Here is a 104,821-nt window from a genome sequence, read left to right as displayed (position 1 = left end):
ATCTGCATCCAGCAGCATTACTTCACTTTACTCAGTTTGTCTGAAAGAAAACTCTAAAAAGTTTTTTTTGGCTCTGGCTTGTCGCTGAAGAACAATAAAATGACAAGAACTGTGTCCTTTTTTATCACAGCTCAGCTCTTTTTATCACATCACAGGTCTTATATTTTCTATATTTGTGAATTAACTTATATATTCACAGATATACAAAACCGCATTTGGGGCCCCTTCAGAGCCTATGGGGAACTAGGTGGTCCCTTGCAGGAGCACACACCTACGCACGCCGAATGGTTCCCATGAGAGATTTAACCTGTGGAATAATCATTTATTCCTTAAATGGGCATGAAGGAATCTGTCGGGTTCCAGGGGTTTTGTTCCTTTCTTTTTTTCTTCTTTTTTGTATGTGTGTTGGCCTCACTGGTGGCCACCAGAGAGCGCCGGAGGCTGTGCACTGGGTAGGCGTGCCCATGGTTCTGCTCAGCGGACTGGCATCATCTCATCATCTCCTGGAGGTTAAAGAAGCTGCCTGCCAGCACTTCGACGCCGGAGTGTTTTACCTACATGGTAACCCGAGCCCCTCGGAGCTAGGCTTCTGAGTCAGTTTTCTCTGAGTAATTCTTCGTTGTAAGAGCCGATCTTTTTCTTCTCAGCTGCAAATTTCCCACCTTACTCGAACTCACCATCTCCTCCTGTTGTCCCGCAGTGACCGCCGTTTTCCAGATTCCTTCCCCGGAAACCCCCATCATTACTCTGTTCCTTGTTTATTTTCAATAAATATCTTTAACTGATTTTCGTTCTATTTTTGGTGTTCTGCATGTGGGCAAGACACGTTAACCCAAACATGACAGAATCACAGAAACACTCCAGGTATGTTTCTGATGAGGGAATAACTTTATAGCATGATATAAAACCAGAAAACAAACATATTTTCCGTTCCAGCTAGAAGGTAATAAATAAATAAATCTGCCAGGGATGAGAACATGTTTAGTTTATCCAGGGACTTCTTTAATTAATTAGTCAAATTTACATAGATTGCAAAAATGTCAGAGATTAGAGAAAAGGTCTACAATACAGAAAAACAAACATAAGTGATTCAACAACACAAGATGTGATTTTTATTTTTTTTATTATTTTCTTTTGCAAGATTCACTGAAAGTAAAGCCATGGTAATGAAGACATCACAGCTCTTAGCTTACAGCACAGATAAAATTAAACTTATCATAATCAGACATGCTAAACCACAAATGGTCTCCTTCTTTTTGCATGGCTCCAATATGCCAAAAACATTTCTTTACATTTCTGATTTTAGAACTTTCTTTAGTTGAGGTGTTTCTATATTTCTCTTTTTAAAGATTATGATTAAACAAATGTTTTCCAGCTGCACTCTCTCTGGTGTCATGTCTGAGCATGATGATGCTTGTAATACATTAGGAGCCAATTCTTCAGGTTATGAGAAGGTGCATTTCCTTTTTTTTTTTCTCCTCCAGGGGGTCTTTTGTCCCTTATATTACAGTAGGCTGGCAGGAAAGGGGGGAAGACATGCAGCAAATGTCAGTCGGGTCTGGGAATCGAACCCGCGACGACCGCATCGGGGACTCAAGGCCTCCAAATGTGGGTTGCGCTATCCCCTACGCCAACACAGCACGCCCCAGAAGGTGCATTTCTTCACATTTCCTTCATCTCCCCTGACCTGGGTGTGAGTGAGTTTCCCTGTGTTGCTACTTCAGGTGTTACGTCTATTATAATCAAGATCAGCTGCTCAAGGAGGAAAAGTTGGAGGAAATTTGATGAACTGCATTTCCATAACTAACTTTATGCACAAGGTAATGTTACCTGAATATCTGCTTATGTGGTCATTAAACGAGTGAACACCAGACTGTTTTTGGATACAAGTTGTTATATATTATTATTAGGGTTTTATTAAAATAGCTGCTAAAACATAAAAACTGTGTTGTACCAACTGTTTGAACAACATTTAATTTTTTTTCTGCATAGTCTCACTTTTCAAGTTTAAAAAAAATGTTCAGTCCATGTGCTAGTATGCCAAATATGCACCATTGCTGAATTGTGATTTTTTTTTTAAACTCTCACACACAAAACCATCACCTTTTGTTACATAAAGGAGCAACCAGTAGAGGTCTGATATTTTATAGTGGCATGTACTGGTAATGATTAGGCTACAGAAATGAATGAAATATGAATGAAAGTCCAATGCAAAGTCCATGTGAAGATAGAAAGACACAAACAGAACAACAGAGAAAAAGAAACACTCTAAATGTTCCTAAAATTGCCAGAAACAAAGTTTTTCTATGAGCATACCAATATTAGTTTTTCACCTGATGATTCTCTGAAAGTACATTTACCAGAACTCAGACATCCCAGCTCTTAGTTTACAGCACAGATAAAATTAAACTTATCATGATCAGACTTGCTAAACCACAAATGGTCTTCTTTTTTCTGCATGGCTCCACTGGTGTCACAGTTTTCTTGTGGTTCGCCGGAACCCCAGTGTTCAAATTTAACAACGTGGTCATCAACCCAGAACCAGTAATGGAGGGAGGAGGCGTAGTGCAGTCCGATCCAAACGAAGGGACTATTGGCTTTCTCAACCTCCAATTCAGCAAAGGTCTGCATCTGTTCATCCAAGATGGAGGCCAGATCGCTGTGGTTATCTCTGCAGTAGTTCAGAGCTTCTTCCCAGGTCTTGTTTTGGTCAATCAGTAGAAAAGGTGAAACTTAAAAAAGAAAATTAATTAAAGTCAAGCATAGCCAGTGAATTATGATAAAATTACCACATTGAATCCTAACATTCCACAACAGAGATGATACAAATAAGGTGCTTTTATGCAGCATCATGTAAATGTTACAGTAACCCAATATATCTGAATTAGTCAACAGCTTGTCAGTTCCTCAGAAAGCTGAAATTGTCACAACATATTATGTAGTGTTTTGATGGTGAAAGTTAGTGAACAAGGATCACATACCCATTTTTGTGCCAGTGATTTTCACTTCACACAGAGCCATATATTTTGTTTCTGGTATGATCACAGTGACGTATTGCCCCAACACTGATGAAGGAAACTTATAGACATTATTGTGGCCTGTTCTGAAGTTTGTGATGTTTCGGACACTGGAAAAGAGAGAGAAAAATTAAACCTACCACTAACACAACAAAATAATCTTTTCACTAGCAATGAAATAGAAACTGGACATTAGATGTAACTTCATATTATCTCAGTGTAAAAGCTTTTGGTTATTGGATGCTGCAGGGCTGCAGTAGATCCTTTGGATCTGGCCTTGACTGCGTTTTGACGTATTTGACTCTGTTCTATTATTTAGAATGAAAATACAGCTGCTGCTGCTTGCTGTCCTTAGAGTGTTTTCTTTTTTCTTTTTATTGGTCCGCCCAGCTTTGGAAATGTGTTTTTTTCTCCTTACTTTTATGTGAAGGTATACTAACTGTTTTGCTTTGTTTAGTTTGTATGTCCCATGTTTTTGTTTTTGGGTCACTTTCCTGAAGGTCTCAGATATTTAGTCCTAAATATCTGAGACCTCAGAAATTTAGTCCTAAATATCTGAGACCTGATCCTGCTTGTAGTGTTGTCTTGGGTTTAGATTGCATGTATTCTTTAGTGAATCGAGAGCATCATGCAGGTTTTCAGTGAACTATTTTAGGGTTTGTCCGTCTGAACATCCATCTGGTGTTTGATTTCTAGTCAAATGTTATTGGATTAACAGCAGATGAGTAAATGTAATAGGAACCAATAAATATTGTTAATCAACTTTATTCTCATTGCTGATTATTACCTCCTGGCTCTTTGGATCATAACAACCAAAAGATTAAATATGTATTTTAAAGATCAGAAAAAGAATGATTGCACTGGATGAAACACATGAAAAAGCCTTAAAATGTAAAATAAATCAGTTTAAGGTAACATGAGACTCTCACAGCTTGTTGTTGGTGCCGTTGTTCTGACGAGAGTTCCCGATGTAGATCTTGGCACCTGATATGTTCGAAGAGTCAAGCCATTTGTCCTTATTCCAAATAGAGATACAGGTAATGTTGTAAACATCCTGCAGGTCTACAGTCCACCAGGACTTGGTCTGATACTCAGTGTAAGAACATGTTGATTGATCCCCATCAAAGGCTCTGTCAGCAGGGTGCTGTCCTAGAAACCAACTGTCATAGGTTGTAGACTGGTATGCTCTCTTGTCCCTCAGCTTTATGTCTGGTGTGTTGCAGTAATCTGTGGGTGAAACTTTCAAAATACAGAAAAGTAACATAAAAAGTTAAACATTAAATGAATATCAAAGAAAAAACACACTGGACCTACTTTTGTCCACATTTGCACACAGCCTTCCTGCAGAGAAAAATGAGGGGGAAAAGAAAATCAGTTTTTTACAGTGGAAAATGTCAGAACCATTTTCAGATTGAATACAGTTATTTAACTTCAACCCTGAAATGAAACCCTAGTGTGTTTCTCCGTGGTAAAGTAAAATATTTGTAACATTAAAACATCAAACTATAAAGTAAATGAGCAGCTCACCAATCAGACAGATGAAGAACAGAATCCACAGCATCTTTGGAGGACAAACACACTAAAATGACTTTTTCTTCACTAAACTGTGTTCAGACCAGAGGACGTTCCCTGACGCTTCCTCCTCTACAAATAAGTAAAATAAGAGTCAGTTCGTGTTGATGTAGCTTCTCTCCTCTTTCAGGATGTTTCTTTCTCTAAGCTCATATAGATGAGATCCAGTTTCGTGTTTCCACCTGGATTTGAATATGTTTCTCTTCCCTCATAAGGTAGAGTTTCAAAGTACACAACTATATAACATATTCTAGTTCATGGTTACTGCTGCTTGTTTTTGTATCTAATTTGCATTAGATTCTAACAACTGGGACAGAGACGTGTCAACTCTAAAATCCAATATATAAGAAAATAAATAATCATAATAATAAATGATCTATTACTTTAATAAAACATTCGGACTTTCAAGGAGAATCCATGAAACAACAGAAGACATGGGGAAAACAGAAAATACATTCACACACAGTACAGTTGCGCACACACATTCTGGCTTTTATTGTACAGGAAGCAGAGAGGAAATTGGAGAGAAGATGTAGAAATGATGTTAAGATTGGAAATCAGAGCCCAGACGACTGCATCACGGCCCCAACTTGTTTGGCTCATTTAAATGTCTCAGCTTATGAAAATATTCTAATATTTTACTTAGATTTAACAAAAAATGCATCCAAAAATGCAGATGCATCCTCCTTCATCACAACAAAGATAACTCAGTTTAGGTTTAGCTCATGATAACTACACCAACCTCAGCAGATGATCCTGGCTGCAACTTGATGCTCATAATAGAAATGTAAATAAGTTCAGCCAAATACAAACTTTTGCATCTAATTTTCACCAGCTCCCAAAAAAGAATAAGACATATAAAGGGCATCTGTGGAGCTCGTAGTAGAAACCAACTGTACTGTGCTGTGCTTTTTTTGCTATCGTGTCAAGAGATGCAAATACTTTGCGCTTTGCAGAAGGGGTTGTATGAATAAAGGCTTTCACTCACTCCTCTGTTCTTCGAGTTATTACTTCCATCAATCCATTTTCTGTTCACCCCTTGTCCCTAATGGGGTCTGGAGGGTTGCTGGTTCCTCTCCAGCTACGTTCCGGCGAGAGGCGGGTTCACCCTGGACAGGTCACCAGTCTGTCGCAGGGCAACACAGAGACATTCAGGACACACAACCACTCACACCTAAGGAGAATTTAGAGAGACCAATTAACCTAACAGTCATGTTTTTGGACTGTGGGAGGAAGCCGGAGAACCCGGAGAGAACCCACCATGCACAGGGAGAACATGCAAACTCCATGCAGAAAGACCCCAGGCCAGGAATCGAACCCAGGACCTTCTTGCTGCAAGGCAACAGCTCTACCAACTGCGCCACTGTGCAGCCCGAGTTATTACTTTTTGATCACATTTAAATATTCAGCCATGATCTTACACGAGAGTCCGATCCGTGGACAACAGAGCAGAGCAGCACAGAGATGGACAGGACAAACACACCCAATCAACCGGGAGGAAACTGGAGAACCCGGAGAGAACGCAGAGAATATGCAAACTCCACGTGGAAAGACACCGGGCCGGGATTTGAACCCAGGACCTTCTTCCTGCAAGGCAAGAGTGTTACCAACTGCGCCACTGTGCAGCTCCCACGTTTAAACAGATCCACTTTATAGACAGATATGGGGAAATATGTGAATGGCAGCAGCCTAATGGCATTTAATTTGATCAAAGAGAACTTTAAAGAACTTAACCCAGGTTCTAATGTCACGTGATGGCAGTCATTTATTTATATAAATAGAACTGGATTCATGGTTATCAAAGCTCAGGAGATTTTATTCTGAATGTTGTAATGCAGAACATTAATTTATAAAAGGGCATCTGTGGAGCTCATAGTAGAAACCAACTGTACGGTGAAACAACCACTAGAGGGAGCTAGAGGACATGTCTAGTTCTCTACACTGTAAAATGTAAAAGTAAAGTGTACTCAAAAAGAAAAGTGACCTGAACTCATTCCAGCTTAGTCTGTTGACTATACTAACTTAAACTTAGCAAAGACAACTTTCTACTGAGGCAAGTAATCAAACTCATCAGCAGCAAGTAACCCGAACTTGGAGTTATGAGTGAGCAAAACGCATCTGCATAACCAGCAAAAAACTCGGCATCATTCGGCAGCTCTCGTTGAACGCACATGCGCATTGGACACTGACGAGTGACGACGTGTTTGAAAGAAGCGCCAAACTGTCAACAATACGGCGGTTGCTGCAGCGAAGTTTTGTCACGGTAAGTCCCACTGTTTTTTAGCAAACTTATATTCGTTATCTCGGCCGTATAATTCATCCGTAAGTCCAGGTTTTGAGGTTAACTTTATGTGTAATGATTTAGCGATGCCTGGGACTAACGTTAGTCGAAAATATCATGTTTATTTAGTGGCAACAAGATGGAGCGGCAGTGCAAAAAAGCTATCCGGGGCGCAAAACAAAAAAAGGAAAAGGGATAAGGATAAAGATGTTGGCGGGTTAAAAAAGCCGCTGTACTGTTATAGAAGGCTTATGATGAGTAGACTGCCATAGGTGGGACAGCTGTAAACTGTAGGAGAAGCAGCCGTGATGAAGAAGTGTAGGGTCACCAGATTTGGGTTTCTGAAAAGGAGGACACTTCTTTTTTTGTTGGTGGGGGGGTAGAATCGGCGGACACACATGCGCCAACGGGGGGTGGAGATGGGGGAGAAGGGGGGTGGGGCGTGGGGGTGTAGAACCAGCGGTAGCACAAGAAATCGGTAGCACATGTGTGTACATGTGCTACCGATTTCTTTGCCATACAAAGAAACCTGGAATGGAGTAGTGGAACGGAGTGGAAATGTAATCACAATGCACTGTAAGCTATGTAATGTGTTTTGAGGCAGTTGACCAAAATCCGTAACGATTTTTAAATTCCCCCCGGACATTTTTTTAGGTCTGAAAAGTAGGACATGTCCGGAAAAAGAGGACGCCTGGTCACCCTAAAGAAGTGTTATGTTGATATGTAATTGTTATTGTTTTTAGGACTGCGAAGACCCAGACGTGTCTCACACCCCCATTGGGATCCTGACCATCATTCCTGAGGACAGGCAGGCCTCCACTGACTCACTGCACCTCCAGTCTTCAAGTACTGCCATCATTTTGGAAGGAAGTCTTGTCATGAATGATCTTGGGAATCTTCCACATGCCATGTGCTTGCTCTTTGGACTTATTTATACTCTGAATTTGGAGTACCCTCAACAACTGAAGTACACCTTTGACTTCATCCAAAGGGTGCTTCTGTCACTTGGACATAAATCCCTAAAACCAAAAATACAATCACTCAAAAATCTTCTGATGCAATGAGTGAATGTGATGTGACATTATGGATCAACGTTGATACCTTTACCCTTATTGGAAAAGTGATTTTTATTTCTTGTTTGATTCTTTTTTGTTGGAGGAGCATCATTGCATTTGCAGACTACTAAATGGTTTTATGTTAATGAGGAGAAACATTACTTCACTTCACTACTTCATTATTTACTTTATCAATGTTATGATAAATGTTAGGCTCTAGTATTGAGAATTGAGTTTTTGTTTCACACCAGTCAACAAAGACATTTAAGCAGGGATTCTCAAAGTTTTAAAGACTGAGGGCCATTTGAAGGATTCAATATTAGATTGAAGGCTACCCTAGAAAAAAAGTCTGTGGAAAACTTTGTTTCCAGGTTAGTGTGTATGTAACCACACTTGAGAACCTTGTATTTAAGGTAAACTTGTTTAATTATTAAACATTTTTTTCCATTCAAACTGTTGTCTGTTGGCTCTTCGTTCCAATAACTTAACACTTTTGGTTCATCTTACTTGAACATATCAAGGCAATTGGTTTCCTGATATTTTGCAAGTAATGTGAACTCTTAAACGTGTAAGTATAACTTATTTTTATGAGTACTGCTTAATTGACATAACTCACAATTTGAAGTAGTCATAATTGACATTTTATAGTCAACTTTACTAATGATTTTGAGTTAACGGCACTCAAGTTTACTGCCATTGCATGAGTTGTCTGAATGAATATTTTACAGTTAACCCAATTAATGATTTTGAGTTAACGGCACTCAGGTTTACTGCCTTTATCTGAGTGGTCTAAACATAGTTATTTTTAGCAATAACACCTTAAAATGAATTAGCTACTTTACTTGAAGATTTTGAGGCAATCGGTTTCCTAACTTTTTTTAAGTAAAGTGAACTTATTACTTTTTACAGTGTATTCCGATTTCCAGGCTACTGTAGTCTTTCCAGATTATAATGTCAAGTTTTGTATTTGACAAGACATTACAGTTAAGTCCAAACGTATTCATAACTTTGGCCGATTTAGACTCTAAATAATTTCTCTTCAAACCAAAAGGCTCGTTTCTTATAGGAAGTTAGATAAACATCTCTCATGAGGTAGAAATGAAATAATGGACCAGAAAAAATTGGATACTAAACTTTATTTCTCAGTGATCAATAGAGCAAACGTTAGACAGTGCTGTGTTTGGCTTTATAAACGTGAACTGTGATAATGTGCTGCAAATATTAACTTAAAAACTCAGGTTAAGTTGAACCTTTGCGTCTGATTTGATCCTAATGTTTTGATACTATTCCAAGAAATGTTATCTACGTCCTCTGGTTTCATGGAAAACTTATCGGCTATAAGCTTTTCACTCACACCTTTGTTCTTCTATATTTTAGAAGATTGCACGTGAAAATATCTCTTTTTCCACTGCTGTATTTTCCAAGAAACAAAAATAAAGGCAGTGGGTCCACTTTGTACAGTAAAACCGTTGAAACCAATCCATGCAGCAGGTTTTCTCCACTGCCACTTTCAAGATGGCTGTGACGTAAGTAGGACCCACCAACGTACAGTATTCATGCCTATTGTCCAATTAGCGATTTCTCAGGTCTCCAACTAAGACATACCCTTTCCGTTTTTGTTAACGATGTAGTGTTTTTGTTAATGTTGTAGTGTTTTTGTTAATGTTGTGTTTTTGTTAATGTTGTGTTTTTGTTAATGTGTTTTTTGTTAATGTTGTGTTTTCGTTAATGTTGTAGTGTTTTGCACCTCAGGGCATCCATTTCCGGGGTAGGGCCTACTGTAAATATCTATCCATTTTCTTACACCCTTGTCCCTAATAGGGTCGGGAGATGCTGGTCCCTATCTCCAGCTGTTCCGGACGAGAGGCGGGGTCACCCTGTACAGGTCGCCAGTCTGTCGCAGGGCAACTGCATATAATATTGGGAAATAAATAGAACAATAATGAAAAATACACTTGAAAGTATTAAAAACAACTGTTTTCATGTTTTTTTTCTTCAACTCAAACTTTAACTTACTGGAAATAAAAAAGATTCTGACAGAGGAAAGCTGAATGACTTTTTCTAAAAGTCATGCAAGACAAAAGCTGGATGGAACCCTATTTAAACCAGAAACAATGATTGCTACATCATTTTTTCAAGGAGTCGCTTAACTGCTTGACTCAGCTGAACAAAATCCACTCCCTTCAAGACAAACATTCCCAAGATCTTAAAACAAACACTGGACAAAGAGCTTTAAAGATTGTGTCATCCTCAACGTCTGTTGAATGACGGTGCAGCAATTTGAAATCATTTGACAATTGTGCAACATCACATGCAAACTACAGCATTACAGGAAATCTAGATCAGCCAAGATAAGCTCTCATTTCCCTTTTAATTTTCAGTCACCGATATTCAGTTTAAAGAAATGTTGAAAATGCTCAAAACAAACAGCTGTTTATCACTTAATCACAAACAGTCAGAACTCGTTATATAGATTTATAGATTTATATATTATATCGAGTTAACCCCTTCTAGCTGTTTGGATCTATAAATCAGTCTGCAATCAGGTTGTTCTAGAGCAGGGGTGTCAAACTCCAGTCCTCGAGGGCCGCAGTCCTGCAGTTTTTAGATGTGCCACAGGTACAAAACACTGGAATGAAATGTCTTAATTACCTCCACCTTGTGTAGACCAGTTCTCCAGAGCCTTAATTATTCTATTCAGGTGTGGTGCAGCAGAGGCACATCTAAAAGTTGCAGGACTGCGCCCCTCGAGGACTGGAGTTTGACACCCCTGTTCTAGAGGTTAAATAGATATTATTAGAGCTTAATTGGCGAAATGGCAGCAATTTTGCTTATTTCATAACTTCATAACCTTTGACCTTCTCTCCTCTGATCTGTTTAACAGCTACAGTCTCAGATCAGCTCAGCCCTCCAGGACTGTCAGCAACAGAAACAGAAACTTTATACCTGTTGGGCAAATATAGACTAGATTTGCTTTGCATTTCCCCACATGATGGCAATGATATAGTAAGATCCAACTAGATGCTTGAATCTAACAATGTTGCTGGACAGAGTTTTTGTTCAATGTGCCCCTTTTTTAAACTTGAGGCCCTGCCCCTCCAAACGTCTCTGCACGGCCCTGACCAATCACTTTGACACGTCAACATCAGACCTATCATTCACTCCTCTGTTCTTCCTGCTTCAGAGTTATTACTTTTTGCTCACATTTAAACATCCATCTATGATCTTACATATTTATCCCTCTTGGGGTCCTGAGGGTTGCTGGTGCCTATCTCCAGCGGTCAACGGGCGAGAGGCGGGGTACGTCTTGGTCAGGTTGCCAGTCTGCCGCAGGGCAACACAGAGACAGACAGGACAAGCAACCATGCACACACACACACACCTAAGGAGAATTTAGAGAGACAAGTCACGCAAATCTGCAAACTCCATGCAGAAAGACCCTGGGCCAGGAATCGAACCCAGGACATTTTTATTTTATTTTATTAGGTGACAGATTTCCAGGCTTGCGTATTTCTGCCAGATGGTGACATTTTGTCCTGCTGCTAACAACACTAGCATCAGTCAATAAATAGTTAATATAATTATCTAAAATTACACAGATTGAAAGTGGCTTCGTTCACATCTACTGAAGCTAAGACTACAATCTAAACCAGTGGAGAAACATGATGTCATTGTTCACAACTTTTCATTCTACTGGAGGAATTCAAGTGAATGGGAGAAAGCGGGCTACATATGGTGCGCAAAAGAAAGTTGTATTTTAGTTCAACGGCTTCATCAGAGCTGCAGATGAAGAACTCACCTTTTTACAGAGAATCTCACGCCAAACCAAAGCAGACATGTTTACATATCTGCCAATTTTCCATGGAGAACATTGTTGTTGCTTTCATATATTTCTTGTTTCACTGATGCAAATCAGATGCAGAAAACTGACTTCTGTAGACGCAACAACAAATTTGAATCAGGGTGTATCCTAACATTAAATAAATGTTGAGGTGTGGCTGACAGAGAGGATCAGACGTACATCAACTGAGAGTGAGCAACTTCCTGCCAAGGTCAGTGGAGGAAATATGAACTAAGGAGAAATTTATTCTATTTTTTTTATTTTTATAATCAGTCTGTACAAACCTGTGTTTTCTAATTTGAATGTAATTCTTTGTAGTAAATTATTAATAAGTGATTTCACAAAACTAATGACAAAATATTTATCTACTTTAGATGATTTGGAGACTGTTATTCATCTTACTGATTGGTAAGTCATTTTATTTACTAGAACATCAATTTAGTGTGGTACTGGTGATTCAAACTATTATAATGTTGCAATCTAAGTGTTCGCAAAAGTCCAGTTTTACAGTGAATGAGCTCACAGTAAAACACAGCAGATAACTGAATGACAACACTAGAGAGTAAAACTGGTGTGAAAATGTTGTGATTATTTCAAAATTAACTTCAAGTTGGTCAGTAAATAAAACTTGGACTTTCAACGTATGTCTCTGGCACTTCACAGGAAGGCTTTATGAAACTGAGCAGACAGCAGGTGAGGCTAAAATAATATCGCTGAACCATAGAAATTGAACTGATATAAATCACGGATTGCAAAAGTGCAGACCAAATCTTCTCTTTCATCCCCAGATCTCTGCAACAGAGAATATAAATCTGAGAGACAAGAAAACATCTCAGTCTTCAACCTACATTTATCAGGGCACACCATCCTCTGGTGACCAAGCCTTGGATGGGGATCGCATCACATGTGCTCACACCCTGCAGCAGAATGACGCCTGGTGGACAATTGACCTGAAGGCTCTTTACAACATTTCCTGTATGTCTATTTTCAACAAAAATGCTATTAATACTGATATATCAGGTGCAAAGATCTACATTGGGAACTCTCTACAGAACAGCGGCACCAAGAACACACTGTAAGAACATCTTGTTTCCTTATATGAAATTTATATCACATTTTGATACCTCAAAATAAAAATAATAGTTTAATGATAAATTGGATGCAATTTTGCTTCATTTTTTTGTGAAATGTTTTACAGAAGGGATTTCTCATCCAAATCTAGTTTTAAACCTGGATTTGAATTTGCAATGCTTTGCTTAAATTTGTTTACATACACTCAGCATCAACTTTATTAGTTGGTACACTTTGCATTATTGAAAGCATCTTTTTTGCCTTCATTTCCAAAATAACAGATCTCAGGCAGAAAGATCAAAAGTCTTTTCAGCGATTCATTGACAAGGTTTACTCCTCACCTGCACGAGGAGTAAACTTTACGTGCCACGCATCATGAATGTGCATCATGCAGCACATCCAAAATGCAAATCTCCCATTCCACCACATCCCAAAGGTTGAGATCTGTTGACTGTGGAGACCATTCGAGTTCAGTGAACTCATTGTTGTGCTCAAGAAACCAGTCTGACATGATAGGCACTTTTTGACATGGTGCGTAATCCTGTTGGAAGTAGCCATCAGAAGATGGGCATACTATGGTCATGAAGGAATGGACATGGTCAGTAACAATACTCAGGTAGGCTGTGGCGTTGACGCGATGCTCAATTGGTACTAATGGACCCAACGTGTGCCAGAAAAATATCCCCCACACCATTGCACCACCACCACCAACCTGAACTGTTGACACAAGGCAGGATGGATCCATGCCTTCATGCTGTTGACTCCAATGTCTGACCCTACCATCCAAATGTCGCAACAGAAATTGAGACTCACCAGGCAACGTTTTTCCAATCTTCTATTGTCCAGTTTTGGTGAGCCTGTGTGAATTGTAGCCTCAGTTTCTTGTTCTCACCCGGTGTGGTCTTCTGCTGCTGTAGCCCATCCACCTCAAAGTTTGATTTGTTGTGCATTCAGAGATGCTCTTCTGCATACCTCTGTGGTAACGAGTGGTTATTTGAGTTACTGTTGCTGTTCTATCAGCTGGAACCAGTCTGGCCGTTCTTCTCTGATTTCTTGCATCAACAAGACATTTGCACCCGCAGAACTGCCACTCACTGGATATTTTCCTCTTTTTCAGATCATTCTCTGTAAACCCTAGAGATGGGTGTACGTAAAAATCCCAGTAGATCAGCAGTTTCTGAAATACTCAGACCAGCCCATCTGGCACCAACAACCATGCCACATTTAAAGCCACTTAAACACCTAATAAAGTAGCATATGTGTTGTAGTATTATCAAGACTTTGACAAATTCTGACAGTTTCAGAGAGCTCAAAGTTATGACATCTTTCAAAAGGTTTCCTTTTGATTTCCTTTGATTTCTTCCCAATGTGGAGTCATAACAAACTCTCTGCTTTCCTTGGTGGTTCCACCTTCTGCATCTCCATTTTCAATACCATTCAGTTGTATTCAATGTCACCTCAGCTATGGGGTTTTTTTCCCCCTCTCATTCAGGGTTTTCAACATCACAAGCTTCCAAAAAGATCAGATAAATGTCTTTGAATTTCCCACATCGGTGTCTGGGCGCTACGTCACTGTGATCAGACCAGGAAACCAATTCCTGGTTCTTTGTGAGGTGAACATCACTGGCACAGAGCTAAGTATGTTTCATTAAGTTCTCAGCCTAAATGAAACCTACAACCCGTTTATTATTCTAATATGGACAAAATTATAAATATATTCATTTCCTCTCTTCCCCTTTCTTTACCAGATTCTCCCTTTAAGCTGATCGACACAAACAAGACGTGGGGAGAAGCTCTGTCTTACTGCAGAGATAACCACAGAGGTCTGGCCTCCATCTTGGATGAACAGATGCAGATCTTTGCTGAGCTGGAGGCTGAGAAAGCCACCAGTCCCTTCGTTTGGATCGGACTTCGCTACACCTGCAGCCTGGACTTCTGGTTCTGGGTGGATGAATGTAATGTTCAATATGATAAGTGTGACACCAGTGGAGCCATGGAGAAAGAAGTACAGCATCGCTGGTCCAACCAGTCTAGTGATGAAAAGTTCAATTTCATCTGTGCATTGAAATGACACAGATGTTATTCTGCAAACAGATTTTATTTTTCTTCATGAGTTCTCTCTCATGAAGAAAGAAAAGCTTCTGTTTCTGATCTTCATTCATTGTGTTTGTGTCTCGTCCTCTGATCCTTGAGAGGTTGTTCTCTCCTCTCTGGTGTCTCCTGGTCTACATTGAGATTCTTCTTCCTTCCTGACTTCATTAAACAGAGGAAACACTGTTAGAAACTTTGATTTATACAAGAACCAGAAGACATTAGCATGTTTTTTCTGTAATAAAATATCAACTTTCACAGTTTCTCTGTTATGCATCATATATTATGCAAAACAGCATGACAGGCTTTGGGGATTATATAAAACCGCAACCACTTTGTTCTATGTTAATACCTCTGTATTACTATTACCATTATTGACAACATCTTATTGTTATCTTACTATTATTGTTATTATTATTATTATTATTATTTTCCCTCTGTGTTTTTATTTTATTTTATTCATTGTTATATAATGTGTTAAGAAGAATTTATAGATGTACTTTGGTAAAGAGTCGATAATTATTCTGATGATGTTTGTCCGGTTGTTATTTATAATTGTCATTATTATCATCCATAGATTTTCTTGTCTTGTTTTAAGAGTTAGTTTTTTGCCATTTTGTCTACAAAATATGTTTTATTTGTTGGCTCTTAGCACCATATATTGAACAGGCACATAAATATTATAGCATGGTTTTAATTACAGGTTTTGATAATTATTGAGTCGGTAAGTAAGTAGCAGTAACCAAATAGTTTTGCTCTTAGTTTTGTATGCACTTGTTCTCTCTATACAACTGATTGCTTGTTTTTAAAAACCTGTTTGAAGTAAATGAATAAATAAAGGAGGAAAATATTTGAATGAAGCAACTTTTAGTAATGTTGCCGATGAATATTATTCATTTTGCATCACCCTTTACAAAAAGTTGCAGATTTTCTTCAGCTTTATTTTTTGTCATATCATCGAACTGTATTCCTCATCTAACCCAGGAAGGCCCTGCATCATAGTCCTGCTGAAATGCTGGCATGGATTCACCATTTAGCTAACATTATCTGCATCCAGCAGCATTACTTCACTTTACTCAGTTTGTCTGAAAGAAAACTCTAAAAAGTTTTTTTTTGGCTCTGGCTTGTCACTGAAGAACAATAAAATTACAAGAACTGTGTCCTTTTTTATCACAGCTCAGCTCTTTTTATCACATCACAGCTCTTATATTTTCTATATTTGTGAATAAACTTATATATTCACAGATATACAAAACCGCATTTGGGGCCCCTTCAGAGCCTATGGGGAACTAGGTGGTCCCTTGCAGGAGCACCTAGTTCCCTTACGCCGAATGGTTCCCATGAGAGATTTAACCTGTGGAATAATCATTTATTCCTTAAATGGGCATGAAGGAATCTGTCGGGTTCCAGGGGTTTTGTTCCTTTCTTTCTTTTTTTTTTTTTTTTTGTATGTGTGTTGGCTTCACTGGTGGCCACCAGAGAGCGCCGGAGGCTGTGCACTGGGTAGGCGTGCCCATGGTTCTGCTCACCGGACTGGCATCATCTCATCATCTCCTGGAGGTTAAAGAAGCTGCCTGCCAGCACTTCGACGCCGGAGTGTTTTACCTACATGGTAACCCGAGCCCCTCGGGGCTAGGCTTCTGAGTCAGTTTTCTCTGAGTAATTCTTCGTTGTAAGAGCCGATCTTTTTCTTCTCAGCTGCAAATTTCCCACCTTACTCGAACTCACCATCTCCTCCTGTTGTCCCGCAGTGACCGCCGTTTTCCAGATTCCTTCCCCGGAAACCCCCATCATCACTCTGTTCCTTGTTTATTTTCAATAAATATCTTTAACTGATTTTCGTTCTATTTTTGGTGTTCTGCATGTGGGCAAGACACGTTAACCCAAACATGACAGAATCACAGAAACACTCCAGGTATGTTTCTGATGAGGGAATAACTTTATAGCATGATATAAAACCAGAAAACAAACATATTTTCCGTTCCAGCTAGAAGGTAATAAAGAAATCTGCCAGGGATGAGAACATGTTTAGTTTATCCAGGGACTACAATACAGAAAAACAAACATAAGTGATTCAACAACACAAGATGTGATTTTTATTTTTTTATTATTTTCTTTTGCAAGATTCACTGAAAGTAAAGCCATGGTAATGAAGACATCACAGCTCTTAGTTTACAGCACAGATAAAATTAAACTTATCATAATCAGACATGCTAAACCACAAATGGTCTCCTTCTTTTTGCATGGCTCCAATATGCCAAAAACATTTCTTTACATTTCTGATTTTAGAACTTTCTTTAGTTGAGGTGTTTCTATATTTCTCTTTTTAAAGATTATGATTAAACAAATGAGAAAACAAATGTTTTCCAGCTGCACTCTCTCTCTCTCTGGTGTCATGTCTGAGCATGATGATGCTTGTAATACATTAGGAGCCAATTCTTCAGGTTATGAGAAGGTGCATTTCCTTTTTTTTTCTCCTCCAGGGGTCTTTTGTCCCTTATATTACAGTAGGCTGGCAGGAAAGGGGGGAAGACATGCAGCAAATGTCAGTCGGGTCTGGGAATCGAACCCGCGACGACCGCATTGAGGACTCAAGGCCTCCAAATGTGGGTTGCGCTATCCCCTACGCCAACACAGCACGCCCCAGAAGGTGCATTTCTTCACATTTCCTTCATCTCCCCTGACCTGGGTGTGACTGACTTTCCCTGTGTTGCTACTTCAGGTGTTACGTCTATTATAATCACGATCAGCTGCTCAAGGAGGAAAAGTTGGAGGAAATTTGATGAACTGCATTTCCATAACTAACTTTATGCACAAGGTAATATTACCTGAATATCTGCTTATGTGGTCATTAAACGAGTGAACACCAGACTGTTTTTGGATACAAGTTGTTATATATTATTATTAGGGTTTTATTAAAATAGCTGCTAAAACATAAAAACTGTGTTGTACCAACTGTTTTAACAACATTTTATTTTTTTTCTGCACAGTCTCACTTTTCAAGTTTAAAAAACAAATTTCAGTCCATGTGCTAGTATGCCAAATATGCACCATTGCTGAATTGTGATTTTTTTTTTAAAACTCTCACACACAAAACCATCACCTTTTGTTACATAAAGGAGCAACCAGTAGAGGTCTGATATTTTCTAGTGGCATGTACTGGTAATGATTAGGCTACAGAAATGAATGAAATATGAATGAAAGTCCAATGCAAAGTCCATGTGAAGATAGAAAGACACAAACAGAACAGAGAAAAAGAAACACTCTAAATGTTCCTAAAATTGCCAGAAACAAAGTTTTTCTATTAGCAAACCAATATTAGTTTTTCACCTGATGATTCACTGAAAGTAAATTTACCAGAACTCAGACATCCCAGCTCTTAGCTTACAGCACAGATAAAATTAAACTTATCATGATCAGACTTGCTGAACCACAAATGGTCTTCTTTTTTCTGCATGGCTCCACTGGTGTCACAGTTTTCTTGTGGTTCGCCGGAACCCCAGTGTTCAAATTTAACAACGTGGTCATCAACCCAGAACCAGTAATGGAGGGAGGAGGCGTAGTGCAGTCCGATCCAAACGAAGGGACTGGTGGCTTTCTCAGCCTCCAGCTCAGCAAAGGCCTGCATCTGTTCATCCAAGATGGAGGCCAGATCGCTGTGGTTATCTCTGCAGTAGTTCAGAGCTTCTTCCCAGGTCTTGTTTTGGTCAATCAGTAGAAAAGGTGAAGCTTAAAAAGGAAAATTAATTAAAGTTAAGCATAGCCAGTGAATTATGATGAAATTACCACATTGAATCCTAACATTCCACAACAGAGATGATACAAATAAGGTGCTTTTATGCAGCATCATGTAAATGTTACAGTAACCCAATATATCTGAATTAGTCAACAGCTTGTCAGTTCCTCAGAAAGCTGAAATTATCACAACATATTATGTAGTGTTTTGATGGTGAAAGTTAATGAACATGGATCACATACCCATTTTTGTGCCAGTGATTTTCACTTCACACAGAGCCATATATTTTGTTTCTGGTATGATCACAGTGACGTATCGCCCCAACACTGATGAAGGAAACTTATAGACATAATTGTCGTCTGTTCTGAAGTTTGTGATGTTTTGGACCCTGGAAAAGAGAGAGAAAAATTAAATCTACCACTAACACAACAAAATAATCTTTTCAATAGCAATGAAGTAGAAACTGGACATTAGATGTAACTTCATATTTATCCCAAAGTAAAGAAATATGATTAATGGATGCTGCAGGGCTGCAGTAGATCCTTTGGATCTGGTCTTGACTGAGTGTTGACTTATTTGACTCAGTTCTATTAATTATATTGGAAATACAGCTGCTGCTGCCTGCTGTCCTTAGAGTGTTTTATTTTTCTTTTTGTTGGTTCGCCCAGCTTTTGAAATGTGTTTTTTTCTCCTTACTATATGTGATTGTATACTAACTGTTTTTCTTTGTTTTGTTTGTATGTCCCGTGTTTTTGTTTTCGGGTCACTTTCCTGTAGGACTCATTTATTTAGTCCTAAATATCTGAGATCTGATCCTGCTTGTAGTGTTGTCTTGGGTTTAGATTGCATGTATTCTTTAGTGAATCGAGAGCATCATGCAGGTTTTCAGTGAACTATTTTAGGGTTTGTCCGTCTGAACATCCATCTGGTGTTTGAATTCTAGTCAAATGTTATTGGATTAACAACAGATGAGTAAATGTAATAGGAACCAATAAATATTGTTAATCAACTTTATTCTCATTGCTGATTATTACCTCCTGGCTCTTTGGATCATAACAACCAAATGATTAAATATGTATTTTAAAGATCAGAAAAAGAATGATTGCACTGGATGAAACACATGAAAAAGCCTTAAAATGTAAAATAAATCAGTTTAAGGTAACATGAGACTCTCACAGCTTGTTGTTGGTGCCGTTGTTCTGACGAGAGTTCCCGATGTAGATCTTGGCACCTGATATGTTCGAAGAGTCAAACCATTCGTCCTCATTCCAAATAGAGATACAGGTAATGTTGTAAACATCCTTCAGGTCTACAGTCCACCAGGACTTGGTCTGATACTCTGTGTAAGAACATGTTGATTGAGCCCCATCAAAGGCTCTGTCAGCAGGATACTCTCTTAGTAACCATTTATAGGTTGTAGACTGGTATGCTCTCTTGTCCCTCAGCTTTATGTCTGGTGTGTTGCAGTAATCTGTGGGTGAAACTTTCAAAATACAGAAAAGTAACATAAAAACTTAAACATTAAATGGATATCAAAGAAAAAACACATTGGACCTACTTATGCCCAGGTTTGCACACAGCCTTCCTGCAGAGAAAAATTAGGGGAAAAAGAAAATCTGTTTTTCATAGTAGAAAATGTCAGAACCATTTTGAGATTGAATACAGTTATTTAACTTCAACCCTGAAATTAAACTCTTATTATGAAGTGTGACATAATTTTTTCTGTGCGGTAAAGTAAAACTAAACTCTTTATAGAGTTTTAATATTTGTAACATTAAAACATCAAACTATAAAGTAAATGAGCAGCTCACCAATCAGACAGATGAAGAACAGAATCCACAGCATCTTTGGAGGACAAACACACTAAAATGACTTTTTCTTCACTAAACTGTGTTCAGACCAGAGGACGTTCTCTGATGCTTCCTCCTCTACAAATAAGTAAAATAAGAGTCAGTTCGTGTTGATGTAGCTTCTCTCCTCTTTCAGGATGTTTCTCTCTCTAAGCTCATGTAGATAAGATCCAGTTTCGTATTTACAGCTGGATTTGAATGTTTCTCCTCCTTCATAATGTAGAGTTTCAAAGTACACAATTGTATAACATATTCTAGTTCATGGTTACTGCTGCTTGTTTTTGTATCTAATTTGCATTAAATTCTAACAACTGGGACAGAGACGTGTCAACTCTAAAATCCAATATATAAGAAAATAAATAATAATCATAAAATAAATGATCTATTACTTTAATAAAACATTTGGACTTTCAAGGAGAATCCATGAAACAACAGAAGACATGGGGAAAACAGCAAATACATTCACACACAGTACAGTTGTGCACACACATTCTGGCTCTTATTGTACAGGAATCAGAGAGGAAATTGGAGAGAAGATGTAGAAATGATGTTAAGATTGGAAATCAGAGCCCAGATAACTGCATCACGGCCCCAACTTGTTTGGCTCATTTAAATGTCTCAGCTTATGAAAATATTCTAATATTTTACTTAGATTCAACAAAAAATGCATCCAAAAATGCAGATGCATCCTCCTTCATCACGACAAAGATAGCTCAGTTTAGGTTTAGCTCATGATAACTACACCAACATCAGCAGATGATCCTGGCTGCAACTTGATGCTCATAATAGAAATGTAAATAAGTTCAGCCAAATACAAACCTTTGCATCTAATTTTCACCAGCTCCCAAAAAAGAATAAGACATATAAAGGGCATCTGTGGAGCTCGTAGTAGAAACCAACTGTACTGCGCTGTGCTTTTTTTGCTATCATGTCAAGAGATGCAAATACTTTGCGCTTTGCAGAAGGGGTTGTATGAATAAAGGCTTTCACTCACTCCTCTGTTCTTCAAGTTATTACTTCCATCAATCCATTTTCTGTTCTGTTCACCCCTTGTCCCTAATGGGGTCAGGAGGGTTGCTGGTTCCTCTCCAGCTACGTTCCGGTGAGAGGCGGGTTCACCCTGGACAGGTCACCAGTCTGTCGCAGGGCAACACAGAGACATACAGGACACACAACCACTCACACCTAGGGAGAATTTAGAGAGACCAATTAACTTGACAGTCATGTTTTTGGACTGTGGGAGGAAGCCGGAGAACCCGGAGAGAACCCACCATGCACAGGGAGAACATGCAAACTCCATGCAGAAAGACCCCAGGCCAGGAATCGAACCCAGGACCTTCTTGCTGCAAGGCAACAGCTCTACCAACTGCGCCACTGTGCAGCCCGAGTTATTACTTTTTGATCCCATTTAAATATTCATCCATGATCTTACACGAGAGTCCGATCCGTGGACAACAGAGCAGAGCAGCACAGAGACGGACAGGACAAACACACCCAATCAACCGGGAGGAAACTGGAGAACCCGGAGAGAACGCAGAGAAAATGCAAACTCCACGTGGAAAGACACCGGGCCGGGATTTGAACCCAGGACCTTCTTCCTGCAAGGCAAGAGTGTTACCAACTGCAGCTCCCACGTTTAAACAGATCCACTTTATAGACAGATATGGGGAAATATGTGAATGGCAGCAGCCTAATGGCATTTAATTTGATCAAAGAGAACTTTAAAGAACTGAACCCAGGTTCTAATGTCACGTGACGGCAGTCATTTATTTATATAAATAGAACTGGATTCATGGTTATCAAAGCTCAGGAGATTTTATTCTGAATGTTGTAATGCAGAACATTAATTTATAAAAGGGCATCTGTGGAGCTCATAGTAGAAACCAACTGTACGGTGAAACAACCACTAGAGGGAGCCAGAGGATATGTCTAGTGCTCTATTCCGATTCCCAGGCTACTGTAGTCTTTCCAGATTATAATGTCAAGTTTTGTATTTGACAAGACATTACAGTTAAGTCCAAACGTATTCATAACTTTGGCCGATTTAGACTCTAAATAATTTCTCTTCAAACCAAAAGGCTTGTTTCTTATAGGAAGTTAAATAAACATCTCTCATGAGGTAGAAATGAAATAATGGACCAGAAAAAATTGGATACTAAACTTTATTTCTCAGTGATCAATAGAGCAAACGTTAGACAGTGCTGTGTTTGGCTTTATAAACGTGAACTGTGATAATGTGCTGCAAATATTAACTTAAAAACTCAGGTTAACCTGAACCTTTGCGCCTGATTTGATCCTAATGTTTTGACTGTTCCAAGAAATGTTATCTACGTCCTCTGGTTTCATGGAAAACTTATCGGCAATAAGCTTTTCACTCACACCTTTGTTCTACTATCTTTTAGAAGATTGCATGTGAAAATATCTCTTTTTCCACTGCTGTATTTTCCAAGAAACAAAAATAATTTGAAATCCAAATCTGCTGCGGGAACGCATAAGTTTAGGATTCACAGTATGTGACTTGATATACTTCTGTATATAAACTGTACTATTATTTTACAAAAAGTGCAATGAAATGACATTTGTTGTGAACTGATGATTTACAACTAGACAGAAATTAACTGAATTACTGATGAGAGACGATGATGTGTTCAGGTGTAGAAGGGAACTGTGAAAAGGTTAAAGAGCAAACGGTAAAAGAAAACAGCACTCCAAATGGTTTTAAAAAGACATTTTACTTTGTTTGTACATCGTTGACCCTCTGACAGGATGGACCCGGGGTTCGTCTAAAGACGACTGATTGCTGTGAGGATCGTTCCACCGTCTAGCCGACTAAATAAAACAAGTGACACTACAGCAGGAGTACAGTAAAGGGTACAGATATGACACAGCAGGTAAACAATTCAGATCACAATGTTCGCTCTTAGATCATCAGCACAAAGTCAACTGGGATACATGATGAGGGCCGGGGACAGAATCACGACGCGGTGAACAAATGTGGCACCTGGACAGACCAAATGTTGCAGGAGTCAGTCTGTTCAACATCTATTCACTGAATGTCTACGGCGATGCGACGACGATATCTTTTGTATTTACAGAAACGGACACGGCCATTCGGAACACATTATTATGAAAAGGAAATAGCACAGGGTAAAACGGCGAGGGCTGGAGACCTGGGAGCAGGAGGCCTAACCGCTGGACTAAACCACTCTCTGTCTGTGTGAACGTCTAGAGAGTCGAGCACTTCTGAAACGGTACCAGGCGTTTGTTGACATGACACGTGGCAGCTCCAATTAGAGAGATTGTTCTGCTGTAAACTGTAATTCACAGCATGTTCTCACCGCGGGAACCTTTTACCTCTGCCGTTTCCACTGAGGGAACCAGGATGGAATCACATTACCAGAGTAGGAGTTTACTCCAAAACGTTGCCCTGGTAGAGAGGTAACGCTTCTTTTTTGAACGTATTCAGAACTGATTACAGTCAAGTCACATAATGCAGCCAGTATGGAGACGGACGGCGGGTTGTAGGCTGCTGGAAAGCGGCTGAACCACTGCCTTCTTGCTCTTAACGCAAAAGGATTCACAGCAGCGAGTACACCAGCACAGAGCGAGTAAATAAGGAGAAAGCTGTGTTTTTATTTTGGCCGTCTCCATAGCAGAGTCTCAGAATCCAGCTGGATCCTGCAGCTGGCAAAGCGCTAACATCTTAGCAGATTCTGTTCTTGTGAAGATATTATTTTATCCATCTCATCTGGACTGGAAAAGAAAGTGCTGCTTTGTTTGTCTATTCAATTTTGAAAGTGAATACTTGCTGGTAACACTAAATGATACGCGAGGAATAATTTCTATTTTTGCTTGCAAACATTCAAACAGCTCTGTAAACCTAATCCTTCCAGTCCTGTCATGTGCAGAAACAAATACTCAGACAATGCTGCTGTTACCAGGTGGATCAGAAATGGACAAGAAGCTGAGTACAGAGAGCTGGTGGACCGCTTTGTGGTTTGGTGTGGTAACAATCATCTCATCTTGAAATGTGAACAAAAAAAAACGGGGATGCCTGTGGATTTATAGAGAAAAGGGAATATGTTCAAAGTCTTTACTTTATAAGTTTCTTGAGAAGAATGCAATCTTTGATGCCAAACGGCTGTTGGTGTAGCAGCATCAGAGTCAGGGACTTTAAAAAGCTAAACAAGCTGACTTTGTTCTCTAAAAACCTGGATAGTTGAGTTATTTAAAAAAAAAACACACACACACACACAACAAAACAATATTCCACTTTTGGATGTATAAAGTATTTTCGAATTGAGTTAAATGTCTCAATTTCTTTGTTCCATTTTTGCCTCTGCTGCTGCTGTGAGTTGGTATCTGTATCCACAGACAAACAAATCCGAATCAGCAATTGAGTTTGAATGCTGCTTGAAAAGAAAAAACAAGTATTCCCTCTTTGTATATGGTTACAAGTTAACACTTGCTGTCGAAAGGCTTCGTTTACACAACGGTCTTGAACTCACCGCTGGAAACACGCTCAAGAAAAAGACAGAGGATATCTAAAAGGTTCCTGGAAAATACTGCAAGTACTTGGAGGAAATGGTTCAGGGTCACACAGTGGAAAGGTACCTTTTTATGTTTTCATCAAAGGAGTTAACTTTGACCTTGGACAAATCTCTCTAGAGTCGTGTTCATGACAATTAACTCATTGGTGAAGTCAAGCTAATGAGAAAAATGCATCAGGTATTATTAAAACCACAAAAGCAGCTTAGCCCTGATCCGACTGTCCCAAGTCCACCAACCTCACATTTCGTATGTACAACATGAGATGTTTGTTCTGGCTATCGCATGCAACATATGACAAAAGTACACGTCAACATTACAGGTTATTTGTTTCATGGACAGGCACTTGTCACTGAACGACAAAATGCATAAAGTCAGCTCTCTGTCAGTTCCTAAAGTCAAGATAAATTACAGCCAACAGTCAAAGTGTTCAACACGAGATCATATAAATGCTGTGAGGGAAACTGAACGTTTCCACGTCTGGTTGTGACAAGTGCCTGGCGACAAAATACAAGTAGCTTCATTAAAAGACTTAAAAAGCGGACTTTCTGAAATCCGTTTCAGGGTCCGGTCATCTTCTATTGTCGGAAGAAAGCAGAGTTTGAACATTATTTAGTCTGAAGAAAACGTCTTTAAGAAGGTTTTTTTTTTTTTTATTTTCACATTGAAGAGTTCATGAACTTGAGTTCAAACAAGTGTAGGAGCCGTGTAGGCACGAAGGTTTAGCAACAAATAGTCATCGGAATCGCCGAAGAACAGTAGTTGGGACAGCTTTTAGATCGTCGTACCGTTTCTTTTTGAAGCAGTAAACAGGGGCGCCGTCACAGGAAAGACGAGGCCGTCCTGCTTCTTCATCACAACCGAGACCATCCTCTATGTTCACTAGAGCAGTTTTCAGTCTTTTGGTTTCTGGTTCCCCAGCGTGTCAGTCTGCGATAAAAAGGGAACCCAACGGAACGCTGCTGGGACGTGCACATCATGAGTCTAGTCATGGGTCTGACAAAAAAAAAAAAGACTCGATAAAAGGCATAAGGAGTCATTAAGGGGCGAACGGAGCAATAACAAAACAGGCTCCCGTCATTTAAAGCGAGACAATCAACAAAAACAACTTTTAGGCTTCGTCAAATCGACAGGTTATCAAAACGTAGGGCTAATACGACATTATTTTTAGTGCAGAAATAATGGTGCATGATTGTTCTTTTTTTTTTTTTTTGGAGCTGTTACAAATGTCCAGCTCTTTAAAACACGTGCTATATAAATAGAAAAATCAATACACTGATTATATCCCTTCATGCAAAAGCAGAAGGAATACAAAAGGCAAAATACTGGTTAGTCATAAAAAACAGGGTTGGTCTCTCAGAGCCATTTCATGGTATAATGTGAGACTTAAGGTGCCTAATCAAGTGGAAAAAGTGCAAACTTTTAAAGATGAGTTTAAGTGCTTTAGGTTGGGTGGGGGGTTCAGTGCAGAATGGGTTCAGATTATAATTTCAAATACTGTTAAACATTTTCTTTTTACAGTATGGGTCAGGACACAAAGACCTACACATCGCGACTCAGTCATTTGGTTCTAATTAGAATCGTGACATGATCTGTCTTTCTCTGATTTCAGTGGATTTAAACCTCACAGTGGGCATTGCTTTGTTCTCCAGTGTCTCCTGCCACGTATTGCCGTCTGCATGGGAGGCACCACTTTCAGCTTTGGCACAGCATGTTTTCTGTATCTCTTCTTAAAAAAAGGGTCAAAAAAGCACATAACATATATATATATATATATAATTTTTTTCTATCAAAAAGTGGAAAAAAAGAAAGGAAAAAGTTTAAAAACATCATCAGCAGTTCAATTCACACACATTCAGCGGCGTCTCCGCCATCAAATTTGCAGATGTTCAGTTAAAAACTTGTAATATCGATGAAGCGGTAAGGCGGTATAAAGGGAAAACATTCCGTACTATTCAAGAGCATTTTAGCATTTGCATCCATGCAGCATCTGGCTACTCGTTTTATTGCCAAGTGAAGCCTCAGCCTCGGACTAAAATGTCAATGCAAGTCCTGGCGAAGCGCAAACAAAACAGCCGTTTCAAATGGATTTCAGACGCTGGAATAAATATCCACGCTGAATCTTGCATTTGGATTCACGATTTAGTCTTAATGTCACATTTTGATGCGACTCAGACTTTAACTTTAAATTTAACACACTTTAACGTCAGTGTGACGAGATTGCTGTCAGTTTCAGAAAGCAGGAAATGTCAACTTTAACGTAAAAAGGTATAGTTGTTTGTCAGTCTTTAAACTTGATTAGAAGAGATCAAAAATAGATAATTGTAGCTGATCAATTGACGACCTTCGCAATCCAGCTAGTTTTTGCTTTAATCTGTTATTTATGAATGACATATAGTGGGACTTTTCAATCTCTCAGCTCAGTTTTAACACTTTACTTTTCTAAAGTTAATTCTGCAGCAGCTGCTTTATGACCTCTCTCAAAGTTTGATCTTGATTGAAACCTTTCCTTCAAAGGTGGAGCTAAAGCTAATAATTGACGTATTAGTCTCATGTGGACTTGATTTAACAGTGAAATAGTTCTTGTTCATGCACGTCAGTGGCAAACAAACAAGGATACAAATAAAACTTGATTTACCTAACTGACCAGTATCGGCCTAACTCAAGTCAATTTTCAGGCCAAATGTCAGTCTTTAGTCTTCGGAAAGGGACAAGCTTTTCCTGACGCTGCGTGACGGCTCCCAAACCTCGCTGTCGTCCGTTTCGTCGCCGTCGTCCTCCTCGTCGTCTTCATCGTCCTCCTCGTCTCCCGCTCCTGCGCCCGCCGGCTCCTCGGCGTTCACCGATCTCTCTCCGTGCGTCTCCTCCCCCTCGCCCCGCGCTGCTTTGTCCCCGCCCGTTCTCCCTGCAGCCGGCTCCAGGAAGGGATCTAACCCCAAGTCCAAGCGCCGCTGGACTTCAGCAAACCACTCCCTCACCTTTTCACAGACAGAGACGCAGCTTAAAACATCAAATGAGACATGGAACTAGTGCAAAATATTATCTTTCATTTGGATCAGCTGTATAGTATCTCATACTGCCTGAATGAAAATGCAACATCAGAAGACCGAGGGTCACTGGTTGCGTCACAAGAGCAACTCCCTTAAAATATTACGGCTCGTAATTTTTAAAAAGTCACAACAGCTGCGGAAAACTACCCAAACCGAGGAGAGCTGAGCCAAAACACGCTTGTGCATTGCTAGCCAACAGCAAAAAGATCATTACTGATTTTCAAGATAGTTCTAGTTCTTTGAAGAGAGGTTCCACTATGCTATTATTTGTAATAGTTATCTGTTGTAGGAATATATCCAATTACAACACATTTATAAAGAACTGAAGAAATTCCCCGAGCAGCTGAAGGCCAAGAGCTAGCCAGACTGCGGACCATGTTAAGCAGAATTTAGCCATTCAAAATACCTGAAAAGGTTCATTTTCACTGGGCCCAGCTCAATATTGCAAACAGTAAAACGTTTTCTACTTTGCAGGAGTTTGCCGAATTTGTTGCGGTTTCATCAGCTGAACAAAGTCCTTGTTAGCTAAAGCTAGCTGTAATAAAGTGGCATCAATCGGCCAGATTTTGTCGGGAAAGACAAAATGTGAACAAAGCAGTATTGTCTCTTTAACGAGTCATATCCTGTTTTTGCATAGCTAAGCACTAGTTCAACAAGTCTCGGTTTTCCAGTATTTGAATCAGGAAGCGGAAAGATGGAGACAGATAGGAATGATGATAAAATCTGCATCACTTACTTGTTCGTAGCTCATGTTGGTCTTTGTGACCAGTTCGTCCAAGTCTTGCTCACTGAGGAAGTGGTGCTTCAGGTAGTACTCCTTCAGGATTTCCCGCCCAGTCTTGAATTTCTTTGATGGCGGGGATATTTTGACATCTGCGCTGGAAGAGGACGAGGACCTCTTTGGCTGCTTCCTGGTTTTGGACCGCCCCCAGCCGCGGTTCCGGCCACGCCTTTTCCGACCGCCGCCCCCCGTTTTGCTGCCGCCTCCTTCGCTCGGTCCCTCGACGTTGCCACTTTGGTACTGGAAGAACCACTTCAGGTTCCCGTTTTTCCAGGAGTACCGAGAGTCCCCGAACCAGCTGACAATGTAATGTCGGGGGAGGCCGCTCTCCTCCGCCAGCTGGTCGTACTCCTCCGGCGTGGGCCACTGCGTCCGCACAAAGGCACTTTTTAGAATGTGGAGCTGCTCTGGAGTCTTTTTGCTCTTCTCTTTCAGGTCTTTCTTGCTGCCGCCGCTGCCAGACAGCTGCTTGCTGCGACCGCCTGGAGGAGTCTGACTCCCCTTTCGAGATGAGGAGGCAGTCGGAGGAGAGTTGCTTGAACCTCCTAGTTCCCCTGCTTCCTCTGCCTTCGAGTTATCCGTTTCGATCTTCCCTCCCTCGGACGACTCCGGGGAAGACGTACTCGCGGCGGGGACTTTCCGCCTCTCGTTGAACCAGGCGTCTATCTCCCTCCGAGTCAGTTTGGTTTCTGTCCTCAGGCGACTCAGTTCTTCGTCCGACGGCATGCTGCTCTTCTCGAAGCTCTCCTCCAGCACCACCAGCTGCTCGGGAGTCTTCTCCTTAAACTTCTGCAAAGTGAAGTCTGGGAAAGGGTTCCAGGTCTTGACTCGGGTCTCTTTCTCTTTTTCCTTCTCCTTTTCCTTCACAGGGGAAGTGCTTGGAGGGTGAGGCGACGCGGGGGTCTCGTCACTCGAGTCGATGACTATGGGGGTGTTGGCAGCGCTGCTTGAGCTGCTTCCCCCTCGGCCCCCTCCGTCGTGGAAAACAATCACGTGGCTGTTCTTGGAGTTGCGCTGGTTGTAGCGGGTGTCGCTGAACCACTTTTTGATCTCGCCCTTCGTCAGATTGGTGAGCTTCATCAGCCGGGCGATCTCCGCGTCTGAGGCGAAGTGGTTCTTCAGGTAGCTGGCTTTCAGCTCTGCCAGCTGCTCTTTGGATTTCTTAGGTCTCAGACTGAACGAGTCAGCACTGAGGGCTGAGTTCTCCTTGGAGAGGGAGGGGAAAAGGTTAGCCATCAACAGGGTGTCCCTGTTGTGTCATTTTACACAGTAAGGTAGCAAACAGGAAAATGATGCAAATGATGTGAACTCTAAACAAGGTGTTAGTGCAACGTTTAAGAAACATCAGTGTAATTAGATGGTGAAAATCCTAAATTTGCTACTAAAACAGCAAGCACATCCAGATGTGAAAGGTGTCCCAACCTGGGGAGACAGAGAGGGAGGCTGGACTGTGGTAGCCCGTTTTAGCTCACTGTTTGTCGGCGTGGACTGACAGGAAACTCTGCTGGAGCTCTGAGACTGACTGGGCAAACCTGCCACAGTCAACGTGATTGGACTAGTCACTGGAAGATTCCCACCTGGACCAACCTGTGGTAAACACATACAGAGATCACTGTGTCTGGTTCTTACGCGTGTTTTACGACTTTGCAACAACAAACATCATGATGTTTTAGCAGAATTGAATGTCACAAACCACCAGAAGTAGTTTGACATAACTGTGAAAGAAGCATGTACTACAGGGGCAGCATTATGTGTTTTCCTACGGCACAGTGCCATTTTATAACAAAATCAAGTAACTACATTACCGTTTGCTATAAAAATGTTCTATGAATGTGTCTCTTTAAAAACTCCTGCACATTCCGAAACTCCACATTCAGGAAGTCGTCACAAAATGGCCCCTCTGTTATAGCAACGTTTTTACCAACATTTCACTGAGAAGTAGCTCGTATGATGAGCTCAGGAGATGTGCAGTTCCACTCAGTGTTAATGCTAATTGCTGCTGGCTAGTCTGAAGGAACTGAGTGGGGGAGGGCTACTCTGAAAGGCGGAAGCTTGAAAAGGTGGAAAGTGATGCTCCAAGGAGGCGTTTTGCACAGCTGAATGGTTGCCAAGGGAGATTAAAGGATCACTCAAACAAGCATGAAAGAATCAAGGCCACACTCCAGGTATGGTTTTTTTTTAAGCTCAAGCTCAGTCCGATTGAGACATTGTTCACACAGCAAGCTTGAAAATCAGAGCCGCGTCGCCGCTCATTGAAATGCGGAACATTTTTTTCTTTCTTTGCCTACCTGTGTAAACACAAGGCCAGGTTGGCCCACGATCTGACAGGTCTGCAGGATGGACTGCAGGCCGTTCGCCGCAGCGGACAGTTGGTGCGCGGGGATGACGGTGATGGTTTGAGGCACTGTGTGCACGGTCCCGTTAAACTGCTTCCTCCTGGCCTCCTCCACTTCCTCTGGAGTCCAGCTGACGCCGTGCTTCAGACGCTGGGCCGAGAACCACACCTGCGCACAGATCGAGTCTCTCTAGTTCAAGCAAGACAGGAAAAAAAACACTTTTGATTCTAAAAAAACAATATGATCTTTTACCTTGATCTGCTCTTCTGTAAACTGCGTCTGTGATGCCAGGCTGCTTATTTCTGCCAGGGAGGGGTAAGGAAACTTCCTGTAAGTGTTGATCAGAAGAGGGTTGGAGTCCATAGCTGCACTGTAGGAGGGGATGCTGCTCAGAGGGATCAGCAGCTGGGACTGAGAGATGGCGGCTGCTGCAGCGGCTGCACTCTGCTGGGCCTGGAACGCTGAAAGCACCTGGCATGACGACAGAGAGGGCGAAAACCGTTAAACACAGCAGCCGCTGCTGATGTTTGCTATTTAGTATCAAAGGTATGAAGGTAAAGGTATCGTCCCTGAACAAGACACTGAATCAGCTGTGAATTATCTGTCCTTTACCCAAAGCTCAAAGTGAGTTTTCAGGTGCACAAATACTCATACGCCTTCAAGCTTTTCCACATTTTGTCATGTTACGTCCACAAACTTTGATGGACTTTATCAGGATTCCATGAAACGGTTCCAATGTGAAACAAAACACAAATAATCACTGTCTGTATACTAAAATACTAATTTTAGAGCCGCAACGAGCAATTATTTTAGTAATCGGTTAATCTATCGATTATTCTCACAATTAACTGATTAACCGGATTTAAAAAATCTGCACATTTTGCAGATTTTAATAATTTAATTCCTTCTTTAAATAAAAATATTTCATTACCTACAATTCAATAACAGTATTCATTTAGTGTACACTTGATCATTTGTAACAAAGGATGTTTCTGCAGTTAAAAAAACAAAAGGTTTGGTTAGAATACAAGTATATTTTTATCTTAAATGAAAAATTTGTATATTTCTGAACAGATTAAGCTTAATTACAACATTAGATCTGTTGGTCTTTTAGCAAAATGGCCTATTTTTGAGTCCGAATACTCCAGCTAACAATTAATCAATTACTAAATGAGTTGCCAATTATTTCAATAACTGATTAATCCCAATTAATGTGATTCATCGTTTCAGCCCTAAACATCAAGTATCATTTTTCTCACAAATAAAAAAAAAAAAATCCTGATAAAAAGAAAGGCGTGGATGTGAAGTGATAAATTTGAAGCGGTATGAACATTCCATGTTTAAATAAAGGAGCAGTAAATCTTTGAGGTTTTCTCTACCTGTGCCAGACCAGGAGGCAGAATTGTGGGGTTTAAGATGGAAGATTTTCTCAGCTGCTCTGACGGTGGGCTGACCAGCAGGCCCCCTCCTCCGTACTTCATGGAGTCATGCAGCAGCTTCTCCACGGGCGTCATCGGTCCGAGCGGGGCTTCGATGGGCTCCTGCTCCCCTCCCAGTTCCCCGTCTCCTCCTCCTCTTCCTTCCGCCACGCCCTCCCCCGCTCCTTCGTCAGAGGATTTGAGGGAAACGGCGATCCTCTTGGGTTCGGACTTGGTCTTCATCCTCATGATCGGGGTCTTGCTCAGGGAGATGGCCGAAGCTGCGGCCGAGTCCGCTCCTCCCGCCCCGGCCGAGTCGCTCTGCGGCTCCTGCGCGGTCTGATCACAACTCGGATCCTCCGGCGAATCTTTCGGTCTGGATCTCGGCGTGGAGCCGACAACTTTGAGGTCATCGGCGCTGGAGACGCCGGCTTCATCTGCAGGAGGAATAATAATGTTCTGCACTTATTTTCATTTGGGACCAATTTAGCTTAGGTTATATATATATTAAAAAAATGGCTTGAAACAAAAGCATTTTTCATGTTTTTAGGTTTAAAAATAAAGTTCTCACACTTTTTTCACACAAAAGGAATGAAAACAATTTTTCAATAGTACGTATAATTTTTAATAGAAAAAAAGCTCACACTTGGCAACCAAAAGTAAAAAAAACAACTACTTTTTTAAAAAGAGAATATCCTTTGTAATTGAAAATTATTTGGATTTGTTACATGAAAACAATTAGTAATTTTTTTTATAAACTTTACATTTTAAAACACTAATTTTATAGCATTTTTGAGCAAACTTATCAAGAGTCACATGATATTTCTGGATCCGCAGGTTGAAAACGCCTGATCTAGAGGGCCACAGAAAATAGCTATGGCGGGCCAGATTTGGCCCGCAGGCCTTACGTTCGACATGTTCTACCCTGTTCACATTTGTATCTTAATTCTCTAAATCTGAGTAACAAAGTTAGTGTGAGGACTTTACCTGCGTCCGGTGGAGTGGGAACAACTATCACCGCCTGACCAGGCTCCTCCGTCGCCTCCTTCCCCTTCCTCTCCTCCTCCTTCTCCTCCTCATCCCCTGCCTCGTCCTCCTTTGTTCTCTCCGGCTTCTCCTCTACGGCTTCCTGCTCCACCACGTCCGAAGGCAGCACCATGCAAGGCGTGGTGGACTTCCGGCGGCTCGACATCTTCGATTCAGACTGACTCGTACTCGTGTTGCGGCCGAGCCGTCCAGGTTCACATATTGCAGGTCGGTGAGTTGATGAGCTGGATTCTTGGAATCCCTTTTCTCTGAATGGAAAACACAAATAAAGGGAACATGTTAAGGTCGTATACATGCCTCCCCTTCCTGGGATTCAGCAATCGAATTCATGATTCCTTAATTTCCTGCAACAGCTTAGAAACTGCGTGGGAGTGGACGTGAGTGTAACATAGTAGGCGTTTCAGGGTTTCACCAACTCAAATGGAAGATTTCTTTTTTTTTTTTAACACCGTCTTAATACTATTGTGAATGAAACTTCAGGACTGTGTCGTGACAGAAATGTGCCAAAAAGGAAATCGCAAATAACTGTCAACTGCATAGGTTGACAGCAGAAGTGAAGCATTGGCCAAGATGAAGATCGTCCTGCCAACTGACCATAAATCTGCACCGACTAAACTTGCGTTTTAGCCTCTGACATGCTGGAGAGCGTAGAGGAAAACCGAGTAGGCAGTCAAAACTGTAATGCACCTTCATATTATTAGGTTCAAGATATTTCTTTGCACGGAAAACCTGATTTTCACACCTGCATTTGAGTGTCACCTAAAGGTACATCTAAAAAAAATTTGAAGTTCAATATTTTTTAGGAAACACAATCATGTGGATGACTGCTGACTTGGCAGCTGTCCAGAAGACCATCAGTGACGGCGGGTAAGGTCTTTGCTAAAGAAGCTGGTTGTTCACAGACTGCTGCATTCAAACCTATTCACAGAAAGTTGAGTGGAAGGATAACTGCAGTTTCGAGAGGACTGCCAAAGTAAATCCATTCAAGAAAAGAAGGTAGCTTCTTAGGAGCGAATTGAGGCTGGCGACGCAGCAAGAGCCACTCCGCACAGCTGACCCCAACAGGCTGCGTGTCAAGCCACTTTTGGACCAGAGACAGGGTCAGCAGCGTCTCACCTGGGCTGAGGAGAAAATAACTGGACAGTTGCTCTGTGATCGAAAGTATTATTTTGATTTGGAAATGAAGTTTGCATTTTGTTTGGAAATCACGGTGCCAGAGTCTGTAGGAAGAGTGGAGAGGCACAGAATCCACGTCGCTGGAGGCCGAGTGTGAAGTTGCCACAGTCAGGCTACCAAAAGCTGGTTTAATGAGTGTGGTGTCACTGTGACTGATTGGCCAGCAAACTGGTCTGACATGAACCCCATAAAAAATATGTAAGGCTTTTGTCAAGAGAGAGATTAGAGACACTAGATCCAAGAGACGCAAATGACCTGAAGGCAGCTATCAATGTAATCTGGGCTTCCATTAAACCTCAGGAGGCACACAGGGCTGATTTTGTCCACTCCACACCGCATCGATGCAGTAATTTATGTAGAAAGAGGCCCAACCAAGTACTGAGTGGATAGAAATGAACATACTTTAGAAATTTCTATTTAAGATGCAATTTTATGTTGATCTTGTAATGTTATATTCTACTTTTTTGAGACACTGAATATTGGCTTTTTGCTACATGTGAGGAAAAATAAAAATCAGACACAAAGTCTTGAAACCTTGTGAAAGAAATCTTTATAATATATGATTTTCACTTCTTGAAACGACAACTAAATATTCAACTTTTTTTTCTTTTTACAAAATTCAATTGTTCTATATGCACAGTTCAGGATGGTGTGGTATAGCTTAAGTAACAAGCATAGATATTTGTTTAGGAGGCTGTTTGGAGAAATACTGCAGACCCCCTTCACTGCTTCATGACCAATGTGTAAACCAATGCCTTTATAAACACACTGTAAAGTGCTTTGGGACACATTTTTAACACTTACTGGCGTTAAAATGTATTACTGGCTCTAAATATATAACTACTGTATGTTCACACTGCTCTGCTACCACTGTGAGGTTTTAACACCAGCATCTCGAAAATGTGGAGGTGTCAGCTAGCTCATTTGTTATTATTAAAGTAACAATAAAGCATTACCATATGTTACAAAGACAACACGAAAGGCTGTTTTTCAGCGACAGAGGAGCGTTTTAATGCGGCGGGCCAACTAGCCCGTGTTAGCCGGGCCGGTCATTATGAGGTCTGGCGGTAAACTTACAAGAACTACAGTAATGTGCACTGTGTTGCTACCAGGCTGAAGAGGCGAAGCGAGGAGTGATTTCCTGGGTCTCGGCAGAGCAGCCTCCAGGTGGTCCCTTGTCGGTATCCGTCGGTGTTGCTTTCTCCTCGGGCTAAGCATTCAGCCCGGCCGGGGCGTCTGCGGCGTCTGCGTGAGTTATTAAAGCAGATGGATCTCCCTAAAAAAAAAAAAAAAAAAAAAAATAGAGCCAGCCGAGACAGACGGACTGCTTTAACGGCTACAGCCCTCCTCTGCTGATGCTGGAAACACCGGACATCTCTCTGCTGGTCCGAGCAGGTTATCTCCCACCAGAAAGCGGTTCCTCATAAAAGTTCACCCGGCCGCAAGACGGCTCGTCGTAGCTGTTCATAGAAAGGGTCGCCCGGTGCTTTGTTTTTTGATGACCTATTTCTCAAATATTTTAACGGCTGATTTTTTTTTCCCCTTTTTTTTTTAATGATCAAACAGCGTCATCATTCAATGTAATACGTCTTGACGTCATTCCGCAGCGACTTTCGGGGGATCTTAAAAATGTTAGCAGTTAATGGGAAAAAAATGCCCACTTTGATGCAAATACAGACCGTATTTCAGAATAAGTTAGTCACAGTGGGTTCGGGGAGGGGTCTGGGTGTTGGACAATCAGCGCAAAGGGTAGTGAACGCGTTCGTTTCCGATTCGGCTGGATGCCAAAATGTCCTTAAATGACCTGCGAGGGGGAATATGAGAGCTACTTGAGGACACGCTGCTAGTTTCTGCCAAGGTGATCCTCCTGGCTGCTGCTTTTCGTTACATTAGGCTGGCTGCCTCGGTCTGTTTAATATGATTTTTGTTTTTAAAAAAAGAGTACACTAAAGTTAGTATACGGTGCTTTGCAAAAGTATTCACACCCCTTGAACTTTTTCCCATTTTGGCAACCGAACCTTTTAGAAAGATTTAGCGTGACGGAACAATACAATGTGCAACATAGTTGTGCAGTGGAAGGAAAAAAAAACAACAAAAAACAACAAACTGTTATAAGCATTTACAAATATGAAAATCTGAAAAGTGTGGCATGCATTTCTTTTTTGCCTCCTTGTCTCTGATGCTTTTTAGATGATCTGATCGGTTGAAACCAAGATTTAACTTTTTGGCTACACTGTGCTGTGGTTGAACCTGGTGATGGCAGCGCCATTCTGTGGGGGAATTTGTAGTTCAACAGGGAAGCTGCTTTGGAGGTAGAAGTTTGCAATACTGTACATTTTGGCATTGATCCAATACAAATAAATACAGGGGTAGTATCATCAATACCAATACTTAAAAAAAAAAAAAATGTAAGTACCGTAACTGAATAACTTGATTCTGTCTTAGTTTGTTGATTATGGTTTTGATCAAATAAATCAAGACAATTATTTGCCTAAGATCTTTATTTAAGGCAAACATAGATTTGCATAAAATCTTTGTGCTTACAGACATTAGGCAAATATTTTTTATTAACTAACTACACTAGTAGAGAACAATGTAGCAGGATAGAAATAACTTGGTATCCTGATTATAACAGAGTCTTTAATTTGCATATAATATAAATAGGAACACATATTTCCCTTCGATACTTAATGTTCAGCCATATTCATATTTGAGGTTTGAGGTATACACGTTTCCATAGGTGTACATTTTTGAGCTGCAGTAAGATTGTTTTGAAAACTGCATTTATGGGATAATTACACAAATTGTGTTTGAAAGAAAGCAGACATTTTGACTACAAACACTCCAAAGGTCAAAAATGTAAAAATAAAACTATTTGGTATTTTGATCCCTGCATATACCAACATGAATTCTGTGAGGATTACTCGAGTAATTTGCAGAACATAAGGAAGAGACACTTTAAACAAAAGTAGCGATTTCATCATGCTAGTATCCATCCGATACTAATATTCATCTTGGAATCAATCGATAGTATCCATATTTAGATCAATACTAAATAGATCAAGGGGCCAACAGGAACTGTTCTGTGTGTGACCTGACCAGGTGGAGGATATTTGCTTTCTATTAAGATCGTCTCTGTTGAGCACGTCCAGAAAGAGACAGGTCACCAGTCTGCTGACCTACTTTCACTAGAATCACTCATACTGTCACACTGCCCGATGCAACCATTGATTCCTGACAGAAATAAATGAAAAAAATCCCTTACTAAACTTCACAGACATGTTCTGTTTGATCTTTTACACTTTAAGCCGATATAACAGATCCCCTTTTATTTCTTAGCCAAGACAAAGTTTGTTTATTTTTTACTTTTGTTACCCACAAAAGCTTGCCTCTGCCGCCAGTGTAATCATGAAATATTCCACAGCCTTTACAGATTCTCCATCTTGGGAAACATTGAATAATTTATCTTTGTAGCATGGAATATGTATGTGGAAAAGCACTTTATGCTGTCTGAAGTACAGAGGATCTCTGGGTCAAAGGTCAACAGGAAACTGAAATTGGGTCGTCGTTAGATGTGATAAAAGGCAAATAGGAATCAAATATTCAGAAATGACCCAGTTGTTTCCAAAATGATCCATTTCATATTTTCAAAGATTTAAATGTACTCTAATTAAAGGCTACGTTTTTCAAAATTGGCAGTGGAAGTTAATGCTTCTGCATTGCAAACTGTATTTCATTGCAGTCCTGTAAATGTTTTTTTTTTAAACAGTGATGCCAGTAATATGTGTTTATATCAAACTTTACACAATGGTGGCACATCCTTGAAAAATACTTTGTAATTCAGTCTTGCTTTGAGTAAAGTGCAAAAAAGGATTTTCTAGAAACTGAGAAAAGCTTCCTTGTCAGTAGCGACAGTACACTCCGTTCAAACGTTTTGTCGCGCAACAAAGGGAAGGCGCACAATAACAGGCGGAAAACCCTTTAATTACATATAAACAAGAAGTGATACAAACTTTGAGCTAAATCACAGATATAATCATTTTCTACAAAAAAAATAGGACCGTTGTCTGAATATTTACATGTATGAAAAAGATTATTTCTTCTTTTTCTTCTGAAGAGTCAGAAGTCTTCAATCTCTTGCTCCAATTCCTGATAAAAACAAGAAAATACGTCACACACATACTTGGCACGAAATATGTTCCCTCATGAACAACAGCACAGAAGTCGGACTTGAAATAAAACTCAAAAACTGAATTTTATATCAGAGAAATCTTTTAAAAATACCTATAAATATCAGGTTTTGACCTACGATGCTCTTCTGAAATCAATAAAAATGGACAAACCAACCTGTATCAGTCCCGTTTTGTTGTAGTCTTGTCTGTGTCTGTAGATGCTCTGGCAGAGCAGAGCGTAGAGTTTCTCCAGCTTGTAGACTTCATAGTCTTCCGTCTTTGTCACTACTTTATCTAGTAGCTCCTGGTTAAAAAGAAAGGAAGAAAAAGACGGATCAAGGTAATCAGAGATGTTGTTAAATCTCCTCCCCCCCAAATAAGAGTACAGTTTTTTGACATCACAAACCTTCAACTTGTCTCGGTCCACGACCAGAGGAGGATTCTCCTCGTTGAGAATCTGCAGAGCTCTGTCCACTGGGATCACGTGCTGCTGCAGCACCGTGTTTTTCAAGGCACGGGTCATCCGTCTCACGTTTCTCTCTGGGGCAAGAAACAAAAGAGGCACGCTGACTGATGCGCACCGTTTCATCTCCTCCTTGATTTCTAACAATATCTAGAGACGGAACGTTGAGTGTTTATTCGGGGGGTTTTCAGGAAATGAGAACAGCCAGCACCTCTTTACTTTTTTGATTGAAAGGAAAAACCACGCAGGCACAGAGACCAAATTAGTCTGTATGAATCTGTTATCTCACAGTAATGTTATTGTTCGCATCACTATCCTATTTGTAAGGCCTGAAGCAATGGATGCCAGTTGTGTTGGGAGTCCCAAAGGCAAACAGACGAGTGTGTGGAGGGGCAGAGGGAGGCTGAAAATAGAACGCTGATTCCATCTGGTCACCTGATTGGCTGATAATAGGCCAACTGTATTTGCAGCAATTTTTCTTTATTTACTCTTTTTAAATTTTGATATTGTTTCAAAAATCCACGTTTCAATGTATTTTACATTGACTTTATGTGATACAACTACAGAAGTTGGTGGACTACTGTGAAACCTACAAACATCACCAGGCTTTGCCTTTCAGAGATGAATACACTGACGGATTTGGATAAATTCAGATGGTCTGTGAACATTTCTAGACCTCTTTTTTTAATTATCGTTTTTTATTTGCCATGTTTTTTTCTTTCTGGTATTATAGTTGGATGGGGCCACAAACATCAAGTGAGTCTTGACGTAAAACAGGCGTGGATACACCCACTCACTAAGCTTGGCTGAATAAAACAAAGTTTTTTAAACAAAGTTCTAATTTTTGCTGCTGGGAGTAACTAAAAATGAATAAATAAATACCAAAGATGTCATCCAAAAAGTTATGAATCTGTGCATCTGTCTTATTAAGTGAAACATCTGAGACACTCTTTACAGAGTAAAGAGAATATTTAAAACACCACGTTTTTCGTTTTTAACTGGTAAGAAATGATTGGCTCCAGTACTTTCGATTTGGTGTCCAAAAGGTTTGGACACCGTATGTTTATATAAAAAGCAAAAAGATTGGTCCAGTCAAAGTCCAGACCAAAATCTAATTGAGAATCTGTGGAGGTCCAGAAAATTATGCCAAGCTGTCAGACGCACTCCCTAAAAGACTTGCTGCTGAAAATCTCTACCAAGTATTGGCTGCGAAAGGGCAGAATACAAATGCATGACACACTTTTCAGATTGTTCAGTGGTTTGTAACATGACGAAGGATGACCAACCTGCGCTCGTGTCCGTCTCGCTCCTGGCAGCGGCCACCGCGTCGGTGGTGGAGGTTTCTGTTGCATCCACCACCATGGGCTCAGCGGGTTTGTCCAGCTCTGCTTCATCTCCTGTGACCCGTTTGCTGTTCTGATCGTCAGCGGAGTGACTCCTCTCCACCTGCGTCTCTGACTGATCGGCAGGACTCATGTTTGCCGCGATGGCGTTCTGAGCGTCTCCCTCTCCCTCCACGCAGTCGTTCCTTTTCGTGCGGACAGAGACGCCCTCGTCTGCGTCTCCCCCTGTGAAAGGTCCAGATTGCTCTGACTGATGCCGGACAGCTTCGGCGTCTTTTCCTGGTCCGTCTTCGTCATGCCGGTTTTGCTGCTCTTTAGCACCTGGTTTCTTCTCAGTCACTTCCTCCTGACCGTTCGGCTCAGAACTACGTTCCTGATCTGCTGCACTTCCTGGCTCGACGTCCATCAGACCCTCTTTAATTTCTCCGTTGAGATTCTCTGCTGCTCCTTCTTTCCCAGCCTCGTCCTCATCATCCCCATCGTCTTCGTCCTCATCGGAAGCGTCGTCCTTGGATACGTGGGGGGACGAGGAGGGCTTCTTCTTTGCTATGTACCCAGTGGACCAGCGACTTCTCCGACGCTTCTTCTTATGCACTGAGGCAACAGAAAAAATATTTAAATATCACGGGAAACCTTAAAGCTGCAGGTTTTTTCCCCTTTAATTAAGCATGTTGTTACCTGTGTTTCTGGGTGTCGTAACAGCAGAGACCGCTGTACTGCTGGCAGCAGCAACAGTGGGTTCAACCGGCTCGCTGTGTGGGGTGAAATTATTGGGGCCTGCAGCAGATCTGGGATGTTTAGGAAGAACGTGGTAGAAAGAGGGAGCGAACCGGGCAGTGGAGCAACCTGAAATGGTTCAAATTAATAATCATAATTCCAGATTTTAGCAATTTTTAGAAACTTCCAAGATCCTAAAGCCAACTGTTAAGTGACAACTTGTGGATGAAAAGCAGCCACATACTGACCCCTTGTTCGGCGAGACTCTTTAATCTCCTCACAAATCTTCTCAAAGTTTTCATCCAGTTCTTCTCGGATGATGGCGTGGACGGTGTCCTTCAACGCACACGCTCTGTGACGGATCTGCCGATCTGCAGGAAACACAGTAGCACAAGAGTGCGCTCATTTCAAAAATAATAATAATAAAAAAGAATCGTTTCACTTTTACTACAGAAAACTTGTGTATCTCAGCAAGATTTTCTTTGATCAAGCAACATAAAGTAGTGCGCGATTGAGAAGAGGAGGAAAATGAAGAACCTGAGGCAAATATGTGTTTGACCACTTTTTTCTGCAACTACGGCTGTGAATGCTCCAGCTTTGTGCATCCAGGCACATTTCTCTTTCCTAAAAAGCCCCAGCTCAGTCAGACTGAGTGGAGACAGAAGAAAGTCGGTTTTCAAAACAGATTCTCGATTAGCTTCAGGCGCTGACTCAGACACAAAACTACTGATCTCAATCACTCTGGCTGTGTGTGTAGGGCGTTTGTCCAGGTAGAAGGTAAACTTTTACACCATTTCTAAGACTCAAGAGTTTTTCGGGGGTTTCATTCACCGTTCAGGATTTTTATTCCACACGTTTAGTTTTGCATGCTGCTGCTTTCACATTGATAAGAAAAAAAACCCATAGTGTAGCATTTTTGTTTACTAAAAATGCTTGACAGCATTTCAGCAATCCGTTTCATTTTGCTAGTCTCTTAGCTTGCTCTGCTAGTTTAAGCGGGCAGCCACGTCTCGACACGCTTGCAGTTGGGTCACACTTTTTTCCTCTTTTCCCATAATGAATCAAACTGTTCATTTATGTCCTCTAAAAAAAAAAAACCTGAGACCTTCTCACAACAGCTGTTTTCATACAGAGTCTAAATCACACAGATGGACTATTTATCAATTGGATCATTCATTCAATGAAACCAACTGGTTGGACTGCATTTCCACTAAATAAAAATCTGTGCCGCACTTTTTTGTTGTTGTAAAGATGAATTAATCTGCTTCCTTTTCTCTACGCTGCACATGTTGTGTATATTTGGTACCTGAAGGGTCCCTGTCTGGGTTGTACTCCAGGGCGTTTTGCCAGATGAGGTCGACATCCTGGAGAAACTCTCTGACCGTGCCGTATCGATGGAGGTCGATCCTCGACAGAACGGTGGACAGGTCCATGGGCTTCTTGATTACTTCGGCGTAATCCGGAACCTGCGCAACACACGTGGCGTCGTTAATAGAGAACAAGCCAAACTTCTGGGGAGAAAAATGTCACTGAGAGCGACTGGAGGAGAGAAGCCTGGGCGGCTACCTCGTCCAAATCCACGGGTTTAGTGAAAGCCTTGAAGCGTTTGTCTTGAGAGAGGCGGTTCGTGACGTCGCGCAGAAACAGCCGCAGCTCCCTGAGCGTGTCCTCTTCCTGCTCGTCCAGCCGCCGACTCTCCTCCTCCGTCAGCTGTCGAGGCGGAGGCGGGGGCGCCACCGGCAGCACCTCCAACGCACGGAGCACTGGCAAGTGAGGATTCAGAAGATGCAAAAATAAGCTAAAATGTGAATTTCAAACTTTTCCAGCACCACACTCTGAAGATAGAAACTATAAAAGGACATTTGATTCGCTACTGTATATCATTTACTACAGTTAATTTTTGTGATAGTATTCCACATTCAACAGCACTGACAAGGTCTTAAATTTTAAGTTCTGAAAAGTCTCTCTCTCACACACGCATTACACATCTCACTGGTCCAAGAACAAAACACAAAATTTGGCAAAAAACCCCCCCCAACTTTGTTCAATGTATAGACTGTAGGACGATCAATAAGTCATTAAGTTGTTAGAAATATTACAGTGAAACAATCCAAACAAATTGTGTTAAGATAAATGACCTTTCAGCTAAAACTAAATGCTTTATACCAGGGGTTTTCAAAGTATGAAAGGGTGAGCCCCCCTTCAAGGAGCTTAAGGCCTGCTGCGCCTCCACACGCCCCCCACCCCCCCACCCCCCCGGGGAGGAGGAGGGGGGGGGAGTTCTAAAAACTCCACCTTCAGCCCTGCTCTGGCCAAAACCAGTGATGTCATAGTTACTTTGAAAAAGTAACTTTAATCGGACTACTGATTACTCCTTGAAAAAGTAACTTAGTTATATTACTGACTACTTGACTTGGAAAGTAACTAAGTTACTTTCCAAGTCAAGTAGTAACTAACTGCAGGAAAGTAACTAACTGCAGGATTAAGTAACTTTTTAGTTACTTTCAGCAGCTGCTAACAACAACGCTCCGCCTCCTGTGAAAATCACATTGAGCTTTGCCAATACTTAATTGTAAGTTATTTTATAATGGTAACATCAACAATGTGTCTCCACTGATAAGGTTGAACTGAAGAGGAGATTGTACAAAAAATAAAAAACATGAGTAATTTGTGTGGTCCACTGTTGTCTGGAAAACTCTAAGAAGGATTTTAAAGCCCCCCTCCCCCCAGCCTCCAGATTCTGCGTTACGCCCCTGAGTTTGATGTCGCAGCGCACAGAGCTCCTCCTGCAGCTCCACAGCTCCGATGGCTGCGACACTTACCGTAATATTAATAATTATAACGGTGCTAACTTGCCATTATAACTATTGCCAACTACGGACACGTTTATTCGTGGCTGTTTTCACGTTTATTGCGCTGTTCATATTGGTCTCGATGTTTGCAGTTTTCTGGAGCACAACGCGAAGCTCGATGTCATTGAGAGGTAATAAATTAAGTTGACATTAACAAAAACACAGCGGGACGGATCATCCGGGAAATGATGAACAGGGAGAGACTGACTAAAACTAGCTTAATGATGGACAAATTCTGGGATTTATTGTGAGTCTCTGCTTATTTCCAAGCCCAAATGAGCAACTTCACGTTCAAAAACGAGCCCAAAAAGGCGCAACCCGCCACTCATTAAATCTGCAAGCGACTTTTAAAAAATGAAGCCCAAAGCCGCTTATAATAATCGGACTTGTCGACAGAAACTCAAAATAATTCCAGTTTTTCCACCAACAAAATGGGCATCTCCCTCCATTGTTTACATTTCTGTCGCATAGAGACGTCGGTCACTCGACAAGACGAGTAGAGGAAATACGATTAAATAACAAAAGAAGATAGTAACGCACAGTAACGCAAAAATGATTTTGAGAAGTAACTGTAGTCTGACTACTGGATTTGAAATAGCAACGCGTTAGATTACTCGTTACGGAAAAAAGTGGTCCGACGTCAGTAACGTTACTGACATCACTGGCCAAAACATCCTCTAAGGAGGAAAACATTTCCACTGATCCCCGCTCCACACGCGCACCCCACTACCAACTTTTTCCTAAATCCACAGAGTTGATCGTGTGCGTAAAAGACGTTTCTCTCACATCAGTAGACAGCAAGCAGATAGCTTTTCCGGTTTACTTTTTCCCTCGCACCGCGCCTCCCCTAAAGTGCTCTGGCGCCCCCCAGGGGAGGCGCGCCTCACACTTTGAAAACCGCCGCTTTATACAATGAAAGTCACAAAAAATGGCAAAAAGAAATAATTTAGGTGATTCTAACTGATGCAAAACACGGAAAGTTTAGTCTGATTTAACTTCAGTCACTGAGAAAAAAAAATTATCCGTGGTTTTATTGAATGTATGAAAATATCAGGTTTCAACTGTATATAACATTTTCTGAAAAACCCCATCAAATTCCACTTTACAACAAAACTGTGCAGTTTGAATATCAAGCAACATCAAGCATTTTACACTTTCCAAACCTAATCAAACCTTTCAAGCACCTGAACAAACCCCCGTTTTTCTTTTTTCTTAAACAGAATTATGATTTCAGATAATCATTTCTTACCAGCTTTTCTTTTAGAGGCTGGAGCTTTGGCAGCCTGGTTGAGGAGGATCTCCTCAAAGAAGTCCCTTCTCTCTTGGCTGGTGGGGACTGGGACACGAAAAACCTCTCCGTACTCGACCCGAAACAGCTCCTGCACCTGGAACATGACGGCAGATTAATATCTCACTTCCGTGAAATAAACGTTTCTCACAGCGGCGTACCTCCATGCTGAGCTGGTCGTGATGGACGCTGCAGGTGGCCAACAGCAGAATGGGAGAGAAGGCAGGAATGGAGCCGAGGAGGCTCAGGAAGGTGGCCCTTAACGCAGAGCCCACCGTCTCCCACCACTGGCCGATGTGAGGGATGTACAGGATGCTGGGAGAGGTTCGCTTGGCCTCAACAAAAATCTGGGGAGCATCAAACTGGATCAGTTTCTGGTTGTGCTATTCAGACTCACAGCTGGAAGCAGGACACGAAGAGTCGGTGGACAAGTGTCATGGATTCTGGACATTAAAGCCAAGCAAATACTGGTTGATCAGGTTATTAGAAACTAGAAAAAAATGTGCCTTTTTTTCAGTCGGGGAAAGTAAGACGACTAACAAAAATTCAAGATATCCATTTATACCTGGTCTGTTTATTAAAAACAGAATTGTTCAGTTTATGCCAAACAGAATTTTCCCTTAAGAAATTATTGCAACCTGATTCTCCAGTGCTGGTCCTGGAAGAGCAGCATGTTATAAGACAAAAAAAATAATAATAATAACAATAAAAAATACAATTTTGAGAGAGCTGCCATTGGGCATAAAGGTTATTGTTGCTTTGAGATGATTTTCAAGTAATATAATGTTATTGGCATAATAATGCAAGAATATATTTGTAGGAATAGTTTACCTAAACATTTAACACTGGAAGACATTTTAAATACCCAAAATAAATAAACAACATATAAAATGGGAACTGGAGTCTCTGTAAACAGGGATAACCTTCAAAACAGAGACAAATAGAGACTAATGCACCAGACTGAAAATTTCTGTCATCCAGTTTTTGATAGAGACATGAGAAAAAGATACAATCATCCAAATGGAAACCAGCGAGCTTGTGTTAATTTTTCCTGCGATTAATTGATTTATTGTGGCAAGCTTAATGGAGGGTTTTGTAAACAGTTTAAACTTCACATGTTCACCTTTTTCAGCACCGAGATGAATTAAGAGGAGATTGTCTGTAGCACAGATTTGTCCCCATTTGCTATTATGAGAGGAAGTGGGGCCCATGAACTACAGTTTATGTGGCAGCCATTTTGGCCAGTGATGTCTACCAAAGAGACACACTGAATTTGACAAGGCTGCAAAAGAAACAAAAAAAGAAAGAATCTGTGACTTTTAGAGCGTTGTTCATAATGTTATGTTTGAATGCGAGAAGGCAGACATATTTCATGATAATATCTGACATCAGAGTGCATTCAGAAAACTTCCCTCTCACCTTCGCGCATGTTTCTTCGGGCGCCGTCACACTGGCTCCAAACAGGACGGCCATGTCCAGGGTGTACACCGTGAATTTCTCCAGAGCGTGGAGCACAGCGGGACCCAGGTGGGAGTTCTGACCCGAGCCCGGCCGGCCCTCCAGCAGCAGCCTGGGACGGTACGACGTCGGCTGACTCAGCACGCTCCTACATGGGAGGACGGGTTGCCAGGGGGAGTAACTTTTAGACATTTAACCAAAAATCATACAAGGCTATTATTAACGGCTATACCAAAGAGAATCCTATATTATATATATCAGTTTGTAGGAAAGATTTATATTTAAATTATGTATTACTATGGCTGCAACACCATGATTATTCTGATAAAAAAAAAAAAACACTTAAAGCTTTTTTTATACAATATTAAAAATACACCAAACGAAACCAAACAAAATAATTCGATTCCTTTTTTAAAAAAGAAAATAAACATTTTAGTGCATAAAATGCAAGGATGCATTATTTCTTTAGTGAGCGCTTGATCATTTGCAGCAAAGGATGCGTTTGCAGCTAAAAGACACTTTCAACATCAACATGTGAAAAGCTCAGGCTTTATGCTTGACATTACATTAACATAGTGTTGGAATAATCTAAAGACCAATTTTTGGATCAAACAATTAATGACGTTTTACACAATTTCCACTGGATGAAACTGAAACTATTCCACTTCAGGAGTCCTGAGGAAAGCATATTTACAAACAAAAGATGTTTTTTATTTTTGTACAGTTTTGACTTAATGACTGCTCTCTGGGCCATTTTTCGGCAAATGGCAGTTTATCGTTTAGTGCAGGGGTGTCAAAGTCAAATGGACGGAGGGCCAAATAAAAAATTTTGCTACAAGCCGAGGGCCGGACTGATCAAATGTTCATTGAGATTTTTTTTTTAAATGACGCATTTGGTCTAGTGCAGCGGACCGGGGGGGAATGGGGGGGGGGGGTGCGCGCGTTGTGAGGATCGAACGGGGGGGGGTGCATCTTTTCAGACGGGGTGCCGGCTTGCTGCGGGCCGGTTCTAATATCATCCCAGGGGCCGTAGAAAATCTTCTCGCGGGCCGGATGTGACTCTGACATATGTGGTTTAGTGTGTAAATTCCAAATAATGATGAATCTATTACCAAATTAGTTGACAATTTTTTCAGTAATCGATTCATAACTATTAATACGATTAATCATTTCAGCCTTACGCTTTACTCAACTCAACACAAGAAGTAAATAAATACTTTCAAGTTATTTTCGGAGGAAGAGTGACTGATTTACCCGTTGAGGTCCAGCAGGCCGCTGGCGGCGGGGAGCTTTAACCGAGACTGGGAGGTCGGCCCACTGGAGACGACGTCACCCTCCTCTTCCTCACTAAACATCAAGTCTTCATCTGACGTCCCACAGCCCACATCTGCAAACAAAGAACCCCACAGAATGACAATAAAGATGATGCTCTTCTCTGTAGTGGAGAAAATACCAACAAAAAAAAAAAAAACAAGGCACCTAGTTCTCTCTTCCTCTTCAGTCCCTGATCTGCATGTGGGAAGACTCGCCTCACCGTGTGCAGAACCGTCTGCAGGGTGGCGTTCAGCAGAGGCCGGATGGCAGGTATCAAGGCCTTCGCTGGTGACACCATCGCCCTGAAGACCAAGAGGAAGAATTCAACAAAACATCTGCAGGATTAAGAGCCGATGGAGAAACCAAAAGTTTCGTTGCTCTACCTTTGGGCAGCTGGTACCATCTTGGACATGGCGCACGTAAAGTCTTTGCTAGCGATGACGATGGAGTTCACGTCCAGAACCAACTTCTGGGACGAAGAGTAGATCTGTGGGTAGCGGCGCCGCAGAGCGCACAATGCTGCCTCGGAGCAAACCGCCTTGATATCGGCTCCACAGTATCCTTAGACGAGGAAATGGATGACGCTTGTAAATCAGTACAGTATTTTAGAAAAAAAAAGAAAAAAAAGAAGAATGTTTCTTTCTGTTGTTGCTCCAAAGGTTTCCTGCCTCTACATAAAAAAACATACCAACACATTTCTCTGCCAGTTCCTCCAGGAAGGCCTCTGAGGGTGGAGGGGTCCACTGCCTGGTGTGGATCGTCAGAATCTCCCTCCTGGCCTGTGAATTACGCAGAAGCAAGATGTTTAGTGTCCAGAAACAAAACTTTTGAACACACAAAAATTTTACAATTTCAAAACTGACTATTTTCATTTAAACAGATTCTTCTAAGAAAACATTGCTCCTCATTTCACAAAACCCGAAAAGATTTACGTTTCTAAATGTTACACAGCAGAAAGAAAAAAATAGAAAAAAGAAAAATAAATAAAATAAAGATCAACAAAGCAGAAAATTTTGCAAGAGTTATTTCGAGTTACAATACGTAGACACAGGATTATTGTTGTTGATGTTTCGTTTTATTGCTGCCGTCACTATCGGGTTGGGCAATATGAAATAAAATAAACCATTTTTCCACAATTTTTATTCCTCACTAAGATTTTGTAGTCCAGGTTCAAGGATCCCAAAGCTACAAGTGGATAAGTCAAAATGAAATCTCAAATTTCCTAAATGCAAATTTTCAGAAACAGCAAATTTGATTAATTGATAAAACCGATTTATCGCCCAGCACATTTTTTTGTTGTTGTTGCTTGATTAAAAACTTCCCCACCTCTCTGTCTGGCAGACCGAACAGGAACTCTCTGTCGAAGCGTCCGGGTCTCCTCAGAGCTGGGTCGATGGAGTCCAGGCGGTTCGTCGCTCCGATGACGACGACCTCCCCTCTACTGTCCAACCCGTCCATGAGAGCCAGGAGGGTCGACACGATGGAGCTACAGACACAGGAGCAAACTTTAAACGATAAAACCTCAGGTTTCTAGCTCCTCTCCTTATAGAGAAGCGTAGGGACAGCAGGATATGGAGTTGCATCTAGTTTGATGTTTTGGTTCCGCTCAAAGCTACAGCTGGATCAAAAGAAGAACTCAAACCTGTGGATCTGGTCCTGCCGGCTGGATCTGACTGGAGCCAAACCGTCGATCTCATCAAAGAAGATGATGGACGGACGCATCTGATAGGCCTAAAACACACAGGAACAGTCACTGACTGCACACCATGACTTCATGACTGTAGGAGACAAACTGGTTTTATTTAGTCAGATTATACATGAGAAATCACTGGTAAATGTTTCCTTTTCTAATTGGTTGTTAAATAAATATAAAATGATGAAAAGAGAATGTCATTTAAAGAGCTCGGGCTTACCTGATCGAACAGCAGCCGCAGCTGTCGCTCTGATTCTCCCACCCACTTGCTGAGGCAGTCCGCTCCTTTCCTCATGAAGAAGGAGACCTTTCTTTCCCCCTGGCTGCACTCGTTGGCCAGCGCTCTGGCTACCAGGGTCTTCCCGGTGCCTGGAGGGCCGTAAAACAGGCAGCCCCTGGAAACAAGAGGGGTCACAGAAATTATGCTTGTGGAGGAGACATGACGGCGGTAAAGCGGAGGAAAACGTGTTATGAATGAGGAAAATGATTGATATGCACATAAAACATACCAAGAAGAGACCATAAACACCAAAGTTTACCATTTTGGAACAATTCACAGCTATCAACTGATTTTTCTGAGTCATTTTTTCCAATAAAAATGTAGTTCTGAGTTCACTAGTGCTTCCGTCTTGAGGCATTTTTATTCAGCCACCAAACAGCGCTATTTTTCCATTTCCACAGGACTCGTGACTTTTACCTCGGTGGCTGTATTCTGAACCTCTCAAACACCTCTGGGTAGAGCAGAGGGAACACCACCATCTCCTTCAGGGCCGAGATGTGTCTGCTCAGCCCTCCAATGCTGTCAAAGCGAACCTGGAGCAGGAGAAACAAGCTTCTGTCAGGATTTCTTCCCCATGCTTTTTCCATAAGAAGAAAAAAAAAACCCTATACATCTCATTTACATTTCCTTGGTGTAGACCACTTTGTGTTAATCTGTTAACTAAAATCACAATGAGATACATTAAAGTTTGTGGCTATTTCGTGACAAAGTTCAAGAAGTACTTATGCTTCACACTAAACCCATCCTGTAACTATACATTCAAAGTGCTGAGAAAATAAGTTTAGCGTTTGGATGCATTACTTCATCCTTCCTGCAGCTCACCGTCTTGTCGATGTGCATGGGGTCAACGTCAGCGAGGCTGGCTCCGATCTTCATCCTGTCTTTCTGGATCCCCAGCAGGTCTTCTTTCACGAGGTTCATAGGGAGGCATCTTCAAAAAAACAAAAAAAATTAATAAAACACAAAACAAAAACACCCATTAAATAGCTAAATTTTAATGATTCTTTCTGATGTAATCGCAGAGTCACAGATGACACATCCTCAAGTGCTAAAAATTCAAGAATGAGGTTTGAAATAGAAATCAAGAACTCGGTTCACCAGTTTTCGTTTCTCTCACCTGTTGACCGACCTGCTCCGGTTGTTACTCCTTCGCCTCTGGAATTTCTCATCATCCGAGGAAGAAGATGTGGAGTCGCTGCTGTGGATGGCGTGTCGTCTCCTGTCAGGTAGAAAAAGATGTTAGATTAGTTTTCCTGTCTCACTGCGAAACGATGCAACATGCAGACCATTAAACTTGATCCAACAATTCCTGTTTGTTGGATCAAGCTAACAAAATACAAACACGTTTATGCCTAAACATATCGGCATCGCAACATTCACCAACATGATCATGTTGTATGTTTTCCTTGTATTGTGCAACCCCGGGTGACAGTAAAAATAACGCATTGGACTCCAGTGACAGGTCTAATATATAGGACTGCAACTAAAGATTATTTTACTAATCGATTATTCTGGTGATTAATCAGATAAAAAAATAAAATTGGCACAGTTTACTGATTTTTCATTAACATTTTTATGCAACACTAGAAATGCATTAAAAAAAATGCAAATGAACAAGCAATTCAGTTAATTTTTGTCTTAATTAAGAAAAGCATTTTATTACCTAAAATGCAACAAATAGCATTTCTGTAGTAACTTTGATCCGGGCAAAGCTAAAACCATACTGCTTCAGGAGTTTTGGGTAAAATGGAATTGCAAACAAAGGCGTTTTTATCTCACGTTAAATGCAAAATATAGATATACTATGTACAGCTTTGACTCAGTTACTCCTCGTTTTTTCAGCAAATGGCGTTTTTTTTTTGGAGTCTGTAAACTACAGTTAACGAATTATCAATTATTACTAAATTAGTTGACGGTTATTTCAAAAATGTGTTCACGATCAATCGTTTCAGCCATATTAAGATAGCATTAGTGTTAATACAACAGAAGTGCTTAAAAAAGAAGAAAGAGCCAATCACCAACACCTGCAATGCTAACAAACACATCCAGCACCCCACAGACAAACCGAGAGCCCAACGAAGACACAGTAAAGGTCTTACCTCTCAGAACTACTCCAGAGGTTGGGAGGGAAGCCAATGAGAAAAAAACAAAAAACAAAACAGACAAATAGAAATTGGAGAGATTTTTTGGTAGAGATCTTTAGGAAAGTTGGGCTAACTTTTTATAATAAGGGAGAAGTAGATCTAGGCATCATGGGTCAGCTACCTGCTTCTGGTTTTGCAGAGGTTACAGTCACAAGACTTTAAAAACCGCTCAACTTTTCCGTCGCACCATTCTGATAACCTAAAGTCTGAAAAAAGTCCAGACGAGTGGAAAACCAACCTGCTGGTTCTCCTTTGGTTATAGGGGCTCCTGGGGGCCGTGGAGCTGAACCTGAACCTCCGTCTCGTAGGAGACGAGTGCTCCTTGAAGTACATGCTGCGCTTCCTGGGCTCCCGCGGTTCTGCAACAACATTACAACCATTTATTACAAAAAGCTTGTTGGTAAGCTTCGGCAGTAGTTCTACCTCGCATTCAGATTGATCATTACAAAGCCGTGCTCTTTATACAGACACTCATCCAAGCTTCAGAGATCAATAATTGATTAAAGTGATCCCTTTGAACAGACGCGGTACCATCTAACGGGGCCTGGTAGCGAACTACAGTCTTCCTCTGCCGGAAGTCGTATCGTTGGTGGTTTTCTTCTTCTTCTTCGTCATCTTCGCCGTCTTCATCCTCCTCCTCTTCTCCATCTTCACTGTTGTCATCATCTTCATCATCATCATCTTGAGTTTCAAATGAAAACACAGACAGACAGTGTAAAGAAGGACATAAAAGTCTTCAGGAAGTTGAGGTTCGTTTAAAGTAAATGAAGCTGATTGGATCTTTCCGACGCCGAGATGCATCCCGACCGCGTCTCTGAAGCACTTCCACCTCGTTTCCTCTCCTCACCTTGGTTCTTCTCCTCGGTTTTATTACTCTTGGTATTTGTCCTCAGGGACCGCCTCATTCTGCCTGAGCCGTAGACTCCAACCTGTCAGGACGAAACATAAAAATCCTGAAACGACTGACACAGCAGAGAGCTCAAACTCGGGGAGCATTGTAAAAAAACAAAAACACAAACACACATCACCTCTTCTGTGTTTTCTCTGTCTCTGCTCCTCAGCCGGCGTCTCATTTTCTGCATGTCGTCCATCTTTTGGAGAACTGCTTCAGCGGTGCTGAGAAGAAATCACAGCAAAGATTTTTTTGTGGGGGGGGAATGTCTCTTAACGCTCACAGAACAAAACAACGTCTCCTCGAATCCATCTTTATATATTTAATTTGATTTACACCATGACTTTGATTCTATTTTAACAGATGACTATGCTCTGGTCTAAAACCATTTTATCGCAGCTCCAGCTGCATGTTTACAGTTATTCTCCAGCTGCAAGGTGAACTTCCCAATCTCAAGTCTTCTGAATTTTCTGACAAGAAACCCCCCCACCCCACCCCGCTTTTTTGCAAACCAATAATTTACAATAAAAGTGAGTAGGCTGAAGCCAAGCTTCGTTTGTCACCACCCTCAAAAATGGTTCTTGAAAAATGGTCTCAAAAACGACAATATTTTCACCTTTTGCAGTAATTTCTTTATCCAGCAAAGTTTGTAGTGACAACAGACCTATAACTAGTTTGTGTCCTCCAAATTACTTTTGGCAAATTGCAAAAGAGATAACTTTTGCCTCTTTTAACGCCATTTCTCCACAACAATCCAGGCTTTTTGAGTCCACAACTCGACAGTTGTCACTATCAGTTGCACTGAACTTTATTTAGCAGTGTCCAAGTTAAAGGGGAGGGGGGTTGAAAACAAATGATAAACATACCATTATACAACTGTAAAAATATTGTAAAACATTACTATCTATTTAAAAACTAGGTGAATGTTTGTGTACATCACATATAATGCCAACAAATACATGTTATGTATGCTTTCCGAACGGCACTGTGAAGTTAGCATTCAGTACAATTATAGGCCAATATGAATGTTATAGATCAAACTAGAGAAATAAAGGTGGCTGAATCGACAGAACTGGTTTGGATGTTGCTCGACTCACTTGGTAATGAGGCGATCGTAGAGCGCCGACTGTTTGCGGGAGTTCAGTTTATATCTCGTGATTCTGGAGCTTCTTCGAACCGAGTGATCCTCCTCCTCCTCTTCCTCGTCCACTTCCCGGCTCTGCAGGTTAAAACGACTCCTCTTGGGCGTGGATGACCCCTCTGCCTCATCTGGAACATCTGGCAGGAAGGATTACATTGAGGGTTAGCCATCCAGTAAACAGAACGCTTTCACACAGTCAGTGGTGCGGTGCTGCTCCTCACCAGAGGGTTTTGCTTCCCTCTGCAGCCTGGAGGACTTCCTGGTCATCAGAAACAGAAAACACAAAGTCAGATCATTGTGTTTGTAGAATTCAAACGTAGACTAAACAAACGTTTCACCTGGTGCAGCAGCCGTCTGCTTTGTCCTCATCCACAGGAGAGCTGGTCTTGGGCTCCATGTCAGCAAAAGAAACTTCCAGCTTCACTCTTTGTCCTCGACTCCTCAGGGAATGACCGAGACCTCTTCCATCGTCCTGCTTCATGTCCCTGTGACCCTGAGACAGTTACGGAGAGCTTAAGTTTATATTTAAACCAAAAACTCAAGATGATTTAGTCTCATAAAGAAGATTCAAGATGTCTAGACTCCCTACAATTGTAAAAATGTAAAAAATTGAGACATTTCCAGTCACAACTTTCACTGTTTGTATTTATGTTCTGATCTGAAACACAAAAAGTGTATTAACTTATAGTAGATATTGCTACAGCTATAATGTTTGAAGAATAAAACATTAAAAAAGCAATTACTTTAAGGAAGGAAGAGGCGTAGAATAAAAAGAAAAAGGGAGGGAGGGAGGACGGATAGAAAGAAAGAAATATATAAAGAAATATAAATATAAAGAAATAATAACTGAAGGAACAGGAACTTAGGCAACGAAAGGAGGTCAGGAAGAAAGAATAAAGTAAATTAAAATGACAGAAAAGTAAAAGGAATTTTTCAAGGAAAGAAGTGAACTATTGCATTTAATCAAGTTTAGTAGTGGATGAAGTTTAAGAAGTGGATGGTGGTTTTGAAAGACAAGTGTCAGAATATTGCAAAAAACAAACAGTAAGACTGGACGAATTGATGAAAGCTCAAAAATAGATTAGTTTTGCCCATTGGACAATGGGCAAAGAACCGAGTGAATACAATATTTAGACTATGAGATAAAGTATAAAGTAGAGAAATATATAAATATATATTTCCCCATACCTTAGCTGAGTTAAGTTCAAACTTTATAGAAAGTACAAGTCTTGATTATAATCAGTTTCTCAGGTCTGAGATCCAGGTTGAAAAGTGAGGGATGAAGAAAGTGGTTCAGCATTTTTGTGTTTGATATTTTTAGAGTACCAGGAAACAAACAGGTTAAAAGCGCTAGGTTACTGTGTATGTTATCTGCATCACTCGTTAATCATCTTTACCCTCGTATCAACAACAGCGCAAAAAAAAAAAAGTTTCTACTAAATCTGAAGGACAGAGCAGCGATGCGCTCTAGCTGTACGAGAAGCTGCAGAGGCTGAGCTAGTTAGCTTGGCGCGTTAGCTAAAGCAGCACACCTAAGTTACCATTAACGACAACTTGTCCTCTAAACAAGTGCTATCCTCGCATGTTCTTACATTCATTGAGTTGGTTTCGGGGCTGCTGAAGCTGTCATTCAGGGACCGAGAGGACCGAGTCACCCGGGCGGACTTTCTCTGCGAGGCGGGAATCAGCGACAGAAAGTCGGGGCTCATTTCCAGCTCCGTCGTCCTTCTCTTTGGAATAGCGGCCACCGGTTCAACTCCGACACCACCGCTGCTGCGTAGGACCACCATCTTGACTTTATTACAACCACAAATGATGGAGAAATCTGTCCACGAGTGTTACGTTTACAATATCGTCAACATAATACAAATAACGCGCCGTCTTCTCCAGCTGACACACACTCCTTCCTCTCCGAACCCTTGATTTCTGGCGCCATAAACGTCATCAGGGCGTTATGTGGACAGGAGTTCTACTCCTCCGCTGACACAAACAGAGCTCAGACTAATTTTTCGCACTAAATCAAACCGAAAACTTCATTTAAATTTCGAAAACAACACTACTGTTGTGCGATTGAATACGCTTTACAGTCACTACCGTACAACTCACAACAAATAAAAACACAGAAACAAAATAGAAGCGGAGGGATACATAAATACTTTCACAAGGTGTTCCGGTAAATGTTAGAGCGCGCTCATCTAAAAAAAATAAATAAATAATTCTGCTGTTAAACTAATTTTAAAATCCATCCATCAATCCATTTTCTGTTCACCCTTGTCCCTAATGGGGTCCGGAGAGTTGCTGGTGTCTATCTCCAGCTACGTTCCGGGCGAGAGGCGGGTTCACCCTGGACAGGTCACCAGTCTGTGGCAGGGCAACACAAAGACATACTGGACACACAACCATTCACACACACACTCACACCTAGGGAGAATTTAGAGACCAATTAACCTGACTGTCATGTTTTTGGACTGTGGGAGGAAGCCGGAGAACCCGGAGAGAACCCACACATGCACAGGGAGAACACGCAAACTCCTTGCAGAAAGACCCCGGGCCGGGAATCGAACTTCTTCTTGCTGCAGGGAAACAGCTCTACCAGCCCCACCACTGTGCACTATTTTCAAAATAAAAATGTAATAAGTAGAAGCAATGAGTTAACAGTTCACCATTCTTTATTTGAATAAGTGACACATAACAGTGGAGAAAATACAAATTTTGGAACTGTATCAAGCCTGAAAAAAAGTACATAATGTAAAACGGTTGTACAGCAATCAGATCTCGACTGTAAAATCTCAAGCCTAGCCATTGAATCCTTCAAAACCTGCTTTTTTTTTTAAATCCAACTCAAATGTATTAAAAGAATAAAAATATCTTTTGTTGAATGTAAAGAAAAACATTCGTTATGACCTCTAATAAGTTTGATTATTACACAAATATGTTTTTTAGCTAAATGTATTATGCAGAAGAGGTGTGTCCTCAAACTCATCGCAGTTCTTTGAGGAGTACGAATTGAAGATTCAATGGAAGACCTGAGATTTCTCTCAGAGCTCAAAACCTTTTCAGCATGCACACAAGCCAGTTGTCACAAATGACATCAAGAGTACATGTTAAGATAAAGCTCCTTTATTTTCTTATCTCCTTAAGTATGAACATTTGTGTAGACATATGTTCATACATAGTAATGGTCAATAGAGATGTGCATGTCTCCATTATGTTGTTGTGGATATACTCTTCTGTTCCTTGTGTCAATTGGCCACTGTGCTGCTAAATCTGTTTTGAAATGTAGCCAGATGGCCCTTCAGAGAGGGTGTGTTCACGCGATGGCTGCCAGGTAGTCTTTCACCTCTGCCGGGGTGAGTCTTTTGAACCCAGCCTCATTGCAGATTCCCACCTCAATGTTCTCCTCTGTCATCTGACCCTCGAAACTCTCCTAAAGCACAAAGACGGACAAATGTTAATAATGGATTTGAAAGTAAACACAATAACAAAAATGTTTTAATGCTTCCAGCGATGCTGATAAGATCTGATCTACCTTCAATGTAAGGATGGCTGTGTGAATGGCATCTTCTAACTCCAGGTCATTATTATACCTAAAGAGAGAGAGAGAAAAAGACAACAAACAACAAAATGTTTACTCATAAATCAGTCATTATTATGATTAACCTATTTAAAAACAGTATTCCAAGATTCAGACTTTTAAAGAGCTTAATAGAAAATATCAGAAAAATAAATTATGAGTTAACAAAAATGACCTGTTCTTTAGCCCTGGATTGAAAAGAAATACAAAGAGCTAAGGAACGGCGACCACAGAATGCTGAAAATTGTGTGGTCACACATAAGCTCTATGAATTTATGTGTGATCACACTCCACACATAAAATTCATAATGTATATCCACTGACAATGTATTGGATATAACTTTCATATTTAATTCTCAACCTGTACCTTTTTTCAAGGAATGTTTTTCCGTTGACGTAGTTCTTTCCCATGGCTGTGGCCTTCCATGCAAAATATGCTCCCTGTAATACAAAAACAGAATACTGATATTTGGGAGCCTTTCATGTTTCTGACAGATATAGCTTTAAAAGATAAACATAATCAATTATCCAATTTTCATTTTTCTAAACGTTCTGCTGGCAAAAGCACAAAACAACTTATCAGACAATGTGAAAATAAAGCAACATACAGAAGGATCGGACTGGAATAAGTAGGGGTGATCCTCATCCCAACCAGCTATCAGCAGTGACACACCAAATGGACGCACTCCGCTAGAGAGGAAAAAAAAATTATTTAGGAATAAAATTTGAAAATAGTCTCCTGTCCGTGAAGAACCACAACTTACAAAGTAAGATTTTCAGAAGGATGAACTATATTGTGAAGAATTTATTCTGCATCCTGTCCAAAACAGGACGCAAGTGAAGAAAGGGAATACTTTGGCACACATCAAGTAAAACTATGAACTATACTTTAGGCAAATTTATAAGTCTGTACTTCATGCTTTATAGAGACATTCAAAGTGAAAGAGTATGCAATATGATCTGTTCCAAATGTCATGTTCAGATAGCTGTCAAAAAGCTAATTATTCAACTTTAAAATGCTCGAAGCAAAAATCTTTACTTTTTCTGTAACTTAACTGGAGCCACCCTTAAATATTCCATGAGCAGAATTATCAATGAATCGATTATAAACAGAGTAAACAAGCTAATGTTATCCCAGCTTTTCTGACAAACCGGTAAACAAAATGAAAGAAAATAAAACCCAACAGGAACAAGATGTAAGTTTATTGAAGACTATAGCTGTGTGTGTCGAGTCAGATGCGCTTTTAGAAACAACCAATAAAGCTGTTTGCATTTTAGGTGACAACAATTAGGATAAGAAAAAATCCCAATTAGGACATTTCCAACTTCTACTGCTAAATAAAGTGACTATACCGCTAGTATCTGTAATGAGTGTTTACTCAAACGTACCCAGACTGTGTGTACTCCTGCATTACAGAGGCCACCCTCTGGACAAGCTGGCCTGTAGGAATTGGCTCCTGGTACACCAGATAGTACTGCTGTGCCAGCTTCCGGGCTCGTCGCACTAAAACCCTGTCATGATGAGAAACATATTAGTCTGTCTATGTAGGTCAAGACTCAAATGTTTTATTACCAAAACAATGATGTCATAGTCTATGGATAAAGTACATTTCTTAACCTTACAAAGCAAATGAACAAAATACATTTTAGAAATATTTTTGATTTTGTGCAGTTATAAAAAGCATGATAATGCATGGACTGGAAATTCATTTTAATCGTAGTTTTATTTTTAAATCCATGTTAGGCTTCAAGCTGTTAAGATTTCACATCCAGATGGGCAAAGTCTCCCTACCTGTAGTCAGGTCCCATGCCACTGTACACCATGCCTATGTGTTTGGTAATGGGTTCCACTTTGTGGACGCTCTGTTCATCATACAGAATGGATTTCTGCTTCTTCTCCGTAGCGAGGACCACTCCATTGGTAGCTATAATAAGATAACCAGTGTGATCAAATCCAAAGAGCAGAGCATCCACATGAAAATACAACTCAGAAATCACAAGTTTAGCTCAACGACAATTCTTTATGCAGGAGGGAAGCAATAATATCCCCTTCGACTGAATGAAATTTCATTAGAGCAGCAGATTCCATGATTCCTACCTTTGATGCCAACTGAAGGAGCTCCTGCTGCTACAGCTGCCAGCGCATATTCAATCTGGACCAGTTTACCCGAGGGGCTGCAGGAGCACAAACATCACGCTTAGATATTTTTGCTGAAGGCTGGAAGGGAGCTAAGCTCATCCACGTGCAAGCAAAACTATTACCTGTCGATGCATTAAAGAATTAAAAAAATAAACTACCTGACAAAGACGAAACTGAAAGTAAAATCAGAAACTGATTTCTGTTTAAGTTAGCAAAGCAAACTTCTAACACAGCTATATTCAACTCTTTACAATCACAAAATAGTTCTATAATTACTATTATTTTATCAACCGATGGAATTTGACACTATAATATCTTAAAAGTTAATATTTAAAAGTTAGCCGTTAAGCTAATAGCCGATTCATTGGACGACAATGACAGTGCATCAACTCCAGCCGCTAGCAAGAAAGCCTCTCAGTATTTAAACGGATCACACTGAAACTCTAAATCATACTAATATTCAAGAAAACATTTTCACGTCACAATTTGAAATTTCTGAGAAGAATTATCTTGCTTTTTTTCATAAAGTTTACCTAAATGTGGTGAGAGAGAAACTATAGCCACGCTCCGCCATTTTGATCTTCTTCTTCTTCTTCTGTGCAAAAGTGAACAGGAAACTCCAAATACACTTACGGGTGTAGCGTCCTCTGGTGGAATCTTCATAAAATACATGTGAAATAAAGTCTGCCCTTCATTATGCCTGTATTATGATTATACTAATATTACAGCTTAATGTTTAAATGACAGAAGGATGTTTAGTTTAGTTAAATGGAATATCCTTCATATTAATGTAATTAATATAACTTTAATTTAAATGGCGTTCTGTCATTCTTTCTGTGACGGTCTGCCGAGTTGAGAATGAACAATCTCAGTTTCTTCTAACCGAGTAAGACATTTTAAAAACATTTGGATATTGAATTGATGTAAGAGGAGCCGTTTCGATGCAAAAACTCGTGTAAAAAGCCCGATATGGGTGGATTAAATGCAGTTTGGACAAACCCCCACTAGATGGCAATCGCACATCGAATCAACGTAGAAGAAGAAATCCCGGTGACCGTGAGGTGTTTGTAATGTCTGAAGGAGAAGAAACGTGCTGAAATAAAAATGATGAACTTATCTGCCTTGGTCCACAGCCTCAGATGTTCTCTGCTGCGCATTGAAAGCAGACTTCTCCAAATATCCGGACTGGACACGCAGCTGGGTGAGATTAGGCCGGAAAAACAAAGGCTGCAGCTGTTTTAATCACAAACCTAATTAGGTCGTTGTTATTTCACTTCCTTTTGTAATAACAAGGCATAATGTGAGCTTTTGTCGCCTTGTTGGTGCTCGTCCGTGTTGTAAGCTGTTTAATGCCTGACTCCGTGTAAACATGTGGCTGTTTCTCTGTCCGTGTATAGCCCCAGCTCTGGCAGTCAATGGTCCCAGCCTTCTCCCCCAGATCGAGCAGGACCCCCAACAGGATGAGGAGCAGAGCCCAGAGCAGGCCTCCGGCCTCCTGGACAGCATCCTGTGGATGGCGGCCCCCAAGAAGAGACGCACCATAGAGGTCAACAGAACCAGAAGGAGAGATGAAAGAAAGCTCGTCAAAGTTAAGGTACATCTAGCTGCCACGGTTTCTTGGTTTGTATTACTAGAGCTCCTATTCCATCATAGACACACCCCTGTAAGCTTAAGGTTTGTGGTGTGTAACATTTTAGATGTACAGTCAGTGTTTCGGTGTTAAACCGTTTAAAGAAACACATCAAATTTAATAAATAAAACCTTCACAATGTTCATATTTGGGATAAGATCTTTGTTTCCTTGCCCTGGACCCACCATCTCAAGGTTTTGATACTTCAGGAACTATAGTTATCACTTCTGCCTTGTGGCAATTGTCCTCCAACATTCTGTTGAGCACCAAATTTCTCTTGGATTGTTAAGCAAAGTTGTCCTTTGCTCCCCTCATTATTGATTATTTAGATACAATTGTTATTGAGTCCATAGCCTGAGACAAGACACAGCATGAACTGCTTCTGTATGATACATAAAGTAAAACTGTGCATATTTCAGCAATAATTTACCTTATGAAAAAGGAAAAAAAACGCTTGAGCGTGTTTGCTTTTTTTTACGTTAAACATTGTGTAGCTCACTTTGTCACACCAGCTGAGATGACAGTGCCAACCATTTAAAATTAAATTTCCCACTATTGCTTTGAAAAGATCATTAAGTTCAGTATTTATGGTAAAGTAATGATGTGGTTTTATAATATTTTTTTCCAAAGCATAAAATATTTAGATATGAACCTATTCATCCTCAGGTAATACTACTTTTAAAGAGATGTCCAAAAAAGTTGACCATGCTGTGTTCTATGTGGTTTATTAACTTATTAACTCCTTCTGCTGTTTCTGTCTGCTCAACCAGAAAAACATCGAGCCGTGTCCAGAGTGCGGTCATTTGAAGCAGACCCACATCCTCTGCGGCTTCTGCTACGCCAAGATTTGCAAGGAGACCGGTCTGATACGTCAGCAGATCAAGGAAATGGAAGGTGGCCCCCTGAGGGCCCCGACCGTGGAGACGGTCGTCCTGTATGAGGGGGAAACGCTGAGCGAGCAGGAAGATGGGAAGAGGATAGTGGAGCGGTCCAGGAAAAGACCCGCCTGGTTCAGAAACTGATGCTGAGGCTTGGGTGATATGAGCTTTACAGAGATAGATGACATGTGTCAGTGTGTATGTTGGTTTTGTTTTTCATGAGTACATTTGTTTTAAGAAATAAACACATTTCTCATGTGTTTCTGCTTTCCCCTGATTTAAAAAGTTCTTCCAGATGAAAGTGTCAGAGGAACAAGATGTGTGAATGAACAAAGTAAAGTCATTCAGTCAGAAAAAAAAAAAACATTGTTTGGATTTGTTCTTCATATCCTTTGATTAAAAATTATAAACTGTCTCTTATTTCACAATAGGACTGAAACAATTAATGTAATTAATAAATCATTGACATAATTGTAATCAGGTAATTGTTAACTGCACTACACAGAATCTTAAAAATGCCAATTTGCTGAAAGAACACAATCAGAGCAGTAATTAAGCCAAAACTGTACAAAAATATATATTTATTGCATTTAAGATGAAAACCCTTCTTTGTCTGCAAATATGTTCTAACCAGAACTCCTCAAGTGGCATTTTTAGTTTAATCTTGTTCAAAGTTTGTAAAAAAAAAAATAAAAATCCTATTAACCACATTTTGCTGTCCATTTATTACAAATGATCAGTCTTTCATTAGAGGAATAATGTGCTATTGGATGTTTGGCAAGGTCATCTTTGTTTTCTTATTGAAAAAAGTAATTCTGTGATTTGCATTTTAAAATATACTTCCAGTGTTGTGTAACAAAAAAAAATCTTAACTTGGTTTCGTGAAAATCTGCAAAATGTGCCAATATCCTAATCCTATTAATCGTCATAACAATCAATAGATTAATTGATTACAAAAATAATTACTATTCTTGTTAATCATCCAATTATTTACACTTCCAACATTCAAGTGATTTCTGTTTGGTTGAGTGAGTTCAGGGCGGACAGCGGGAGAACAACATTGTTAGAGACACAAGCATGTTTTCTTCTCAGATATACAAACCGCACGAAGTGATACATCTTCCCTCTCGGGACGTTTAATGCCGCTTTGACGTGACCAAAGGCTAATCTGTTTGGGGGAATGTGAATGTGAACTGGAGTCATGCGGTGCTGGCTCTGGTGTCACGGAGCCGGGTGTTGCTGGTTGGAGTCCAGCATGCTTCCTCCGGCCGCATCATAGCGTCAAGCTCTTTCTGATTCAGTTTCTTTCTGATCAGACTCGGGTTGCACGGGGTCCCCCTTCTGGAAAAATGTCATTTTAAACACCAGGTGAGGTAAACATCGATTTCAAGTCTTCAATAGCCTCTGGCAGCTTTTCGGGATTATCCTCTAACTCTCTGTAGCTTCACTTCAATTCCTATCAGCATGATTCTACCACCACCATGTTTCACTGAGGTGACGATGTAAAAAGCGGCTACATGTAGCCTTTTGCCTTAAAGACAAGAAGTTGAATTTTGGTCCCATCTGACCAGATACCCTTTCTCCACCGATCCGATATTAATATCTGTATCTGTTTCGATATTGAAAAAAAATATATAGCTTAGATATCGGTGACAATGTGCCTGATCCATAAGGGCAGATCTATCCCATCTAATTCTATACTTTGTGCTCTGAGCGAACTTTATTATTCGTTTTACGTGACATTTGCGATTTCTAATTGCACAAACCATTTGAGAGAAGGTTTGATGTGGAATATTTTATGACAGTTTCAGTTTCTTTATTGTGTATTTTACGTTGGCTCCCCATTGCACTGATATTGCACTGACTGAACAAATTAAAGTTGTGTCGTTTTGACATATTTGACCAAGCTTGCTAAGCTATTGGTGATAGAGATTCCTTTAACTTTCTTCAACAATTGTTTCTTTGTCAAAACTATTCCAAAAACACCAGATTTTGTGTAGAGTATACTCACTGGTTGTCCTTTTGGAATATCCTTCCACCTGCACATGTTGTTTTATAACCCTATTTTAAACTTCACAACTCAATCCCTGATATCTCTGCTGTGTGTCTCCTGCTCTAATGTGGGTTGAATGCAAATGCACGCCAAGAGTTTAAAGCTTTTTATTTGTAAAAACACTTTGAAAATGTGTCCTTTTTCTTTCCACTTCATAATCATATTTCAATATGAAGGAAAAAAAAATCCAATAAGATGAGTAGAATTTTTTTGATTGCAATGAGACAAAATGTAAAATATTTTAACATCAAAGTTTAAAATGCCTTTGCTCCGCCTCGCTGCTTGGAAAGCAGCTCTGAGTTAATGAGCCCGATTAAAGAAGCAGTCAGAGCTTCTTTCTCTCCTCAACTATGCCAGCAGACATTTGATCTTAGGTCAAATGGGATCACACTGTAATCCATTTAATATTTCTGTCTGCACACATAAATTTATAGGTTTGTAAACCTAGAACATCCTCTCCATTGGTATACCAATTCTACCTGTTATCACGTAGACACAAAGCTGATATCTAAAACCACATTAACTCAACCTGTTTATTGCTCCAAAGCCTGTAAAGTTACAAATATCAAGGCTTAAATTGACTCCAATAATCCAGTTGGCTGACATCATGGAGGCTTTCATAAAGCTCCTTTTCAGATGGAAACCAACCTGCAGGAAGCCTGAGGGGGGGCATTCACCAAATACACAACAATGTGACACAGAGGAGTAAATATAGTAACAAGACGGGACATTTAAGACATTGCAACACAGGGAAACTCATCTCAGGCGACTCAAAGTCCGATCTTCTCCCTTACGTTTTCGTCGGCTTCGGCAGAGATCGAGAATCCCAAACGTCGGTATACATACGTCCACTATGCACTGTGTGAGCAGAGGAAGGGTCTGCCTGGTGAAGTCCTACTCGGACCTTCAGGAGGATGACCTGTGCAAGAAGGAGAGCTACAGCGCCTGCTGGCTAAACATGGTGCTGGAGACAAGACCTCAGTACAGGTGAGCGGTTCAATATGCTGGGGACGGCTCTATAAGCTGCGGAGACTACGGCCTTGTAGTCCAATTCACAGAACACAGAGAAGAGTTTACAGTAATCTTTCATCACAACAAGTTTCTTCTGACTGGAACTAATATTAACAAAGCTAAAGGGTTAAAATACCAATGGAAGAATGTTAAAAGCTAAAAACAGAGTTAATGTCTGTCTCTAATCTAACCATGACACATTTTTTCCCATCAATTTGAATTGGAATATGGCTGTAAATAGTTGTTGATGTGTTGTTTTCAATACAAATGATAGAAAACCTAATTTTAAAAAAATCCAAAAAACAATACCTTCATATTGTTATATGTTTTAGCAAATCAAGATTTTTGGTTTGATTTACAATTTTCAATCTAAAACAGATAGGAGTCTGGATCCTTTTGGGCTCAATTGCAAATATTTACTTTTTTTACAGAATAAAAGAAAAAAATATACGTCTTTAGATCATAGAAATTGAAATTGGATGCCATACAGACACCTTTATCACCTATGACAGAATTGGATTATTGGTCTAAGTGGCTTAATGTTGGTTTTAATAATAACCGAATTGCTATATTCTCATTTGTCATGCGCCAAATGCATAAACATAAACATAAACATAAACATGACAACACACAGCAGTCAACGCTTTAATCTAGGACTGGCTGAAGAAAAATTTAACTGCTGAAAAACAAAACAGTCTTACCTTTAGGTGAAAAGCAATATCTGACTGTGGATAATTAATGATGAACTATAAATCCAGTCTCATCAAGTAGAAAGTTTTTCTGTCAGAAACTAACAAAAAACCCCCAACAACCTTCTGGCTAAAATGATCAGCGTTGTATCAGAATGTTAGAAACCAGTCACAGCCCAAATAAAGTTCAATAAATTACATATTTACAAGTAAGACAGCTCAAATAACATCCTTCAATAGTGTTGGTCCTATATTTGTCTGAAACTGTATCATTTTTCTCAGTTGAAATGTATCATCCTAAAAAGGTTTCAGCCGCATGATGTTCATAAAACCTTAACAACTCCCTGTTTTTATCGTGTGTTACATCTTAAAGCATAGCATAAGGTTTAAGTGTGTGTGTGTGTGTGTGTGTGTGTGTGTGTATGTGTGTGCTGTGTTTCAGGATGACGTTGTCAGAGACCGACAGCGTCCGCAGAGAGAGTTACAAGCAGCAGCAGGTGGTCCACCTAATGGTTGAGAGGAGCCACAGCCAGACCCTAAAACTGGGCATAGAGGGGGGAGTCATGAGAGAGTACCAGCTGCCGTTCTCCAACAGGAGCAAAGCGCCACAGCGAGCCTCGGACACAGAAGAACCCGTCATTGAAGGAAAGGAAAATCTCACAGCAGACAGGGAGGAAGCCCCCTCCATCACTGCGGACCTCTGCAAGCCGGTCAGAGAGAACTTCAGAGCCTCCAGGCTGATGTCCTCTCCGAGGGAAGGGTCTCATCGAGAGCAGAGGAGAGAGTGAAGGAGGGAAATGAGATTACAACTGCAGCTGAAGAGTCTAAACAGTTCAACTTGCTGTTGTTATTTATGTAAAACTGGAATTATGATAGTAATGACAAAGATGTCAGTAGGTCTCGTCTCATGGGTTCATATTTATACCTATCCAATAGTGGATTAATGTTATTGAAATAAAACTCTAGACATGAACACAATCTGATTGCAACTGTGTAATGTGTCTCACATGAAGACCTGGATTCATTATAACTGGAATTTAATGTTAATTACAGTTGTGCAACATGAGCTTCCAAACTTATTCTGTCTTGGGCTAAAGCAGGGGTGTCCAAAGTGTGGCCCTCTGAACATTTTTTGTGGCCCCTGACTGCAGTTCAAGAATTGTACAAATTTGACTCTCCAGTGGCCACTTTTGTCTTTTTTTTTTTTTTTTTAGAATAAGAGTTTCAATGACCTAATTATTCTTTAACATAAATTGTTGGGCACAGAGTATTTTTATTTTAATTTTAATTTCATAGTAAGTGGAGCTATAAACATCAAGCAACTTTTTGCTAAAAAGAAAATAAAGATGAATTCTTCTTTTAAACTTTGTTAACATAAGAGTTTTTGGTTGGAGAAAGTTCTCATTTGTAGGAAATAGACTCAAATTTTTACCCCAAATCTAAAGAAACTGTCTGCCTTTCATTAAGACAAAAAATACAACTTTTTGCTTCATTAAAACATTGTTTGTTTAATTTATTGTTGAGAAGATTAGAACAGAATTGACTTTCTTTAAGTTGGAAAAGCTATTTCTCCCCCTGAGTACTTCCTACTTCGGGATTCTAGCCCATGTTTTAAAAAGTTTGTACACCACCGGATTAAAGGCTCTGCAAACAATTAAATTAAGAGCGCCCCCTTGTGGACACCAGTCTTTAGTTTACACCAGTCATTAGTTTGAGGGGGAAAAGCAAACAACACAAACATGTTCAGTTCTTGGAAAAAAATATATTCAGATGATTGCACATAGTTGTTATCAATACATGTGTACTCATGACATGAAATTCAGCACTTTAATAAAGTAAAAAAAAAAAGCATAAAGCCTGGTTTTCCAATAAAAAGGCTACACATGTGAATTCATTTTACATGAGCATTACAGTGCAGAACCATCTGAGCATTCATGTGTTTTTATTGAAGTTTTATTTTACTTACACATGCAGCTTCAGTAAAGTGCCATCACCAAGATATCTCACAAATCGAACATTTCAGACCCAATAAGACTAATTCAATTTTGATGGAAAATACTGTAAATTATTAAAAACTGAGAAAATGGTGATAGGTTGAAACTACGTCCCACTGTTACCTCCAACAAAAGTTCATCAACAAGTTATTGCAAACCTCCACCCAGCCTTAAAATATGCAGAAAATGATGTGTTTTATCAACATAACATTCTGTGTTTTACTTGATTCCTATAAATTAAATCAAAAAACTTAACTACATTATCAGATGTGTGTTATTTTCTGTGAGATAAAAGGGTAAAAAAAATAAACGACTAAATTTTTTGGATTTAAAGTGCTACCGGACACCACCTGATGTATCTAAGTGCATTTTAACTTACCCCAGGGTTAAATTAAAGCTACCATGTCTTAATTGAGGCCTCAGAAATTAGACCTACTTTTATGATGTTCCCTTAACTCAGAGATCATGAATGACATGGAGAAAAACATGTGAATAAGATTACCTCTTAGGTATTTGCATAACATTCCTATCAGATGATCCCTGTTCCACATTAACTTAACATCCTTCAAAGCCAAAAACGGTAACAAAAGCAGCTTATGGAGGTCACTTTCCGTGACCTTGGATTCTCCCATGGAATATGGCTTCTTCTGCTCTTTTGTGTTTCTGCAGAGTGACCTGCAGCTGCCAGTACTTCAAGTAAACCCACATGAGGCTTCCGTTCTTCCGCTTGTCCATGTTCATCAGATCCGCACAGTGCTTGTCTCTCTTGAAGATGTCCTTCAGGTCAGACTCTAGACCCAACTCTGCAGTGACGGGGTTTTTGACCACCTTCAGCAGCATGTTCTTCTCCATCTCCACCCGCTGATCCCGGGGCTGGATGAGAGAGCAGTAGGCGTTCTGACGCTCGACAAGCAGACCCTCCAGCTCCCTCAAAGTGGCTGCGGCTCGCTGGTGCCACTCGGCCTCCTGTTCCAAGGCGTCGCGCAGCGCAGCACCGGCGGCGCCAGATTTGACAAGCTTTTGCTTCTCGTCGTTCAGCGCCTCTCGCTCCTTACGGCAAAAAAATAAAATAAATAATACAACGTTTTTCTTTAAAGAGAACAGGAAATTAACAAGAATGACGTAAAAATGGGTTGAGCTGAAGGCGGGGTACCTGCTCCAGCTGTTTCCGTTCCTGGATTAGATGCTGGCTGTGAGAGACCAGGGCCTGCTGGTATCCTTTCACCCTCTGTTGCTCCTTCTCCAGCTCCAGCTCGAGCGTAGCCACTGCCCTGCGGCTCTCTCTTAGCGAGTCCCGGTAGCGAGCCTCCATCTCGCTTTTTATCACAGAAACATCTTTGTCGTACTGGACTTTGACCTTCTGGATCTCATTCTGAGAGTCCCTCGTCCATATCCAGCCTTTAAAGATAACAGTTTTTAGTAATACAGCCGCAGAGGAGCAATTTATATCTAGCTTATCTAGTCTTACTGAAATTGAAATTAAGTGTATCGTTATAAACCCTCATAAAAAAACCCAGTTACTGCTTATTTAAAGGGGTAGTTTTAAGTTAAACTGACTTTTTTTATTTTTAACTTTATGTCATGTTAGGATGTTATGTTCTCATCAAAAAAATACATGGAGTGTTGCCTTTAATTATTCATGCATGTTTGAGAAATCCTTTAATCTCCCTGGGCAACCACACAGCTGTGTAAATGCAGCAGTTTCCAAACTTCAGGCGTTAAGCCTCACAGATCAGACCTCAATCGCAATTCTCCCACTCAGCTCCTTCAGATCAGCCAGCAGCAATTAGCAAACACCGGGTGGAGCTGCACATCTGCTAAGCTCATTATACGAGCTACTTCACAGTGCAGCGCTGGCAAAAAATATTGTTAAAGGGTTAATAGAGGAGTCTGAAGGTGAAATTTCAGAAGGAGACGGAATTTTTAAAGAGACAGAGGCCCAATTTTGAGGCACCGAAGTCAAATTTCTTTTAAGCCTTATTTGATATGTATGTAGCATTTTTATAACATCTTAAGGTAATATAGTTACTTGACTGTGCAATAAAATTGCAGAATATTACATTTTTTTAGTATCTGTGAATAAGACCATCAACTAAATTTCATAAAAGAAAGCAAAAGTAATTTTCTTAAAATAAAGTCAGGAAATCACATAACTCTGCTAACTTTTTAATCCAGAGTAAAAACACCCAATCCTAACACTTTCAGAGGAATATAATTGTTTAACTTACGAAATGCAGCCAGTCCCAGCATGGGGACCAGCAGGGCGTAGTTCCACTGGCTGCCACCACCGGCTCCTGGATCCCCCCTTCCCTGCTCTGGTTGGATGTTCCATCTGGGGGGGTCATTCAAGTTGTTCATGGAGGCTGCTGGAAGGGCAAACAAATAAAATAATCCAACGAAAACAAATTTTAAATTTATATTCATTCCTTCTGTAGCTAAGAATGTGATTTACACATTTGTCTGCAGTTATAAATAAAGCAGTTTTCAAACAAGTGTTGGACTGGCAGCTTAGATTATTGACAGCTCATATCACTAGTTTACCTTTAAAACCCTAAACTTAAAGTTCAGTGTTCGTCATTAGATGTAAATATTTATTTCAGCATTAACAAAATGCCCGTGACTACCATAAACAGGTCTGCGTATATTGTAGACATGTTTTTACAGACTGTGGTGACGACACCTGAGGAGGTTTGGCAGTTTAGCCGACCAAAAACAAAGCTAGCATCAGCTAGCATGCTGGCTAACCTTTAGCTTTGCCCTTGCGGCTACAGTATTTAACACCAAACTTACAACGGAAAATACAGCTGCATCATAATTATATCAAACCATTATTTTGTCTGCATTGTGTATGCAGCTGCCTCTCACCTTGAATGAATTGCCTAGGTCACTTATGCATTTGTTCCTGCATACTCCACTTATATAATAATAACATTTGCTAGTGCACACAGCTGGATAGGGTGGTTGATTTAAACCAACTTGAATAAAACTTTATTTAAATATAAAAAAACAACAACGTTTTTCTTTTATTTATTTTTTTACACAGTTGAATGTATCTTCTTCTTGAAAACAATTCAACATATTTTTCTATAAATAAAATATATTAGGCATAAAATAGATAACCACCCCTCTTCGTACAGTGGTTCCGTCCAGTCCGACAGCATAGCTCTTCCCCTGACATCAGAGCAACAGTTTTTCAACCGACAACATGGCGTCTGTACGCGCGGCGTCCCGTCTCCTCTCCAAGAGGGTGCTCTCTAACACGAAAGCGGTTAGTAACCACAACTGGACATTCAAAAATAATTTGGCGAATTTTTATTTGTAGATGTACTTTAATTATGTGTGTACATTTGAGTCATCTTATTTAGATGGGCAGCAAATAAGGATTGCTTTCATAATCGCCGAATTGTTGCTTGCGTAATCTGTTATGTAGCATAGGGTCTCAATGTGACACCTCAAAGAATATAATTATTGCCAGCCCGAGGAAAAGTATTGTTATTGTCTAACTATTCCATATGTATGTGTTGCAAATGATCAATTTAGAGCAATATTTGTGAAACTTTTGGGTCATTCTTTTTTTTTTTTTCTTTAAGAACTTTGTAGTCAGCTCCTTACGTGGACATTCATACTGCTAATGTTTCATAAGTAAATGTATCCACACACGACAAGAAGCGGTTTATCATCAAGCAGAACAAATGTTGCCGTAAAATTGTATTTTACGGCAACATACTCCACTTATATACACTTATCTTTAAATAATTCTACTATGTAATCTTGCAGTGTTATGTATTATAAATCCATATTTGCCCTCTTTTTTTTTTGGTAGCTCCTCTCCCATTGTGAATGGCTAATAAAATGCTGGTTTTTATTTCCATGGCTCATGCGAATTATACTACATCTCTTGTTTTAAATAAACTTCATTGTTGTGTGGTCATGCTTCAATATAAATATTACCCCTAGTTTTGTTGTTTCTGATTTATTTTTGTTGTACATGGTGTTTAGAACAGGTATCTTTTGCTTTAAGATGATAGTAGTTGACATTTATTGGCTTTCTACCAGAAACTATTGGACCCAATCCTTATGAAGTAAATACGGTCCTCAACGATGGCTCTCTGAAAAGGTCCAAACGTTTACATGCATTACTTTATACGTTGTTATGCTTTGGATTGCAAGCATTTCAAAGGGGGAAATTTAATTTCTATTTAGTGAAAGTATGAATAGAAACATAGTTTTGCTTGTTTTGTTTGTTTTTAAAGTGGAAATACTGTTTGACGCAATTGCTTATTTACAATGTAACGTAACTCCTAATAATATCTACATTCTGTTTCCTCAACTGAAGTTGTAGGAAAATATTTCATTGAGCTGCAGTTCTGCTTTGTTAAACCAGTGCATAGCATTGCTTTGTGTCATAATTCACTAGCAAACTGGATTCCTTCCTCTGTTGTCAACATGTAGACGGTCTCTGCTTCTTTTGCCTCTAGAGTCTTTTTGATAAGGGCGTGACCTTCGGTGGATTTCATGTAATCTATGTGAGTTTTTGGCTGTTCTGCTTCTCTCTCAGGTCCCTGCTGCTGCAGTCCAGGGTTCCAGGAGCTTTCACTTCTCCATCTACGGCAAGAAGAAAAGCGCCAAAGTAGCAGATGATGTGAGTTCTTCTTTTTGTGTGTTGAAAATCAGGACTCCTCCTCCCCCCTTTGCAAATCACCTCCTTATTAGAAGTTTTAGAAATAGACCTTCTTTATCTTGACTGTCTCCAGATCTCCACTCAGTATCCTGTTGTGGATCACGAGTTTGATGCCGTGGTGGTGGGAGCCGGAGGAGCTGGCCTTCGGGCCGCTTTCGGCCTGTCAGAGGCCGGCTTCAACACCGCCTGCGTCACCAAGCTCTTCCCCACCAGGTCTCACACCGTCGCTGCACAGGTACCCCAACCCGATGGCGTGTGTTAACAGGACCGTCGGCCATTTTGGAGAGGAGTTTTGTCCCGACTCTACTTGCGTCTTTCGTTGTTTTGGAGCAGTGCTGTTTGGTAAAATATTCCTCTTGTTTCCAGGGTGGGATCAACGCGGCTCTGGGTAACATGGAGGAGGATGACTGGCGCTGGCATTTCTACGACACGGTGAAGGGATCTGATTGGCTGGGAGATCAGGACGCCATCCATTACATGACAGAGCAGGCTCCTGCAGCTGTAGTGGAGGTCAGCTCTGTCTCTGACAAGTTTTTATATATATATATATTTTTTTTTTTTTTTTTTTTTTTTTTTTATCTGGCACATATTTGACTTTTCAAAAAGAAACCACAACTATTCAAGATGGTGCTACAATATTAGCTTCTTTAACTCCATAAGAAAGCCTTCGAGTAGGTATGAGTCACAGTGATCGATATGAGACTCGTGTTGCTCATCTTTCTCAGCTGGAAAACTTTGGCATGCCGTTCAGCCGCACCGAAGACGGGAAGATCTACCAGAGAGCCTTCGGGGGTCAGAGTCTCAAGTACGGGAAGGGGGGCCAGGCCCACCGCTGCTGCTGTGTGGCGGACCGGACGGGACACTCCCTGCTGCATACGCTTTATGGAAGGGTGAGGACATCAGCTTCTCCCTCCAGCTCAGACCGAGAAGCTAGTTTCGCTTGAGCTGCATTTCACTCGTCGTTGTCTCTGCCTTTCCCTCAGTCACTCCGCTATGACACTAGCTACTTCGTGGAGTACTTTGCCCTGGATCTGCTGATGGAAAACGGAGAGTGTAAAGGAGTTATTGCTCTCTGCATGGAGGACGGCTCCATCCACCGCTTCAGAGCCCAGAACACCGTCATCGCCACCGGGTGCGGCAGGAACTCGGCTGCAGCTCAGTGTTGTCAGCTCAGGAGTCACAGTCATAATACGATTTAAATGTGTGTCTCTCAGTGGTTACGGAAGGACCTATTTCAGCTGCACGTCTGCCCACACAAGCACAGGAGACGGAAACGCCATGGTGACCAGAGCCGGCCTGCCGTGCCAGGATTTGGAGTTTGTGCAGTTCCATCCCACTGGTGAGAAAAGTCACAACCAGAGAGTTGGAGGAGAGACAAACTGCTTTGAAGTGCCACAGAAATGTGGCATAATCTTGTAAGAAAGCGTTAATGTTCACATGTGTGGAACTTTGCCCCTTCTATCTCACTGAGCGGCATAAAGAGTCGAGAACAAAGCACTGAAGAGTTACAATTAATCAAGGAATGCTGCTTTTCCTTTCAATTAATCAACCGATTAAGGTCAGCAACCGATTAATTGAAAGGAAAAGCAGCATTCCTTGATTCTGCTGAGAATGAACTCCAGCAGTGCAGAAACATTGGTGAAAACGCATGACAGTGTTTATTTTTTTCCCCCCTACATGCTGGGTGTTGTTATTGGCTGATTGTTGTAGACCTTCAGCTCAGAGGCTGCAGCAGGAGGTGAAGCTGGAGACAGAGGTGGACAGACATAATGCCACAACTGCTTTAACTTGATATTTTAGACAAGATTAAGAAAAAGTAAACAGTGACTTGGTCCAGGTTCTGCAAAACAGAACAAAAGTCTTAACCCTGCATGTTTTCACTCAAACAATTTTCACAGTGTGTGTGTTATAGTTTTACATTTTACTCCATTTTTGCCTCTCTGATCATCTGTGTCCAGCTTTTGGACAAGGACTGAACCGTTTCGTTGTTCAGACGTATAATGTGACAGATGTGTGTGTGGGTGAAGGTCATCCTTATTTTTGTTTCTGCCAGACATTTGACACCAGGCTCAACGGTGACGTTTCCTAATCACGCTGCACCGTAGTGAATGCTTTGTGTTTGTCTTTCCTCTTACAGTCTGATTTTCATACGTTTTTTTTCACCTGTTGGCTAAATAAGCACAGTTAAATAGTGCGGGTCAAAAATAGTTACGTTTGGATTTACAGTGACGAGCGTAGATAATTGAGGCCACCACTACAGCTGCCATTTTAGCTCAGAACTGAAGGGTATGAAAAGCTTTGTGAAGGAACGATGCAGCAGAATGTGTCGACTCGACTCGAAGGATGACAAACTTATTGTTTGATTTTATTAATTTTTTTCTTACATGGAACCTAAACGAGTGCATTTTTAGAGACTTTACGATGACGTGGCAATCCAATAGTATTGTAAGACTTGCAGTTAGAGAACCTGTCCAGGCCAGGCATTTTGAAAAATGACACTAAAAGGCATTTAATGCCTGAACGTAAATCCTGGAATTCAGGGCTGCAATTAATGATTATCTTCATTGTTGATTATTCTATTGATTACTTTGACGACTAATTGAGTAAAAAAAAAATTGACATAAGTATTACATTTTGTTCTGATTTTTCATTTAACCACATAAGCCTTTTTTTTTTTTACACAATATTTGAAACATTTTTAAAAATGCAAATAATTAATTTTAACAAAGTATTCCTTTATTGAAAGCTTGCTCACTTGTAGTAAGTACCGTCTACTGTGTTGATTATTTTTGGATTAATAAATTGAAAGCAAAATGTGCCTAATAGAAGATTGGTTTAGCAGAATTTGAACCAGGTGAAGCTAAAAATGATGCCTGAGGATTTCTGGGCAGAATATATTTATAGAGAAATGTTTTTTTTTAAATCTTAAATGCAAAACATACATATTCTGCATACAGTTGTTGGTCAATTTGTGCTCTGACTCTTTATTCTTTCAGCAAATGGGCAATTTTAGAGTCTGCACGATTACTAAATTAGTCAATAATTGATTATTCATAACAAATTCCATTAATCATTTCAACACTACTGGGGTTGTTATATGAAGAATGCTTTCTCAGCAGTTTAACACGTGCATGTTTGCAGGGATCTACGGGGCTGGCTGCCTGATCACGGAGGGTTGCCGTGGCGAGGGAGGAATCCTGATCAACAGCGAGGGCGAGCGCTTCATGGAGCGCTACGCCCCCAACGCCAAAGACCTGGCTTCCAGAGACGTGGTGTCCCGCTCCATGACCATAGAGATCAGAGAGGGCAGGTAGGTAGGGAGGGACGGACGCACGCAGTTTTTCTGCTTCGTGGCTGTAAGCATGAAGCGGTCGATAAAATGGCCGCCCTACTCTCTGTAGAGGTGTGGGTCCGGACAAGGACCACGTGTACCTGCAGCTCCACCACCTGCCTCCACAGCAGCTGGCCAACAGGCTGCCCGGGATCTCCGAGACGGCTATGATCTTCGCTGGAGTCGACGTGACTAAAGACCCCATCCCCGTCCTGCCCACGGTTCACTACAACATGGGAGGAGTTCCCACCAACTACAAGGGACAGGTACGCCCTCCCCCCGATCCCGTTCGACGCTCTCAAATGTCTCCTCAGACCGTTAACGGTTAATTTTTAAACCCCCCCACACACACACACCTTCAGGTGATCGATCACACCAACGGCGAGGACAAGGTGGTTCCTGGGCTGTACGCCTGCGGTGAGGCGGCTTGTGCCAGCGTGCACGGCGCTAACAGGCTGGGCGCTAACTCCCTGCTGGACCTGGTGGTGTTCGGGAGAGCCTGCGCGCTAACGATCGCGGAGGAGCACAAACCTGGTAAGACTTCTCTGCTTCTGCGGCAGACAACACGATTGATGGGTCAATGTGTTGAATCAGCAGTGTTCCACGTGAAATCACTGCTGTTTACGTCGCTTTAGGAGAGAAGCTATCCCCGCTGAAGCCCAGCGCAGGAGAGGAGTCTGTGGCCAACCTGGACAAGCTGAGGTTCGCTAATGGAAGTCTGAGAACATCTGAGATCAGGCTGAACATGCAGAAGGTGAACACTTTGAACACAAACTCAGCAGTCCGCCGTGGATTTAGCAGTAAGCGTTCTTCCCAAAAGCTAAAATCCTTTTGTTTCCCCACGTCCAGACCATGCAGAACCACGCCGCCGTCTTCCGTACCGGCTCTGTTCTGAAGGAGGGATGCGATAAGATGGCCGACATCTACCAGAGCATGGAGAAGATCAAAACGTTTGACAGAGGCAGGCTTCTTCTTTGTACTCTGGGTCCAGCTGTGTCTGTGTGGGGAACTGACTGAGGTGGATTTTTTGTGTGTGTGTTTGTGTGTTAGGTATCGTGTGGAACACAGATTTGGTGGAGTCACTGGAGCTGCAAAACCTGATGCTGAACGGCATCCAAACCATCAACGCTGCTGAACAAAGAAAGGAGAGCCGGGGCGCCCACGCCAGAGAAGACTTCAAAGTTAGTCCTTAGATTTATATTTTTTTGACGTTGGTGAGCTTTGTATTTCTGTTTCTAGTAATTGAGACTTCATACTTTCATCTTACTATGATTAGTTGAGCATGATAAAACGCAAAGCAGGTCGATTTGTTAGAAAAATGTAGCTTCATTTTCTGACCACTTGGGGGCGCCCAGGGTCTGGGCTTCCAACTCATGATGAAAGGTCAAAGTGGAGTTAAAAATAAGACCAACTTCACTTCAAACCCATTTTAACTGGTAGAACTTAACACCCTTCATCCTAATACACACGTTTTGGACCAGTGGTGTCCAAACGTTTTACCATAAGAGCCAAACTCGTTCACTTGAAAGCTTGTTTTCCAAAGCATTTTTATGATTAGCTTTTTGTGCCTCATTTCATTTCAGCTGCTCAATAACAAACTTAAATTTTTTTTTTAAATTTGATCAAAATTGGCCAAATCTTTGTATCTAAGATGCTCTTTTAAAGAAACTGTTATCTGCAAAAAATGGCTGAAATGCCCATTTCACCTTGGAGTCCCCTGCTCTAGTCGAAATAAGAATCCATCCTAGTTAACGCACACATATTGAAAGAACTTGTTGTAGAAAATGTTTAATATGATATTCAAAGCCAGGAATCCAGCATTTCCAGATACGCCAACGCACACTGTTGGACGACAAAACTGTGCGAAAATGTTGTTTATTTGTTGCACGTGTGGTGCCGTTCCCGTCGCCATGGCAACTTTATCGGCTTGTTTGCGTTTCAGGATCGTATCGACGAGTACGACTTCTCCAAGCCCCTGCAGGGTCAGCAGAAGAAGCCCTTCGAGCAGCACTGGAGGAAGCACACCATGTCATACGTGGACCCCAAAACTGGAAAGGTATCACGTGCTCTGTGGTTTGTCGTCGGCTCACCGTCATTAGCGACGTCTAACGCGCCTCTCATTCCGACCAATCCCAGGTGACGCTGAGGTACCGCCCCGTCATCGACAGCTCTCTGAACGAACAGGACTGCGCCCACGTTCCTCCTGCCATCCGCTCGTACTAAGAAGAAGGACCCCCACACACACAGAAGAATCATTAATTGCTATTTTAAGAGAAAACCACTTTTTTTTTTTTTAACAGAGAAAGCGTTAAATGCAACCATTTAGCAATGCTGATCATAAAAACTGCTAGTTTCAGACCTTGGTGTCACATTCCTGCTTCTGTCCTTCTATCTCAGAAAAGCTCCGGTGGATTCTCACACACCGCCGCGGCTCTCGGTTCTTGTCGATATTAGAAACCCCAATAAGCTGAACACTGACTAATGTTGAATAATAGAAAAAAAAAACAGCAAACATCTTTCAGTAGTCGAGCTCTGCTTTCTGTGATGACGCTATTTTCTCACGCTTGTGTCGTTCTAAGTAGCTCTGCGATTTAAAATTCTCTCGGCTCAAAGGGACAGTGGGGAGGAATGTAATTTGACGCGCGCACGCCGCCGAACGAGCAGGATGGTTTTAAGTGTGTAAATATTTCAGAAATGTACAATAAATGTGCTCAGCTGTACGCCCCTGTTGCATCATCTGCATGCTACTGGGGTGTGATCTCCACACGGCTTCTGTTCAGTAATAAATCGGCTAAAAATCCTGAGTGAGCTTCCGCTTTCTGCATAAGTATCAATATAAATGTTAACAAAAAGTAGCACTTTGAAGATCTTCAACCACATTTGCATGTTAGCTGATGGAACAAGGACTTCTTTATATGTTCTGCTGTCCTCCTCTGAGGACATTTTGCAGAAAAGGTCAGCGAGTGCCTCTGTCAGAGTAACTGCAGGGAAAAATGCTCCTTCTATTTAGCAGACAGAATAAAGCTGCGTATATCTGGGGTTGAATTACACCTGAGCAGACGTATTTGGATTTGAAGGTGGAAGAACGGTTCAGAAAAAATGAAACGCACATTGTTCGTTATGTTTTGAATTGATTAAGTTATTTTCTTGTTTGAGGGGGAAAAGTGACTTTATTCTTTTTTTTTTTTTTCCCCGTTTGTATTTGTTTTCATATACTCAATAAAGTTTATGCTATGCATAGAATCAAAAGCTCTTTGTTTTACCTTGTGGAATTAAAAGTGACAATGAAAAATGAAGTGATGGGTACAACGTAAGAGAATATGTGAGTGACTCCCACTCATATTTTCTTACGCTGTACCCATCATCTTACTCATAGTAACATATTTTGCAAAGTTGGGACTTTACTCATAAACTCACATTTTGGAGTTAAGTGTTTTTGCTTTCTATTATAAAATATCTCACAAATTATGTTGCCTTTTTTTCCCAATAGGTCAATTAAAAATTGCAGCTATGTGCAAGTTTTATTTTGGAGGACTGAAATGGCTCCTTTGTCACCTCTCTTCAAACGATGAATTATAAAAATGACCAAATGCCTGAATAACGGTTCACGATCAAGCGTCTCTTCAACTATAAAGATCTTCCCACAGCATTTCCTAACTTAACATTTATTTTTACTCTACCAAAGATTCTTTGGTTTTCGTTTGAATTGTATGCAGTGCGTCGACACACTTGGAAAATGTTTGAAACAATTTGGCTTGAGAGGGTTTGTGTGTGTGTGTGTGTGTGTGTTTTTTTTTTAAACTTCTTTAGTTACATTAAAGAGTGTGTAATGATGAAACGTAACACCAGGTCGTTTTTTATTATTTTTTTTTTTACAGGTGTGGGATGTTTCCGTTTTTCAGACTAACCAGCAGGGGGCCCTACACAATCACAACACCAGGTGAGCCAGAGATATGACTGGACTATTTGGGTTCACCAGGCCAGAGGGAGGCGCTAACCCGTCATTAACTTCACCGATATCCCTCAGGTGGCCCCATTAACCTAATAGCTGCTTGGGCCACTTTTACCAGCAACAGCTGAAATCAAGCAATTACGATAACTTGCAATGAGTTGTGGAGGAAATGTGGTCAACTCATCTTCCCATCATTTGTCATAATCCACACTGGAGGGTTTTGGACATGAGCAGCCTTTTCAAGATGATGCCACAGCATCTCAATAGGATTCAGGTCAGGATTTTGACTAGGCCAGTCCAAACTTCTCATTTTATTTTTTGTTTTTTAAGTACAGCCATTCAGCTGCGGAATTGCTGGTGTGTTTTGGATCATCGTCCTGCTCAGGAACCCAGGTTGGTTTCAGCTTGAGATGGAAGGAGGTTCTCCTTCAACATGTTTTGGTCGACGGCAGAATTCATAGTTCCAATTGTCTCAGTAAGTCTTCCAGGTCTTGAAGCAGCAAAGCAGAACCAGAACATCACACTACCATCATACCAACATCATACGGTTGTTGGTATGATGTTCTTTTTTCTGAAACGATGTGTTACCTTTACGTCATATCTAAGGGAACACGCACCTTGCAAAGAGTTCAGCTTTTGTCTCTTCAGTTCATGGTGTGGGGCAAGAAACCAGTAAGTTCCTGTGGGGCAATATCACCTCTTTCCACCCACAGCGGATGCCGTGGGTGGAAAGTCACAGAACCAGCAGAGATAAGCCAACACACACACACGCACGCACACACACACACACACACACATCTTAAACAAATTTAGACTTTTTGAACGCTTTTGAATTCACTCTGGGAATTCAAAAGTAGAAGTAAATGCCTGCATGATGTCATAACCCTGAGGAGATTTCTTAAACTCACAATCTGTTTATGCAAAAAAAAATCTGAAATGAAAGTAAAATTGTTAAGATAAAGATCAAGAGTATATTTTTTAAACCACTGTTAACACACAGTTGAAAAATACCTGCTTGAATACCGTGTCAAAGACATTTCTTAGAGAAAGTGAGAAGTACTGAGACCGTCTTCTTTATCGCGGTAGTGCTCCACTTTCACAGAATGTGTGTGTATGGGGGGGAGCGTGCGCGCGCGCGCGCGTGTGTGTGTGAGGGGCTCACCACCACCATCCCAGAAAAAAAAAAAGCTGAGTGCACCTGTACACACGTCAGTGATCTTGCATTTGGAGGATTTTTGCAGAAACTTGATGCCTGTGGTGTCAGAGGTGTCAGACATGCACAACCACAGCTCTTCGTTTCCTCCGTAGATCAGGCAGAGAGTCAGGACGCTGCTAGTCAACCAACCTGAACTACACGTCAGTGATCTTGCATTTGGAGGATTTTTGCAGAAACTTGATGCCTGTGGTGTCAGAGGTGTCAGACATGCACAACCACAGCTCTTCGTTTCCTCCGTAGATCAGGCAGAGAGTCAGGCTGCTAGTCAGGACGTTCAACCTGAACAGAACTGTTACACTAAAGTATATTAAAAAGTATTCATACCTTTCTAACTTTTTTCTCCTTCTCATTTGACCACATTAAAATCGCAAACCTCCATAATGCGATGCTGTGGGGACGGTCCAACGCGGATGTTTTACTATTCAAAATCTACACAGTGCGGCTTGCATTTGTACTTTCAACCATAACTACAAAGACATAAAGGCGCATCTTGCTCACACTAGAAATCACCCAGACACGCCGTCTCCACAGTGAGACACAGTGGCAGCATTATGAGAGAAGGGACGTAGCAAATAAAGCTGCTAAAACATACAGAGCATCACAAACTGGAACCGTTTCTCACAGACCAGGATGGGAAAGTCTTACTGTCACAGACAAGAGCCAGAATCAAAATCTTCACTCAGCCCATTAAGATGACAGTTTCTGGAGAGTTCACTGACTAAAAATAAAAGAGTAAAAAAAAAAATATTGTCAATTTCACTCGGTGGTTGAAGTTTGATTCAAATATGGCATGAAAATATTATTTTTTTTAAAAAGAGATATATAGCTTTTATTTTACGTTTATATATCACAGTAATTCTCGGGTCTTTAAAGGTTTTGGTGATGTTATGAAGCCAAACGCAAACACAACCGAGACTCTGTGACGTGACTTTACAATTGACGTTCACCAGTTACTTCCATCCAGTTTGACAAATTTTTTTGACGGTTTTACAGATGGAATAAAATAAAAAATAATGTGCAATAATGTCAGTCTCTACATGTGGATTTGCAAAGTATCAAATGTGCTAAAAAAAAACAAAAAACTACGACTGCATACTTTTGGAAGTCTCTATTTGTACACTTCTCTCTCAAGTTTTCCATTGTTATTCCTGAGCCATCATCGAGACAAAAAAAATACGAGGCGACGACACGGAATCCCACGGTCTCGAAAAGGAAAGGATTTGAGAAAATGGAACTAAGTAGCTAAATGGTCACTTGTATTGCACAATGACTTAAAATTGAAGAAGGCAAGAAAAAAAACAAAAAAAAAAACAAAAAACAAAGAGCAGTTGAACAGCAATTGCAGAAGTTTATTGAAAACATCAGTTTGGACATGAACTCGTGTGATGAAGGAGTGAATAAAAGCGAGGGCGGGGCAGAGGAAGTGGAGACAACATCGTTTACATCGTTTATTGCAGTTGGATAAGCAAAACAGAAAGAAAAGGACTCAAAATAATTTACGCTTTTATTTATAAAGATGTTCTTTATTGAGAAACAAAGCATTTTAAGCACGGTTTGGAAAAAGTAGAAAAGGAAAATAAAATCATTTTTATTGCAGTTGGATAAGCAAAACAGAAAGAAAAGGACTCAAAATAATTTACGCTTTTATTTATAAAGATGTTCTTTATTGAGAAACAAAGCATTTTAAGCATGGTTTGGAAAAAGTAGAAAAAGGGAAAATAAAATCATTGCCAAATAGTCGGAACGGTTCGGTTTAATTCGATCAGATCGAGTCAGAGCCAATAGAGGAAGCTGCGTCCGCTACAGCAGCGCCACTTTTTCTAAATTTATGCTGATTTTGTGAGAGACCGATTGTCCCACTTTGTCTGAAATAATAATAAAAAAATAATAATTTTATATAAAAATAAAACTGTCAAAAGAGAAGCAGGTCCTTAATCACTTTAATTACAAAACAACGATGAAAAAAAAAAAATCACACTGATTACATTCTCTTCAACACAATAATTCAATAATGCAACCAACCGCAGGGCAGCGTCTCGTTACGTAACAGAGGCATGCGTAGTAAATGTATGAAATAGAGACGCTAGTGTGCGGTAGCCATGACGGCAACCACCACAACGTAAATGATTAAAAGGACGATGGATCCGAGCCCGAGCCCCAGAGCCACGTGGTTCAGCGTCTTGGCGGTCCTGCTGTTCCTCTCTGCAGATATTCGGTTACCGCTGTGGTTGGCTTCACGGGCCTGGAGGCAAAAAAACCCAACAAAAAACAATAAGGAAATATTGAATAAAACAAAGCGGGCACATACAGATGCAGAGCAATCGGAGTTTGAAAGTAAATCTTATTTCTACGGCGACGCTTTATTCAGTCAGTGAGTTTAATGGTGCAACAAGAGGAACAGCTCATTCCACCCGTCTTTTTTGTTTATAGAGAAAATCTTTTACCAACACTGCAGGGGAACCAGACCCACCGCAGTGTTTGCCTCAGCTGCCTGGACCGGAGACACAAGAACTATAAGCCCATCGGGGAAGGGGGGTAAAAACTCAACCTTGATTCATGCTTTTCAGCAGAGTATACGTGACAAATTAAAAACACCAGAAATCCTCAACTTCTATGTACTGCAGCCACTGAAACAGCACACAAACCTGGAGAAGTGCAAGAGGAAGGAGGACAAATGTTTACCATGAGAAAACCCAGAGTTTGGTATGCAGACGATGCTAATCAGCAGGAATGTAGCAACTTAAATGGCAAGTAAAAATTGTAATTGTACAGTGTGCAGCTGTTTACAGTACATTACAGGTATGTGATGTTTGTACTGTAAACATCTGCAGCTCTGCCCCAGCACACATCTGTAGGAGAACCCACAGATTTGACTGGTACAGCAGTTTTGGCACTTTTTAAAAAATTTTCATAGTATATTTTTGTTCCAACTACAGCATATCTGTTGGTTTTTCTTAAATAAGGAGTGATTCATCTGGCTCCTTACAGAACAGAAAATGAAAAGTTTGTTGTGTGTTTTCCAGTAGTGTGTATAAAAGGGAACACAAACAAGCAGGGTTTCCCACTACACACCCACACACAGTTTAAATTTTGAAATTAAATTCAGGATGAGCTCACTCTAGCCTGAAAAGAAGAAAATTTCAAATCCATCAATAAAATCAATGGCATTGATGCCCATGGTGTGTGTGTGTCGGTGAATAGCAAACTACACTCTGAGCAGACGTTTCGCAATCCATAACAAGCTTGGAAGTCTTCTTTTCAAAATTTTGAGGGTTTTTTTTTCTTATTGAATTTTAGGTCCAATAGCAACTGTTGTTTTGTCTTTAATAATAATATTGAAAGCATTTGTTCTTTCATTGTACGTTCTGCCCAATGTCGTCGTGTTCTTGCCAGCTGGTGTACCGCAGAGCGCCCCGGGGCCGGCTGTGGCTCTAGCTTTCCACCATCAGTGGTGTGGTTCAATGTTCTTACACTCTTAAGTTTGCACTGCATATTTTCCCAACACACACTGCACCACCACGAGAACAAGTAAACATCGCAGACATTTTGGGTTTTGCTCATTACCCACAACAGATCAGCAGCTTTGCTCCCGGCTGACTTCGTCGTGTTGTGCTCCCCGGCGGTCTGCTTATGCTCCAGCCTCACTGCGACTTCCTGTCTCCTGCAAGCCTCGTTCCTGGGATTTTTCTGCAACACTCGTCACTCTACTGCCTCTGCACTCGTCTCCCGTGGATTAGGCTGCCTCCGTGTTTTGCTCAAGTGCTGTAAATACCGTGAGCCCCCTTCCAACGATCTGCTCGGCCCGAGTCTGCATTCTTCTCCGTTGTCCGATAGAGAACGGGGCCACCGTGGACGAGCTTCGGCAGCCGTTTAATGTGGGTAGAATATGCGATTACGTGGAGACGAACTAAAAACGGAACAAAACACAGAAGTTTGGCGAGGCCGTCTGTCTTGCAAAGTGTCCATGTAATCTTGCATGTTCCAACCGAATATAGGGAGAGAAGAAAAAAAAAAATTCAAGACTGAAAGGTCACCATTTACACAAATAAAAGCATTTTGACTTCAGTAAAATTCACTGCAAAAACACTAAAATCATACAAAGTAATTTTAGTCTAGTTTTTAGTGCAAATATGAAATATAACATCACTTATAACAGGAAAAATGTTTTGTTATAAGTGAAATAATCTGCCAGTTGAACTACTACTTTTTTATCAATATTATTGATTTAAATCAAGCTCTTTCATCTTACTCCAAGTGTGCTAGGACATTTGCACTGGAAACTAAACAAAAAAATACCTGGTAAGATTTTGTTTTTATTTTTGCAGTGCAGTCACTTGGATCTCACCTTAAAGTGACATGAAGCCAAACGCAACAAGCTGCACTTCTACAATGTTACAATACACGAGCCCAGGCATAAAAAACAATTTAAACCCCCCATCCCCCCAAAAAAAACCCCACAAAAGTTTGAATCCCCTTTGAGTTTCATGTGAAAATGCATGTAGGCTGATCAAAGAAAGGTTGAATCCAGGAAGCAACGCCACGTTTACACTAAACGTGGCTGAGCCGTTCAGAGTTGTGTTCCTCTACAGCAGGGGTGTCCAAACGTTTTGCAGATTTTGATAAAGTGAAGATGCCCGGGGGCCAATTGTTTGTTCGGACATTTTTTTAACTACAAAAATTTCATGCAAATTCACACTGTTATAAAACAATTTTCATCGTCACAAATATCTTTATTTTTCAAATGACAAAATAACCAAATATAAGCCACTCAGGCAGATGAGAACACTAACAAACACAAATTCTGCCTTTCATTCATATCTGGAGAGTCAGATAACACTGAACAAACTGTATGAAATACCTTAAATTCACATGAGTTTAAAAATATCTTTGCCTCGTGAACATTTTAAACAGGAGTTATAAGTAATGCAAAGTTGCCTATTATTATTAAATCTTAAAACAAGTGAATTTTGCTCTTGTCATTTACAATATCTTTCAGAAAGTAATAGTTTGTGTCGCATGTACAGGTTCACAACATCAACAGTAATAACCAAATCTTACTCAGGAGTTTAATAAAAATAAGTGCCATCAATCCAAGTGCATAAATGTTCTTTTGGCTTTCCACTGTTGATAGTGACAGATGTTACCGATCAAAATACTCAATTTCAGATTGATCAAGAAACGAATAACTTGCTGACGTTACTGAGGAGGGTGACACGGAGACCTGGATTTCAGTAAAGAGGCCAGGTCTGGTTTGAGGGCAGTGCTTGAGATGCGTAAAATGTCACGCAAGTGAGAGTCACTTAAGTCTTGACCTCAGTCGGTTCTTGTTTAAGTTCATGACAGAGAATGTCTTCTCACGCTAATACGTGGAGCCGAATAAGCTCAGCATTTTTTTTTTTAGCAAATGTTCGCATTTCTGGAAACCTGTCTTTATCCAGCACCATCCGTAATAATCCCAGAAACTTTACTCCATAGTAGTTTCATATCATCAACAGCTTCACAAACAGAAACGAATAAATCCGATCCTCTGGTTTGGCCTTTCATGCTTTGGAGGTCCAGCAACTCCTCTTAAAAAAAAACTCAGTAGCTGTGCAGTGTCAGATGCATCTGTGCTTTCATCGCAGGCTAATGAGAAATAATCAAAAGCCTCTCCCCTGTCCTCAACTCTCCGCGCCAGGCAAACATTCGCAAATTCTTGTTCTCCACCATTTTAACGCAGTCTTTGATAAATGTACCTTCAGTAAAAGGTTTCCCATGTTTAGCTATTAACATGGCCACTTCGTAGCTTGCTTTGGTGGCATTTTCTTTTGACTCGTGAAGAATCGCTGTTGTGATGCCAGTGCAGCTTGGAGCTGCTTCACGTTTTCAGCACGGTCACTCCCTGTTAGCTTGTCGTATGTGTTAGCATGTTTAGTCTGGTAGCAACTCTTTACGTTGAAATCCTTAAACAAGGCAACCGTCTCAATACAAATTAGACAAGCACAATTGCCTTGATTTTCAGTTTAGAAGTACTGTAATTCCCATCTCTCTTGAAAGCGGCGGCCCTCACCGTCAACTTTCCTCGTTTTCTTTGCAGTGGCCATGGCAGAAATGAGCTGAGAGAGGTTGCGGCATGGATGCAGATACTGATAGTATTAAAGTGGTGCTGCCACCATTCGGTGAAAGGAGGAATTACAGTTTCAGGTTTTATGATTTATTTATTCTGTTTGACAGTGCAGGCGGGCCATAAATACGGAAGACGATTAGGGCCACCGAAAAAAAATTAATTCTGACTTTAAAGTCAGAATTCTGAGATTAAAGTCAGAATTCTTTTTTTTCTCAGTGGCCCTAATCCTCTTCCGTACATAAATAATACATTATAAGACTGAAGTATGAAATCTGACCGCGGGCCATCAATGGCCCGGACTTTGGACATGCCTGCTTGATTATTAGAGTGATTTCATTCCTCCCAGCTGATATCTAAAGACATGATAATGTTAAATTTTTGGCTTGGAGTGGGAAAATTTAGTGGCCCTGCTTAGATATGAAAAGTACACATTAAGGTTTATGTCCAGTTGCGTAAATTTCTGAATTTTCTGTCAAATCGTCAAAAAGTGTTGAGATAAAAACAACCTGAAAATATACAAAATACACTAAATGGCTTAACTTCTTAGACAAGGGAGAGCTATCCAAGTGTGAGAAAGTAATCCCCTCTTTTGTTAAGCTGTAAAATACAGGTAAATAACTAAAGTGTTTGAAAATCTGAGTTTAATTTCAGAAGCAGCATTCAAACATTCAATCCTGATCACTACCAGAGTCATGAAGTCGCCTGGAAGAGCTGTTTTCTTTAAAAAAGGAGCAGATCAAGGCCCGATCTACAGGAATTAAAGAACAACTAAGAAACAAACTCATTGATATCCATCAATCCGGATTTATATGGTTTTGAAGCAGTTGTGATCAAAATTGCTAGTCATCGCAACTGCTAAATGTCACAATCATTATGTTCACTTTTCTCCCGAAGGTCCGGGTTGGCGTGGACAGATTTCAGTCTTGATAAATAAACTCCTTTTTGATTTACTCTGGTCATCTTTGATATGACTTGAAACAGTTTGATGATTTGAAACATGTCACTGCAGCCAAAAAAAACAAAACAAAACAAAAAGCCAAGTCCCAGAAGGAATGTGTGTGGGTGTGAAAGAGGCTTTCCAGAGAACCCTATCGGACACATTCTTTGGCCAGAGACTGTTTTCCTAAAGTTAACAGACCACAGACAACATGGATGCCATTTAGCTTCAGGTCTTTCTAGGAATAACCTGCTAAAGCTGCCAAGCTAAACCAACGGCTTGCTGGCCTTGAATTAGGAGGAATGTTATCAGATGATAAGGATACATCCACAGAGCTCACTAACCCACTCCCGCAGTCTGCCAGAACCACCCTGAACGGATGTGGCATTAAAAAAAAACAAAGCAAAAAAAAACTCACTCTCAGCCGTTGGGTCTGATTGCAGCTCCATTATAAAATTGATTTTTAAACGCTTCCACAATAATGCTGCTCCTGCCGCTGTTCTCTCAGTCTGCAGAGGCCGGCCCTGACTGGAAGGCCCATTACGAGAGATGTAAACAAATGAAAGAGGAAAAGAGAACCGAGCGCTCAAAGGAAATCAGATTTCACAAGTGGCTCGGCCATGAGAGTCAAAGCGAGGGAAGGTGGACTCATCCATATCTTCACAATGTGCCTCACTGCTTTCAATCGCCTCGTTTAAAAAAAAAGAAAAGATGGTTGGAAAAAAATGGGTAAAACAGAAAGGAGTATATCTGAATAAGACAGAAAGATATAAGCTTTGAGCGTCCGGCTCTCAGAAGAAACTACGGTGACCTCAGTCGGACATTCAATGGGATTTTGTTTCTCAACTTCGTCAACCCCGACACAATGACGCAAGTTTGACAATTTCATGACACCTTTCACCCACGGTAACTCTGGCCAAGTAAAGTCTGTCCTTACAACAGACTGAAACGCCTTGGTTCATAACATTCTGAAATCACATAAATCAATAAAAACATATATATATGTTTTTTTATTTTATTTTGTACTAATTTTGACCATTATTTTGAATTTCCAAGTGTCTCCTTTAACCTTACTACATATAGGGAAGGTTATTTTCCCCACTTACTAACAAATTAGCTTGACTGGGTTGTTTCAGGTAGTCAGTCCTCAAACAACCTTGAAATAGAAAACCCACAGAAAAAACAAACAAGCAAACAAAAAAAAAAAAACCTGCAGCCCACAAAAACAGACATATTTCACAGCAGAAACGACGTGTGTAGCTTTTCCACTTGTGGTAAAAAAAACCCAAAAACCTGTTTAGTTGTGGTCGTATTTGAACAAGTCTTTGTCCAAGCGTCTATTGTTCCCTACATGTAAACATAACTTTCCAATGTCTTCTTTTGTTTTTAAAAGCCTTCCACAAAACAGCTCATATTTATCCAGTCAATCCGAGGTGTGGCAGCCACGGTGCGGTAGGTTTGCTCTTGCGCCTTACTCTTTCCACGTTGAAATGCTGGCCTGAGCGGTGTAATTGGACCCTGTTTTTAAAGTTAAAGTTTAAAGTTCTGCTGGGATTCTGGGTTTTTTATGATAGGAGTGCATTTTTTCAGGTTTGTAAATTCCTTTGCAAAAATCACTTTGACAATAATGCCCTACTTTTTATTGGCCGTGTCACATAATATCCCAATAAAACATGGAGGTTTGTGGTTGCAATATGACAAAATGGAGAGAAAATAAAAACTTTAATATCATGAAAAACCTTTGCTCATCAGCTTTTATCTCAGGTTTTCATTATGTTTACCGTCAGGAGGCAAGACCTACAGCTTTGTCCAACTTTATATTGGCTGTAAAATAACTCTGCTTCGTCATTTTCACACGAGTTCAGTATGAAAAACTAGTAGAGGTTGGTGGGAGGGGGGAGAACTGAAAGGTGCCACATGTAGTCAAGATTGTAGATAAAATTTCCCATTGTGGGTTTTGGCAATTTGCGAGTAACAGAAACAGAAAGGGAAAAGCACACTTGTTCAAACATGTACAATAATTGAGTTTGCTTATTCAAACATATTCAAAAGACACTGAAAGACAGAATAAACGGTTGATTTTAAACCCTCCAGATAAACAGGTTATTCAAGCCTCAGTTTACCAGACTGCAAAACTCAATCTTTAAATCTGCATTCTATAAAAATAAAAAAAAAATAAAATAAAAAAATAGAAACACTGAAATGTTGAAATTCTTGAACACTTTGTCGACAGCAAGTTTAAGGAGGGCTGCATTTCCCAAATGTCTGTCATCAAGAGTGAAATCACGGGTTGCTCATTGAGACCGATAAAGAGGAAATGATCCCATGCTGGAGTTTCTCGCCTGGCGAAACACACCCTCACCCTGGCACGCAGAGACGGTTGACCCGAAATGGTTTGATGCTCAGTAATAAAAGGCTGATTTGAAGAGGAAGAAAGCAACCCTTTCACAGCGTGAACACAAAGGCGGAGAGCAGCTTGCAGTGAGATCAGATTCCCAACAAAACGCTGCTTGTCTTTGACGTTCCAGACAAACTGTGTTGACCCAAATCTGACATCAGACTTGTTCAAAACAGTAAAAAAAAAAAGTACATTTGAACTTCCTTTGCAGCAGATTTTGCCCACCACTAACATTTCTGCCATTATTTTCCTTTTCCGGTGTAAAACAACTTTATTGTCTTTCCAGGAAAGTGAGGGGGGAAAAAAAGGAGGAGCCACTCAGGACTTTTTCCCGATCGCTGTGGGTTAAGAAGTTTGTTTTGCAGCATCCTTTTGCCATCTCAGGCTGCTGCTATCTGGGCTCTCGGACACCGCCAGTCCTAATAAGGAAAAAGCCTAATGGTCAAATCCCAAACCACGTTGTGTTTACTGCGTCTTCACAAATGAATGTAAACAGATCATAAATGACTAAGTCTTAGCCGACAAGTAGCTCTTCGTGTGATTAACTTTCCGCGCTGGTGGTTCCTCCATCTTTTTCAGTAATATGGGACTGTTTAATAAACACAACAATGTGAAAAAGTTTAAACCAACTGATACCAGCTCTGACAGCATCTCAGCATCATTGCTGTGCTAAAAGGTGAATCTCTTCTTCATTGAAGTCTTTTGCATCCATCCTCCCATCAGGCTAACATGCTACGCTAGTTTCTCCCTTACACACGCTTTTGCATGCATCTGTAGCTCGGTTTTGGTCTTTGCTCCTTCTTCAACATATTTTCCGTGGCCACTAGATGAACTGCGTCAATGGGCAATCAAGGCTTCTGACGACTTTTTAAAAATTTGTTTATCTGTGATGGCTTTCTTCTTGCTACTCCCGGCTAGTAGACCGCAACTAGAGGTTCTCACAAAAGATTACATGAAATTACACTGAGGTTTGTGGTAGTAAAGGGACAAAAATGGAGAAAAGTTCAAGTGTTTCTGAATACTTTTGCAAGGCAGTGTATATCAACCCTAAACAACAAGTTCATCACGCAGAGCCACTACGAAGCAACGCTCAGGAGAATGCGTAAACCACAACAGGAACCTCTTCTGTAGAACATGCAGGAGAATAAAGTTTGTTTATGGTCCCAAAAGCAGACACAGTTTCTTCAAAAGCCTGTTCATTTCCAACAGTTTTTCCATTCCCAACAGCCTTTCAGGGGCCTCTTTTACTGCAAGTATTGTTCAGGAAAGAAAGACATTTCCTGTCTCGCTGCACTTCTGGTAAGATGATAAGACTGCAGATCCCAGAAGAGATGCAGTAAACATCATTATGTCATCACCAATTACCCCATTACTCTGAGGGAGACCAGATGATGCTCTTTGTTTGAGTTACAAAAGGACAAATCGTTCGCTGATGGCATGCACAGCAACAGTGTTTTCTACTTTCGAGCTGCCTGGATCTTTGGAAATGAAAGCCCGTGACATGAACTTCCATTATGCATTTTAATGTTGCCAAATGCTGCAGAAATTACTTAATTCATAGATGTTCAAATAAGGAGGGAAAAAGAGCAAGAAAAACCACAAATGAACTCTAATCAGTAGCCTTGTGTGATGTCAGCAGAGGCAGGAGCTCGCTTGGGAGGTAAGATTTTATCTTGTTATGCAACAATTTACAGGTAAATAGAACAGCAAATGTAAAAACCATGCATGTCATTTTGATCTAAAGATTATCCATTTCTAAATGTGACCAGTAATTTTTAATGATTTCATTTTATTTTTTCCTTGTAGCAAAACCAAACTCTTACTTCAGCCGATATTTCCAAAGGTTTTCTCAAATGTATACTCAACTGACTTCTAAAGTCGAGACAAAGATTTTCTTCTTACTGTACGTTTTTTTTAGGACAGCATAAAAACTTTAGGATGTTATAATGTCCAGTTATAAAGCAGGTCACCCGAGTCAAAACTGTTTGAGCAAAAACTTCTGGTCTTTGTCTAAAGGCAACCATGGGAACAGGAAGTGTGTTATTTTACAAGAATTGGCCGATTCCCTTTTTCTGTCATGGAGGAACGGAGAACTGGTGTCTCCATGTCAAAGATTTCCCTTAATGCTCTTTAACCAGCAACAAGGTCATTGTGGAGTAATGTGGTCACATCAACACAACTCTATTCATTGGAGGTTAAAAGTTTTATCTGAGTGATACGTCCTGGGCTGTTCAGAGTTAAGGTTCAGATTAGCCTTTATTGTGTTTGCAACCTGGAGGCGACGTTATCTTTTTTATCTGCTTTGGGACAGTAAAACTAAAAAGCCCTTATCTGTTGAGGAGGAAAAGCCAACCTTGAAGGTTGTTGAGACTTCTCATGTAAAAGAAGCCCAAACAGCTGAGAGTCTCTGCATAACTTTAGCAAATTCTTTCCCGAAAAGGAAGAATTCAAACTGAGAAGCGACTCAACGATTGGTCTAAACATCTTGGGGCTTACTCTCAACGCTTCTCAGAAAACATCCGACGCCGAGGAATGTCAACTGAACACAGCAACACAAAAGTCATGATGGGTATTTTCACAGAGCTTAACTGAGACAAACTAAATGGGAATGCGACTTGTAGACTTATGTTGGATTTTGCTTTGTTCCCTTTATTTTCCCCCAAAAGAAAACATCACTCCATCGTCACCAAATCAACACGAGAGAGCAAGAATCACACAACTTCATCGTAGCGCCCGTGATGAAGCGTTAGAACCGGCCCAGCCATGTTGTTTGACAGCCTTCCTTGTCAGTCAAGCGTTTCTGTGGTTAAGTCTGGTCGAGAGCTGACTGTTATTATAGAGGTGCGGTTCAGTCGTTGCTGTTGTGCCAGTGTAGGTCATAAGTAAGTGAGTATTGGCTTAACAGTAAAGAAATAGTCCAAAATATTTATAAAAGTTAGCTAATGGTTACTGTAGGGTGTTATCTTAATATTTATGTGTCACTTGGAAGTGTTCAATATGCTAGTTGCTAGTAATAGCTCAGTCATGTTAAGCTAATTAATGTTTCTACAAGCTATTCTCATGTGTGCTGTTATTGATTTGTTGATCAATTACTGAATCAGCTATGCTTTTTATGTTTAAACATGTTGAGAGCAGCATACACAAGAATGATTGACTGCACCAAGTCCCTCCTCCTCTCTGACAGGTCGATGCATTCCTGCAGGTGGCAGTAGGAGTACGAGGTAAAGGCAAGGGAGATTGCCTGTCTCATATTAAACTGTCACAAAATGGAGAAAATTTTAATAAATATGGAAAAGCCGTATTTTTTTTATAAGTCACATACGTGTAGACATTTTCAGAGTCCACTTTTAACAAGAGTGTCTCCAGTTAAAACAAGTTAAAATCTTACTTATTACAATGTCCTGGTGTCTTAGTTTATGTTTATCTTTAGGTTAATGATTCATTAACATACCACTGATAACCACCTGAGGGCAATGAATGTAGGTCACAGTTTCCCACAGAGCGCCTCCCCAGCCACCTGCAGGACTTTTAAACCACCGGGACAGTTTGTACATTAAAGCCACTCAAATGTCCAGGCCGGGAGGAGAGTCCTGCGCTATGTTGCAGCTGGTGCTGTATGTGGACCATCATCTGCTGCTGCTGCTGCTGCTGAGGGAACGGCCCAGCAGTCTGTCAACAGCATACCTCCTGCCACCCATGGCTGACGCAGAGTGGGGCCAGCTGGCTGCAGCTGGGGAAGTAGAGTAAACCAACAAAGCTGAAGCACATTTCAACTCGCAGTTTTGCCCCACCCTCAACTTTCACGCAGCCTTCATGAGATGCAAGAGACGCACATAGATTTGAACGCATTTAAAACTCAACAATGGAGAAGTTAATTAACTCAACAATGGAGAAGTTATTTAACTCAACAATGGAGAACTCTATGCACGTTCTGTACCTTCTGCTCTGCTTCCACACTCCTCTTCCAGTAAATGCCATTTACTTCTCCAAAACAGGACTTCTTGAATTCATAACATAAAGTGGTAAATCATAAACGGGTTTAAAAAAAAGATTAAGTAAAAGAAAGGGCACACGGTTTTCAAAAACTTCTTCAAAAAGAAGGGGTGTCTTTATTCTGACACCCCTATAATAAAGCCCCGTGCTTTAAGATATCACTTGTACTGTAAATTGAGTACTTTAATCTCAGAACATTTTTACGTTTTGGTTTCTGTTTAATTAACTTCAGTTAGCAGTGAAACTGAAAATCCAATTTGGTTGCAGTGAAGTTAAAAGCCACAGCATTTTTTTACACCCATCTTCCACCTGACTCTGCTTGGTAATATTTACACTAAAAAGGTGTCTGCTTTGAACTAAACTGAATAAATACCCTTTTAAAAAAATAATTAAAAATCAACTGGACCTGCTAGAGCAAACAGCGGTTTTTGTCATTGAAGACGAACGTGGAACTGAAAATAGGACCCTAGAAGACAAAATGAATCCTCCTCCTATTCCCACTTTTGTTGCCATAATGTGGTTGAACAAGTGTGGGAACATCAGCTTGCACACACAGGCCTGCCCTAACATGCAAGCAGGGGCTATTCTGGCGTTTCATCTCTTCCTGGGGTGAAACAGTCAGATATATGTTCACCGGAGGTGCAGATATCAAAGAGATCAAACGATTACCGGCGGAAGAAACTCACCGAGATGGAGTAGATGAGGGCAGCGATTCCAAGCGGCAGGCAGCAGCAGATCATGGTGAAGATGGAGTAGCCCATGTAGTCGTTGACGGGGTTGGTCAGAGGGCCTTGGGTGACGTACACGGTGGGCTGCATGACGACGGGGCCCGGCTGCCCCAGGTACTGATGGCCCTGTGGGTACGCCTGCTGGTTGTACATGGCGCCTTGCTGCGGGGGGTATCCATAACCCTGAAGGCAGCAAGAATAAAACGCAATCGAGTCACATTTCTGGATGACGTTTCTTCATTGTTATGTTCCAGGGAACCACCGGTGTTGGTTTCTAAAGTATAGAACTGTTTTCTACCACATCAACCAGAGTTTCTTGAAACCAAGTGTCGGATCAATGAAACAAACAAACAAACAAAAAAATTTTCAACGTCAGGATTACACAAGACAAAATCAGAAGCACAATACGTTGGGTGTGGTATGTTGGATGTGTGTGTTCATTTGGTTGTGTACATTATGGGAAAGAGGAAGAGGAGATGTGGTTACAAACAGCGCACTTACCCAGGTCACCATTCCTGTCAGAGCCACGTATTGGCATTGAGTGCATGCATTATCATTTTGTTGGAATCCTATAGGTATATATATATATATATATATAAATATATATATCTTATATTTGGTTTGCAAATTGGACTTGAGTGAAATATGCAAAATTGGGAAAGAAGAATCATTCTGAACTCCAACATTGCACAGTAGAAACCAAAGGAAGCTCTTACACAAGACGTCATCAAAACTCTGTTCTCACTTTCCTTCCTCCCTATGAGTACTGCAAGGTGGGAGAAATATTTTATAGTCATAAAAATGAAGTAGCATCTGTTGGGAATTCACATGACTTGGAAAAAGATGAAAGTTTTGGTGGTTTGACCTAATTGGAATATTCCAACACTTCAAACGTTTAAAGAGGTGCTGGTGAAGGGCGGAAAATGTGAAACTCCTCATTTGAAAGTGAGAAAAAGAAGATGTAAAACCTGTATCTTTAGTAAGGTTTAGTATGTCAAGGAACATAGCAATGTTTAGACTTATGTTTCCATGCAAACTACAAAATATCTCCATGTTGTTCAGACAAAACCGAAGCTTTTGGGCAATAATACAGATCAGCACAAACATATGGGCGTTAACTCTTCACATCAACTCTACAGCAAGTCAGATGATGATTTGTGCTCATTTTGAAACTAAAGGACTTTGACGGGGCCTCTTTGGTATTTGATCTTTTGCTGTTTCAATTGCACCTTTTTTTGCATATAAAATGAGTTACCAACTTGTGACTCAGTGTTATTGCTATATGTTAATCATGAGACCTTCTACAAAGAAAAACTAACCTATAACACGACAGCATGGGTACATGGGAATAAAGGGAGTATGCAAATTGCAAAGATTAAATACAAAAATAGAGCTGCAAATCGACAATTGTATGAGTTTACTTGGAGACACCTGGACATCTCATTGACTATTTCAGTTGACCAAAAACTCCTCCATATTATATGCTGCCAGAAGTCCCAAATTGTTTTATTTATTTATTTATTTTTTTGCTTTTTGCTTAACAGTCAAAACATAAAACATTGCAATTTATCTGTATAGAGTCTGTGTATGTTTGGGTAACTGGATCAGAAACCAGTAATTAAACCCAAAATCTAAGTTTTACTTGATTTTTAGTTTCAATTCAATTTTAAACTAAATATCAGTAAATTATTGTCAGAACGAATAAAAACTTCAATCTGATCAGATTACCTTTGCATGCGTATATATATATATATTTTACAATTTGAAAGAGACAATTTCTGTAACGGTAGGAGGATCCAGATTAAAATTTTTTTTAGGATGTTAAGGATAGAACACATCTGTCTTTATTATTTATTCCATCACTTTGCCATCCTCTGCGTAGGCAGTGGTTCAAACATTTGCCTTGGAGCAACAAAGTTCTGCGTCATTCTGTGTCGAGTTTGCTATGTTTTTCTCCGTCCATGCGTGGGTTCGATCCTCCTTCGGTCCAAAAATACAGGACTGCTAAATTACTTGCACACATGCTTGTGTGCATGGCTGTTTGTTTGTCCAGCTGGGCGAGGCACCAAACTAAACGATAGAGTGGGTAACGGACCATTGCACACACACACATTTTTACCTTCAAAAAGGAAGGATATATAGGCTATATATATATGCTCATAACTACTTTATGTTTCGTCATACAAGGTTGCATTTATGTCACATTTGACAAGTAGTACTGTCTTTTGTGAGTAAGAAAAATGTCTATAGATGGAATATCTGAAACTATTTTATTCATTGAAGTTTGTCACATCATTGCTTCGTCATTCACGGCCACGCCCAGGCGCCATAATGCCGTTTGCCCACAGTGAAAGATGAGATGAAAACGGTTAAAAAAGGGACTGAAATTTACAAATGAATTCAAACCGAAAGTATATTTCTCTTAGTCACAAACCAACCGTCTCGATTAAGCAAGAGTAAATCCTCACTTAAGCATCAGAAGTGTGCAATTCATCATTTAGGCTGGGTCTTGCTTCAGCAACGTTTTTTAACTGATTATAGCTATATATGTCTATAGCCTATCTAAAAATTAAATACAATAAAAAACAAGTTTACTTTGTAGTTTTTGGATAATTTGCTACTTTTTTCTTCAAATAAAAAAAAAAATTAGATTTAGAAGGAAAAAAAAAACAATCTAAGACTTAAGTAGGAGGAATAAAACAAGGAAAGTGTGAGGAATTAATAACTAAGGCAAAGATAATTTAAGTTTTATTTCTGTTAAACTTTACAAATTATTATTATTTTATATAGGCTATATAAATAAACTATACAAACTCGTAAAGTTTAATAAATACTTTTTTTTCTTACCTGCTGGGGGTAAGCCTGGCCCGGCGGAGCGACTCCCGGGTTATCATGGTAAGGTGGAGGTGGGTTTTGGATCATTGAGGACTTCTCATTGTCCCAGCCTGGAGCAGTCGCTGACTTCTCAGAATCCATGGGATTACAAAGTCCACCTGTCAGGAATATCACTTTAAAAAAAAAAAAGCAAAAAGGAACGTTCTTTTCCCTCCCGAATAGTTTGATAAACACTTCTTCCAAGGACGCCAAGGATGTCCCCCAACACAAACGGCACCTGGAGTAAATGATCTAACCAGGGTGCTCAAAAATTATAATTACAAACTGTATCAAGTTTGCGGAATTCAAAGCAACACTTCCGGTCCGGCTTTCAAAAATAAAATCCTTCACAAAGATCTTTAAGCATTTTTGAGATTGCAGCATCCCTCGTGCTGATTTGAAATCACATTGAAGATGAACCCGGCTTTTATTTTGATACCTTTTACATTTCCGCTTTGGATACGCAGTTATATTAGTGAGTGAATCTCCCTAAAGAAAAGCAGCATCCTAAACGAAAATTTATTAGGATGGTTTTCACTCGACACGAGCATCTGAGCATTTATTGAGCGAACTCAAACTCAAAGATGTGCGCCTTTGAGGTGTGTTCGTGGGAAACATGCCTGCTCTCCAAACTCAACTCTCCTTCCCCAGACTTTAAAGCTTCAAATATGTCCACCCCACCCAGAAAGTCTGCCACCTTTACTGACATTTAGATTTCTCTTCTTTTTTTCCCCCCCGTGAAATTTGTATTTTATCCTATTGTATTTTTGTTTGAAATATGCTCAAAGGAAATCGCAAAAAAACAAAACAAACAAACAAACAAACGAGTTCTTAGAATATCCATTCATTATTTCGCCATTGTTTGGGTCCACTGATATTTGACGCCAGTTTTCTGCGGTCTGGTTTTTTTTGCTGGTAGCCCGAATGAACCAGCAGCAGGTGGGTCTTGCGGTCTTCACACGTTTACAGGAAAAACTTGAAATGATCCATTAATACTAGACCAAACCCCGTTCGTGGTAATGTAGTTCACAGCCACTACATTTTTTGGTTTAGTGATCTCATTCTAAGGAACTGTTGTCTCCGTTCATTTATTTTTACTTCAGCTTGATTTATTTGATCATTTTTGACTGGATTTAAAAGACAGACTGGAATTGGTTGGTTCTTCAGGAATTTAGCGGAGCACCTGATCAATGTGAGGGAACCAAGACCTCTGTAACCGGGAAATCCTTTATCTCCAAGAGTAAACTTTTCATACCAATTTCCGGAGATCTAACACTTATTATTATTATTATTATTATTATTATTATTATTATTATTATTATTATTATTATTATTATTATTATTATTATTATTATTATTATTATTATTATTGTTATTATTATTATTATTATTATTATTATTATTACTACTAGGGATGTACAGTCATTCAGTAAATTAGAATATGCGTTCAGACCAGGTCAGTTTGTCAGATTAAAAGTGTTTTTGCAAAAACCTTTGTTAGACATAGATTTATTTTATTAAGCAGATATTTGTGTTTTTTAAAAAAGTTTTCATCAAACGAGTATTCTAGTATTCTAATTCCAAATGTTGTGTTTTCTTTATCTTATTAGGTAATACATGCGTCTGCCAGCTGGAGATAAAGCTCCTGAACTAAATGGGCTTTTCAGTAATATTCTATTTTTTTTAAATGGATCTGTATAACAGCTGATTTTTATTGTTTCTAGTTATTTTATATAGTTGTTAGATTCTAAATATGGATGGATGGATGAGCAATAGAACAGGGAGCAAAGTTGGTAAATACACTTTCTCATACAGATCCAGGTCTTTAACTTACAAACTTATTCAAGCCAAGAAAACAGAATTTGTTGGGTATTTTGGTTAATGTTTTATTGGTCCATGCATCCTAAATATTCAATTATTTACATCTGTGACTAGAATGTGTGTAAGTTACATTAACACTCATAATAAATAAAACATCTTCATTCATAAAACCTCATAAAAGTTGAGAAATGCAAATGATTATACTTGTTAACCAATAAATGTTGATAAGTTATTGGCAATAGTATGCTAAGATCCTTTCTCATTATTGAAAAGATTGTCTTTTATGGACAAAAAGTGTATGTTTTTGTGCTCTTCGGCTGAAGCAATACTAATAAAATAATGACCGTGTCTGACGAAAAATGATCTGGGATTGTGATCGACTGAGGAGCCAGAAATTAGAAACATATCAAGACAAACTGAATAAATTAGCAAGTGGAAAAAAACTCTAGACAATCAGATGGGTGACTGATGACAAAATGTGAGGTAAAAAGTTTACTATATTGTGTAGATAATAACAATCACAACAATGATGGTGGTAAAAACTGCAATCCCAGAGCTGCGTGGTTCATCATGAGGGCCCGTCTGCTGCTCCGCTCTGCCACCTGCCGGTCACCTCTGGCAATGGCGTCAAGAGTCAGGATGAGAGAAAACAAACAAAACAGATCCTAAATAAAATCCAACACAAACACTTGTATGTTAACATGCTTATTTAATGGCTACAATAAAACAGGTCAACTAGTAGACCCTTTTCTACATTTTCTGTCTCAATTTAAGCAATTTCACTGCCTGGTGTGCAAATGTTGTGCTCAATGACTTATGAGAAGTCTAAGAACTGCTAAAAATAAACTTCTAACTTCAGCAAGTTAGCTAGATAATACAAGTTTGAGGTTATGGCTATTATTGTAAACTTCAGCATGTGGTAAATATTTCTTGGTTCTGCAGCACATTACATGGATAAAACCCCCCACATGGACAAATAGTTACTTCTGCAGTAAGTTTAGAACTACCAGTAGCTCTACAATGAACACAAAATGCACCATTAACCTGTGTGTGTTCTTGTTTTTTTTTATTTCACCAAGACCAGAGAGTCGACAAATTAATAAAGATAAAAAAAACTAGCCAACTCAGAGTCATTTAGCTTAGAGCCAGACGTTTGGACACCACCATGGCTTCAGGAAAATTCAAACTGATTAATTGACAAATGAACGTTGGTCAAAACCTAAAAGTCCCAATAAATGTGCCATCTGTACTGAAAGAAATTCAAACCTACCAGAGCAGAAGGCTATATTTAGTCTGTATTCACCCATCAATCATTGTGAATTAAGGATCAAATTTGTCTTCAACAGCAATAAGTTAGGCAATTGGTGTCTCAAAAGGTCAAAGGTCATCTTCTAGTTCCCCCACCCATTTCCCGGACGTCCTGTAAAACGCAGGCAGCGTGTCATCGTCATCATGCGCTAAGAAAGGCGGATCAAAGATCAGTCGTCGTTCTCCATGTTGAGCAATTTACTTTACTGCCAGTTGTTCACTCACAATCTACAGATAAGCAATAAAAACGGCTCATTCCAATAAATAAAGCAAACTTGAAGTGCAATAATCACCGTGCCTAGAATAGAGGAGACTTCAGAGCAAATTTAAAACTCATAAAGACTGATTTGTTCTTTTTCCAAGTTGATTATAATTTATATTTATCTGTACTGTTTATACAAACCCTTAATATCTTCACTATAGGTAATAAATGTGTCCAAATAAATAATACATATGAATGTAGAGCTTTTTAAAATTTCAAAACTTTTTTTGTTTTTATATGTATATTTGACTTAAAATTACATAAAGTCTTTTATTTTTCTTTTTTCTTTTACCTCGACTATTGTTGGAAACGTGTTTGTACCACAGATGCCACACATTCTTCAGCTGATCTGTGTGTGGGTCAAACACTCTGACGCATAACAAGAATGTTGACAAAATACGAGAGAGGTTCACTTACTGCAATGGAGCTGAGAAGGGCAACCATTCCCACTGGCAGGCAGCAGAAGAGCACGGTCAAGATGTAAGTTGCAAAAGTAGTCGTTAGCGCGGCCCGCTTGTTGATTCTGCAGTACTGGCTGCACGACGAAGTCGCCCGGCTGTCCTGGCTGCTGCTGACCCGTGGAGAAAGGCTGCTGGTTGGGATGCTGAAGTGGCGGCCCGAAAGGCTGCTGGTCAAATCTTGAGCCATCCAGCTGCGAAAGTCCGTAACCCTGAAGAAAACCAACATGAAATACATCTTAAGCTTTTTCTCTGTTGTTCTCCACCAAGAATCAGAGGCGAAGAAAAAAAATAAATTCAAATTCGAAATCGAATTTACGCAAAAGCAAAAGTAGAAAATTGTAAAGTGAAAGCAACAAACACAGGCGAAATCTTCCAGATTTTTTTAAAAAAGGAGAATTTTATACATTTTTAGCAACCCAACAGGAATCTACACTTTTACATAACACAACAGTCTGTTGGGAGAGAACAGATCACTTTAAAATCTATTTATTCAAGTTAATCTCACAGCATTAAGCCCCAGTTATTTTATGTGTTTTATCAATTTTCTTTGTTTTCTATTATTTTAATCCTACATTATACCTGAAACCTACATGGTTTACTCACAATTTAATAATCAGTGAGTTGTTGAGGTTGGTTTGAACTGGAGGACAGCAGGCTGGCCATAAAATAATCAGAGAAAGTTCAAACTTTGTTGAATGAAAAACTTTTAAAGTCCAGATATTTCACACCACATTCACTCACTCACCTGTTCATTTGCACAAGCTACTGTATAGTAGCCTCAGCTGCCCTGGGGCAGTCTAACACGATGTTGATTAGGCAGAAAATTATTGAATTTCTATGCTAAGCAGAAATACTTTTAGGATTTCAGTGTTTTAGTTTATAATTTTATGTGCAAAGTGATTCCTACTCTTATTTCCACATGTACAACATATGACATCTATCATCATGTCTTCCTGTAATTATAAATACAGGCTACATTTACTCTGGTCCAAAGTGTCCAAAGTTCAGCCTCTGCTCTGGTTCAGTTCGTAATGAAATATAGCGACTATATCATGCAAAAAAAAAAAAAAAAAAAAAAAAGCATATTGAAGCTTAATGTTCACTCCAACACCAATTTAGACAGAGTACATATATGGTTAATATAATTTATACAGTGTATAAAACTGTAGTTGTTATATACTTTGTTAAGCAGAGGTCAAATAAGTCGTATTTTCCATTAGACCAAATTAATATAAATCCAGATTCTGGACACCGGAACAAATTACAACAGTATTATTAGATCAAGGTTTGTTGCTGGATGCTGATGGTTACCTGTGGCTGTGTTGAGTACGAAGGAAAGGAGCTGTCCTGGGAAGGTGGAGGAGCGGAGGGCTGGTTCATGGAGGGATTCTCATCGCTCCATGTCATCACTTCATGTCATTAGTCTTTAAACTAACTCTCCAGCTTTCTAATTGTGCCACAACTAATGAAAAGGGTGTTTGATGCTGCGAACACACAACATCGCACATAAAATACTCAGAAAATTCCTACCAACTGCACAAAAAGTTTCATCTCTCGTCTTCAGTGATTAGGAGACCAGAATCTCAAACTAGTACGTGGTGCAATCTCAAACATGAACTAGTAATAGTTGGATCTACCTGCTTGCTAATTGGCAATTTTGGTGAAAATTAGTACTGCACCAAAATTGTGCTCATTTGAAGTTGAAATCTATTTTTATTTTTGAAACTGCTTTAGATTTCTGTTTGATTACAGTCGGTCAACCAGTCAGTCGGTTGTGTAATAAAGTGGGCAAATGTCCCTGCCTGAGGTTTTTCTGATGGAGGGGACATGCAGAAAGTTTTATCACTCATCCTTGGAAGGATAAGTGTGTTAGATAATGGATGGATAGGTGAATCCACTGCATTTCCCTAAAGTAATTTAGTTCTTGTTTGGGTCTGCTTTGTACAGCTTTATCTTCTCTATTGTTTCTGGAAACAGCAGGTGGATGGGTGAATTTAAAGTGGGACACCTGGCAACATTCATTCATCGACAGGAAAACCAAACTTACTATTACCCAGCAATACTAGACTGAGACTTCAAGGCCTTTTGGTTCACAGTCACTGTTGTTCACACTGAGAGATCTCAGTCATCAGGACTGATGAGGTTAAATCATCAGTC

General features: G+C 40.3%; 10 protein-coding genes, 1 non-coding gene and 1 pseudogene across 17 annotated transcripts; 4 read left to right on the top strand and 8 right to left on the bottom strand.

Moving 5' to 3' along the window:
- Positions 1 to 1,381: 1,381 nt before the first annotated feature.
- Positions 1,382 to 4,711, bottom strand: LOC122831561 (fucolectin-3-like). The gene is made up of 5 exons (XM_044117841.1): positions 4,545 to 4,711; positions 4,332 to 4,358; positions 3,947 to 4,256; positions 2,982 to 3,127; positions 1,382 to 2,732 (listed from the first exon to the last, which is right to left on the bottom strand). The coding sequence occupies exons 1-5, from the start codon at positions 4,576 to 4,578 to the stop codon at positions 2,383 to 2,385; spliced, it is 867 nt and encodes a 288-aa protein (XP_043973776.1). The 5' UTR covers positions 4,579 to 4,711; the 3' UTR covers positions 1,382 to 2,382.
- A 7,429-nt stretch (positions 4,712 to 12,140) lies between these two features.
- Positions 12,141 to 15,075, top strand: LOC122831563 (annotated as a pseudogene).
- A 1,978-nt stretch (positions 15,076 to 17,053) lies between these two features.
- LOC122831562 (fucolectin-3-like) lies at positions 17,054 to 21,113 on the bottom strand. Of its 2 annotated transcripts, none has more exons than XM_044117842.1 (5): positions 20,476 to 21,113; positions 20,223 to 20,249; positions 19,841 to 20,147; positions 18,907 to 19,052; positions 17,054 to 18,657 (listed from the first exon to the last, which is right to left on the bottom strand). In XM_044117842.1, exons 1-5 carry the CDS (start codon positions 20,507 to 20,509, stop codon positions 18,308 to 18,310), a joined length of 864 nt encoding a protein of 287 aa, XP_043973777.1. In that variant the 5' UTR covers positions 20,510 to 21,113; the 3' UTR covers positions 17,054 to 18,307. The 2 variants fall into 2 exon arrangements, with proteins under 2 accessions (XP_043973777.1, XP_043973778.1); XM_044117843.1 differs by having other exon boundaries at positions 19,841 to 20,135.
- A 2,114-nt stretch (positions 21,114 to 23,227) lies between these two features.
- Positions 23,228 to 38,700, bottom strand: LOC122831518 (zinc fingers and homeoboxes protein 1-like). 2 transcript variants are annotated; one of them, XR_006370710.1, is made up of 9 exons: positions 35,948 to 38,700; positions 33,635 to 33,942; positions 32,609 to 33,084; positions 31,482 to 31,700; positions 31,182 to 31,397; positions 30,316 to 30,480; positions 28,849 to 30,099; positions 27,701 to 28,040; positions 23,228 to 26,058 (listed from the first exon to the last, which is right to left on the bottom strand). XR_006370710.1 is itself a non-coding variant. In XM_044117766.1 (8 exons), the coding sequence occupies exons 2-8, from the start codon at positions 33,837 to 33,839 to the stop codon at positions 27,756 to 27,758; spliced, it is 2,817 nt and encodes a 938-aa protein (XP_043973701.1). In that variant the 5' UTR covers positions 33,840 to 33,940; positions 35,948 to 38,700; the 3' UTR covers positions 23,228 to 27,755. The 2 variants fall into 2 exon arrangements, 1 of the variants encoding a protein (XP_043973701.1); XM_044117766.1 differs by having other exon boundaries at positions 23,228 to 28,040; positions 33,635 to 33,940.
- Positions 38,701 to 38,833: 133 nt separating this feature from the next.
- Positions 38,834 to 56,572, bottom strand: LOC122831513 (ATPase family AAA domain-containing protein 2-like). 3 transcript variants are annotated; one of them, XM_044117743.1, is made up of 30 exons: positions 56,220 to 56,572; positions 54,966 to 55,120; positions 54,849 to 54,886; positions 54,584 to 54,764; positions 53,623 to 53,710; positions 53,442 to 53,523; positions 53,126 to 53,275; positions 52,833 to 52,953; positions 52,550 to 52,558; positions 51,568 to 51,669; positions 51,273 to 51,381; positions 50,868 to 50,983; positions 50,391 to 50,565; positions 50,120 to 50,208; positions 49,804 to 49,963; positions 49,166 to 49,256; positions 48,861 to 49,038; positions 48,643 to 48,779; positions 48,418 to 48,550; positions 47,125 to 47,311; positions 45,867 to 46,052; positions 45,667 to 45,802; positions 43,132 to 43,328; positions 42,872 to 43,031; positions 41,814 to 41,936; positions 41,527 to 41,694; positions 40,792 to 41,442; positions 39,449 to 39,582; positions 39,218 to 39,346; positions 38,834 to 39,019 (listed from the first exon to the last, which is right to left on the bottom strand). In XM_044117743.1, the coding sequence occupies exons 1-30, from the start codon at positions 56,415 to 56,417 to the stop codon at positions 38,990 to 38,992; spliced, it is 4,413 nt and encodes a 1,470-aa protein (XP_043973678.1). In that variant the 5' UTR covers positions 56,418 to 56,572; the 3' UTR covers positions 38,834 to 38,989. The 3 variants fall into 3 exon arrangements, with proteins under 3 accessions (XP_043973678.1, XP_043973680.1, XP_043973679.1); XM_044117745.1 differs by having other exon boundaries at positions 53,126 to 53,260; XM_044117744.1 differs by lacking the exon at positions 52,550 to 52,558.
- Positions 46,859 to 46,992, bottom strand: LOC122831885. The gene has a single exon (XR_006370784.1). It is a non-coding gene; the product is annotated as a small nucleolar RNA SNORA5 (small nucleolar RNA).
- A 706-nt stretch (positions 56,573 to 57,278) lies between the features above and the next one.
- On the bottom strand, positions 57,279 to 61,494 carry psma2a (proteasome 20S subunit alpha 2a). Its single transcript, XM_044117810.1, has 9 exons — positions 61,341 to 61,494; positions 60,875 to 60,936; positions 60,300 to 60,376; positions 59,994 to 60,126; positions 59,591 to 59,713; positions 58,810 to 58,891; positions 58,569 to 58,642; positions 58,157 to 58,214; positions 57,279 to 58,054 (listed from the first exon to the last, which is right to left on the bottom strand). The coding sequence occupies exons 1-9, from the start codon at positions 61,362 to 61,364 to the stop codon at positions 57,938 to 57,940; spliced, it is 750 nt and encodes a 249-aa protein (XP_043973745.1). The 5' UTR covers positions 61,365 to 61,494; the 3' UTR covers positions 57,279 to 57,937.
- mrpl32 (mitochondrial ribosomal protein L32) lies at positions 61,401 to 63,109 on the top strand. Its single transcript, XM_044117819.1, has 3 exons — positions 61,401 to 61,542; positions 61,739 to 61,935; positions 62,742 to 63,109. Exons 1-3 carry the CDS (start codon positions 61,446 to 61,448, stop codon positions 62,991 to 62,993), a joined length of 546 nt encoding a protein of 181 aa, XP_043973754.1. The 5' UTR covers positions 61,401 to 61,445; the 3' UTR covers positions 62,994 to 63,109.
- A 2,534-nt stretch (positions 63,110 to 65,643) lies between these two features.
- Positions 65,644 to 67,580, top strand: zmp:0000000930 (telethonin). Its single transcript, XM_044117824.1, has 2 exons — positions 65,644 to 65,889; positions 67,045 to 67,580. Exons 1-2 carry the CDS (start codon positions 65,756 to 65,758, stop codon positions 67,388 to 67,390), a joined length of 480 nt encoding a protein of 159 aa, XP_043973759.1. The 5' UTR covers positions 65,644 to 65,755; the 3' UTR covers positions 67,391 to 67,580.
- Positions 67,581 to 68,344: 764 nt separating this feature from the next.
- Positions 68,345 to 71,550, bottom strand: LOC122831534 (coiled-coil domain-containing protein 127-like). 3 transcript variants are annotated; one of them, XM_044117804.1, is made up of 4 exons: positions 71,462 to 71,550; positions 70,825 to 70,962; positions 69,750 to 69,994; positions 68,345 to 69,646 (listed from the first exon to the last, which is right to left on the bottom strand). In XM_044117804.1, the coding sequence occupies exons 2-4, from the start codon at positions 70,952 to 70,954 to the stop codon at positions 69,200 to 69,202; spliced, it is 822 nt and encodes a 273-aa protein (XP_043973739.1). In that variant the 5' UTR covers positions 70,955 to 70,962; positions 71,462 to 71,550; the 3' UTR covers positions 68,345 to 69,199. The 3 variants fall into 3 exon arrangements, with proteins under 3 accessions (XP_043973739.1, XP_043973740.1, XP_043973741.1); XM_044117805.1 differs by having other exon boundaries at positions 70,825 to 70,959; positions 71,462 to 71,548; XM_044117806.1 differs by lacking the exon at positions 71,462 to 71,550 and adding an exon at positions 71,387 to 71,459.
- A 174-nt stretch (positions 71,551 to 71,724) lies between these two features.
- Positions 71,725 to 79,464, top strand: sdha (succinate dehydrogenase complex, subunit A, flavoprotein (Fp)). The gene is made up of 15 exons (XM_044117785.1): positions 71,725 to 71,864; positions 73,155 to 73,238; positions 73,351 to 73,512; positions 73,644 to 73,787; positions 74,003 to 74,167; positions 74,261 to 74,409; positions 74,492 to 74,616; positions 76,419 to 76,587; positions 76,679 to 76,874; positions 76,971 to 77,142; positions 77,244 to 77,362; positions 77,458 to 77,569; positions 77,659 to 77,789; positions 78,551 to 78,664; positions 78,745 to 79,464. The coding sequence occupies exons 1-15, from the start codon at positions 71,802 to 71,804 to the stop codon at positions 78,829 to 78,831; spliced, it is 1,992 nt and encodes a 663-aa protein (XP_043973720.1). The 5' UTR covers positions 71,725 to 71,801; the 3' UTR covers positions 78,832 to 79,464.
- Positions 79,465 to 83,407: 3,943 nt separating this feature from the next.
- On the bottom strand, positions 83,408 to 99,100 carry LOC122831544 (proline-rich transmembrane protein 1-like). Its single transcript, XM_044117823.1, has 3 exons — positions 98,786 to 99,100; positions 95,897 to 96,121; positions 83,408 to 84,018 (listed from the first exon to the last, which is right to left on the bottom strand). The coding sequence occupies exons 1-3, from the start codon at positions 98,912 to 98,914 to the stop codon at positions 83,860 to 83,862; spliced, it is 513 nt and encodes a 170-aa protein (XP_043973758.1). The 5' UTR covers positions 98,915 to 99,100; the 3' UTR covers positions 83,408 to 83,859.
- Between the last annotated feature and the right edge of the window lie 5,721 nt (positions 99,101 to 104,821).

The sequence above is a fragment of the Gambusia affinis genome, linkage group LG05 (genome assembly GCF_019740435.1).
Source record: "Gambusia affinis linkage group LG05, SWU_Gaff_1.0, whole genome shotgun sequence".
Taxonomy (NCBI): domain Eukaryota; kingdom Metazoa; phylum Chordata; class Actinopteri; order Cyprinodontiformes; family Poeciliidae; genus Gambusia; species Gambusia affinis.
Note: the sequence above shows the minus strand (reverse complement) of the source record. Positions and strands in the feature narration are given on the sequence as shown.

What these genes read in the sequence shown, in the direction of transcription:
- LOC122831561 (XM_044117841.1), bottom strand. Translation starts at nt 4,578, where the DNA reads ATGCTGTGGATTCTGTTCTTCATCTGTCTGATTG. An exon ending in GTTCTTCATCTGTCTGATTG is followed by an intron (nt 4,359 to 4,544) that starts GTGAGCTGCTCA and finishes TTTTCTCTGCAG; the next exon opens with GAAGGCTGTGTGCAAATGTG. An exon ending in GTGTGCAAATGTGGACAAAA is followed by an intron (nt 4,257 to 4,331) that starts GTAGGTCCAGTG and finishes GTATTTTGAAAG; the next exon opens with TTTCACCCACAGATTACTGC.
- LOC122831562 (XM_044117842.1), bottom strand. Translation starts at nt 20,509, where the DNA reads ATGCTGTGGATTCTGTTCTTCATCTGTCTGATTG. An exon ending in GTTCTTCATCTGTCTGATTG is followed by an intron (nt 20,250 to 20,475) that starts GTGAGCTGCTCA and finishes TTTTCTCTGCAG; the next exon opens with GAAGGCTGTGTGCAAACCTG. An exon ending in AACGGCACCAACAACAAGCT is followed by an intron (nt 19,053 to 19,840) that starts GTGAGAGTCTCA and finishes TCTCTTTTCCAG; the next exon opens with GGTCCAAAACATCACAAACT.
- LOC122831534 (XM_044117804.1), bottom strand. Translation starts at nt 70,954, where the DNA reads ATGAACAACTTGAATGACCCCCCCAGATGGAACATCCAACCAGAGCAG. An exon ending in GCTGGGACTGGCTGCATTTC is followed by an intron (nt 69,995 to 70,824) that starts GTAAGTTAAACA and finishes TTATCTTTAAAG; the next exon opens with GCTGGATATGGACGAGGGAC. An exon ending in AACGGAAACAGCTGGAGCAG is followed by an intron (nt 69,647 to 69,749) that starts GTACCCCGCCTT and finishes TTTTGCCGTAAG; the next exon opens with GAGCGAGAGGCGCTGAACGA.
- sdha (XM_044117785.1), top strand. Translation starts at nt 71,802, where the DNA reads ATGGCGTCTGTACGCGCGGCGTCCCGTCTCCTCTCCAAGAGGGTGCTC. An exon ending in TGTGCAGTTCCATCCCACTG is followed by an intron (nt 74,617 to 76,418) that starts GTGAGAAAAGTC and finishes GCATGTTTGCAG; the next exon opens with GGATCTACGGGGCTGGCTGC. An exon ending in TGGACCCCAAAACTGGAAAG is followed by an intron (nt 78,665 to 78,744) that starts GTATCACGTGCT and finishes GACCAATCCCAG; the next exon opens with GTGACGCTGAGGTACCGCCC.
- mrpl32 (XM_044117819.1), top strand. Translation starts at nt 61,446, where the DNA reads ATGATGAACTTATCTGCCTTGGTCCACAGCCTCAGATGTTCTCTGCTG. An exon ending in CGGACTGGACACGCAGCTGG is followed by an intron (nt 61,543 to 61,738) that starts GTGAGATTAGGC and finishes GTCCGTGTATAG; the next exon opens with CCCCAGCTCTGGCAGTCAAT. An exon ending in GAAAGCTCGTCAAAGTTAAG is followed by an intron (nt 61,936 to 62,741) that starts GTACATCTAGCT and finishes CTGCTCAACCAG; the next exon opens with AAAAACATCGAGCCGTGTCC.
- psma2a (XM_044117810.1), bottom strand. Translation starts at nt 61,364, where the DNA reads ATGTGCGATTGCCATCTAGTGGGG. An exon ending in GCGATTGCCATCTAGTGGGG is followed by an intron (nt 60,937 to 61,340) that starts GTTTGTCCAAAC and finishes ACTTTTGCACAG; the next exon opens with AAGAAGAAGAAGAAGATCAA. An exon ending in AAAACATTCCTTGAAAAAAG is followed by an intron (nt 58,215 to 58,568) that starts GTACAGGTTGAG and finishes CTCTCTCTTTAG; the next exon opens with GTATAATAATGACCTGGAGT.
- LOC122831518 (XM_044117766.1), bottom strand. Translation starts at nt 33,839, where the DNA reads ATGTCGAGCCGCCGGAAGTCCACCACGCCTTGCATGGTGCTGCCTTCG. An exon ending in TGCCTCCTGGTCTGGCACAG is followed by an intron (nt 31,701 to 32,608) that starts GTAGAGAAAACC and finishes TCGTCATGCCAG; the next exon opens with GTGCTTTCAGCGTTCCAGGC. An exon ending in CCAACATGAGCTACGAACAA is followed by an intron (nt 28,041 to 28,848) that starts GTAAGTGATGCA and finishes GTCTGTGAAAAG; the next exon opens with GTGAGGGAGTGGTTTGCTGA.
- zmp:0000000930 (XM_044117824.1), top strand. Translation starts at nt 65,756, where the DNA reads ATGCACTGTGTGAGCAGAGGAAGGGTCTGCCTGGTGAAGTCCTACTCG. An exon ending in GAGACAAGACCTCAGTACAG is followed by an intron (nt 65,890 to 67,044) that starts GTGAGCGGTTCA and finishes GCTGTGTTTCAG; the next exon opens with GATGACGTTGTCAGAGACCG.
- LOC122831544 (XM_044117823.1), bottom strand. Translation starts at nt 98,914, where the DNA reads ATGGATTCTGAGAAGTCAGCGACTGCTCCAGGCTGGGACAATGAGAAG. An exon ending in GCCAGGCTTACCCCCAGCAG is followed by an intron (nt 96,122 to 98,785) that starts GTAAGAAAAAAA and finishes TGCTGCCTTCAG; the next exon opens with GGTTATGGATACCCCCCGCA. An exon ending in CCCTCATCTACTCCATCTCG is followed by an intron (nt 84,019 to 95,896) that starts GTGAGTTTCTTC and finishes TTTTGCCTCCAG; the next exon opens with GCCCGTGAAGCCAACCACAG.
- LOC122831513 (XM_044117743.1), bottom strand. Translation starts at nt 56,417, where the DNA reads ATGGTGGTCCTACGCAGCAGCGGTGGTGTCGGAGTTGAACCGGTGGCC. An exon ending in ACAGAGAAAACACAGAAGAG is followed by an intron (nt 53,524 to 53,622) that starts GTGATGTGTGTT and finishes TCGTCCTGACAG; the next exon opens with GTTGGAGTCTACGGCTCAGG. An exon ending in TCGGTCTGCCAGACAGAGAG is followed by an intron (nt 49,257 to 49,803) that starts GTGGGGAAGTTT and finishes CGTAATTCACAG; the next exon opens with GCCAGGAGGGAGATTCTGAC.